Source organism: Physella acuta, unplaced genomic scaffold (assembly GCF_028476545.2).
Source record: "Physella acuta isolate Inbredline_101_S28 unplaced genomic scaffold, ASM2847654v3 ptg001864l, whole genome shotgun sequence".
Taxonomy (NCBI): Eukaryota; Metazoa; Mollusca; class Gastropoda; family Physidae; genus Physella; species Physella acuta.
The window spans coordinates 12,531-156,709 of record NW_026733370.1 but is presented as its reverse complement, the minus strand read 5'-3'; the positions used below and the strand labels follow the sequence as shown (position 1 = coordinate 156,709).

The window sequence follows — 144,179 nt, the reverse complement described above, 5'->3', positions numbered from 1 at the left end:
ATTTTAATCGTCTTAAAGAAGGAAGTATTTAACTTAATCTAAAAAAATAGTGCGAGACAAATTACAAGTACTGCGCGACCGCACAACCGCAAGAAGCTGACAGGGAATTGGTTGTCAGGTGAGAAATCCGTTAGACATCAATGTTTGCAAGAATAGCTACTAGCCAAGTGTGGGTAGCACAGGATTAGAAATCCGTTAGACTTGGATGTTTACAAGTGTAGAGATAGATGCACGTAGCACAATCAGAGTTTCTTCCGGGAAAGTCTACCGCCCCCCCCCCCGAACGAAATGTAATTTATATAGAAAATAAATACTTTTAACAGTGTCCACCCCCCCCTTCCCGAAAATTTCAAGAGCCCCCCTCAGGGGGGAAAAATTCTGGAAGAAACACTGAGCACAATGTTTGACATTAATGTTTTCAAGAATAGCTACAGGATAGGTGTAGGTAGCACAGGATTAGAAATCCGTTAGACTGTTAGACTTGGATGTTTACAAGTGTAGAGATAGATGTCATATGTACGTAGCACAATCAGAGTTTCTTCCAGGAAAGTCTACCCCCCTCCCCGAATGAAATGTAATTTATATATAAAATATATACTTTTAACAATGTCCTCCCCCACTCCCCCTCGGACATTTTAGTCGTCCCCACCGGAAATTTTTGTCCGCCCCCCCCCCTTCCCGAAAATTTCAAAAGCCCCTCAGGGGAAAAAAAGTCTGGAAGAAACACTGAGCACAATGTTAGACATTAATGTTTGCAAGAATAGCGATTTGTACAGGTGTAGGTAGCACAGGATTAGAAATCCGTTAGACTTGGATGTTTACAAGTGTAGAGATAGAAGTCACATGACACGGAGCGACGTCAACAGCCACATGACCTGGCCCCAAGTACCACCCGTTCACCAGACTTGACCTCGTTTAACCCCTAGCCTAGTGTTTGAATGACCGTTACGAGTGATCGTCTTCAGGTGCATTGGGACTTGCTGCATGCACATCTACGATTTACTACCCACGAGAGATCGGTACTTGTAAAATTACGAACTGGTCGTAATCGAATACAGGATTTTGATAGTATCGCTACATTAACATAAACCATTCTCTTTAAATTTAGACGTAATAGTAACCTTGAACTTTGAACCTAATCCTAATGTTCAAGTATCATGTAACCTTCAGCTCTAGCTTATAACATAACCGTAACTTCAGGTAGCGATACTGTAAGAAAACTCGATACGATACCGTATTTTCTTAGTAGCTATTCGTAAAGCTGGTAGACATTGTACAATCATCAGTAACATCAAGAGAGAGTTAAATAGGTAAAAAAAAATATGTCTGATCTCTGTGTACTAAATTGACCTCTGAAAGTAGAATCGTTACTGTTACTTAGTCAGTGGCGTCACTTGGGTCGGGTGTCACCCGGTGCGGCACTTCATGGTGTCACCCCACCCCTTTTTTATCACTGTAAATGTTTCATTTCTTTTCACCCCTTTACCCCCCCCCCCCCCTCCGGTAAAAGCTTAAAAGTCTTCACAGTTAAAAATAATCGGTTTATCTATAGTCAGTTGTTAATACAGCTGGGTGTATCATTGTTTTCTCTATAGCAAGTTACATCATAGTGTCCCCCCCCACCTTCCCTTGTTGTGATCGTCATTATGTACTTAAAATATTTAAAATGGTGTCACCCAGTGTGGTCTGCGACCCCCCCCCCGCCCCTTCCTCGCGACGCCTCTGTACTTAGTAAAACATTCGCCATATCTATCTATATGTATGCTAACCCTAACCTTTACACTAAACTCATCCCTTACCATTACATTAACTATTAATTATTCCAGAGCCTGTCCATGAATCTTAAACTTTCAGGGGTGGTGACGCTTAATACTTTCGGGAATAGGGATGGTATTGGTTAATGTTTAGATTTTCTAGCTTTTTTTTTTAAAATATATATTTGGTCCGAGATGGAGGGGCAGCGTATCTCCCCCCCCCCCCCACACACACATGGTGAGATGTCTGAAAGAGACTTAACCCCACATCTAGGCAGCGACATCGACAGGAAAAATCACAATGCGGCTTAGTATTGTCACGACGAAGATGCCACTATATTGTGACATTTAAAGTCGTAAATAACATATTATTATTAGCATTATTACACGTTTTTATTGATCTTCAGTTTTAAGTCAGTGGCATAGTTTAATTCAGGTAGAGATTTAGCTATGGGCCATGGGCTGTGTTGCCAACGTCAATTTACTACTGTGAGTGTGTAGCGTTACAAGGCGGAAAAACTTGAGTGGTCCGCATTTATGTCTGTCTATATTTCTTCTTTTGCTGATTATAGAAGAACGTTTTTTTTTCCGCCTCAGACATGTAATTTACAGTGTCAGTTTGCCTTGCATGTTTGCTTTTGTATTACAGTTTTCATCATCGGCTAGTGAAGACTGATACATATTTACAACAATAGTAATACTTCTTTCTTACATGTAGCCTAATTTCATTTATTTAAGATGGCCTACTTATACATAGACATAATACAAAAAGTCTATTTACAGTTTTATTTAAAAAAAAAAAAAAGACAACTGAAAATGCAAAATTGTAATTAATTGATGATTCAAGGGAAATTTTTTTCATCGGCGTGGTGGGCTGAGGGGGTTTGGGAAATTTATTTTATCTCAACAAAGAAAGTATAATTTTTTTTTTTTTTCTTTTTTTTTTTTTTTTTAAAGCAAGTATAATTGGAAAACGAATTGAATTCATTATCTCTGTAACATTTAATATTTTTATTAATCGATTAGGTCTATACATTTGTTTGCTTATTTAATATAGCTTCTACTTGTAGAATAGAAAGGTAATTTAATAGTTAGATAAGTTTATGTTTGTTCATATTACTTTTTTTTAAATTAAAAATATTTGTTCCCATAATTTCATTTTATAATACTTCTTAATAAACATACGTTTTTATTACTACTGAATTTGTCCATGTATTTAACGATTTGTAAAGAAATAATTTTAGGTAGTTTCCCTTGGCAAAATATTGTTTGCTAAATAGGTCACTAATCGGCCATTCAAAATTCGGAAACCGCTGATTATCTTCAGTAAGAATATGGTAAATTGTAGCTACGTTTTTCGGCGTTAGAATAAATTGGCTGTAAAAATTAATACACGTGATACCAAATAATTATTTATTTAATATTTTATAAGTTGGAACAAACGCTACGTAACTTTAACGGGCTTCGCTCAACGTCATTTTGTGACTACTTGTTAGGTGGGCCCCTCTTAGATAAGTGATCTCCCTTAATATGTGAACTCTATGATATAACGGAGTAATGGCGTATGTAAATTATAATGTTTATAGAAATACTGATTGCACTCAGAGTTTCTTCCAGGCATCTTTTCGGAGGGGGGGGGGGGGGGTTTGTCGTCGCCCCCCCCCCCCCCTGACAAAGTCTAACGCCCCCACCCCCCGAACAAAATGGAATTAATATAGAAAATATATACTTTTAACAGTGTCCGCCCCACCCCCGGAAATTTTAGTCCGCCCCCGAAAGTTCCAAGTGCCCCCCCCCCTCCGGAGAAAAAAGTCTGGAGGAAACACTGATTGCACGTGTTAAAGAGCTATTGATTGCACTGGTTAAAGATATAGATTACACGGGTTAAAGAGTTGTTGATTAAATCAGTTAAATAGCACAGACGGTGAGATGCTTAGTTTTTTTTATTTTTTATTTTTTCTCAATTTCCTTACGATTTGACTGCTACTGGTATACCAAGGATTCTCTCAGGCATTTATCCGACGGGAGGGGGGGGGGGGGTTATCTCTTACAACCCTCCCCTACCCAGTATTCACCCACCATCCTAGCACGTACATTGACCCTAGACACAATATTAAAAAAAATAGAAAACTTAAAATAAAAAATCAAATAGGCCTATACTTAAACTATTATTCCAACTTGGACTTAGTGCTGATCACACTATCCCTTTGTATGCCGTGGTCACAGAAACAAGTGAACTCTACTTCACTTGCCACGTAGACCGTGAGGTTTGAAAAGGAAAACTTTACTTTTTTTTTACTTATTATTCCACCTATCCCCCCCCCCCAAGGTGTTTTTTCCACTAGAGGTTTCAAATGCCCCCCTCGGCTAATTGACTGAATGAAATACTGTATTTCACACTTCTTGTGCCTCTCTCCCCAGCCCAATTGCCCACATGTATACACACATACATACACACACACACACATATATATATATATATAGGCCTACATATATATATATATATATATATATATATATATATATATATATATATATATATATATATATATATATATATATACATATATATATATATATATATATATATATATATATATATATATATATATATATATATATATATATATAGGCTATATGGGCAATTGTGTGTGTGTGTGGGGGGGGGGGCAAGTGTGTGTATGTGCGTGTGTGTGTGTGTTTGTGTGTGTGTGTGTGTGTGTGTGTTTACATCCGACGTGTCCGCCCCCCCCCCCCCCCCACCCCCCTCCCTCCATATCACAGCAAAGACCACATACATGTAACCCATACTCCTATCATGTAACGTAATTTATTTTCTCTCTCTTCGCGTCAAAGAATTGAGAACGACGTCTTGATACCCCGGTCAACAAAAGAAGTGGGCGGTGCCCGACGGTCTGAGGTTATCAGGAAACAGCCTAGCGCCGTGCCATCGGCTGGTGCTTCCCTGTCCCCCGCGGTCGTCTGCTGAATAGGTGGGGCGGTGGGCGCTCGCTAGTAAACATGCACCTCTCATTGGTTAAGACGTTTAGCTCTGACACACGCACCCTGGAGGGTAATTCTAGACCCCCCTTGCGTTTAAACGAACGCTCCATACAGCCGGGGACTAGAATAATCTCCCTTTAAAACTATGGTGTTTAACTTAAAATTTAGATTTTAGGTTTAGTTTATGGGTAGTTTTAAATAATTATTTAAAACTGACCATAATAAAAGGAAATATAAATCAGCTCAAACTAAGCTTTTGACTTAGACTTATAAAATTAGGATTAAAAATAAGCCAGAATTAATTAAATGTGTTTAGGTTACATCTAGCTTTTAGCTTTAGTTGAGTCAATGAAAAAATTAGATGTAGATCTAGATTTTAAAATAAAGAATTCTCAATCAAAGATAGGGTTAAGATCTGGAGTAGTGTTGATGTTGTTGGATAAATTATCTTCTAGAAACATAGCGTTTCTTTTATAGTTTCATAAGAGGTTCGCTTAAAATTATTTACTAGTTTTGAAAAAAAAGTAAATTGTATTCAATTTCATTCTGTCTTTTTGTCGAAAAATGTAGCATAATTTGAAGGTATATTTAAAAATTGCCATGTAAACAGCCCAATTACTATCTTATTGCATGATTTTAAAATCAAAATTTAATCAAGTCTTAATTCCGGAATAAAAGAAGTAATAAACCGGTAGTGATCTCCCCTAAACTTTCTCGAATATTCTTATATAAAACAACAGGGGATGGTAACTGGGGATACAGTTATGATTTTTAATCCATTTTAAATACTTAAACTTTTAAAAATAGAATAGAATCTCATAAAAAAAACATTGCGCACCAAGCAAACGCCGAATAAAAACGCGTATAATAGTGCGCAATATTATTAGTACTTTAAAAATTTACATTAGTTTTTTGAGAAATCGGAAGTAGCGTAAATTACTACTTCCAGTCAACGGAAATTACTCAAAATTTAACAGAAGGTAGAGAATTAGATCTTTTACTTACATGTGAAATTTCATTTATCTATCTGAAAATAGTACTCAAGTTATAGGCTTTTGAAAAATTCAAAGTAGGAAAAGTACCACTTCCGGTTATCGGAAATCGCTCAAAAGTTGATACGGATCTACGATTTTGATAAAATACTTATATATGAAATTTCATCAACCTAGCTGTAACGGTACTCAAGTTATCGTGTTTACACACAGACACACACACGGACAGACACACACACACACAGACATACGGACAAGATTGCAAAATTATGTTTTTCCGTATCAGTGAGGTGTAAAACGTCGAGATTTGTAAAAATCTCGATTTTTTTTTTTGCACGATTACAATACTTTCTCTATACTACGTATATACGAGAAAGTAAAAAGAAGCAAATGCTATAGACAAGAACAGCCTATACTAATACACACACAGCGATTATCCGGATTCCGTTTAAGCGGACGGTTAAGATTTCCTAATTAGTAGTAGGGTAATCAGAACTTCTAAAATCGCTAACGGAAGGTGAGGGGGCCGGGGTGGGTGGGGGATGGGGGGAGGGGTTACGTCTCCCAGTCCGGCAGCATTCCCCTATTGTTGTTAGATGGTCGCGTGGTAACTCACCAGATAGCAGCAACAGCGCTCGCGAGATCGGACACCATCTCTGGCTACCATCGCTTGCTACCATCGCATGCTACCATCGCTACCATCAGTAGACTAGAACTCGAGCAGGGCATGAAAGAAGTAATAGGAGACTAAGACACAGAGGGCGACTTGTGAGATTTAATATTTTGTCGTTACCTGGATAGACATAAATATTTGTTTCAAAAAGGATACCATAACATTACTCTGAAGTTAAAGATTCTAGGCATTCCATTACATTACTCTGAAGCTTTAGATTCTATGCAGGTATGTTTACTTAAGAGTATAATATTGTATAATTGTTGTAATGTACTAATCAACAATTTTGTAATATTAAATACGCCACAGTTATACCATTAATTTTAATCACTGATACTTTTGATATCTTGATATTTATATATGGGTCTAAATATTAAAACATGAGTATACTGCTATATACTATTATATATTAGTAGTTTTAGCTTTATAAGATTATATAAAAGGATGACTTCAACTAACAGGTATTGACCATGAATGACCGTGTGTGTCTAGTTTTAGTGGGGGAGGGGACTGAAATAGTAAAATGTAAAGCATCATTTCGAACCTTACGGTCCAGCGGGGCAGGTGAAGTAGACTTCATCTGTTTAATTCACCTAAGCATATTAAAACATAATATTGCTAGCACTTAGCCCAGCCGCCTTTAGTGATGGCGTTGTAGAACGATCAACTTTTAACCAGAAAGCCTCAAGTTCGGATTCCGGCATCGAGTCCACCCAGCTCTAATGGGTACCTGACTCACGATATGGAAAGTCAAGGCCTTAATTACTTAGCAATATATTACCATGTGAGATATGAATATTGTATAAATAATGTAGCGTAGTTAAAAGAAGAGGTACTACATTAGATTAAGTTTACTACGTTAGATTAGAGAGACCATGTTAGATAATGATAACCGAATTGGAGTGACATGTTGTTTCCCCTAAGAATAATTCCTTTTCAGTGGATCTGAAATGATGCTTTAGGGTCTTAAATAGTTCGACGTCATTTATAGATGCCTTGTCTTACTTGAACTAATCCTCTTTACTCCTAGTATAGCATAGCCTTCCATTTTCCCGGTCTCCGGCTGTTGATTTACAAACTCTATAACCGTACATAATCCAATACAGGACACCTATCTTTTTATTATCACTTTGACGCAAACATTCAATAAACTAACACACCATAGAATGCAGGACTAACTTAGTTTGGTGTTAACTAAATAATACTAACATTACAATACGTTAAAAAATAGCCTAAGGAATTATGTATATAATTTAGTAAACAGAATGTGCACATTCCTTTAACTTTATATAACATTTTATACATGAAAACTCCTCATATTTTATAACATTTCAATTTACAAACAACATTTTCTAAACCAGGGGTGGACTGGCCCGCCGGTCTACCGGAAAAATCCCCGTGGGCCCATTGGAAAAATTTTAAGTAGGCCCCAAGGAAAACATTTCTGCCCCCCTCCCCCCCCCCCCCCCCTAGTCCTTTTAGTGTTTTGATTTAAACATAATACTTTGTTGGTATTCCTCCGTTTTAACGTTTCCCTTCTTTCATACCAAGCAGCTAAATTCAGGCTTTGATGGAGAAAAAAAAATGCTCAATGAAAATTTCAATCAATCTGAGGTCCAGGGCCCATTATAAAAATTAAAATTTCCCCTGCGTATTAGACACAGCCAGTCCACCCCCCCCCCCCCAATACCTCATTCATTTAAATTTTGCAATATGTTTGTTGTTAATATTTACCTATTACATATTGTTACACGAGTGGCTTATAATGTTTTCTTGTGGTGTAATTTTACGCCGGGAGATTTTCTATTAGTTTCTAATGAAGTCATAACAGGAGATTTTCTGTATAGTGATGTGATCCCTACAATGTATTTTAAAACCCCACATTTCTTGCGGTATCTACTTGTTTATATATATATATATATATATATATATATATATATATATATATATATATATATATATATATATATATATATATATTATGTAGGATGATGGCGTCGGGAATTATATAATACAAAAAGGAAAACCTCAACACAACATAATTAATGTTTTATAACATAGTACCATAACATAATTTACACAAGCACAAATAACAAAACCATATATTTATTTAATATTTTTCTGTTGTTTAAACTAATTGCGAAATAAAATTCACGAACCTATTTTTTAAATTTTGACAATCCTTTTACACGTAATATTACATAGCGTGTCTCAAGTTGTTAAAGTTAAATCAATATCGAATCATTTCGTTATAAGTACGGGACTAGCTAAAATTGTGCTAATCACGGTCATAATTCGGCATCCCTTCACCATGTAGCGGGGGTCGGAGGGGGTGGGGGGTTGGCTTGTTCAGTGTATGAATGGTTGTAAATAGACGAATTTGTGTACAAAATAAAATTACATATTTAATAAATATCCGGTTAACAAATGTTAAATAATAGTCTACTGTAAGGTTAGTTGCCGAGACTAGACAAACGATTAGGTGGGCGAGCGACATTGCGAGCATATCCAAGTAATTTTAAATCGTGTAATGCATAGTGGTGTTTCTTTCAGACATTTTTCTTCGTGGAATGGGGTTGAAAATAAATATAGGGGGGTGGGAGGCAGAGGAGGACGGACCTTGATTAACGTATATATTTTCTATATAATTTAAAAAAAAAATTCTTCCTTTGAGGGAAAGAAATGCCTAAAAAAAACTCTGATAATCAACTTTTTCTTGTTTGTGCACAATACACATGGGGCAGATGATGTAGAGTTCATCTTTTTCAAATATCTTAACATACATTAGGATAGTGTCGTCAGTACCATATCATAATTTCCCCAACGTGAGTCGGGTGGACGCCGGTACTCACTAAAGACCCGAGCCCGGTAATTTAAAGTCATGAACAATGGTGTAATCGATCGAGCGTCTGCTAATCTTTCTCTAAATGAAAAATGCAGTAAAGTATACACAATTGTTAATCCTATTTTATAATATTTATTGTATCAGTATTAAATTGTATACGGAGTAGCCTGGCGGTAAGTCCTAAGTTCAAATTAGATTTCATGTCAGAAGACCGTCCCTGAGTCCACCCAACTCTGATGGGTACCTAACTCACATTAGGGTAAGTAAAGGCGGCTGGGCATAGTGCTGACCACACTATCCCTTCATGTGCCGAGGTCACAGAAACAAGTGAACTCTACTTCACTTGCCCCATAGACCATCAGGTTTGAAAGAGAAAAGAGAACTTTACTAATTAAATTGTATATCTTGTCCTTAGGTAACAAAACCCAACTCAAACATTTATTATGTAAATAAATTGTCGGGTTCTGGTTAAATATATTCGTGTACCTTCCCGATCCCTACCTTTAGATATACAACCAAAAACATTCGCTTTTAAATTGTGTCTAAAATGTAATAAAATAATACAAAACAAATCTGAATTCAAGGTTCGATAAACCATCAGCTTTCTATTGCTACAATAGTTTATGTTGGTGAATACGACCTCGCTGTTTTCCATTTACTGGTTCATGTTGGCAGAGGTGTTAGAGTCGAATGCCGGCGCCCAAGGCGAATAATCAACTATGCGCCCCCTACCAACATTTACATATTCTTAGTACCATTAGCAAAAAATCATCCCGCCCGAGTCAGAGGCGTAGCGACCCATTCCTTTGCCAGAGTCAAACTATCAAATTCACGTAGTTCCGTCCCCCCCCCCCCTCCTCAGAATTTAATAAATGATTATTCATAATAACGAAAAAGCGCCATCCCTCATTTTAGAAAAGTTTGGGGGCGTTTTTATCAGCAATGGTACCTTACCAGTTTTTATTTTCATGTTACTCAATTGATGTAGAAAACAGTTCGATCAGTCGGTAAAGTAAAGTAGCAATCTGCTTTCTTAGATTTCTCTATGCAATTCAATAAACCCGCTTTGAATGACATTGAGTTTATTTTCAACACAATTAGCGTATCATAAATTATTCTGTGCGACTATCGAGTTTATAAAGCATTAATTACCTGCATATCGGCTTGTTCAAATGGTCAGCTACATTTCAACCACCCTCATCTTTATCTTTGTTCAAAAGTAAGTAAAACTACACTTTCCTACCGGATTTAAAATATGTGTTAGCTTTAGGAAGCTTGAAAAACAGGCGTCGTGACTGAAATAGCAAATATCGACACAGATTATTGTACCTGTGTCTACCCTTGGCCTTAAAATTATATTCTTTGTCATTATTTGATATTTGAAAGCTCTAGTTTATTATTCTTTTTTTTTTCTGAAGAAAAAGGCAGGTACGGTGACTTAAACATATCTGATATTTAGCGTCTAGAAACCGATTTTCTATATTTTCATTCCGGTGATTTAATAACACAAAATGAATGTAGTGAAAAATAGCCGCATTTATTAATTAACTGGATTTATAAATTCAAATAGTTGCATTAATAATTTTAACTGGATTTACTAATTCAAAGAGTCGTATTAATTATTTTGACTGGATTTATTAATTAAAATAGTTGCATTAATTATTTTAAAAGCCTAAGATATTAATACATAGGGCCGTATTTATTAATTCTAATAACCGAATTAATAAATATAAATATTTATTAATTTTAATAGCCTTACATAGTGATTTAAATATCTTAAATAGTCGCATTTTTTAAAATTCAAATAGCGCAGTTATGTATTTAAATAACCTGAGTTTTTTTTTAAAATAGGCATAATTGCTCACTCATTCGATTTAAGAAATTACAAATCCTTATTTTCATTTCTGCACTTTAGAGACTATGTTACATGGAATTTTAAAAAAATTGTTCAATAACATAACTATTTTTATCTTTTCTATTTTAAAATGAAGATTACAACATACTTTAAAATCAGCTTTATTATAATTAAATGGATATATTTGAATTTAAATATAGATATTTTGTTGTTACAATGCTAAACTAGTTTCCCACTTAACGTACTCCATTTTGAAATAAACAGAAAGCCAAACACATAAGAATCCTGAAGTCCTAACTTAATTTAGTCCTCACTTAATTATATTAAAAAATAGCATGGGTCCGTCGTTCAATCAAATCGGCAAGCTTTGAGTAAATCTTGGACCTAGGGAAACATACGTTCTTCCCCAGCATATGGCATGTTTTAATTAGCTCTGCATTGGAGAGAAAGGAGCGGGCGTTGTGGTGTCTTGTCTAGATGCTGTGGTCAGATTGACCCTCACGTGTAAAGCTAGTTTCAGATAAAAGGAGACATTGTCTATATCCAGTATTTAAATTAAAAATAAATTTAAAAAACGCTGTGAATATATGCGTTAATGTAAAGCCCATTCTTCGGTAATTTCTTCTGTTAAATTAAAAAGAAAAAAATATTTAAAAAAAAAAAAATAAAAGTCTTGGTAGTCCTGACATTGTAACTAAATTTAACTCAGAATATTATTATTTTTTACTTTTTCGTTAGTTGCATACATTTTTTAGGTTAAAGTAATTAGCATACACTTAGTTTGTATGCAGAAGGCATTTAACAAAAATGTATTTATATTTGAAAAACGTTAGCAACAAAGTGACTCAAGAATAATTTAAAGTTAACTTGTTGAAAAGGACAGTCCATGGGGGCAAATGAAGTAGAGTTCACCTGTTTCTGCGACCTCGGCGTATGAAGGTAATTAAGGTATAATGTGGTCAGCATAACGCTCAGCTGACTTTACTTTTTTTTTTACCGTGAGTTTGGTACTCATCAGAGCTGGGTGTACTCGGGGATTTCCTACTGATTTAAACTCAGATTTCAAAGTCAAGACTTTTGGGTTGGCAGTCTAACTGTCTACCGCTAGCCCCAGACACCCCATTAAAGAAAAATTTAGCACCAACTGAAATTAATTTTAGATTTCTTAAATTATTATTTTTTTTTATCTCGTAGTTTGATTAAAATTGAACAAAAGTTTGAATATATTTATTTTAAAAAGAGGACTTTACTAAATTTGTCAAAATCCAGTTTTAAATGCCTGAACCATTTAACAATTCTGATAGTGTATCTACACATACCTGCATTGACAAATGTATAGTCTCTGTGGCTCTAAAACCTACTAACCAAAACCTTTGTTTTTAAACCACTTTTTATTTTATTTATTTTAATTCGGATTTAATCAGTAAATGAGTTGTTTTTTTTAAGTTCTATAATCCCTACATGATCTTCATATTTTATATTACGATTTACGGTATCCATATATAATCAGTCATGAATTCAAGCATAACAGAGGTAACCCGCGTTTTTCGTTACGTATTTAATATGTGTGTGTACAGCTTGACTTGTTAGATTACAATACAATTATATTGAAAGTTAGAGTTGACTGAGTCTATACTCTTCTCGTGACTTGATAATCCTTCTAAATTTAAGGAGTCTGTAGCCCAGTAAATAATTTTGCGTCATTCAATTTTCAGTCAAAAGATTACGATACAGCTACATTAGAGTAAAGTAAAGAATCCTCTTTTAGACCTAGCGATCCACTGGGCAGATGAAGTAGAGTTCATTAGTTTCTTGACCTCGGCATGAAGGGAAGGTGTGGTCAGCACTTTGCCCAGTCGACTTTACTTCCCCTAACTAGCTTTAGGTAACAGCCGAGCTGGGTGGACTCAAGGACGTTCTACGGACTTTGGCCGGCTTCGAACGCGAGACATTTGGGTTAGCAGCCTAGCGCTCTACCACTTATGCCACGCTGTCCCATTAGAATCACTGGTCATTATTTTCGGCCAAAGAAATTTTCAACCTATGCTCACTAAATTACTTTAGCTTTTAGTTAACAGTAATCTGACCTTTTCAAACTCGGGTTTCGACCTTTATTTTTCAATCAAGATCCCAAGAAATATTTCCTGTAATTTATATGACTTCATCCGATTTTCAGCCAAAGACTACTATACTATTTTATTAGAGTCATTCGACAATTTTTTTCAGCCAAAGTGTAAAACACACATTTTTCCAAGGGCTCCATATATGAAGCTTAAATGAAGCTTTCTGCCATCCCATACTTGACGATCCTCCAAACTTGAAAGTTTAGAACACAACATTTTTTCAAGGGCCCCAGATATTTTCAGCTTAGGTGACCCTTAATGAAGCTTTCTCCCACCCCGCACTTAACAACCCCCCCCCCTTGAAAGTTTAGAACACATTTTTTTCAAGGGCACAAGATATTTCCAGTTTAGGTGCCCCCTTAATGAAGCTTTCTCCCACCCCCGGTACTTAATGGAAGGTTCCAGACCAAATACCAACTTTCTCCAGACTCGCTACTAACCAGGCATGGGTGCACGGGCGAGGTCAAACAGAAGACCGGCATATTTACTGCACGGTTTTAGTATCGGCCCTATCCGAGCCGGTCCCGCTTTCAGGGGGAACAATGGAGGGCCATCTGGTCACCGATTATCTCCCCTGGTATTCTTCAGAAAGCTACTGTAGTTGGGTTTTACTATTTGTCATGGTGAATTCCTCGCAGTGGCCAAGAGATAAGGGGAAGCAATTGTCTGTTGGTCTGAAAAACAAGTGAATTCTTTCCCCTGAATCTTATTGTTTTCGTACGAATTTGCTCTTTGTAAGAAAAAAAATTGGTTTGTTTTTTGTAAATGTTGTAAGGGTGACATCATTGTGGAGACAAACCTTCTGGAGATGGGCGAAGAAGACGTTAAGATAACGGAGGTTGGGTACCAGTCCAGTCTTCTTAAAATAGAGAATTCTGTTCTTGTGTAAATGCCGGCAGGGCATGGGTGTGTTGTATGAAGACTTGGTGTTCTGCTGGTAACGCGGTTAATATCAGATTAAAATTACTACCAGGTCTAGGGTTTAGACTAGGGTTAGTACTGGAGCTAAAGGCTGTGTTTTGGTTATAGTTTTGGCTTGGGTTAATGTTAGACTAAGTATAGCCGTCCTAAAAACAAATACGCGTCTTCAGTAGGGGCTATATACCAATAATTCTAACTCTATAGAAGTTAATGAAATCTTTAAGAAAACCTGTGGATAATGCATGGATGGATACCTAAGTTGCTAATGAAATATTAAAATAACATCTCTAGATAATGAATGGATGGATACCTAAGTTTATTCCATTTTTTAAGCTAAAATATATAAAGAGCTCCAACGACAATATTTGCTGGTCTTATAGTTGTCACTACTCATAAGGTGTGCTGTAATTTGTTGTTTTGTTTTGTGTGTCGTTGTCGAAGCAAAATATTTACATAGGCCCCAAACTACGACCTTTAGTCTAACTCAAAGAGTCAAATAAAAGAGAATGATTCGCTAATGCTTTGGCCGTCAAAAAATGGTTTTAAAGTTTACTTTTTAATAGTTATTTTTCGTTCATTTGGTTCAAAGGACATACTTTTGTAACATTGATTTTTTTTTCTTTTTTTTTTCAACTCTGTCGTAAAAATAGAAAGCCAAAAATAAACAACAACAAAACAGAAACACCATTAAAATAAACTACGAACTATCGTGAACCAGACATGACTTCAAATGTTTATTCAAATAAAATACACAATGATAGTTCTGTTACAAATAATCTTCTTGTATCTGTTGCAGCACTGAGTATAATGATTCCGGGCAACAATCATCGAACAAAGATTGAAACCTACTGAGTACAGTTTACTAACAAAGGTCATAGAAGAAACTTTACTTGCTGCTGAGCGTTAGTCAAATTTGTTTGGAGTGAAAACCCATTAGACAAGGATAATCGTCAAAATAGATCATCGACCTAAAATCAGTCCATCTGTTGAAGATCATCGACCAAAAATCAACCCGTCGGTCAAAGACGACTTTCCAAGATCACTGATCAAATATCACTGACCAAAGATCATTGGCCACAGATAATATCCCAAGACAGCCTTGACCTTACAAAAAAAAATGGTTGACGTCCCCAATGTACTGCAGTACCCCATACACTTCCCCCACCTTCACGCCCCCGTCCCCATCCACCTGCCCCCAAATTGGAGGGAGTTTCACCTCTACCACCCCCCTGCGCCCCCGACCCTGATCCAGCTCACCCCTCCCCATCATATCCACGGGCTTACACTGGAGCACCCCCAGGCCTTCATTCCTCACCAGTACCTCCCCGACCCCCCACCCCAGGGAATAAAAAACTATTACCACCAACCTAACATGGATGGACACGCTTTACCCAGCGGGGCTTTCTCCCAGCAACACATCACCACCAACACCAACAACAACAACAACACACTGAGAGAGAATTGCACACGAGCACACAAACAGGAACAGATCAAAATTTTCGCCAAAAGCATCCAAGCCTTCGACACCAAACCACTACGGGAATCACGTGACCTATCCCATGACTTCCAAGACTTCCAACGTGGGGTCGATCCGGCTCCACTTTTCTCTAAAGACGATCTGAAAAGGAAGCACGCGGCTAATTTTAGAATCGGGAAACTCCGAAAATCTTCAAAGGAGCCTAGAAACTGGTGCGTTGGACAATTTGATAAAGAGGATATTAAAAGCGAAGTGAAAGTAATAACGGAACAATTAAATTTTGGGAATCGACCTGACGCATATACTTATCAGACTGCGGCGGATGTGACGTCAGAGTCAAGTTTCGCGCAACCAGGTAATGTTGTTTACGATTATTTTCTCCATAACTTTTCCTTTCTTTGCATTGAACATCATACAAAGGTTTAATTGTTTTTCTCTGTCTCTAAATAAAACACTGATACTAGCGAGATACTAGCGAAGGCACATGATGTTTACAAATAAAATGTTGAAATTTCCAGAAAAAAATATTTAAAAAATAAAATTTGTATCCAGAACGTTGGGTCTCGCAGTTTCTTTAATTAACAAAAATTCGGGTCAAATACATAGTTATATTTTTGAAAATATCACCAATGATGTTTTTAAAATAATGTTTTGGAATTAATTAAAAGGTTATATTCTGAAATTGAAATAATTAGTAAATAAAAAAATCATTACTGTCAACAGTTAAACATTTAATAACATGAATTAATTATACATATCTATATCTATTTTAATAGGCATATATATATATATATATATATATATATATATATATATATATATATATATATATATATATATATATATATATATAGACCTATATATGTATAAATAATACATATTTGAATAAAACTGTTAATTAAATATTTTTTTATACAATTTAATTATAATCATGGTCAATGTTTAAATGGGAGTCCAGAAACCATCGAAGTTCAATTAATTAGGCAGTACTGTTTCTTTTTACATAGATCTGCGCAGGTCTCTAGTTGTGGTCAAGCCTCGATTTGACTTCGCCAACCTCCCCAGGATGGTCAGCGAGGAGAACTCACGGGTGGATGACGTCAGCGAGAGAACGGTCAAGGTCGTCAGTCACGTGCTATTGCACGCGCAACCAATCAGGTACTTAGCCATACACACTATTGTTAAAGTGCTACTTTCGTTTTGTGGTGCATGGATATGTGTTTGTAGTACATATAAGGAATTTAAAAATGTTATTGTTGATCTTAGTTTCGATTTAACTCCTGTATATGACTGATGATAAACACACTCATATTATGTGTTGGGCTTTTGTGTAGGCTTGAGTTTACCTGAATTCACTCAGCCCTAATGTGTACCTGAATAGAATTGGGCGTGCTAAGATAAAGCATACAATCAGAATTCACACAGCCCTAATGTGTACCTGAATAGAATTGGGCGTGCTAAGATAAAGCATACAATCAGAATTCACACAGCCCTAATGTGTACCTGAATAGAATTGGGCGTACTAAGATAAAGCATACAATCAGAATTCACACAGCCCTAATGTGTACCTGAATAGAATTGGGCGTACTAAGATAAAGCATACAATCAGAATTCACTCAGCCCTAAAGTGTACCCGAATAGAATTGGAAGTAGTAAAATGAAGCATACAATCAATTATTTGTCATCTTTATGGTCATTTTCCATGCCTCACACTTATTTTTATTTTTTAGTATTGCTCTGTTCCTAAAAATCATGTTTTTATTGCCTTTATCGGAGTCAATGGCCTCAATGGCGCATAACCAGTTGACACGTATCCTTAATTGTGATGGAGGCGTGGTCGAGTCGGCAAAAGCTCGATCCCTTCCAACAATAAAAATTAAGAACGAAGAAGAAGAAGAATTGCCTTTATGTATTTTAGATTTATTAACATTTTCGCTTCTTTATTCTAAATCTATACCCATAGCCACATCAGTAAAACAAACTTATACAACGTATGTTCTTAAACTTTTCTTTTTTCTCCCAGTAACGGCCAATTGCCTACGACAGTGCAGGCGTTTCCCAACAACAAACTTCGTAAGGCTGGCAGACGACAGTCTCGCCCCAGGTAGGTTAGTGTTAATCTTATGTTAACCCATTTTGACCCTTCCGACAGGAGCACAACACAAAAGCTGTTCCAGTTTTCACAAAGTTAACTGCCTTCGATAGCTCTTTGTTACAAATGAAATGACCTCCAAAAAAACAATTTTTACCATAAAACGTTACAATATTATTACACCTTTACAACTATTTTACAACAGTTTTAAAAAACAATTAAGATCTAAGTTAACCCTAGCTCCCTTCTAAGGCTTTACTCATTTTCAGAGTTTCACTCAAGCTAACCGAACTAAATCAAAATTTATGTTGACTTTATTTTATTTTTTTGTAATTCTGTAACCTTAATTAGTGCTATTCAAAAAAAAAGTTTATCATATGTTAATCCAAATTTAAACATATGTTAACTCTGCAAAAAAAAGATGTAGCCACAAATTAATAAAATATTAATCCAATATTAATTAATATTAATTCACAGCAACACTGTCTTAACTTTTTGTAAGCCGAAGTTAATATTAAGTTTACCCTAACTTAACAGTTATATCAAAACCTTAAAAATATAAAGCCAACTCTTAGTTATTTTCTTACACTCTTAAGTTAACCCTAACCATACCCTCTAAAGAAACTACCAGTAAGTTGAACCTAAGCCACCCTTTAGTTAACCGTAACTTTTCGCTTTTAATCAAAACTTAATCCCATAAAAATCATCAAGCTAACTCTTAATTAACCCACCTTAAAAGTTGACATAAGTTAACTCTAATTAGTTAACCATACATTAACTCTAACTTAACCCTCTATAACAGGTAACACTAAGTTAAAAATGTGTTTACCATTCAATAAACCTAAGTTAACCTACTATAATAGTTAACTCTGTTAATCCTAAGTTAATCCTAGATTAACCTTCTATAAAAGTTAACCCTAAGTTAACACTCAGCTAACCTTACGTTAACCTAAGTTTAACCTAAGTTAAAACTAAGTTAACCCTTAGTTAACCTTAAGTTAACCCTAAGTTAACTCTAAGTTACACCTAAGTTAACCCACTGTTTACTTGTCACCAGGAGTAAGAAACAGTTTATCTGCAAGTATTGCTCACGTGAGTTCACCAAGTCCTACAACCTGCTCATCCACGAGAGAACGCACACGGACGAGCGGCCTTTCACGTGCGATTCGTGCGGGAAGTCTTTCCGTAGGCAGGACCACCTGAGAGACCACAGGTGGGTGGTGGTGGTTCATGGTGGTGGGAGGTGTTGGTGGTGTTGGTAGTTGATGGTGGTGTTGGTAGTTGATGGTGGTGGGTGGTGTTGGTGGTGTTGGTAGATGATGGTGTTGGTGGTGTTGGTGGTTGATGGTGGTGTTGGTAGTTGATGGTGGTGTTGGTAGTTGATGGTGGTGTTGGTAGTTGATGGTTGTGGATGGTGTTGGTAGTTGATGGTGTTGGTAGTTGATGGCGGTGGATGGTGTTGGTAGTTAATGGTGTTGGTAGTTGATGGTTGTGTTGGTATTTGATGGTTGTGTTGGTAGTTGATGGTTGTGTTGGTAGTTGATGGTTGTGTTGGTAGTTGATGGTTGTGTTGGTAGTTGATGGTGGTGGGTGGTGTTGGTAGCTAATTGTGGTGGTTGGTTATGGTAGTTACTGATAATTGCTGCTGTTGGTTGTTAATGATAGTTGGTGGTATTAGTATTCAAAAGTAGTGGTAGTTAATAGTGATGTATGGTGTTGACAGTTAATGATGGCTGGTGGTGTTGGTAGTTTATGCCAGTTGGTCATGTTGGTAGTTACATGTACTTTGTGATTCAGGTAGTTAAAGGCAGTTGGTGGTATTTGTAGTAAATGGTGTCTGGTTTCGATAATAATTAATGGTAATAGGTTCTGCTAGTACTTAAAAGTAGTGGTGCAAATATTTAACGGAAATAAGTAGTGGGTCACTAACAATGACGTAATCAGCTGTAATATAATTGTAATGTTTTTTTTTTTATCAAAGGTAGTGGTCAGAGTTAGTTAAGAAGGTGAGGCTTCTATAGGGAATGTAGAATGCTTGTAATTGTAATTAATATAGCTATAATTTCTATCGTGATATTAGAAGTCGTTGGTAGTTTAGAAGGGGAGTCTAAGTGATATAAAAACCTAATAGTCAGAACTACAGTGTATCTTAACGAATGTAAAAAAAAAAATACTCAGTTAATATTGTGAAATTGTGAATGACAACGTGTTGTTTCTAATGTAAGCACAACCTGTGTTGTCAATTTAGTTTTGTCATATTAGTGATATTTATCTCAATTATTCATATACTGAAGAGATTTATGTTTTATATTTACTTTTGATCGGCCAGGTATATCCACAGTAAAGAGAAACCATACAGGTGTATGGAGTGTGGGAAAGGTTTTTGTCAGGCCAGGACGCTGACCGTTCACAAGGCGACACACATACAGGTAGAGTGCAATACACACATATGTATGACAACACACATAAGTGTACATCTCACACATGAGGCACATACACAAGGCGACACACATACTGGTATAGTCATATAAACCGTATGTATGACAACACACATAAATTTGAGGCACATACACAAGGCGACACATATACATGTAGAGTGCGATACACACGTATGTATGACAACACACATAAATGTACATCCCACACAACAGGCATATACACAGTGGCAGACATACACTTACAGGTAGAGTCCAATACACACATATGCCTTTTATCACACACTCACACTAATTTACAGGACCCACTATACACAGTCACAAACATGTGCAAAAAGGTAAAATTCATACAATACATTGTTTTCTCTCTTTGCTTCATACTCATTCACACACTCAAGCACATACATTCACACATAAACTCGCACTCACTAACAAATGCACGAAATTTCTTAAAACTTCCACAAAATAAAAATAAAAAACTCACTCACGCTTGCGCATAATCCCACTCACGCACAGTCATGAACACACGTTCGTGGTTTAGCTCACAAACACATATGCAAACTCTCACACACACACACACACACTCAAAAATGCTCTCATTTGGTTGTTATCGAGGTTGACTAACACGATCTTAAACATATGTACGCGAGCACACACACACATACACACACATACACACACTCATGCATGCACACATACTCTCACTCACACTCACATACCCTCATGCATACATACACATACACTCTTACACACATACACAAACACAGTAGCTCACAAACGAGAAAACATATGAGCAAACACACACTTTCTACCACATATACGGTATCTGCCTATACATTTTATTTGATGGGGGCAGGTGGATGAAGCCTGCTACATTTTAAAATAAATATATATTTGTGTGGGCGTAATTAGACCTATGTGCCGATAATTTTCATATAAGCTCACCAACTTTGTTTTTACTGGGGGGGGGGCGTGAGGTGGCTACGCTACGCTTCCTTAGCAACCAACTTGAATCGCCTATCATTCAGTACACATAATGCTATTATCACTAGATCTATATAGAGCTACCGCTACTGTTCGTCATATCCTGTCTGTATACACATAAACATCACTACAAGCTGAAAATAACCGAATAAACAAAACTATTCCAGAAAGACGACCCCGCATCGAAACCTCAACCACCACAAGAACGGTCCTTCTCTACAGGGTCGTTAACATCATCGCCCACCCTATCAACTTCGTCCATGGCGTCCCTAGAGATCTCGTTAAAGCTCGAGGTCTGACGTCATGTCACGAGAAGAGTGACGTCAGCAACCAGGAAGAGAGACTTCAAAACTTTAGACATCTATTTGGAACACGAACTGCAAATTAATGTAGAGATTACCAGAAAGAATAAATAGATTTACTTGTGTAAATAAACAGTGCCTTACAAAGAACAATTTTTGCTTTTGTTTTATTTATAACGTTAGCATGTATTTATTTTTAAATCGAATAGGATAAACTATATAGGATATATATTTTATAGAGACGATATATAAATACTTAAAATACCATTATTTAGTTACTTCCTCTGATTATTCTGTTACTTCATCTGAACACTTTTTAGTAACAACTCTCCTTTGTTATGATAGCAACGATTACATACAAAAAACGGTGGGCAACCAGGACTAAATGTAGGTGGGTCGCCAGGATAAAATTCAGGTGGGCCGCGAGGATAAAATGTAGGTGGGCCGCCAGGATAAAATTTAGGTGGGCCGCCAGGATAAAGTTTAGGTGGGCGCCATGATGTAATCAATGTGTGCAGCATGGATAAAATTCCGGCGGGCCGCCAGGATAAAATTCAAGTGGGCCGCCAGGATAAAATGTAGGTGGGCCGCCAGGATAAAATTTAGGTGGGCCGCCAGGATAAAATTTAGGTGGGTTGCCATGATAAAATTGTGGTGGGCCGCCATGATAAAATTTAGGTGGGCTTCCAGAATAAAATTCAGGTGGGCCGCCAGGATAAAATTTAGGTGGGCCGCCATGATAAAATTGTGGTGGGCCGCCAGGATAAAATTTACGTGGGCCGCCATGATAAAATTTAGGTGGGCCGCCATGATAAAATTGTGGTGGGCCGCCATGATAAAATTTAGGTGGGATTCCAGAATAAAATTCAGGTGGGCCGCCAGGATAAAATTTAAGTGGGCCGCCAGGATAAAATTCACATGGGCCGCCAGGATAACATTTCAGATGGGCCGCCATGATAAAATTGTGGTGGGCCGCCAGGATAAAATTTAGGTGGGCCGCTAGGATAAAATTCAGATGGGTAACTCGTACTGTCTTCGGCTATCAGTGTTGTTTTTTTTTTTTACATAAATGTCTTCATTAAATTAACCGGTATGCGGAGTGTTCTAATTGTATATTGCAATTTGTAAAGTAATTTGTAACCCTTTAGACATCGGTCCTTAAGCTAGGTTTAAAAACATACACTATGAAACTTGCACACGGGAATGGACCACTTTTATTTATTTTCACCGCTTTTTTTTTTCCGCGTAGACACTGCTAGTCTACCCGTGATTGTGTTTAATGTTTCTTAAAAACATTTATTCTGGGTGCAGCCCCCCCCCCCCGACACCCAAACACGCCCTCCGCCCCCTTTCACAGGACTGAAATAGAACAAAGTAGCCGAACACCCCCCCCCCCCCATTGCGATGCAGCATGTCTCCCCCCCCCCCCTTCCTGTCGGAAGTTTCAATTCCTCCCCGGGGGAGATATATGTTAGAATGAAATTCTAGTTAGGTTGGTACAGCTGTTGTATACAACTGAGTTTTTGGCAACGTAACCGATTATTGGTTATCGCGGCTGATTATTAGTGGTCATAGCTGATTTTACTGGCCAAAGCTGATTGTTAGTGGCCATCAGACAGCTAATTTTAGTGGCCAAAGCGGATTATTTGTGGCCAACAGCAAAAGCTGATTTCAGTGGCCAAAGGTGATCGTTTATGGCCATCAGACATAGCTAATTTTAAAGGCCAAAGCTGATTATTATTGGCTAGCAGCCATAGCTGATTTTAATGGCCAAAGGTGATTATTTGTGGCCACAACTTATTATTTGGCAATAATTCTGATTATATCTGATAATCTTTGGCAATGGCTGGCCATCGTCACTTTTTAAAATGCAAGTGATTTTTAAAAAAAAAATATCAGACACGGTTGTGAAATGTAATTGGACTAAGGAGTATTTATAAACACGTTCCATGGTTCCTGAGAATAAGTAATAAAGGAGATACCAGCCATCAGAGTTTCTTCCAGACTTTTTTCTCCGGGAGGGCGGGGGGGGGGGGGGGAGAGACGGGACACTGTTAAAAGTATATATATTCTATATAAGTTCCATTTCGTTCGGAGGGGGGGGGGGGTGGCAGTGTTCCCTCCAAGGTGCGCGATTGCGCGGCCGCGCAGTAGTTTTGAACATGCCGCGCAGTCATCTTGTAAAATAGGTATATCCTGGTATAAGACTTAGAACACCGTGCACACCAAATACAAGTAGCACAATAGCCTTGTGAACAATACACGTTAAACAATTTTATAATTACAGCTTTTATTTAATTAGGTATTTTGTTAGGATGAAAGTTTTAATTTTATTCCATTATCTAAATACCATTTTTGGATCGAAATATATTATTATATTTAATCACTTAAAAATTAGCCAGTAGTAAGAAAAAATAATTGTGAAAAATTCAATTGAAGTTAATTAATAATAAACCGGGAGTGATCTCCCCTAAACTTTCTCGAATATTCTTATAACAAACAACAGGGGATGGGAACTCGGGCTATAGACATGATTTTTAATCAATTTTAAATACTTAAAGTTTTAAAAATAGAATAAAATCTCGTAGACAAATGAATTGCACACCAAGTGAACGCTAAATAAAAGAGTGTTTAATAGTGCGCAATATTATTAGTACTTTAAAAATTTACATTAGTTTTTTGAGAAATCGGAAGTAGCGTAAATTACTACTTCCGGTCAATGGAAATTACTCAAAATTTAACAGAAGGTAGAGAATTAGATCTTTAACTTATGTGTGAAATTTCATTTATCTATGTGAAATAATACTCAAGTTATAGGCTTTTTAAAAATTCGAAGTAGAAAAAGTACCACTTCCGGTTCTCGGAAATCGCTCAAAAGTTGATACGGATCTACGATTTTGATAAACTACTTATATATGAAATTTCATCAACCTAGCTGTAACGGTACTCAAGTAATCGTGTTTACACACGGACAGACACACAGACACACACACACACAGACATACGGACAGAGTTGCAAAGCCCAGTTTTTCAGACTGGATTACACACAAAACCTCTTAATTTTGATACATCTGGATTGATAATTTTTGCCCGATTAAAATAAGTCCTCTATACTTCGGATGTGATGAAGGACTGAGGTGTAATACGGTGAAAATTGTTAAAATTTCAAGTGATTTTTGTGCACGATTACAATACTTTCTCTATACTTCGTATATACGAGAAAGTAAAAAAATCTTGATTAAACTGATTAACACGTTTTATAAACTGAGCACAGAGAGTAGGTATTCCCAATTGTTCACTGCCCTCCCACACACGATGCCCCCCCCCCCCCCCCCACTCACTCCCCTCCCCCCCCCCCCCCCCTCCTACCTGTGCCCACCTGGAAATGCCGATCAGTGGGGTTGAGAGGGTGACATCGGAGCCGAAATGACCCGGGTCGTGAAAGCCTCACCTCCCAGGCAATAAACCAGCCCGGCTAATCGCTTCGAATTAGAGAGGGGAGATAAGCTTGTTATGGAAGGTGAAATGGGAAGTAATCCAACACTTTGTTCGGAGACGGGGTGGGGGGGGGGGGGAGGGAACAATGCGGGTGGGGGGTGAGATCACTGCCGTCAATTTCATGAACAACAGTTCGTGTTAGAAGAATTTGTAAGTCGAGGTTTAGCTTAAAGAGTTCATTAACGACATGACATCGTAACATTGTCCTAGGCTTTGTTCGTGTGAATAGGGTTAAAGGTAGGTTACCGTATAGCGGATGCAGGGAGGGGAACAATGTCTTCATCTAATTTACCAGATGAGGTGAGCGAATTTGCATATTAATTGGGTTTTTCCGCTACTTCCGGGCACGGGTGAAGGGGGAGGGGGGGGGGGGTGAGGGGGGCAATTTATGTTAGTTGATATATTCGACATAAGCAAACGAAGTACTCTAGTGTTGAGGGGGTTTAGGGATAGGTGAATCACTGGTTACGTGATAAGCTAGCTCTTTAGGTGACTCTATCTCTGGCTAAACCTATGGTCAAGTGACTTTAAAAGCTGAATGATTATAAAGTCAGATGACTGAAGTGCCGAGTGTTCCTTAAATCAGGTGACTTTATGACTGAATGAGCCATGAGTTGAGGTGACTTTAGTGCTGAAAAATCCTTAAATCAGATGACTTAAGTAGACTGAACGATCCTGAAATCATATGACTTAACCACTCAATTAGCCATAAGTCAAGTGACGTTACCTCTGAACGACTTTTAACTTAGTTGACTTTAGTGCTGAGTGATCCCTAAATCAGATGACTTAAATAATAAGCCATAATTCTAGTGACGTTAGTTCTGAACGAACTGGAAGTCAGGTGATTTTAGTGCATAATGATCCCTGATTCAGATGACTTAAGTGCCGAGCGTTCCTTAAATCAGGTGACTGATGAGCCATGAGTTGTGGTGACTTGAGTGCTGAACACACTGATGACTTAAAGACTCAATTAGCCATAAGTCAAGTGACGTTACTTCTGAACGCCTTTCAACTTAGGTGGCTTTAGTGCTTGATGTTCCCTGAATCAGATGACTTAATTAGACCCCACTGAGCGATCCTTAAATCAGATGACTTTAAGAATGAATATACATAAGTCAAGTAACGTTGATTCTAATCGACCTTTAAGTCAAATGATTTTAGCGCTGAATGATCCCTAAAAAGATTACTTAAGTAGGTGATCCTTAAATTAGATGTCTTTTTTTCTAAACGATCATTAAGCAAGTATGGACTAGATCTCAAAGAAACCGGATACCAACGACCAGTGGCGTAGGCAGGGGGGGGGGTTAGGGGGGGGTCATATATGTAAAGTATGAGGGGGCGTGCAAATCGAAAGTTTGAGAGGGGGAGTGCAAATCGAAAATTTGGGGGGGGAGGGGTGCAAATCGAAAGTTTGTCCCTGGGTAAAAATTGGAACCCCCCCCCCCCCCTTGAGATGATCCTGGCTACGCCACTGCCAACGACGACAAAATCCCTCTGTGGGTTGTCAAGTTCGGCGCTGTATCAGGCATATTATCGCTTTGATTTAAAAAAAAAAGTATTTATTTAATTAACTCTTACAATTTGGCGCTTTGGTATTATTATGAAAAGGCTTGGCCTTATCGGTAGAGAGTTTGACTGCTAACCCGAAAGTCTCGAGTTCGAATCCGGTTCCAAGTCAGTAGAACGCCCCTGAGTCCACTCAGCTCAGTGATGGATATCTAACTCACGTTAGGGAAAGTTTAAAGGCAGCTGGGCGAACAGCTGACCACACATTCCTTTCATGTGTCCAAAAGATGGCTAGGTCCAAAGAAGATTCTTTACTTTTTACTTATTATTATATATTGCAACTTTATTTATTTAAACATCATTTGAATACAAAAAACTTTATTGTATTACGATCTACAAAACGTCAAATTTTAATGTTATTGAAAAAATACTAAAATTAAAAACGACGACAAGTAAATGCAAACTGCATCACTAATTAATGCATAAACGAACTAATTAATTGCCCGCCGTCTAAAATTAACTCGCAGTCTTTAATGTGAGCGTCTGGTACAGTCCCCACCCCCCACCCCACCAATCCGCCCCTCCCCTAAGGCCGCGCTCACCGAATGCACCGTCAGGTACGGAGCACATTAATCACCCCACCCCTCCCCCGGGCCAGACAATGGACCGTTACATTTCGTGCATGTCACCGTGAGATTTAAGATTCGGGCCAGGGCCTCGTGGGGCTTGTTTTATGTTGTTGTTTGTTTTCAAACCGGAACCGAGAGTTGAGTTAAAAATAGAAGGGAGGGACGGTAATCTGTGTAAGGGGAGAGTACCCATTGAGTGTTTTTTTTTTTCGTTTACATGTATGAATAATACAAAATAACCTCCTATCCTTATCATCCCTAATGGATAAATTCTCTTAAGCTGATTCATTATTATAAATGCTAGATTCTTCTTCTAGTACATTATTTAGATTGAAGCACAATAGCTAAACAAAAGCACAAAGTGAGCTAAACGATGAAATGAACATATGATTCAGTGTTTCTTCCAGACTTTTGTTCTGGGGGGAAGGGGGGGGGGCACTTAAAATTTTCGGGGAGGGAGGCGGACTAAAATTACTGGGGGGTCGGCCACTATTAAAAGTATATATTTTCAATATAAATTCCATTTCGTCAGTAGGGGGGGGGCAGACTATGAGGTAGATACTTAAGTATTAGAGTTACAAAACAAAAAAAAAAAAACAACTGTGGCAGGACTGTTATAGAATACAGCTGTCTGAAAGGGAAGAATGTTTGATTTAGTGTATCTAATTGTACTGAACATATCATCCACGATGCTTATAATAATTATAATATTGATTTTCTTTGATCACAAATTTATTTCAGCTCTACTTATTAGCTCATATAATAATTATAATATTGATTTTCTTTGATCACAAATTTATTTCAGCTCTACTTATTAGCTCATACCCCCTCAACCCACCCCACCGAAAAAAATCCCACGAATCACAATTTAACTACACATTTGCATTTTCATGTTTAAAAATAAAATTGTAATCAGACGATTTGTATTAGATCTATGTATAAGTAAACCATCTTAAGATGAATTTAAGTACATGACAGAAAGAAATATTACTATTGTAAATCTGTAGCCGATGATAAAACTTAATACAAAAGCGAACATGGGAAAGCAAACTGACGCTATGAATTCAATGTCTGAAGCAGAAAAAAAAATAATTAGAGTTAGGATAATAGTCTAATGTTTGATTACTGGCTTTGTGTTGGACTGTTGGTGTAAATTTGTTATCGTGATACAATAAAAAACTATCTTCCGTGTTATAGTGTAGTGAGAGTTTAAGGGTTAAAGAACGCTTGTTAAATACATATTTTCTATAAACATCATATATATATATATAAATATAAATATATATATATATATATATATATATATATATATATATATATATATATATATATATATATATATATATATATATATATATATATATATATATAAATTTCATCCGCGGAGGTTTAATGTCCAATGTGGGAGAGAGAGACTTAGACCGTGTTTCATTTTTCCTTGTTAGCTGATTAAGATTCCGTTTTATTTTGGTAGTTTAATTAGTTTTGTGACAAGTGGCGTCACTATCTGCGGACAGACCCTCATCCCAACCACTGGGGGACACCTCTGAGTAAAACCCAAAGTTTACGATAAGACTGATACCCCCTCCCCAACCCCCCCCCCCCACCCCCAATAAAAAAAACCTCTCTCTATCCCAGACATTGTTTACATCTCAAATTTACTCCAAATTACCGTGACGACGTTTTTGCTGCATCACGCAAATTAATTAGCCCAATCAGCTGTGGCGGTTCAATCATGCGTCGCGGGTTCTGGCATCCGTCTCTGGAACCCGCGCTCCGATAACGCCCATGACGTGTGGCGATACGCCGATGATGTCTTTACGGTGAGTTCCAACCAGGGGGGATAATGGGTGAGGGTGGGGAGCTAGGGGGTGGGGGTGGAAAAACAATGCCTTGTTAGTTTGTTCATCTCTATCCCGGGCCCAATTGCCTGTTGCTGTTGCCGGGCGTATCAGCCGGGCCCTTATCAAACCGGCAGTCACGTACAGCTCGTAAACCGTTCACGGAAGTTGCCGGCACAACGGAATCGCGACAGGGGCAGTTAACTCCGGAGGGAGGTAAAGGGGCAATAACTCGCCGGGAAAACGTGTGACAGGGGCCGTAAATCGAGGGAAAAGAAAGCGTTTGGTGTGGTCAATTACAAATTGGCAGGCATGTCCCCCAAACATAAACATGCACGGCTGGGTGCCGCACCGACTGTTTCTCCGTTTAATGAGAGCGCGTCTTGTGTCGGGATAAACATGCAGGCAAGACAAAAGTCTGCTCAATGTCAAGGTCAGGTCTTTGTAAAAAAAAAAAAATAAAAAAAAATGAATGAAATTAAATGAACTGAAAATACCTGGGCGATGACAAATGACCGAAAAAAAACAGCGTCTGAACAAATGTGACAAATTGATAACTAGTCGTTAAAAATAAATGAGTTGATTAATGATTGGACTGACGAAAAAAACCAACACTAACATCTTTAATTATATTTTAAAATAATCTCTTTTAAACGTATTTTAAAAATTTCAATAGTGTCTGCAAAATGTCTATACAAATGTCAATAAAGGTTTTGAAATATTAACATTTTTAGCTTCTAAAAGGTATTGTTGGTGTTTTAAAAAAAAAATGTGAAAAGAAAAAAAAAAGGATGATAGACAGATGTGTGTAAAATTAATCGCTAAAGATGACTGACTAAAAATAAACCGGGAGTAATCTCCCCTAAACTTTCTCCAATATTCTTATATGAAACAACAGGGGATGGCAACTCGGGATATAGACATGATTTTTAATCCACTTTATTAAATACTTACACTTTTTAAAATAGAGTAATATATTTCCTAATGAAAGTTTCAAAATTTTTAATATTCTCCAGCGGGGATAAGGTCATCTGATAAATTTTTCAACAACCATGGTAGGTTCATTGTAACAATTTTGCTATAATACGTCCACATTTTAAATACATTGTTTCTGCAGTTTTCAATACTCTAACACTAACCTTACACTAAAGCTTACACTAAGTCGTGACCGTTACTTAAGGTCCTTATCAAGGGCGTAGCGAGGGGGGGGGGGGGTGCGGGGGTGAGGACCGCACCGGGTGACACCATTTAGGGGGGTTACACCTAGGCAAAAAATAGCAAAATATATAGAGAAAAACTTGAGGGGGTAGCAAATCGAAAGTTTGAGGGGAGGGGGGGGGTGCAAATCGAAAACTTGAAAGTTTGTCCCCGGGAAGGGTTGCTACGCCTCTGAGGGGTGACACCATTAAGTGCCGCACCGGGTGACACCCGACCTCGCTACGCCACTGGTCCTTATCTTAACACTGACCCTATACAAGAATACTGACAAAATATATGGACTACGAGGCAATTCGTTTATTCCATCGCGTGCATATCCCTGACTCTATCAAGCATCTTCTCGAGGAGGGGAGGGGGGGGGGGGGTGGGCTCATCTATCGCCCTTCACCCCCGTAACGAAATATAATTCATAATTAAAATATATATTTCGAACAGTGTCCGCCTCCCGCCCCCAGGGCATTTAAGTCCGCCCCACCCATCGAAACTTTCAAGTGCCCTCCCACTCGTTAGTTTCAGGTACCCCCCCCCCCCCACCCCACAAGAGATAATGTTTGAAAGAAACAGTGCTCATTGCTCATAGATATTTAGACAGAATCCCACCTGCCCCGGGCAGATTCATATCTCGGGGCCCCAACACCTAGGTGGTAAGATAATTAAAGATTAACCTAGGCTTTATTTACTTTCTTGTTAATTCTAACATTATAGGCAATGACACATTTAAAACTGGCTTTACGTGCATACTTCACAAGAAACAAATTAGTTATCAGTCTCGTACACTAAGAACAAATTAGTTAGCACTTGTACATCAAGAACAAATTAGTTATCACTCTCGTACACTAAGAACAAATTAGTTAGCACTTGTACATCAAGAACAAATTAGTTATCAGTCTCGTACACTAAGAACAAATCAGTTATCACTCGCGTACATCAAGAACAAATTAGCAGTTGTACACTAAGAACAAACTAGTTAGCAGTTGTTCACCAAGAACAAACTAGTTAGCAGTTGTACACTTAGAACAAACTAGTTAGCAGTTGTTCACCAAGAACAAACTAGTTAGCAGTTGTTCACCAAGAACAAACTAGTTAGCATACGTACACTAAGAACAAACTAGTTAGCATACGTACACTAAGAACAAACTAGTTAGCAGTTGTTCACTAAGAACAAATTAGTTAGCATACGTACACTAAGAACAAACTAGTTAGCAGTTGTTCACTAAGAACAAATTAGTTAGCAGTTGTTCACTAAGAACAAATTAGTTAGCAGTCTCGTACACTATGAACAAATTAGTTAGCAGTTGTACAATAAGAACAAATTAGTTATCAGTCTCGTACACTAAGAACAAATTAGTTAGCAGTTGTACAATAAGAACAAATTAGTTAGCAGTTGTACACTAAGAACAAATTAGTTAGCAGTCTCGTACACTAAGAACACATTAGCTAGCAGTTGTACACTAAGAACACATTAGCTAGCAGTCTTGTACACTAAGAACACATTAGCTAGCAGTCTTGTACACTAAGAACACATAAGCTAGCAGTCTTGTACACTAAGAACAAATTAGTTAGCAGTATTGTACACTAAGAACACATTAGCTAGCAGTCTTGTACACTAAGAACACATTAGCTAGCAGTCTTGTACAGTAAGAACACATAAGCTAGCAGTCTTGTACACTAAGAACACATTAGCTAGCAGTCTTGTACACTAAGAACACATTAGCTAGCAGTCTTGTACACTAAGAACACATTAGCTAGCAGTCTTGTACACTAAGAACACATAAGCTAGCAGTCGTGTACAAACTCTTCAAAACACGAGATCTACCGATTCTACACGCTTTATAAATATTTTTTTTATTTTTTAAAGCATATGCAAATCATTGAAATTCAAGAAGTAAGGGAAAGTACTCTGCTCTTCACGATGCGAAGTCTTTTTCCAGTTAGCTTTCTTGATGAAAACAAGATGAAGCATACGATTTTAGTTACAACTACTGTAAACTATGATGCATTAATTGATTAATATTATTTACATGTTAATTTTAATCAGTTAAAAAAATATAATCAGCAGATAATTGAATGAGGTTCACAAGAATAACATTAACTCTACACTTACACACACACACTTTATATAACGATTTGTTTCCAGATTATAGCCAACAAATATACTTCACATATTTCGTTATTTGATCAACTTTAATTCATGATTGATAAGTTTTGTGTGGCAAATTGCTTTTCGTTTAATAGCCTGCTTTTTTTAGGCTTGATTAATTAAGCAGATGAAGTAGAGTCCATATGTTTCTTGACATCGGTATAAAAACTGGAAGGTGTTGTTAGCAATATGCCCAGTCGCCTTTACTTTCCCCATCGTATGTCAGGTACCCATTAAAGCTGGATGTACTCAGGGACGTTCTACAGTCACATGTCTAAAGCGAGCTCCGTACTCGAGACCATTGGCCCAGCAGCCAAATGCGCTACAATTCGACCACGCCATAGGATTAATCTTTGTGCGGCGGGTGGTTAACTTTATCCAGCACGCCAGGGGATATAACTAGTGTTTCGTATAGGAAATTTCGCATTTGAGTAGTTTCCCTTCGTTCTAGATGTTATGGATATTATCGTGTGAAAACAAGCTATTTGCAATTTATTCTGTAGACATACAAAGCAGTTTATTAGCTCGCTGTTAGTGGGTTTATAGTTATTTCCTTATCTAAATAAATGTGTCAAGTTACTATGACATCCACAAATAACATCGGCGTAAAGGAAATTTAAAATAAAAATGCAATAATATAAATAATGCTTGCTAGATAGCTTAAATGTGCCGTAAATATCTCCAATCACTTTTTAATATTTTAAATTTATTCAATACCGCTCTGTGTACACCAAACAGTATTCTTTACAATTTTTTATTAGAAAGTCTTTTAGATAATGCTTAATTGCTGACATTAATATTTATAACTCAGAAAAAAATTAAATTCGACAAATTACTTTTAAAGTTGTATTCTAATACAAAAATCAACAAGAGCACACTTTAACACAAGTCAGTTCTGAATCAAATAATATCTAGCTTGTATTTATTGCAGTCAATAAAAACAGCGCATAATGTTTACAAAAACAAATTTTTTTTTGTTTCCTCTGAAATGAACACTCTACAGATACCTATTGATAAAAAAAAACACATTCAAATAATTGCCATAGAATAGTTCACTATTTTGTGGAATCGAAAAAACAAAAATTAACAATTTTTCGTTTTTTAAAAACGTTGTTTTATAGCATTTTGTATTGTGCTACTGGATTGCGTATTTTAAAAACGTATAATCAACAGTATTCTCTTCACAGTAACTTTATATAGTAAATACCTCATAACCTATCACTTGTGTATTACTGCAGAATATAATACGTTGTATTAATTTAAAACAGGGAGATGTATACATTTCTATACAGTTGAAGGAATGTTAGAAGAATTTATGATAGGCAAAAATAAACATGAGAAAACGTTATATTATTGAATTATTAAAAGTTACACTAAAGAAATACTTTTTTAAAAATTTATTTGAGAAAAAAATAAGTTTAAAAACAGAAAAATTAATAGAAAAAATATAATGGATAACAGTAACATATATTGTTGTTACATGCATGTTTTGAATACATTGCACATTTAGTTAATTATCTACTTCTATTAACATTAACATAAGTAAGACATGCGCAGTTTATCGCTACCACGATACATAATATCACGACAGTAACAAAACTAAGGATTCGATTGCTTTCCCAAAGTTTACAATTCTCGTTTACCAATCAAAAAGCTTGTTTTATTTGAATTTACAATCAATTGACGAAAGAAGAATATTCCCGGAAATGCGGAGATACATTGGACGGAATATTTAAGCTTTAAACACGATTTGTTTCCCCTTTAGAGATAACTACTTAATGTTTATCAAACACATTTATATATGTTACAGATTATTACTACTTAATGTTTTTAAAACACATTTAACGGAAGTTATAGATAACTATTTAATGTTTATAAAACACATTTAACGGAAGTTATAGATAACTACTTAATGTTTATCAAACACACTTAATACAGGTTATAGATAACTACTTAATGTTTTTAAAACACATTTAATAGATGTTATAGATAACTATTTAATATTTATCAAACACATTGAACAGAAGTTATAGATAACTACTTAATGTTTATCAAACACATTTAACGGAAGTTATAGATAACTACTTAATGTTTATCAAACACATTTAATACAGGTTATAGATAACTACTTAATGTTTTTAAAACACATTTAATAGATGTTATAGATAACTATTTAATATTTATCAAACACATTGAACAGAAGTTATAGATAACTACTTAATGTTTATCAAACACATTTAACGGAAGTTACAGATAACTACTTAATGTTTATCAAACACATTTAATACAGGTTATAGATAACTACTTAATGTTTTTAAAACACATTTAACGAAGGTTATAGATAACTACTTAATGTTTTTAAAACACATTTAACGAAGGTTATAGATAACTACTTAATTTTTATCAAACACATTTAACGAAGATTATAGATAACTACTTAATGTTTATCAAACACATTTAACGAAGATTATAGATAACTACTTAATGTTTATCAAACACATTTAACGAAGATTATAGATAACTACTTAATGTTTATCAAACACATTTAACGAAGGTTATATATAACTACTTAATATTTATCAAACTAATTTAATAGAGGTTAGAGATAACTACTACTTTGATTTTGTAAATTATTTAATTGAGACAGATTATGCGACCCTATTATCAAACACTTTGGGTTTCTATGATTGTTTAAGTGGGTCTTAAAAATGTATTTGAAATTTTATGAACTATTTATGAACAAATATTTCGGTAGCCTCTGGACATTTTTTTTTTAGTTTTCATAATATTTGAACAACAAAAAAATGGGGAAAAAAAGATGCTTTGATAATGTCATCTTTCCGTAGCAAGATCAAATTTACACAGGTTGCATTTATTCCTCGAAAGAGCCTAATGTTGATGAATAAACAAAAGTTATCTACCCATCAGATTTGCTTCCCTTTACAAAAAAAAAAAAATAAAAAAATTACAAACACTAAAATTTTCTAATTACAATGTGTAATCAATCGACCTCTTTAACAGCATCAACCTCGTCTTTAGTATCACAATGACCAACACTCATCCATTCTCTGAGGTTATAAACTTTCCTTTGTATCTTCTTGGTGCTGAAGTATTCACATAGCATACAGCCTATCTGACCTGTATCATGCGACACGTACTTATCCTTCTCTTCAAGATACCTACTGTACCGCGTGAGATCCGAACCCAGGTCCTTGAGGTGGAGAGCCAAAGCCTCGGGCGTCGGAAAATCAGCCGTGTTGACGAAAGTACTCTTCGGAAAATAGGAATTGTACGGTAACTTCCCCAGCACGACGGGAATCACGTGGAGCTCTGGCTTGTAAATTTTGAAGAGTTTTTCCGTGACGTAATCGGTACAGAAAGAGTTCTCAAAGGCCAGATAGAACTTGTACATGCGCGGCAGGTCTGTCAGGCAGCGCTCACCACAGGACTCGCCGCAGGCACCGTAGATGTCCACGTCTATGTATTTCTGAAAGGTCACAATATATATATATATATATATATATATATATATATATATATATATATATATATATATATATATATATATATATATATATATATATATTTATATATATTATTGAAATTACAGAAAGGGATAAAAAGCGAAGCTAATAGACAACATTAATAATGAATGATATTCTTCTTCGATCTTAATTTAAGTTTTGGAAGGGATCCCCTCCAACACAATTAAGTGTACGTGTCGACTGGTTATCTGGTTATGCGCCATTGAGGCCATTGAATCCCATTTTAGCCTGATTTCTTTTTGGATTTGCATCCATAGACTTTGTCAACCAAGAAAAAACTACAAGGCAGCAGTTGTTTGATTTTTGAGTTGTCTCTCCTAGAAGAGTGGCTGTCCCCAGCTAATGATTCTCATTTGTCCGAGGGTTCGAACTCGAGACTTTTCGAGAGCTTTACCGACTCGACCACGCCGACCCCTTTCATATGCTTTGTTACTTTACATTTAAATAGATTATTATTTTGTTAAATAGCAAAATTTCGGTGACATTTCGGTTAAGCAACAAAGAGCTTTACCGACTCGTCCACGCTGATCCCCCTTAATGAATGATGAAGTTTGATAATGATTGGTAGTGATTAACATAGACTCGCCGTGTTCGATGATTTCAATATTGATTGATATAGACTTACATGGATCAGTGTTGATTCGTATTGATCAAGATTGACTGCGGGTGATAGTTTTTTTTTTCTTTTTTTTTTTTTTTTTTTTTTTTTTTTTTTTTTTTTTTTTTTTACACGTTTAGTTAAACTTCGGGTAACAATAGTGATCAAGGGTGTTTAACGGTGACCGAAGGTGATTAAAATTGAATATTGGTTACTCATCGTGATTGAATGCGATCAGTAGTGACCAAGAGTGATTTTTATTGATTGATGGATAATTGGGGCCGCGTGGTCGAGGTTTTAAAGCTCATGGCTGTTAAACCGAAACGGCCCGAGTTCAAAACCCCTGGCAGAAGACGCCCGATAGCTGGGGACAGCAAATCATCTAGGAGAGACAACTCCAAAATAAGACAACTGCTGCCTTGTAGTTTATTGTTGAATGGACAAAGGCAATGTAAGCAAATCCAGAAATAAAAACAGGCTAGCGTCGGAGTTTACGTCCTTAATGGCATAGTATGTTGACACGTCATGCAGAGGATGTGGAAAGGAAGATCGATGGAGATAAATAATGATTACAGGAAATCGTTGGTCATCAATAGAGATTACTTGTGATTAAGTAAGTTTCCCTTTCAAACCTGACGGTCTATGTGGCTAGTTTACTTGTTTCTGTGACCACGGAATATAAAGAGATAGTGTGGTCAGCACTATGCCCAGCAGCCTTTACTCTCCCTAACGTGAGTTAGGTACCCATCAGAGTTGGGTGGACTCAGGTACGGTCTACTGACTTGAACCCGGATTCGAACTTGAGACTTAAAGTTAGCAGTACAGCTCTCTACCACTAGACCACTCCGTCTTACTTGTGATTAGTCGTTATAAATAGTGATGTATCTTATCGTTGGTGAGAAAGTGTCATTGATGGGGATCTTTTGTGATCACGAACGATTGAAAGTGATCAAGAGTGATAGATGGTGGCAGTGTTTCTTCCAGACTATTTTCTCCGGTGGGGGTTGGGATACTTGATATTTTCGGGGGGGGGGGGGGGGAAGGAGGGGGCGGACAACATTTTCCGCGGACGGACACGTAAAAAAATATATTTTCTATTTAAATTACATTTTGTTCGGGGGGGGGGGGGGTCAGAAGAAACTCTGGTTGGTGGTCGTTGGTGTTAAGATAAGAGTGATTGATCTTAGTATTGGGGAAAATTAATTAATTGGGCATCGTATATGATCGAGAGCGATTGAAAGTGAGCACGAGTGATTGATGGTGATATTTTGTTATCACGAGCGATCGATGGTAATCAATAGTGATAGATGGTGGTTGTTGGTGACAAACGGTGATTGATCTTATAGTTGGGGAGAAAATGTAATTAATGGGGATCTGTTTTGATTACGAGCGATTAAATGTGTTCAATAGTGATAGATGGTGATTGTTGGTGATCCCGAGCGATCGATAGTTATCAAGAGTGATAGATGGTGATCGATGATAATGTAGAGTGTGAGATAGAAAAACGTAAAGACCTTCATTTCTTTGACGTACATCTCACGGTGGGAGGTGGCATCACAGTTGCTAACAAGCCAAAAGGCAGTCTTCGTCTTGTTTTTGGCTAGAGCGTCTGTTGGACGGGTTACAAGAAAACATCAATGATCCATTTACACATTTTATCAAATAAAACTTACTATCCAAAAGCCAGTCGTTGTCTTGTTTTTGGGTAGAGTGTCTGTTGTACGTGTTACAAGAAAACATCAATGATCTATTTATTTACATTTTATCAAACAAAAATAACAATCTAAAGGGCTCTTTTAGTCTTGTTTTCGGCTACAGCGTCTGTTGATCGGGTTATAAGAAAACGTCTGTGATCTATTGACATCTATCTATATACTACTAAAAGTCAAGTTTGTTTACATGTTTGAATATTTATTTGTTTGTTTGCCTGATCGAAAATTGTGATATGTTCGACTCTACCTGGAAAGCTGTAAAATGGTATGCAGGTAGAGAATAATTTTTTAATGCAGACAGACTGTTAATCACAAATTTATTTAAAGACGTTAATTAATTTATTGATTTATTCCTACGCAGAATAACCCATTTTTTTTTAAAATGTTAAAACCTTGACTAAACTTTGTGGGAATAGTGACGTCACAGGTTTTTGTTTACTCTTTAGTACAATAAAATGGCGGCGTCTTTTGAAGAAAATTGTGTTCCCATTCAAAAGTTTAACGCGTTCTAAATCTAATTTTCTGTCGGTCATAACTTTAACAATACGTCCGTTTGCTGTATTTATTACGTCCCAACACTTATATCAATTTTCAACTGTCTTTTTCATTTAGTTTTACGATAAATTTCTCTAGATCTAAAGATCAGCTATCGAAGGAAATTTATGAATCTAGCCTAGATCTAGATCTAGCCTAGATGTAGGTCACTAGATTCAATGTAAATTCTACATCTAGAATCTATTTCAGGCCTTAATTATTTTATATAAATCTTTGTTTGGCTTATTTAAGATAAAATTTAATTTGAAAGTTAGTACTACTAGACTTATTTTTAGATCTAGATCTAGAATCTATACGCGTAAATCAAGTTGCATAAGGAGACACATAGTATAGTATAAAAATTCACTTGTGACGACACGAGTAAATAGCTAAAATGGTAGCGTAGTCAGCTCTCATGCAGGAGGCACGGGTTCTAGACCAATATGTCAATGAAATTTTTTTTTTCAATTTTTTTTTTTAGATGTGAATGATAACGTTGCCTATCTGAACTTGGCAAGATACAGGGCAGGTGAAGTAGAGTTCATCTGTTTCTTTGTCCTAAGCATATGAAAGGATAGTGTGGTCAGATACATGCTCGGCTGGAATTGTTTTTTAAACGATAAAAACATGTTGTCTGAGACTTGGCAGGACACTGGGCAGGTGAAGTAGAGTTGAGTAGGTCACCTGTGACGTCAGTTTATGAAGGGATAGTCCGAAATCGGTGTTTTCGGTGTTTTTAAAAGATAAAAAACATATATTTGAATGTGGGGTCTGTTTTTTGTGACGATAAGTGACACTGCAGTAGCGTACCGAGGAGGGGGGGGGACGGTAGGGGAGGGGAGGCGGGGGGTGGGGAGGGGAGGCGGGGGGTGGGGAGGGGAGGGGAGGCGGGGGGGGGGAAGGGGGGGTGGGGAGGTGGAGGGGGGAAGGGGTGGGACATATGTTGGGGCGCCAAAATGGTTTGGAAAAATAAATTGATAGGTTGAGGGGGGTTCAAATCGAAAGTTTGAGTGGGGGGGGGGGGGGTGCACATCAAAAGTTTGAGGGGGGGGGTTCAAATCGAAAACTTTGTCCCCGGGCGCCGGGAAGGGTCGCTATGCCTCTGAGTGACAGACGTGATGTTTTTTGATGGATGACCCCCGAAACCCACAGTTATCCAACGGATGACGGGTATTCTAGTATACTACTAAAAGTCAACTTTGTTTACATGTTTGAATATTTATTTGTTTGCCTGATCGAAAATTGTGATATGTTCGACTCTATCTGGAAAGCTGTAAAATGGTATGCAGGTAGAGAATAATTTTTTAATGCAGACAGACTGTTGATCGCAAATTTATTTAAAGACGTTAATTAATTTATTGATTTATTCCTATGCAGAATAACCCATTTTTTTTTAAAATATTTGAAAAGCCACTAGACTCGGCGGGACCGTGACGTCACAGGTTTTTGTTTACTCTTTAGTACAATAAAATGGCGGCGTCTATCGAAGAAAATTGTGTTCCCATTCACAAGTTTAACGCGTTCTAAATCTAATTTTCTGTCGGTCATAACTTTAACAATACGTCCGTTTTCTGTATTTATTACGTTCCAACACTTATATCAATGTTCAACTGTCTTTTTCATTTAGTTTTACAATAAATTTCTCTAGATCTAAAGATCAGCTATCGAAGGAAATTTATGAATCTAGCCTAGATCTAGATCTAGCCTAGATGTAGGTCACTAGGTTTCTATGTAAATTCTAGATCTAGACTTAATGTAAATTCTACATCTAGAATCTATTTCAGGCCTTAATTATTTTATATAAATCTTTGTTTGGCTTATTTAAGATAAAATTTAATTTGAAAGTTAGTACTACTAGACTTATTTTTAGATCTAGATCTAGAATCTATACGCGTAAATCAAGTTGCATAAGGAGACACATAGTATAGTATAAAAATTCACTTGTGACGTCACGAGTAAATAGCTAAAATGGTAGCGTAGTCAGCTCTCATGCAGGAGGCACGGGTTCTAGACCAATATGTCAGTGAAATTTTTTTTTTCAATTTTTTTTTTTAGATGTGAATGATAACGTTGCCTATCTGAACTTGGCAAGATACAGGGCAGGTGAAGTAGAGTTCATCTGTTTCTTTGTCCTAAGCATATGAAAGGATAGTGTGGTCAGATACATGCTCGGCTGGAATTGTTTTTTAAACGATAAAAACATGTTGTCTGAGACTTGGCAGGACACTGGGCAGGTGAAGTAGAGTTGAGTAGGTCACCTGTGACGTCAGTTTATGAAGGGATAGTCCGAAATCGGTGTTTTCGGTGTTTTTAAAAGATAAAAAACATATATTTGAATGTGGGGTCTGTTTTTTGTGACGATAAGTGACACTGCAGTAGCGTACCGAGGAGGGGGGGGGGGGACGGTAGGGGAGGGGAGGCGGGGGGGGGGGAAGGGGAGGCGGGGGGTGGGGAGGTGGAGGGGGGAAGGGGGGGGGCGGGGGGGGACATATGTTGGGGCGCCAAAATGGTTTGGAAAAATAAATTGATAGGTTGAGGGGGGTTCAAATCGAAAGTTTGAGTGGGGGGGGGGGGGTGCACATCAAAAGTTTGAGGGGGGGGGGGTTCAAATAGAAAACTTTGTCCCCGGGCGCCGGGAAGGGTCGCTATGCCTCTGAGTGACAGACGTGATGTTTTTTGATGGATGACCCCCGAAACCCACAGTTATCCAACGGATGACGGGTATTCTAGTATATTTTATGAAAAAAAAACAACTAACAACCCAAAAGGCAGTCTTCGTTTTGTTTTTGGCTAGAGCGTCTCTTGAACGGGTTATAAGAAAACATCAGTGATCCATTTACATTAATTTTATCAAATAAAAGTAACAAAAATATCAACAGATCAAGCCGTGGAAATGTGTTGCTATAGATCTAGAACCTTTTGACTCAGGGACACAATCTAACCACATTATAACTTCATATGACTAGGTTACTCAAACAGTTTTTCTTCTTCTTCGTTCTTGATTTTTTTTTAAATTGATGGGGGTTCGAACTCTGGACTATTCGATTTAGCTGACATGAACTTTACCCACCCGACCTCGTCGACCCCTAAAAGAGATGAACTCTACTTCACCTGACCCATGACTGTAAGGTTCGCAAAGGTACTTTATTTAGACTTATTGAACTTGATCTGCTTCATGTTGTTTAGAATATTATATGACAGCAGCATGGGAAAAGTCCTTCACCAAAACAATAAACTAAATTAAGTGATTTTGAAACTAATGTAATTGAGACATATTTTGACACCTTATGACCTCGGCATATAAAGGGATAATGTGGTCAGCAATATGCCCAGCCGCCTTTACTTTCCTTAACGTGTGTTTTTAGTTGTAAGAAAAAATGTTGTGTGTTTTTAGTTGTAAGAAAAAATGTATGAAAATGGCGTATGTTGTAAGTTAGGTACCCATCAGAGTTGGGAGGATTCAGTGACGTTCCACTAACTCGAACCCGGATTCGAACTCAAAACTATTGGGCTAGCAGTCTAGCGCTCCACCGCTAGGCCACGCCGTCCCATACTATATACTAAGACTACTCTGTATATAAATCGTTTTAAACAGTTAGTCATATTCGTTATATACTGACTTACGCTCAGGGAACTATTAAATATACCAACTGTCACAAGCATGATCCTATTTTATTGATTGCTAAAATCGATATTAGGTTTTTTAATCTAGATCAATATATTATATTAAAATAGCATTACCAATTTAATGTGTTTTTACTAGTAAATTTAAAACTTCGGTGAACTAATCGAAAATCTGCAGCACTCTTTAATAAAGGCACGAGGAAAAACTAAACAGCTTTACTATCGATAAGTGCGAATTGAATAGGTTCGTATTGATTACCATATATTTATATGTGCAGCAGGTGGAACTTCGATTTTTTATATCTTAGTTTTTTTTTTTTTTTTTAGATCTATAGACAAGGAGAATGTGGTTTTAGAAATGTACATCCAGCTCGCTCGTTTAAATTTAGCTTTCATTACATGATGTGAGTGTACTCAGTTCTGATGAGTACCTAACACACACACTATAGGTCATTTGCTTTAAGTATTTTTATGTATGAAAGTTGAAATTTACTGACGAAACAATCAATACAGAAACAGAGTTTAAAGAAGCAGATAAACTCTACTTCAACTATCATATTGGCAGCGTACAGTCCGACTTTAAAAAAAAAAAAGCAGTATTTTATTCATAGTGGGCTTTACAACATCTATTAACAGCTGGTGACTTAATTATGGAATATATAATTTGTCTAGTAACGGGGGGGGGGGGGGGTAGGGAAGATTATAAAACAACAGATGAACGAATGACTTAAATAACCTGTAACAGCCTGTTGGGGGATGGGATTGGGTGGGGTTTGCAAAAGATCGCTCTCAGAAGAAAAAAAAACGTAATCGGAAAACTACGCAATGGAAATCTGCGCAAACAAAAAAATGCGCAAACACAATATATTTATACAAATACACTTTAATTTTTTAAAATATATTTTGTGAAAAAGTGACTTATGCTACAATATGCATGTCATCGTTCTTTGTTAATGTCTATACATACAGAAATGTGCTGGAGGGGAATAGCCAGTTTAGGGTTTTTTTTTGGTTGGGAGGGGGAGTATATGACAGATGAGTGAATCAGAGGCGTAGCGCGGGGGGGGCGGATGGTACATATGTCTCTGGGTGCCGACCTTAGTGGGCGCCAAAATGGGTTGTAATAACAAATTAAAATATCATTTTAGCTGTAGTTTTGCAATATAAATATAAAAAAAATATATATATACGGGGGGGGGGGGGGTGCAAATTGAAAGTTTTACGGGGGGGGGGGGTGCAAATTAAAAGTTTGAGGGCAGGGGGTGCAAATTGAAAATTGAAAGGTTGTTTCGAGGGGGGCGCCAAATTGAAAGTTTGTCCCCGGGAGCCGGGAAGGGTCGCTACGCCTCTGGAGTGAATGTAAGCGTACAACTTAGAAAATAAGGGTGAGGGAGTGGTCGTATAAAACGACAATATGACTTACAATAATCCGGCTTAGCCCGTGGGTCAGGTGGGGTGTACAACAGGTGCCCGTAGGGTGAGAACATGTCCGCATCGACCCTATAGGTCATGGTCAAGTTGAAGGCCGAATTCCATTCGGAGGTTTGACCTGAGTCTGAATATAGTGAAATGTAATTCATTAACTAAAAAAAAAAAACAATATTCAATTAATAAAATTTAAACGCTATTCAAATATGTCTTCAAAACACAGCAACAATCATTTAATGAAACAAAAACAATTTTTGGTTTTTTGTTTACTTTAAAAATTAGAAGCGAACTTAAGTGTTACTTTGAGACACTTTTTCTTTTGGGGGAGGAGGGGATGGAGTTGGAAAGAGGGGGGGGGAGTCATTTGAAACATCCGGGATTTGCGTGATTTAAATAAAATTCGAGGTTGTGGAGGGAGGGGGATGATGGCGTACACAGGTTAAATTATATAATTATTTTGTATATACATTAAATGATTTGATATTAGGTCCGGGTGTGTGTGTGCGTGAGTGTGTGGGAGGGAGGTGGGGTGTTGGTGGGGGGGAGGGGGGTTCTAACATTCGAGGTACTAGGCGACGGGGTGGATGTCTTAAAGATGCACTGACCTTGACACCTGTCGATGATGTCTTAAAGAAACAGTGACCTTGACTCACCTGTAACGGAATTAAACATGTGCACAGGTGACTCCCACGCCGTGGCCACGTACAGCTGATGCGGCCACCTCGGCGGCATCACCACCGTAAACGCCAGCTCCACCACATCTACCACCACCACTTCCGTCTTCTCCGTGATTAACTCCCCGTCGAAGATACAGTTCTTGTAAGGGCAGTAACTGAAGTTAAAGTGGTCACTTTCAGTCACCCAGGACGGCATACGCATAGCAGCTATTCTGATTTTCTTGGTGGCTGAACCACTTGCTCGAATCTTTGTGGGAACACGATCCTTGCACCAGACAAACGGGGTCGGCAGGCAATCGAAAGTAAAATTACCGTTAACTTTGGGAACTTCCGATGTTCTGGGAATTTCCAAAGCATTGGGTTTTTCCGATTGTGTTGGTTTTCCCGTTGAAACTGATATCGAAGTTGTGTCTGGTTTTTCCTTTGTTTGGGGGAGATAAATCACACGAGGACTGTCTTGCACACCTGTTGCCTCCGTTATGTAATGTGTGACAGGTAAAACTTTATCCAGGGGCGTGTCACGGAATCGTTGGAGGTTGAGGTACCTCCTCTTGTCAACGACGCTGAAGTTGGCCACATTCAAAACAAAACTCAAGGCGAGAACGGTACCTAGGGCTATAAGCGCACACACAAAGTATATTCTTCGAATAGGAAAGCTGAAAAAGCATGGGGGATCAATGTTTTGTATGAATTTAAAATGCAACAACATTACATACACAGACATTAATGAATATGTATACATACATACATACATACATGCATATATATCCTATATATATATCCTCTTTAGACTCAACAATCCATTGGGCAGATGAAGTAAAGTTTATATGTTTCTTGACCTCGGCATATAAAGGTACAATTTGGTCAGCACCATGCCCAGCCTCATTTACATTCCTACAGGTAAGTCAGGTAGGCCTACACTACAGAACTAGGTGGACTGAGGGATCTTACAGTGAAAGGTCATAATTAAGATCTGACCTTGGAGCTAGCGGCCAAAACGCTCATTCATTCGACCACTCTTTTTCTGTGTCTACGTATAGCTATGTGTAAAGTTCCCTTTCGGACCCGCATTATTCAAGTGAAGTAGAGTTCCCGTGTTTCTGTGACCTCGGTATATGAAAGGATAGTGTATTAGCACGATGCCAATTCGCCTTTTAAAAAATACCTAACGTGAGCCAGGTATTCATAGACTCAGTAACTCTGCGGAATCGAACAAGGGTTGGAACTCGATACTTCCTTTTTCGCTGTTCTATACTCTAGTATTTGACCATCCCATAATTGAACAAGTGTTGACTTCACCTTCCCTTCATATGCCGAAGTCAAGAAACATATGGACTCTATCTGTCCAATTGATTGCTAGGCCTAAAGAACATTCTTCTACATTTTCCATATATGGCTGTGTGTATGACAAATCGATGCGACAAGATGAATTATAAGTACATTGATTTAAACAGCTGTGTAACACCGCAAACCTTACACCACCCCGCCCTCACTGTAAAATGATTGATTTTATAATGATGTATTTAAAATATTATGAGTAAATTAAGGTATACATTACTAGATGTTTAAATAATTAAAGTAATAAAAACAATATATTTAAGGTTAAAATCGATTATTACTAGATGTTTTCCATTAACGTTGTAATATTCGGGTTAATAGACCAACTGTGTTATATTTAGTTGTTAAGGGAAGGTGTATCTCCAATGTTTAGTTGTGAGTGGATGGTGGAACATCTAAGTTTAGCTGGAGTGGATGATGGAGCATCACTGTTTAGTTGTAAGTGTATGGTGGAGCATCTATGTTTAGTTGGGAGTGGATGGTGGAGCATCTATATTTAGTTGGGAGTGGATGGTGGAGCATCTATGTTTAGTTGAGAGTGGATGGTGAAGCATCTATGTTTAGTTGAAATTGGATGGTGGAGCATCTATATTTAGCTGTGAGTGGATGCCGGAGCATCTATATTTAGCTGTGATGGAACGGTGGAGTATCAGTGTTTAGTTGGGAGTGGACAGTGGAGCATCTATATTTAGTAACGAGGGAAAGATGAAGCATCTATGTTTAGTTGGGAGTGGATGGTGGAACATCTATATTTAGCTGGAGTGGACGGCGGAGCATCTATATTTAGTTGGACTTGGATGGTGGAGCATCTATGTTATTTGGGAGTGGATGGTGTATCATCTACATTTTGCTGGAGTGGATAGTGGAGCATCTATATTGAATGGATTTATAAGTTAGAATATCTATGTACAAATTGTTAATCAGCTAACTTAAAATTGCATGTACATCAGCTTAGTTTAAGGTTTATCAATACATTGGGTGTTTTAATAAAGAAAACTGAAACGTAATTGTTTAAGCCCAAATATGGATTTTTTTTTATTCATATTTTAAATTGGATTTTCCGAACGGCAACCGCTGTGTTTAATATAAAGTTTGATCATTATTTTTCGTCGTGTATGAAAAATGTTTTAGGCGTGTATGAAACATGTTTTTGACGTGTAGGAATCATGTGATTTTGGCGTGTATAAAACGTGTTTTTGTCGTGTATGAAACATGTTTTTGTCGTGTATGAAACATGTGGTTTTGGCGTGTATGAAACATGTGTTTTTGGCGTGTATGAAACATGTGGTTTTGGCGTGTAAGAAACATGTGTTTTTGGCATGTATGAAACATGTGTTTTTGGCGTGTATGAAACATGTGTTTTTGGCGTGTATGAAACATGTGGTTTTGGCGTGTAAGAAACATGTGTTTTTGGCATGTATGAACCATGTGTTTTTTGCGCGTATGAAGCATGTGTTTTTGTCGCGTATGAAACATGTGGTTTTGGCGTGTTAGGCCTATGAAACGTGATTTTGTCGCGTATGAAACATGTAATTTGGCGTGTATGAAACATGTGTTTTTGACAGCTTTTCTTTATTACTGGCCGTAACATAAAATGAATACTTCAAAGACATAAAGTTTTCAGAAATTAGAGTTATTATTTTTAATAATTTTTTAGAATCAAAGGTATAAAATTACTTTTGGCTTTTGTCGCGGCCTCAGTAGGCCTACATCGCGGAATGTTTAAAAATGTTACAATTTTTGTATGTTACTTATACAACTAATATTTGATTTACATGTCTGAAACTATTCTTAATGATCCAACGATAACATATGGAATTATGTTAAATTACACATACATAAACAATGTATGTTTGTTAAAAATGAGAGGGTAACATACATACATAAACAATGTATGTATGTTAAAAATGAGAGAGTAACACTACTCCGCGGTTTTTCAATAATCGCGGTCGGATCTTGTCCCTATTTACCGCGATAACTGAGGGATGATTGTGTGTAAAAACACTGTGATCGCATTTCTGTACTGTCAAGAACATTCATGGGATACTTCCGTTCAGATTACATCGCGATTTTCGCTGTTGAATAAAAATATCTAGATCTAATTTAAATAAAATAAACCGGGAGTGATCTCCCCTAAACTTTCTCGAATATTTTTATATAAAATAACAGGGGATGGGAACTCGGGCTATTGACATGATTTTTAATCCATTTTAAATACTTAAAGTTTTAAAAATAGAATAAAATCTCGTAGACAAATTAATTGCACACCAAGTGAACGCGAAATAAAAAAGCGCATAATAGTGCGCAATATTATTAGTACTTTTAAAATTTACATTAGTTTTTTGAGAAATCGGAAGTAGCGTAAATTACTACTTCCGGTCAACGGAAATTACTCAAAATTTAACAGAAGGTAGAGAGTTAGATCTTTTACTTACATGTGAAATTTCATGTATCTATCTGAAATAGTACTCAAGTTATAGGCTTTTGAAAAATTCAAAGTAGAAAAAGTACCACTTCCGGTTGTGGGAAATCGCTCAAAAGTTGATACGGATCTACGATTTTGATATAATACTTATATATGAAATTTCATCAACCTAGCTGTAACGGTACTCAAGTTATCGTGTTTACACACGGACACACAGACACACAGACACACACACAGACATACGGACAAGATTGCAAAATTATGTTTTTCCGTATCAGTGAGGTGTAAAACGTCGAGATTTGTAAAAATCTCGATTTTTTTTTTTGCACGATTACAAGACTTTCTCTATACTACGTATATACGAGAAAGTAAAAAGTTAAAGCCAATACTTTACGCACATTTTCGGTAAATCCCTAAAATTTATTTTTGGATGAACTAGTTTCGCCATGTTTGTTTACATTTTACAATTGTAAAGTTTTTTTTAAATAAATTGTTGTTTATTTACAGAAAATACTCTTAAGGAAAAAAAACTACATTTTATAATAGTCATACAAAAGCCTCACAATCAATGTTCTATAACTACTACCAAAATAACATAGCACACGATTTTAAAAATAAAACGACAACAATCTTCGCGAGAATGTCAAGCTTAATGGCATTATAATTATTGTTTTGTAAAATTGTAAATAACCAAAAAATATACATATATACGTATTTGATACCGAATAGGTTTAGATCTTTTCATATCGTAAAACAATTCAGATAGATAGTACAACTATGCAGAACTGGAGTGACCAGTTGATATTTTACCATTGGAGATTCATTATCTAAGTAGGCGATAAGGTATTAAAGCGATACAACTGGAAAACAGTGTTCATACTATTTACCCACACAATAAGTGTCGCGTTCATTAGTGGTGCGTTTTAGTGGAATGCTGACTTTGAAGCTGCGCATTTCTCAATGTATGCGTAATTTTAGAGTTATAGGATTATTATTAATTACGAGAAAAATGGCCCGTTGAGGAAGGGTACAACGGGCGCTAGGCTGATAGTGCTGTCTCTTTTCTCTAAACTAAAACCAACCCACCCCCCCACACACCACCCCCACCCCAACCCCCACCCCCACACACCACCCCCCACCCCCACTCCCCACCACACACCACCCCCACCCCCACACACCACCCCCTCCACACACCGCCCCCCACCCCCCACCCCCCACCCCCACCCCCCCCTCCACCCCCCCAAAAAAAACATGTCTACCGTCCCATTCAACGAAATATAATTATATACTTTTTCCAGTGTCCGCCCCCTCCCAGAAAATTCTACCCCCGCCCCCTAAAATTTCAAGTACCCCCACCCCTCTCCGGGGAGGAAAAAGTCTGAAAGAAACACTGAAACCAACCCCCCCCCCACCCCTCCACCCCCCCCCCCCCCCCAAAAAAAAACATGTCTACCGTCCCATTCAACGAAATATAATTATATGCTTTTTCCAGTGTCCGCCCTCTCCCAGAAAATTCTACCCCCGCCCCCGAAAATTTCAAGTACCCCCACCCCTCTCCGGGGAGGAAAAAGTCTGAAAGAAACACTGAAACCAACCCACCCCCCCACACACCACCCCCCACCCCCACACACCACCCCCCCACACACCTCCACCCCCCCCCCCAAAAAAAAACATGTCTACCGTCCCATTCAACGAAATATAATTATATACTTTTTCCAGTGTCCGCCCCCTCCCAGAAAATTCTACCCCCGCCCCCGAAAATTTCAAGTACCCCCACCCCTCTCCGGGGAGGAAAAAGTCTGAAAGAAACACTGAAACCAACCCCCCCCCACCCCCACCCCCCCCCCACCCCCACACACCACCACCCCCCACACACACACCACCCCCCCCCCACCCCTCCACCCCCCCCACCCCCCCCCCCCAAAAAAAACATGTCTACCGTCCCATTGCAAGAAAACCACTTTTTAGATTAGACACATTAATTAGGCGGTAATTTTATTATAGAGTATCGATGAGGAAATTTCTTTTGAGTTGGGGAGGGGGGGGGGCTCAGACGTTCTTACGCGGGGGTGGGGCTTCGCAGCTACACGAAGAATTGTATGAAAGAAACTCTTCACGCAAACCATTAAGATTAGACAACATTTCCTTTTTATTCAATGTTTACGCGATAATCAATGACGTCATATAACTGTGAGCACTCTCTGGGTTTGAGATTATTTTCTACTCTGTGCTAAATGTGTCGACGTCATACTTCGTTTTTCGAAATACTATGCATGTTTTTAAATTCCTTGTGTTTTCTCTAGAGCGTTCTTGTCAGACAGATAGATACATAGAGAGACAGCGAAACTATTATTATAGACGAGAAAAATGGCCCGTTGAGGAAGGATACACCGGGCGCTAGGTTGATAGTGCTGTCTCTTTTCTCTAAACTAAAACCAACCCACCCCCCCACACACACACACACCACCCCCCCACCCCCACCACCCCACCCCAACCCCCCCCCCCACCCCCACCCCACCCCACCCCACCCCCCAAAAAAACATGTCTACCGTCCCATTCAACGAAATATAATTATATACTTTTTCCAGTGTCCGCCCCCTCCCCGAAAATTTTACCCCCGCCCCCGAAAATTTCAAGTACCCCCCACCGCTCTCCGGGGAGGAAAAAGTCTGAAAGAAACACTGGTGTCGCGCTTAGCCACTACCCGAAGAATTGCATTAAAGAAATTGCAAGAAAACCACTTTTTAGATTAGACACATTAATTAGGCGGTAATTTTATTATAGAGTATCGATGAAGAAATTTCTTTTGAGTTGGGGAGGGGTGGGGGGGGGGGGGGCTCAGACGTTCTTACGCGGGGGTGGGGCTTCGCAGCTAAACGAAGAATTGTATGAAAGATACTCTTCACGCAAACCATTAAGATTAGACAACATTTCCTTTTTATTCAATGTTTACGCGATAATCAATGACGTCATATAACTGTGAGCACTCTCTGGGTTTGAGATTATTTTCTACTCTGTGCTAAATGTGTCGACGTCATACTTCGTTTTTCGAAATACTATGCATGTTTTTAAATTCCTTGTGTTTTCTCTAGAGCGTTCTTGTCAGACAGATAGATACATAGAGAGACAGCGAAACTATTATTATAGACGAGAAAAATGGCCCGTTGAGGAAGGGTACAACGGGCGCTAGGCTGATAGTGCTGTCTCTTTTCTCTAAACTAAAACCAACCGGGGAGGAAAAAGTCTGAAAGAAACACTGAAACCAACCCACCCCCCACACACCACCCCCCCACCCCCACCCCCCCACCCCCACACACCACCCCCCACCCCCACACACACACCACCCCCCACCCCTCCTACCCCCCCCACCCCAAAAAAAACATGTCTACCGTCCCATTCAACGAAATATAATTATATACTTTTTTCAGTGTCCGCCCCCTCCCAGAAAATTCTACCCCGCCCCCGAAAATTGCAAGTACCCCCACCCCTCTCCAGGGAGGAAAAAGTCTGAAAGAAACACTGGTGTCGCGCTTAGCCACTACGCGAAGAATTGCATTAAAGAAATTGCGAGAAAACCACTTTTTAGATTAGACACAGCAATTAGGCGGTAATTTTATAATAGAGTATCGATGAGGAAACCACCCCACCCCACCCCCCCCCCCCCCACACACACCCCCCCCCCACCCCCTACCCCCCACCCCCCACTCCCGAAAAAAATCATGTCTACCGTCCCATTCAACAAAATATAATTATATACTTTTTCCAGTGTCCGCCCCCCTTCCCGAAAATTCTACCCCCGCCCCCGAAAATTTCAATTACCCCCACCCCTCTCCGGGGAGGCAAAAGTCTGAAAGAAACACTGGTGTCGCGCTTAGCCACTACCCGAAGAATTGCATTAAAGAAATTGCAAGAAAACCACTTTTTAGATTAGACACATTAATTAGGCGGTAATTTTATTATAGAGTATCGATGAAGAAATTTCTTTTGAGTTGGGGAGGGGGGGGCTCAGACGTTCTTACGCGTGGGGTGGGGCTTCGCCCCTACCCGAAGAATTGTATGCAAGAAACTCTTCACGCAAACCATTTAGATTAGACAACATTTCCTTTTTATTCAATGTTTACGCGATAATCAATGACGTCATATAACTGTGAGCACTCTCTGGGTTTGAGATTATTTTCAACTCTACGCTAAATGTGTCGACGTCATACTTCGTTTTTCGAATTACTATGCAGGTTTTTAATTTCCTTGTGTTTTCTCTAGAGCGTTCTTGTCAGACAGATAGATAGATAGATAGATAGATACATAGAGAGACAGCGAAACTATTATATAGAACGAGAAAAATGGCCCGTTGAGGAAGGATACACCGGGCGCTAGGCTGATAGTGCTGTCTCTTTTCTCTAAACTAAAACCACCCCAGCCGCCCCCCCCCCCACACACACCCCCACCCCCCCACACCCCCACCCACCCCACACCCCCCACACCACCCCCACACCCCCACCCCCCCCCCACACCCCCCACCCCCCAAAAAACATGTATACCGTCCCATTCAACGAAATATAATTATATACTTTTTCCAGTGTCCGCCCCCTCCCAGAAAATTCTACCCCGCCCCCGAAAATTGCAAGTACCCCCACCCCTCTCCAGGGAGGAAAAAGTCTGAAAGAAACACTGGTGTCGCGCTTAGCCACTACGCGAAGAATTGCATTAAAGAAATTGCGAGAAAACCACTTTTTAGATTAGACACAGCAATTAGGCGGTAATTTTATAATAGAGTATCGATGAGGAAACCACCCCACCCCACCCCCCCCCCCACACACACCCCCCCCCCACCCCCTACCCCCCACCCCCCACTCCCGAAAAAAATCATGTCTACCGTCCCATTCAACAAAATATAATTATATACTTTTTCCAGTGTCCGCCCCCCTTCCCGAAAATTCTACCCCCGCCCCCGAAAATTTCAATTACCCCCACCCCTCTCCGGGGAGGCAAAAGTCTGAAAGAAACACTGGTGTCGCGCTTAGCCACTACCCGAAGAATTGCATTAAAGAAATTGCAAGAAAACCACTTTTTAGATTAGACACATTAATTAGGCGGTAATTTTATTATAGAGTATCGATGAAGAAATTTCTTTTGAGTTGGGGAGGGGGGGGCTCAGACGTTCTTACGCGTGGGGTGGGGCTTCGCCCCTACCCGAAGAATTGTATGCAAGAAACTCTTCACGCAAACCATTTAGATTAGACAACATTTCCTTTTTATTCAATGTTTACGCGATAATCAATGACGTCATATAACTGTGAGCACTCTCTGGGTTTGAGATTATTTTCAACTCTACGCTAAATGTGTCGACGTCATACTTCGTTTTTCGAATTACTATGCAGGTTTTTAATTTCCTTGTGTTTTCTCTAGAGCGTTCTTGTCAGACAGATAGATAGATAGATAGATAGATACATAGAGAGACAGCGAAACTATTATATAGAACGAGAAAAATGGCCCGTTGAGGAAGGATACACCGGGCGCTAGGCTGATAGTGCTGTCTCTTTTCTCTAAACTAAAACCACCCCAGCCGCCCCCCCCCCCACACACACCCCCACCCCCCCCACACCCCCACCCACCCCACACCCCCCACACCACCCCCACACCCCCACCCCCCCCCACACCCCCCACCCCCCAAAAAACATGTATACCGTCCCATTCAACGAAATATAATTATATACTTTTTCCAGTGTCCGCCCCCTCCCCGAAAATTCTACCCCCACCCCCGAAAATTTCAAGTACCCCCACCACTCTCCGGGGAGGAAAAAGTCTAAATTAAAACCACCCCTCCCCCACTCACCCCCCTACCCCCCCCCCCCCCACCCCCCCCCCCCCCTCTAAAAAAACATGTCTACCGTCCCATTCAACGAAATATAATTATATACTTTTTCCAGTGTCCGCCCCCTCCCCGAAAATTCTACCCCCGCCCCCGAAAATTTCAAGTACCCCCCACCCCTCTCCGGGGAGGAAAAAGTCTGAAAGAAACACTGGTGTCGCGCTTAGCCACTTCGCGAAGAATTGCATTAAAGAAATTGCGAGAAAACCACTTTTTAGATTAGACACATTAATTAGGCGGTAATTTTATTATAGAGTATCGATGAGGAAATTTCTTTTGAGTTGGGGAGGGGGGGGGGGGCTCAGACGTTCTTACGCGGGGGGTGGGGCTTCGCCCCTACTCGAAGAATTCTATGCAAGAAACTCTTCACGCAAACCATTTAGATTAGACAACATTTCCTTTTTTTCAATGTTTCAATGACGTCATTACATTACTGTGTGCACTCTCTGGTTTGAGATTATGTTCTACTCTACGCTAAATGTGTCGACGTCATATTTCGTTTTTCGAATTACTGTGCAGGTTTTTAAATTCCTTGTGTTTTCTCTAGAGCGTTCTTGTCAGACAGATAGATAGATAGATAGATAGACAGATAGAGAGACAGCGAAACTATTATTATAGATTAAGATGCATTTATAAAGCAAATCATTGCAAATTCCCGTTCTGCCCAATACATGGGGCAGATGAAGTAGAGTTTATCTGTATCAGAGACCTCGGCATAGAAAGGGATAGTGTGGTCAGCACTATGCCCAGCTGGCTATACTTTCCCTATCATGAATTAGGTACCCATCAGAGCTGGGTGAACTGGGACTTTCTACTGACTTGAACCCGGATTCGAAACTAGGCCACGCGATTTTGTATTTTATCTTACTATCTCGTTTCTAAGACTGAAATAAATATCAATATTACAAAATTGAACCGCTTTAGAATTAGTCTTCTGTTTGAGAAATAAATTATTTTCATATGCTTTGTTACTTTACATTTAAATAGATTATTATTTTGTTAAATAGCAAAATTAGCTTTCTCTTAACCCAACCAATCTATGCCAGGTACTCATCCCAGCTGAGTCGGCCCTGAGACGTCATAGATTCTGTAACACCAAGAACCGAACTCAACCCTTTCAGGTACACACTAATACGCCCTACTACTCAACGACTCCATGAGACGGAGTGGTCTAGCGGTAGAGAGCTAGACTGCTAACCCGTTAGTCTCGTGTTCGAATCGGGGTTCAAGTCAGTAGACCGTCCCTGAGTCCACCCAACTCTAATGGGTACCTAACTCACGATATGGAAAGTAAAGGCGGCTGGGCATAGTGCTGACCACACTATCTCTTCATATGCCGAGGTCACAGAAATAAGTAAACTCTACTTCACTTGCCCCATAGACGGCCAGGCTTGAAAAGGAACTTCTACTCAACCAATCCACTAATAATAAACTCAAAAGGCGCTAATTACATCTTACACTTACCGAACTGCACGCAAAACTGCCATGTTTGAAACTATGTCCCACAACTCACTCTGTCACAACGAACAAATCCCATTGACCCCTCGAAGGTGAGTACACCTACACGTGAGGTGTGCGCATCATAACAAGATCATTTCATAGTAAACAACTCCAACCGTAATTTAGACCATCTGTCATTTCCCATATAACGTGCTGATGGCTCTGCTAATAAAACACGTTAAGGACGGCAAACACACATGCTGGGGACCAACAGTAATCCTTCGATCGACGTGTGGGTTTATTCAAGGTTTGGTTTACTTATAATATAAGGTAATCCCAATGCGCGGGGTGGGGGGGGGGGGGGAGTTGAGTATTCTGCTTGGCTCGTGTTACACGTGTGTGTGGTCTTTATAAGTGGATGTCACGTGTGGTATTAATGTGTGATGTCACGTGTGGTATATATATGTTGATGTCACGTGTGGTATATATATGTTGATGTCACGTGTGGTATTGATATGTGGATGTCACGTGTGGTATTGATACTTAAATGGTACGTGTTGTATTGGTATGTGGATGTCACGTGTGGTATTGATATGTGGATGTCACGTGTAGTATTGATACTTAAATGTTACGTGTGGTATTGGTATGTGGATGTCACGTGTTATATTGGTATGTGGATGTCACGTGTGGTATTGATATGTGGATGTCACGTGTAGTATTGATACTTAAATGTTACGTGTGGTATTGGTATGTGGATGTCACGTGTGGTATTGATATGAGGATGTCACGTGTGGTATTGATATGTTGATGTCGAGTGTGGTATTGATACTTAAATGTCACATGTGGTATTTATATGTGGATGTCACGTGTGGTATATATATGTTGATGTCACGTGTGATATGGATATGTGGATGTCACGTGTGGTATGGATATGTGGATGTCACGTGTGGTATTGATACTTAAATGTCACATGTGGTATTGATATGTGGATGTCACGTGTGCTATTGATATGTGGATGTCACGTGTGGTATGGATATGTGGATGTCACGTGTGCTATTGATATGTGGATGTCACGTGTGGTATGGATATGTGGATGACACGTGTGGTATGGATATGTGGATGTCACGTGTGGTATGGATATGTGGATGTCACGTGTGGTATTGATACTTAAATGTCACATGTGGTATTGATATGTGGATGTCACGTGTGCTATTGATATGTGGATGTCACGTGTGGTATGGATATGTGGATGTCACGTGTGCTATTGATATGTGGATGTCACGTGTGGTATGGATATGTGGATGTCACGTGTGCTATTGATATGTGGATGTCACGTGTGGTATGGATATGTGGATGACACGTGTGGTATGGATATGTGGATGACACGTGTGGTACTGATGTGTGATGCCACGTGTGCTATTGATATGTGGATGTCACGTGTGGTATTGATATGTGATTTCACGTGTGGTATTGACTTGTGGATGACACGTGTGGTATTGATATGTGGATGTCACGTTTGGTATTGATATGTGGATGTCACGTTTGGTATTGATATGTGGATATCACATGTGGTATTGGTACGTGGATGTCACGTGTGGTATTGATATGTGGATGTCACGTGTGGTATTGATATGTGGATGTCACGTGTGGTATTGATATGTGGATGTCAGGTGTGGTAATGGTGCTTGGATGTCAAGTGGTTGGGTTCAATGTTAAAAAATGTGGATGGGGTATACACTGACTTCAGGACAGCACACGTGAGCATAGCAGATCACGCGATTAAAAAACAAACTGTTAAGATTTGGTATGCGGATTATCAGTTTGTTACAGATTAAGATAAGTCGATACTTTGGTTAAGTTCGGGGTTAAAAAAGTTAAGATCTAGATAGGGGAGGTGGAAAAGTATGCCCACATTTAAGTAATGGGGATGGAACTGCAAGCCTTAACTTAGCGAGAGAGGTTAGGACAGTAGCTCCACGTTTAGCTAAAGAGGTTTGCACAGTAAGTTGTCATTAAGCTAGAATATATAAAACAGTAGCTCCACGTTTAGCTAAAGAGGGTTAAACAGGTAGCCCACATTTAGCTAGAACAGATCGAAAAGTAGCGCAATATTTAGCTAACGAGGATTTGCTTATAGGTCTCATATTGCTTGCATATTGATTTACCATGTCTTTTTTAATCAACATACCAGCGAGTATGTCGTAAAAGATAATTAGACCTCTGTATGATAGGCTGAAATTTAAAACGTATGTATGTATGTATTACAAGAGCTGAATTAAGTCGAAATACACCTGATGCATCTATAATTAGATTCACATCTATGCATAGTTTGGGGTAACAGATGTTCTCACGCTTTGAGTTGTGTCATGCTGGGTACTCATCATAGGCTGAGTGAGCATTGTGAGGCCGGTTGCGTCTGCTTACTGGATTGAACTATTGTTGCTATTTGTTACAATACCCAACACAACATCTGGTGTTGGGCTACATAGTTTACACGGGAAAACCTCTTATTCACAATCAACTTGCTAGCAAAATAAATCTACGCTAAAGCTAGAGTACTATACAAGTAAACAACAGGGTATAGCCAGCATTAGATCGTAGATATACTACAACTCATCTCACAAAATTATGAAATTACGTATATATATATATATATATATATATATATATATATATATATATATATATATATATAAGTTACCACTGCCGACAGCGCCAAATGTTCCACTGCCGACAGCGCCAAATGTTACCGAGTGTATTGACAACGCCAACTGTTACCGAGTCTATTTACTTGTAGTGTCAAATGTTACCGAATGTATTTACTCGTGCTATCTTTGACCAGCACACAACATCGACCACAATACAGATACTCGGAAGTACAGGTTTACATTGATCTCTTTATTACATGAATCAATAGAAATGCTCCACATAACAATGCATCAATGTTCCACAAGAATACAATGAACCAACTGACCCCCACTGTCCTCACTAGTCCTCACATATCAGAATGCACGTGTCCATCGTTCCTATCCTCACAAACCACAACACGTCCTCACATATCAGTCTTCAACTGGGTTCTGCCGTTCTCTACCAGTCGCCTTCCCATATATCCCTTGTATACGTAATACTTCCCATTCGTTGCATCAGACTATAAACTACGCAGCGGCTTTGTGTTCGTTAACAATCCACACCCTGTATCAGTTGCATCAGCCCAGTTTGGCCTTGATCGTGTCTTTAGTTGACAGACTGTATTGCGTTCTTATCGTCTCTAGTAACTACCCTAGTTACATCCACCCCCGCCTTTTTTTATGTCTTTTCAACCACAAACAACGCTTGGCAGGTGCACTCCTTCAATGTCAAACGCAACACCGTAAAAATTTTTTACTGTTCCACTCACTGTCAATGTCGTCACATTCGTATAAGATTGACAGTTATCCCTATTTCAACATATCAAATGTGTCTACATCATAATCCTCAGACACAAAGCAGTTCTAGAATTCACATCCACTCCCGCCTTTTTTCGTTTGGTGTCTTCACCAGTTCAGTTTTATAGCTTTTTAACAGTCTGTTCTCATCCCAGCGCGACCATGAAAGAATTGATGGTTGCTGACGAAAAATTTCGTATTCTTTCTGTTCCTCAAACTTCTCCGCGGACCACTTATCTGATGTTCTACTGTCTCTCTGCTTCTGGGAGGACCGGGATCCTCATTGTTGCAGTTATTCTCCACTTGTGTATCGCTGTTGTGTTGTTGATGGTGACATGGTTCCGGGATGGGTATGTGAATTTCCGTTGTAGTTTCCGGTTCCCTAATTGTCTTAGGTTTCTTTGTGTGTAAATGCTCTTCTTGACTATGCCAATACTTCTTTAATTGAGTAATATTCGCCCACCGATCCGGTTTGGTGTGATTGGTGGGTCTTATTTTAAAGGGGCCACCGGCTACTTTAGGCATCTCCACGACTTGCCATACCTCCTGTCCCCAGAAGTCGTGGATTTTGTTTCTGCCTAATGGGTGGCTACGCAGTAATACTTTGTCGTTTAGTTGGAGTGGCGGGTCTTTTTTCTGTACCCGCGGTTCTCTTCGCCGTGCTTCATGTTCTAGTCTTTCTTGTACCACCCTGTACATTTCTCTAATTCGTCTCATATGTTCATTCACATATTCCAGTGCGGTGTATGAGCCAGTCATGCTTTCCTTTTTTCCTAGGAACAAGTCAAGAGGGAGTCGAGCCTCCCGTCCGAACAGTAACATGTGTGGCGAAAAGCCGGTTGTGGCATGGGGGGTGCAGTTGTATAGGTATACCAACTCTGGGAGAAAATCAGGCCAACGTTTTTTCTGTTCAGGTTCTAGAGTACGCAGCAAATCATGCATGCTGCGGTTGAACCGCTCGCACTGTCCGTTTCCTTTAGGATTATATGTGGTTGTTCTAGATTTGTTGATCCCGTAGTGGCTGCACAGTTGGTTAATTACTTCTGACTCGAAGGCCCTTCCTTGGTCAGAGTGTAATTGTCTTGGTATGCCATATTTGATGAACTAGTGTTCTATTAAGACCTTTGCCACTGTTTTGGCCGTCTGATCTCGTGTGGGCACCGCGACAGTCCATTTGGTGAATACGTCAGTCATCACCAACACATGTTCCGTCCCATCCGATGATTGCTCCAACGACGTAAAGTCCATAGCCACAATCTCTAGGGGTTTTGTCGCCAGTAGGTGTCTTGATGGCTGTCTCATTTTGACAACTGGCATTTTTGCATGCTGAAACCTCACACACGCCTCACAATGGCGTTTGACCTCCATCTCCATATTGGTATTAGATCGTAGCAATTCAAGTTCATCTGTATAATTCTTCACTTCATTTTCTCTTTCTGTATTCACTGATTTAAGATTCTCAATAGAAATGTGCAAAACTTCTACTTCTTTTTCTTTATCTGCTATAAGACATGTATTATTTTCAACCTTGTTCATTAGTTCTAATACTTGCTTTTCTAACTGTTGATTCAATAGCCTTTCTTTTTCTATCATTTCTTCTAGTTTGCCAACACTGTTCTGTTGTCTAATATTTTTATTTTCTTCTTCAGATAACAGATACTCTAAAGATGAACATTTCTCCTGTGCTTTTAATTTGCATGAACTTTCCCTATCCAGTTTCATGGTTAACATTGAGATCTCATTATTAAGTCTACCAATTTCTTCCTTATCATCATTTTTCTCAGCCAACAAATTGTTCACTTGAAAGTTTTTAACATCCAAGTTCATTTCACAGTTCATTTTTTCTATTATTAACAAGTCTTTTGAATTCTTAAGTTCTTCCACCAAGGCTATAGAATCTGTTAGCTTAGTTTCACAATTCTGAAGTTCAGACAGCTTCAAATCTAATTTTTCTTGTGTAATTTGAAGTTCTTTTTCAATATCTGATAATTTCTCTTCAAGTCTTGTTTGAGACTCTTTCATTGTTTGTCCCATTTTGTTTCTTAAGCCATAACCTCGCCTCTCTGTAGCCTGGACCTGCCTTACAGAGAGCGATCGTTTCCCCTGACAGTACCGCGCTATATGTCCTGGCTGTGAGCAGCACAGGCAGATTGGTCGACCGTCAGCTGTCCACTGGAGTGATGGATTGGCAGGTCGCGGCTGTCCAACCTGTCTATGTTTTGTCCAGTTTTTGCCCTGATTATCTGCTGCTGACCTGCTTTCTAACCTCTCCAACCGTTGGTCAAACTTATCCAGGTGAGCCAACAGTTGAGCCATCATGGTTTCCATCGTGCCGGTCCCTGTGGGTGGTGATTGTTTCTGTTCCGGCACAGAGACTTTGTCTACCGAGCAGTTCGATTCGTCCTCATACTCGGACCTGCGGATCGCTGAGTTCCTGACCTGAAGGAAGGTCAACTGTGGGTCTTTGTAAACCTCCTCTTTCAAATATCTTCTTGACATAGGGGTTGCTAACCCTTCGATGAAATGGTCCCTCAGCAGGCGCGCATCTATGTCGGGTATTTTGCCTTTTACAGCTTCAAAGGCCCTGTTCATTCGGTGTGAATATTCCATCACACTCTCCGCCAGTCTCTGCTTTATACCTACGAACACCGATAGCAGTTGCGATCCCGACCGTCTCTCCCCAAAGGTCTCCACAATTAGATCTAGCACCTTATTTGGGTCTTTCTGGAGGTCTTTATCGTGGCATTCGACCTCCGCCCTAACCGTCTCCCCTATACTGCTCATCAACAACCTTAATCTTTCCTCTGGTGACATGTATCTCGAGGCCCAGACAGCTTTGACCTCTTCACTGAACCTGTTGGTTAAGGTTGGATCACCGTCCCCGTAAAATTTGTTGATGTGGGACTCTCTGGGCAGGACCACAATATGGGTCGGCTTTTCGTCCAAATTAGACATTCTAATTTTTTTCTGTCCTGGTCCATCTGGAGGCAAGGGGTCCTCTTCACTGCTGCCTATCTCTGGGCTATCTTTATCTGGCTCAGATTGTTGGGCCAGCAGGAGTTTTTGTTTTTTTCTGATATTTAAAATACCACTCTTGCGTCTGTCATTCACATTAAGGAAAAATGTTGCAGCTATGCAGCAGATAGTGTTGCCCAAAAGGGAGATCATGACATATTTCCAGTGTCCAAGAGTTACGTCTATATCTTGGTTGTCATCTTTGCCTAGTATTTGTCCAACAAACAAGTTGGAGATGCCAATGCCAATCATCTGGATGCTGGTGGTCAGTCCCATAGCTGTCCCCAGGGTAGTTGGTGCTACAACTAGGGGTATACTGGGCCACATGCTTGCAGCAGCAAAAGAACATGTGACACCAAGACCGAAAAACATAATGGGCAGTACAACAAGCCAGAATGATAATGAAAGGTGTCTCATCTCTGTTCTTTTCAATTTCCTCGATTCTGATTTCAGTTTTCCTTTATTATATTTTCTTCAAATAAAAAAAAGACCTTTCTTACGGCTTATGTAAGAATACTTTTCCCTGTTCCTGATTGTCCGAATTCACACACAACACACGGTTATTAACTAGGTTGACAATGGGTGCCACTAGCGGCTGGTCTAGTTGAATTCCACTGCCGACAACGCCAAATGTTACCACTGCCGACAGCGCCAAATGTTCCACTGCCGACAGCGCCAAATGTTACCGAGTGTATTGACAACGCCAACTGTTACCGAGTCTATTTACTTGTAGTGCCAAATGTTACCGAATGTATTTACTCGTGCTATCTTTGACCAGCACACAACATCGACCACAATACAGATACTCGGAAGTACAGGTTTACATTGATCTCTTTATTACATGAATCAATAGAAATGCTCCACATAACAATGCATCAATGTTCCACAAGAATACAATGAACCAACTGACCCCCACTGTCCTCACTAGTCCTCATATATCAGAATGCACGTGTCCATCGTTCCTATCCTCACAAACCACAACACGTCCTCACATATCAGTCTTCAACTGGGTTCTGCCGTTCACTACCAGTCGCCTTCCCATATATCCATTGTATACGTAATACTTCCCATTCGTTGCATCAGACTATAAACTACGCAGCGGCTTTGTGTTCGTTAACAATCCACACCCTGTATCAGTTGCATCAGCCCAGTTTGGCCTTGATCGTGTCTTTAGTTGACAGACTGTATTGCGTTCTTATCGTCTCTAGTAACTACCCTAGTTACATATATATATATATATATATATATATATATATATATATATATATATATATATATATATATGTATATATATATATATATATATATATATATATGTATATATATATATATATATATATATATATATATATATATATATATATATATATATATATATATATATATATATATATATATATATGACTCCGACTATTCATCTAGCGCGTCATATTATTGATCCAACTATTCTAATAAGTAGAGAGTGTGCGACACATATAAAATACAAAAAAATAGATCAAAGGCGGTGCTGAATACAATCGCTCTGTACCATCACGGCCATATATAACACAAGGTAACTAAATGATAGACCACATTCTATGAGAGTTATCGGCAGTGTGGTGTGTGATTAACGGTGTAGGAATGGAGTAATGGTAGGTTTTGATGATTCATTGGTATGTGAACACAATGACTGTAGCGGTAGACACCATTTGAAGAAGGTGACACCATTTAAGAAGGTGACACCTTTAAATAAGGTGAATCAATTCAAGAAGGTGACACCATTCAAGAAGGTGACACCATGCAAGTAGGTGACACCTTTCAAGAAGGTGATACCATTCATGAGGGTGACACCAGTCTAGAAGGTGAAACCTTTCAAGAAAGTAACACCGAAACAAAATAAAGCTAGTTTTAAAGATTAATACTGCTTTTTACTGCTAATCTATATTATAAAGTTACACTCTTCTATAGACAGATTGTCACATCCGGGATAGGGGCGACACATTCCTTATAATTTTAGTTCATCCTATGAATCGTGGTTGGCGGAGGTGGGCGGCACCAGGTCTCATAGAACCTATTGGCGCCACTGAAGGATAAGACAACTATAAAAATGATGATATGATTATAGGAAAGAAACGGAGATCGAAGCAATGGTGTTAGTTCGACGGAAAGAATGGAAGAAATAGCTTTTGTGTAATTGTTGAAGATAAAATCTGATCGTGAATCGTAAGCCGTTTGTGCGTTTTAACCGCCCGCGAACTCCTGAGAAGGACTCATCGAACCCATAGGGTTCAATAGAACCCAGGTTAAGAACCATTAATACAGAAGTATAGAAGCATACAACATATAGAGACACCCATGGGGTTCGATAGAACCCAGGTTAAGAACCATTAATACAGAAGTATAGAAGCATACAGCATATAGACCCATGGAGTTCTGTAGAAACCAGATATAGAACCATTAATATAGAAGTACAGAAGCATACAGCATATAGACCCATGGAGTTCTGTAGAAACCAGATATAGAACCATTAATATAGAAGTACAGAAGCATACAGCATATAGACCCATGGAGTTCTGTAGAAACCAGATATAGAACCATTAATATAGAAGTACAGAAGCATACAGCATATAGAGACACCCATGGTTTTTGATAGAAGCTAGGTTTAGGACCATTAATACAGACGTATATAAGCATACACTATATAGAGAACGGTGGGGTTTTATAAAACCTAGATTTAGAACCATTAAATTAAATATAGAAGTTCAAGTCAGAAGACCGTCCCTGAGTCCACCCAACTATGATGGGTACCTAACTCAAGTTAATGAAAGTAAAGGCGGCTGGGCATAGTGCTGACCACACTATCTCTTCATATGCCGAGGTCTCAGAAACAAGTGAACTCTACTTCACTTGCCCCATAGACCGTCAGGTTTGAAAGGGAAACTTTACTTAATATAGAAGTATAAAAGCATACAGTATATCCCATATTATCCCAAGGTCTCAAATTTTTATAATTTTTTGATACGGTTTAGCTTTTGGGCACTGAATGAAGGAATGACTATGAATTTTTTTTTTAAAATCAATACTTTTTTAAATATCGATTTTTTAAAAAACGTCCCATAAATGGGACGCTAGCAACGAACGGCCCCATGTACATTTATTGAAAAATAAAATAATTTATTACGAAATATGGCTAATCACGCGAAAATTAAGCTGTATACTGATTTTGTATTGTTAGACCAATGGTTACATTGTTTAGGACAGCTAAAAATACTGATAATGATCAATTGGGTTAGCCATACCATGGATTAAAATGCAGAAATTAGGTTCAAAAGTCTAGTTTTCTTTCAATCTAGCATCCATCAAAATGAACAACACTTGGAAATAAGTAAAGCTGTGACTAGTACATCTAATTATACACACATGATCACAAATATTGTTATTATTCATCGAAACTGTAATATAATTAAATATAAATAATTGATTTTTTTGGGGGGCGTACTTGAAATTTTCAGGGGTGGGGACTTAAATTTCAGGGGAATGGTGGACATTGGTAAAAGTATGTTTTGTATATAAATTTCATTTTGTTCTGGGGGCAGAACCCCCCCCCCCCCTCCTCCGAAATGATGCCTGAAAGAAACTCTGTCCTCAATGAATTTGCAAAAGATGATCCGGTCCTGTCCCAGATGTCCTCCAGCCATCTTCTCTTTTGTTACCCTCGCTATTTCCCCCCCCCCCCCCCTCACAGGCGTACATAAGGACATCAGATATCTTATTTCTAGGGCACGGATCCGTTTCTGGGGGCTTGTATTGAGTGTTCATGGCTCTCATACGTGTATGCACCTCACTATGCGAACAGCTCCCAATCTAACACCAGGAATCTCCTTAAAAAGTTAACACAGTAAAACTGGTATCGGGAACCTTTGGAGGGAAATATTATTGGGGCATGACAACTGTACACAGCTAATTCACATTTCTGCTATATGTAGCTTAAGCTCTCTTATATGAAGAGAGTTAACCAACCCCCATGACTGAATCATTTCAACTAAATCGTGGCCATCATTATTCTGGTTTGTTATAATTTTAATATCAGGCGCTAGTAAATTTACAGCAATACTAAATTAGTTTGTATTCAATGGTATTAAATACTTCAGTAAGTGTAATTATGAAAACTTAAAAATAAAATGTAAGTTTTTCAATATTTGCAATTTTTTAATACAACAATATATAAGAAAATATAGCTCAAGGTCATATTTAAATATCTATAAATACTTCTTAATACCCCAAAGTCAACAGTTAACAAAGTCAACAATTGTTTCACCATAAATAACCATTTAACATAAATATTTGCATCTGTGTTTCTCGCTAGTGTCCAATAAATGTGACGTTTGTGTAACAATCTGCATAAATATAGGTCAAGGTCATAATTAAATATCTATAAATACTACTTAACACCCCAAAGTCAGCAGTTAACAAAGTCAACAATTGTTTCACCATAAATAACCATTTAACATAAACATTTGCATCTGTGTTTCTCGCTAGTGTCCAATAAATGTGACGTTTGTGTAACAATCTACATGGGGCCATTCGTTGCTAGCGTCCCACTTATGGGACGATTGTTGTACACTTGATATAACGAAGTAGTAAAAAAAATTGTTATTCTTAAATTTTTAACAGATAGAAATATGGTACTGCTACAAGTTTCAAATGTATTTTGCACTTAAAATGTTAATATTTTAGAACAGGGGTCTCCAAACTAAGGCCCGCGGGCCGGATGCGGCCCGCGAGGTCATTTTATCCGGCCCGCGACGATCTTTTTGTCCACTGAATAAATGTTTGTTGAAGGTGGCTTAGGAGCTTTGCACAGAAAGTTCTAAACAATTTTAAAATGTAGCTTTGGGTGCAAATACAATTGCTCGCCGTGTTGCAGACATTGGTGGAAACATTGCGACTCAAATAGCGAAAAATTCAAGCAAGTTTCGCCATTTTTCATTTGCAATGGATGAGTCGCTGGACAGCTGTTCCACCTCTCAACTGCTTGTGTTCATTAGAGGTGTGGATGAAGACATGAACATAACACAAGAGCTGGCTTCCCTGCATATAATGTATGACACTGTTACCGAAGAGGATATCTAACCATAGATAGTTCAGAGACAAACACAAAATCGCAATATTTACCATATTTCACATCAGTAAGATTGCTAATTTTGCGAGAACATTTTGAGCAGAGTATCTAAGAAAAGAAATAGGTGACTTCCTGATAGTAAAGGCAAGTCTCAGCCATTATTGTCTGATGAAGAATGGGTATAGAAATTGGCCTCTGCTGCAGTCATAACCAGTCATTTAATTTTTCTGAACCTAAAACGGCAAGAGAGTGAAATCTAGTTTCTGATCTATACACCCACCTAAAGGCCTTTAGATACAAATGTGTCATGTTTTTGGAACAAGTACAGGCTAACAACTTGACACACTTTACGGCTGAAGCAACCACTGAGTTCCCCACGTCACTTACATACGAGATCATTAAAGACCTCCAGATGCAGTTTCAGTAGCGATTTTCTGACTTGGATTCAAAGGCAGAAGAAGTGAGACTGTTTCAAAGCCCATTTGAAGCAAATGTAACCAGTTGCAAAGATGAACTGCAGCTGGAGGTCATTGAATTGCAAGAAAATGACTTCCTTAGAGATACGTTCAAAGAAGGGTGGATGGGTTTTCCTACTTTCCTAACATTAAAAATTTTGCATCAAAGTACATATCCAATTTTCGAACAACATGCCTGTGTGAACAAACATTTTCAAGAATGAAATACGTGAAGAACAATTTGAGAGCAGACGTGGACCTCGGGTGGGGGGGGGGGGGGGGGAGGGGGTGGACACTTGAAATTTGTATATGTTTCTATATAAATTATATTTCAATGGGGGGGGGGGGGGGGGAAGCACGGCCCTGAAGAGATGCCTTAAAGAAACTCTGGCCCCCGAACTGATATTTGATAGTTAATGCGGCCCTCGGGCTGAAAAGTTTGGAGACCCCTGTTTTAGAAGATATGCATTTTCCTGTGCGCATGTTTTCTTTTTTTCGCCATTTTGACAAGTCCTGCAAATCCGGCACTATAACATTTTTCTAAATTATTTTTTTCACAAAACACACACAAATTCAATAGTATAGCCATTTTCAAATACAATGAAACATAATTTGTGTTTTAACTTGTTTTTCATAAATTTTAGCAATTTTTTTTACAAGCGTCCCATAAGTGGGACGCTAGCAGAATATGGGATATAAAGACACCCATGGGGTTCAATAGAACCCTGGTTTAAAACCATTCATATAGAAGTATAGCAGCATACAGCATATAAAGACATTCAGAAACAACAGAAAACAACACAGCATTTGCATGGTTGGTCAGCAAAAAATTACTAACACACAACCAAAATAATCTATAACAAATATACATGCATATTCGCTTTAAAATCGATCGCAACATGTAAAGTATTCAGTCTGATCTAATCAGTTCTAATCTGGTTCATGCTACTTCAACAGCTTGCTTATTGTCACGCTCTACTAACTAGATCTATTTATCAATTACACCAGCACTAGCCGTATGTTTCGTTTTACGGGGCGGGATTTTGATTTAATATAGCCCTACAGAGGCGTAGCGACCCTTCCCGGCGCCCGGGGACTAACTTTCAATTAGGCACCCTACCCCGGGGACTAACTTTCAATTAGGCACCCTACCCCAGGGACAAACTTTCAATTAGGCACCCTACCCTCGGGGACAAACTTTCAATTAGGCACCCTACCCCAGGGACAAACTTTCAATTTGGCAGCTAAAATGAGCTTTTAATTTTTTCCAATCCATTTTGGCGCCCTCCTAGGGTCGACGCCCGGGGAAATATGTAACTCCCCGCCGCCCTCGCTACGTCTATGTAGTAGCCCTATTTAAGATGTTGGGGTCAGTATTTCTTCCAGACTTTTTCTACCGGGCGGGGGGGGGGGGGGCACTTAATATTTTCGAGGTGGTGGGGGGGGGGACTAAAATTTTCAGGGGGGTAAAAGTGTATGCTTTCTATAAAATATCCATATCGTTCGGGGTAGGTAGGGGGCAGTGGACTTTCTTCGGGGTTCATTATAAGACTAGATACATACGTTTCCGAAGATGTTCTATGGTCTACAAAGTTTTTATATGGAAAAATAACGGAGAGAAAAAAAAAAAAACTACCTTGCTAACTAACAGCTTTAAAACACATTGAAAAGTTTGTTTACATTTGGTAACCAGGTGGAAACGCCCATAAAGTCAAGATAACAGATATAATATACATTATTATTATACACTATTATATAATATACATTGTATCTGCCCGATAATTTTATGTACTGAGTTTATTCTTTAATGTATACATTACTCTCGTTTGAATACTAGTCTCACAAAAGTGTTTTTAAGAAAAATATTTGTTATGTCCACAACTCACAAAAAAATATGAAAAATGAAAAATATGCATTAGAATAAATAGGATTTAGATAGCAAACCTATAAATGAATTCCCTAGTAAAGGAAATATAATCTTCATAACTGAGCTCCTAGGTTTATTTATTTTTTTTTTTTTTTTTATAATAATTAAATGCCAACTGCTTGTTTAATAAACTATTGCATCAACAGAATCAAATATTAAAAACAAATATGTACAATATATTCCTTTTCAATTCCATTTCCCACAAATTCCAAGCCAACATTTTCATTTTACATTTGTATACATCATTCCTTCCTTTTTGCAGCTCTTTCTTCACTGCTTTTAACTTTTCTTTGAAACAATTTTACTTGCTCTTTTCTCTCTTTAACTCTGAAGTATTCATGTTTGCCCAATTGCCAGTTCATAGCCTTGATAATGTCCACATCATCTGGTATCATAACATAACGAATTTGTCTACCTTGAATGTAAAATCTTGCATACTGCTTTGATCTGCCCACCACATCTGTCAGAACTACACTTGACATATTCAGGTTCATATTTGATTCAACCATATCTAAAAAGCCTTTAATCACTTTATCATTACGGATCTCTACAGTTACATACTTTCCTTCTAAGGCTTTTAAAAGACATAGCATAGAGTTGTAAGCATAAAATTTTGAGCGAGAACCAACCTCTGCCATAGCTGCAGTAAAAAAAAAAACACTTGTATTTTAAGATCCTAGATATTACATTAACCACACCTCAGAGATATATTGAGTAGCTAGAGTAATAGTAATTAATTAATAGATCTGGATCTAGTTTCTCTAGACTCTCTACTACTCTGGGATCTAGTCTAGATCTAGATTCTAGTTCCTAGGTTTATTTATTTAAAACAACATGTTCAGTGGTGTTACACTAAAATAAATATATTCTTTACGTTTTAGTGCATATTTGCTTTGTGATTTTTTTCTAGTGCTTTTATAAAAGCCTTTTTCTTTAAAAAAATATGTTTATGTGAGAATTATTTTTTCCTTTTGTTCGAAATAAAGTTGTCAGCACATGAAAAAAAAAAAAAGTCTGCATTAAATCCTTAAAGTCGTAGCTTGTGATCTCAAACACTGAGTTATCTGCTTTTAACAATTGATCTATAGTATTTTATCTTGTTATCTCCCCTGGTATTATTGGATTAAATTGTCTATCAAATTTGAATACAAATTTAGTTATTCCGGCATTGTCATCCAAGAACTGGAACTGGCACATTGGAAATGCGTTAAATTATTATTCCAAGATGTCCTGAGCCACACACGAACAAAACTGAGTAAAAGTAAGTTCCCTTTCAAATCACACGGTCTATGGGGCAAGTGAAGTAGAGTTCACTTGTTTCTGTGACCTCGGCATATGAAGAGATAGTGTGGTCAGCACTATGCCCAGCCGCCTTTACTTTACCTAACGTGAGTTAGGTAGGCCTACCCATCAGAGTTGGGTGGACTCAGGGACGATCTACTGACTTGAACCCGGATTCGAACTCGAGACCTACGGGTTAGCAGTACATAACAGAGTAAGTTAAATAAAAGTCTTTAATAAAAAAGAAAAACATAATACAATTTTATTAAAATGATTTTATTTCTGAATCAAAAACATTTTAAATATTTAAAAGTATATGTAAATTTAGTAAAACAATCTATGCTTTCTTTTGGAATGCAACATAAACTGTATCTTACCTAATCTAAATTTTTTATTTTTGCTTTATATTCTGCAAAAAATAAAGCATCATTTGAATTAGACAAGGAATTGTAAGTTAAAATCTTTCGAATGATATAATTATATGTAATACAAATGTAATTTTGAATAAACAAGAATTCTAATATAAATGTCATACTTTTTCTAAAGTAACGGAGCATTTTAAACCCCTAAAATGCAGTAATTTAGATTATAATTTTTAAAATATCAAGCTCAGAAAATTTTAAAATTATTAATTTGTTATTACGGTTTTAGACCGTGATTCTGTGCCGGTTGAGTTCTAGAAGACAAGGAGACGTGATGCTCATTTTTTCTGGTAGTTCAAGTGCCAGATTCCTCCACGTCGCAGGGGTTCAGGGGTTAAAGACGTGCAGTAATCTCTGTACTCAGGGTCGTTCATGCAGCACTTCTCGTAGACTATGGCGAACTGATCGTTGTGACGTACAGCACACTGGGGAGTAAATGTATGAGACGTAGTTAGGGGGGGGGAATATATGAGACGTAGTTAGGGGGGGGGGTACATATATGAGACGTAGTTAGGGGGGGGGTAAATATATGAGACGTAGTTGGGGGGGAGGAGTAGACTATGGCGAACTGATCGTTATGACGTACAGCACACTGGGGGGTAAATGTATGAGACGTAGTTAGGGGGGGTAAATATATGAGACGTAGATGGGGGGGGTTATATATGAGACGTAGTTGGGGGGGGTAAATATATGTGACGTAGTTAGGGAGGGGAGTAAATATATTAGACGTAGTTAGGGGGGGGGGAATATATGAGACGTAGTTAGTGGGGGGGGGGGGTAAATATATGAGACGTAGTTAAGGGGGGGGTAAATATATGAGACGTAGTTAGGGGGGGGGAAGTAGACTATGGCGAACTGTTTATTGTTGCTTATATATATATATATATATATATATATATATATATATATATATATATATATATATATATATATATATATACATATATGTACATATTTAAAAAAAAATGTATTATAAGTAAGGATATTTTCGTTGTGTTGGTTCAATAGTTTACTAGAAATGACAGACATAATCATAGTGTTGAAAAACATAGTAATATTAACTTTATATAATGATATATGTTTCTGTTACATTTTTAGAGCCCTCCACATTGTCCTGATCTCCGGGCAATTGCAATTCTAATGATCGGCGAGACTGATAGACAATTGCTTGAATGTTTTTCAACACTATTTCTTCTTCGTTCTCTTCAAAACAATTAAGTAATAAAATTGTTTAGCGCCATATAGACCGTTGACTCCTATTTCAGCTTGCTTTTCATTTGGATTCTTTTCCATAGCCCAGAGGCGTAGCGACCCTTCCGGGCGCCCGGGGACGAACTTTTCGATTTGCACCCCCTCAAGATTTTGATTTGCACCCCCCCCCGTCAAGATTTTGATTCCCACCCTTCTCCCCTCAAACTTTCGATTTACACCCACCCCCTCAAACCTTGGATTTGCACCCCCCTCAACCTTTCAATTTATTTTTCCAACCCATTTTGGCGCCCCCTATGGTCGGCGCCCGGGGACATATGTCACCCCGCCCCCCCCCCCCCCCGCTACGCTACTGCCATAGCCTATATCCAACCAAGAACAAACAAGTTGTTTGATTTTGGAGTTGTCTCTCCTTGAAGAGCTGAAGTCCATGATATCGAGCCTCATCTATCCGGGGGTTCGAACTCGATTTTAGCAACCTTTGGCTTTACCGACTCGGCCACACAGACCTTTTTTCCCCATCAACATCGGAGAGATGATGACCTTGTTGATTGTCAGAGGGGACGAAAACACCGTGGAGAGAGTAATGACCATGTTGATGGTCAAAGGGGACAAAAACATGAGGAAGGGGGGGGGGGGAGATACAAATCCTCAGAATGTTGATGGTCACAGGATAGACGCGGAGATTAAACTTAAGCTTAACGAGCGAGGCTGTGTGATGTCAATTACCCCCGAGTCACGTGATGCTATGGGAGAACAAATGACTCTTAGACATGGGGATCTCGTTCAACGCTAGTGTTTGTCGATATATGTATATATATATATATATATATATATATATATATATATATATATATATATATATATATATATATATATATATATATATATAGTGAGAGAAGAAAAAAGTATTGGAAAAAATATTCAGAGACAGAAACAGAGATGGCTACAGAAAAAAAGAGAGCTATTGAGATGTGTTGAGTACACGTAAAGCTTGTTATAGAAACAAATACTCAGGGAGTAGAAAAGCGAGAACGAGATAGGAAGACTAAGAAATAGAGGGAGATTTCAGAGATGTAACTGAGGTAAGACAGAGAAGAGAGACATTTAGAGAAAGATAGAGAAAGATAGAGACAGAGGGAGACGAGTGAGTACGCAGAGAGTATTGGAGAGAACAGAAGGTATAGAGAGATAACCGGATAAAAAGAGAGAGATTTATGAAGATAGATAGAAACCAGAGAGAGTGTGATACAGAGAGAGATATTGAGACAGGTAAAGATAGAGAGAAAGCTAGTGATATAAATCGAAAGCTGCCTTACACCGAAGCAGATTCTGGAGACACTGTGGACATTGTAGCACTCTGTGTTCTTCTCGTTAATGAAAGTTGTCGGATGCAGGGTCTCGCTCACTGCTAAACTCAGCACCACACTCAGTACGCTGAGAACCGTTAACACAGACGTCATTCTGAGGATTAATTACAACAATTTTGTACAACTGCTAAACTCAGCACCACACTCAGCACACTGAGAACCGTCAACACAGTGGTCATTCTGGGGATTAATTACAACAAGTTTGTACAACTGCTAAACTCAGCACCACACTCAACACGCTGAGAACCGTCAACACAGACGTCATTCTGGGGATTAATTACAACAAGTTTGTACAACTGCTAAACTCAGCACCACACTCAGCACACTGAGAACCGTCAACACAGTGGTCATTCTGGGGATTAATTACAACAAGTTTGTACAACTGCTAAACTCAGCACCACACTCAGCACGCTGAGAACCGTCAACACAGATGTCATCCTGGGGATTAATTACAACAATTTTGTACTGCTAATTACAGTAGTTTATTGTAAAAAAAAAAATTAATTAATTATACAAAAATTATTTCTGCCAAGCCACATGAACTTATCAATTTTTATTATTAATAACGTTTTTTTTTATGGCGGCCCAGTCCTCTTAACTTTTCTACCATGTATTGGTTAGACTCGGCTAACTTATGCTATGACGTAACTATAACATTCTCCTATATCATGCAACAATAATCATAACATTCTCTACCCTTTTAGATATAACTCCCCCGTATACCTTAATACGATGGAGTAAGAAAACGCTCCCGTATATCATGTTACGATGTAGCTATAAAACTCGTCTATAACTTCATACGATGTAATTATAACACTCCCTTACCCATAATTACGTTGAAATTATACCTCTCTCCTACACGTCCATACGTTTTCATTATAAAAAAAAACGCCTACCTCATGCATGATGTAATTATAACACTATTACCTTATTCATTGTTGTAATTATAACACTGTTACTATAGGGTCTGATGTAATTATAACATTTTTACCTCATGATATGATGCTCATGCTTTCCAATAAATCCCCATCCTGCAAATGTGTGATGTATGTAGATCAGTGGCGTAGCGAGGTCGGGTGTCACCCGGTTCGGCACTTAATGGTGTCACCCCCCCCCCCCAGAGGCGCAGCGACCCCCCCCCCTCAAACTTTCGATTTGCACCCCCCCCCCCCTAAAAGTTTTCTCTATATATTTTGCTATTTTTTTGCCTTGGTGTCACCCCCCTAAATGGTGTCACCTGGTGCGGTCCGCGCCCCCCCCCCCCTCGCTACGCCTCTGATGTAGATCCACCTCGGTGCCTAAGGCGCAATCGCACTCATTCCCCGCGCTAATGACGCCATAGTAATGCACGATGACATATCCAAAGGGAGGAAATCAACTCGCCATTCACACACAAAGGGGAATAACAAGTACCGGCTTATTCTCGCATAACCGAGCAGTTGAACGAAAGGGAGAGAATAATTTGGACGGAATGCTGTTAGCCTAAATGTTATACGGGAGTGTGTGAATGGGATCGAGGGCGCATAAGGCATGGCGGTTGGTGTAATTAGTAGGTCATAGAGGTTATCGGCTGTCACGTGATTCGCTAATCTATCTTGCAGCTACTCTGACCCTATTATAGAACAAGCAGTTACAGTTTACCCACTTTTAAGACAAATGGTAGAATCATAACAATCCACACAAGTATTATTAGAAAGTATATATACATATACTACACCTTAGATTATAAACTGTACCGTTAGCTTTTATTTATACATAACAGTTTCATTTTCTTAATCATTAGTATTAGTTTTATATAATACATTAGTTTTAATTTTATTTATCGTTTTATTTCTATTTCGGAAATAAGAATTTTACTAAAGAACAAAATGTAGCCGTCTATTAACAGAATTCACAAACTACAAAACAAAAACTCTTCATCGTTTAATTCCTTCCGGTTTCCCTAAACCTGATCTTTGATCTTATACGTAAATACTTAAGTAACACTGGAATTTGACAGTTAACCAACAGATTGTTTTTATAATCCGAAAACTGTATAATAAGTTAAATTATATAATTAACTGACCTGTATATTTTGCTAGACCTATAGTGTAATTTTAATTATTTTAACTGAAAACGTTTTCTCAGCCAATAAACGTTTTAAATAATAGAATATCAAGGTATTTAGGGCTACAGCAATATCGTGCCTTCGTGCTACTGGGTACTCATTTCAGCTGGAAAGCTCACAGTAGCTAAACGTTTGATAGTAGATTAAACAGACTATGATTGCTAACATTCTGAGATAAACACGGGTACACAAGATTAAATGCGCGAACTATAAGTTTACTGCCGGGTTCGGAATTTAGCTGAGACGCAGTGGTCTAGCGGTAGAGCGCAATGCTGCTAGCCAGAAAGTCGCGAGTTCGAATCCGGGTTCAAGTCAGTAGAAGGTCCCTGAGTCAACCCAGCCCACGTTAGGGAAAGTAAAGGCGGCTGGGCATAGAGCTCACAACACAATCCCTTCAAACGGCGAGGTCACATAAACAGGTGAACTCTACTTCACTTGCCCCATAACCAAGTAGAGTAGGCTACAATTCGTGTCATAATAAGGTTGACACGTCACGATTTATAATGTATTTACGCTTATTCATTGCATACATTACTAAGAATAACTTCTAATTATGCGAACGCCTTGGTTTAGGTAAAGAAATTACGAGGTTTAAAAACCTACATAATTTGGGTTGGCAGTGGCGTAGCGAGGTCGGGTGTCACCCGGTGCGGCACTTAATGGTGTCATCCCCCAGAGGCGTAGCGACCCTTACCGGGGATAAATTTTCGATTTGCACCCCCCCTCAAGTTTTCGATTTGCACCCCCCCCCCCTCAAACTTTCGATTTGCACCCCCCCCGTCGAGTTTTTCTCTATATATTCTGCTATTTTTTGCCTTGGTGTCACCCCCCTAAATGGTGTCACCCGGTGCGGTCCGCACCCCCCGCCCCCCCCCCCCTCGCTACGCCCCTGTGGGTTGGTGATATAGCAGGTCTATGAACCCATTTCACCTTTATTAGTGTTTACATCCTTTATCTAACGAATTTTTCACCCCGTTGAGATAACGAGTTCCGATATCTAAACTAATCTAAATATAGAACCCACGTGACCACTAAAGCTACAGCATACAATAAAGCTAAAAGAAAAACAAAGATCTTGTTGTAGGGATATCTTTTGCAATAACTGTGAAACAGTAAATTAAATTATATACAACCTGCAAAATGAGACTAAAATATTGTATGGCTGACTGATTACATCTCAGTCATGAATTAAATTTCTATTTCTTGAAGTAAATAAACAATATATAAAAACAGTAAACGTGTTTTTTTTCTTAGTGTTTTCGCATTTTACTTTACTCTCATATTAGAATAAAATTTGTGTTTTTCTGCTACACGTCTTCATAAAATGTAATCATCCAAAGAAAAAAAAGACGTATTAGTATGTTAGTTGTAATATCCCAACTATCATTAACCGTTGTTAATGCTTACGATAGTGTTAACCTTAATCATACGGCTAATCCTTATACAAAGCTTACATTAACCCAACTTCTACTTGTATACATATCTATAACAGTATAACATCGTAAATGTTATTAGCTATTGTTAACGTATACCGTAGTCCTAATTTTAATTCTAGGGCTAATTTTTATCCAAGGCTTAACATTAGCCCTACTTCTATTCTTAAACCTTAACTATAAACTTATTTTTACTTAGGTCTATTCAAAATCCCAAATTTTAGATGATTCTATTCTAGATAGACTTATTATAAATTGAACTAGCGTTTAACGATAAACTATTGTAATAAAGATATATGAAAATAATCTAAAAATACTTACTTAGTATGAGGTATTGGCCTTTAAGGTGTGCAGAATCTTGATATACACGTACCTCACCGTGCTTGATGTAGGTCCGCTAGTTGAAAGTTAAACTTGTCCTGACCGGCTCTAACTGCTAGTCTGACCAGTCGCCGTTTATATCCCTCTCTAGTAGTCCGCGTTCGCCCGTGGTCAGCCATGCGCGACCCAAAATTGACGGCCCTCGTTGGTAATAAACACATTCGTTACGTCGCTAAACTATAAAGGGGAGTGAACCGCTGGTGAAAAATGGGGAACTCAGTCTTGAGAGTTGCCGTTCTTGAATCCATTACAGTAAAGCCGCTGCTGGACGAAATTCGACAAGCGATACAGTTCAGTAATCGTAGTCGTTGATTATACTAATTTCATGTACTCTGTCTGGGCGGTTAGTATTTAATCGATTAATTATGACAATATAATCGAATAGTCATGCTGATCCTATTTCTACGGGCACATTTCCAATGCTAATTTTGTTCTTGATTTAGCTACTGAGAGGCGTTATTTGTGATTATTAGTCATCTAGACGCGAGATTCGTTCGAATTTAAATCAGTAGCTCGAAATAGTAGAAAGGGTATTCACTCTATTAAAATTATAAAGAAAAAAAAATCAGACACTTAAACATTGTGGGTATTAAATATGTGTTGACTAATAGTGTATATATTTTGTTTTAGTTTTTCTAATAGGTATTGGTAGCCTATGTTTATTAAATATGTCGGATTTTAGCTATTTTGTTATTTCTTTGCTTTGCCACCAATATCGTTAATCGTGTAGAAAAACACTTTGTGTTTTGACCGATAACTATTTATAAAATTTATTTCTGAAACATATATAAAATTTAAAAAAATGTAGGCCTATAATTCATGTGTAACTGGTACCGATGGCTAATTAAAATGAAGAGCAGAGTAATTAAAACAAAACGGTGCTAATTACCAACACAGGAGTCCAAATAGTTCCACTGTTGAGGCAAAAAAAATAATACAAATCGGTATAAAGTTGCTGTTTCTAATTCATTATAGCTTCCGTCACTTTATAACCTTGATTTAGTTCTACAGACAGTGTTGTCGAGTTAAATATGGCCCCTCGCTTGTTCAAATGTAGTCAAATTACACATCTATAGTCCTTTTCCCGTAAATAGACAGAAACAACAGGATATTGCCAGTTGAAGTCAGAAAAGCCAAAAAGAGATACTGACTAGAAGTTTTAGGCTGTACCAGAGGCGTAACGACCCTTTCCGGCGCCCGGAGACAAACTTTCAATTTGACGTCCCCTCGGGAGCAACCTTTCAATTTGCACCCCCCCCCTCAAACTTTCAATTTGCACCACCTCAAACTTACGATTTGCACCCCTCCCTCCCTTCAAACTTTCGATTTCCACCCCCCCCCCCCCCTTCAAACTTTCGATTTGCAGCCCCCCACCCATATATTTTTGATATTGATAATGCAAAACTGCCGCTAAAATGAGACTTTAATTTGTTTTTCCAACCCATTTTGGCGCCCCTAAGGTCGGCGCCCGGGGACATAATAATGTACCCCTCCGCTCCTCTCCCCTCCCCCGCTACGCCTCTGGGCTGTACCAACGGCAATGTTGGTTCACTAATTTAAAGCTGGGTGTCTTTATTTTATAAAACCGAAAGAGTTGACACATCTTTGATAACAATTATTAAAGTTTTGTTAAAGTTATGTGGCATGTGTTTTTTTTTGCAGGCGAAACTGAAAAGTTAACTTTTAACTGTATCATATCCTATCGTCAATATGACAACCAATTCTACATCATTAGGACTGACGTGCTTCTAGATATATTCAGTCCGTGTTGTTGTCCATTTTCTTAATGCAAAGATAAATATCTATTGACTATATAGACAAATGTGTGTAACATAACAGTTCCAATGTTCTGAAGTATAATAAGTATCATGTCATAATATCACATTACTCGAAACCCCCGTGCACACAGAATCCCATTATCTCCAGAATATGTCTCACATGTATATTAGTTTTAACATCAACCTAAAGAAGAAAACATACATTCAAAATATCATTGGTGTCATACTATATTGGAAACTACCTAGGGTATTCACGTAAGTTACAAATTATCAACACCATCACCCCACACCAGACATTTCTCATTCAACCCATTAAGTTCACCAGAACACATACGAATCTCCTGTCATATTGGTGTTCAGTGTTTCTTCCAGACATTTTTCTGCGGGGGGGGGGGGGGGGCACTTGAAATTTTCGGGAGGGGGGGGGGGGCGGTAGACTTTTTTCGGGGGGAGGGGGGGGGGGCGGACACTGTTAAAAGTATATATTTTCTAAATAAATTATTTAAATTTCATTTCGTTCGGGGGGGGGGGGGGGGCGGTAGAAGAGATGCCTGGAAGAAACTCTGTTGGTGTTACCTATATCAGTAACTGTTTAACAGAACTTGTGTGTATATTATTATGACCTAGATAAGTATCAGGGATATGATTTTGTATACCTGGGATGTAGACAATGTTATAGTTGTAGTTCTGTAGTAGTAATGCCCGTCTTGTTAACTTAGCATTGTTTAAATTATTTCCTTTGTAGGTCAGTCATTAACGTAAAAGGTGTCCCTAATAGGTACTTTTACAACTTGGTTATTTTCCAAAATAATGCCAAGCCTTCCCTTTCTATTATAGCATAGTTCTTTTCTGCTTGAGAGAGTTTCCGACTGATGTACAGTTAAAAATGTAATTGTCCATCGACTTCTTGCAATAGACAGGCACCTATACCATAAGAAGATGCATCTGTTGTTAGTGTAAATGATTTACTCATGTCGGGTAAAACTACAATCTGGTAATTTTATTTTTCGCTATTTATTCTCATACTTAATCTTAAATACAAGTTGCAAACCACTCAGTTGGTTGTGCTTTACTGTTCAGTTATTTAATATGTAAGTCAGTAGGCATTAGCTTCACTATTGTCAGCCTTTTAGAGCTACATGAATTTAAATTTATGTCTAAGGACCAAAATATAGTATGTATTATTTTCTAATTTGAATATTTTAGGAAGAGATACTTTGATATCTTTAAGTCATTAATGAATTTTTGTTTGTATAGTAATTCATATTTTGTTATTGCTAGACGGCTATAAAAAAAAAATTTCGTTACACAATTTTACTACTTTTTAGTGCAATTCCCATTCTGGAGAATTGCGATTATTAACTCGTCATTTCTGGGAATGAATGGATGGATGGATGGATGGATGGATGGATGGATGGATGGATGGATGGATGGATGGATGGATGGATGGATGGATGGATGGATGGATGGATGGATGGATGGATGGATGGATGGATGGATGGATGGATGTCCGCAGCTTTAAGTCGTATCTCCTCCTAATTATCGGAATTCCTTCCTGGATTTCCCGGAAAAGCAAAAAAAAAAACCTCAAAAAAATGCAGTTTTTAGCCCATATCTCGACAACCAGACCACTTAGCGACTTGAAACATTTACCAATCGATTCCTGCCATAATTTAAAACAATATTGCCAAAGAAAGTTTTCAAAAATATCTTTTCGTTCGGTCACAAAAAAATTAATTACTACTTTTTTAAACTGAGCATCGTGTAGGCTTTTTCCCCCTTTTTTTTCGACTGATACGGGAGGCTAGCCTGTCGCGACGTGGGATTGTTCGCGTCACTGCGCGCGGCAAGAGAGAGAGAGAGAGAGGCGAGCTACGCGTCGCTCGTTTTTTTCCACGTGCTAATGTTTACAAACAAGAGGACGGGTTTTAATCATAGTCAAATGCTGATATAAACGTTTTAATATTTGGGCACCGTTTCTGAATATGCGATTTATCTCGATTTGAAATTGTTATGGATAACATAAGGAAATTGCGCTTAAATTGTCACTAGACTTTTTATTAACTTGTTTTTTTTTTGTTTTTTTTTTCGCCTCAGACACGTAATTTATAGAGTCAGTTGTGTGTTTTCGCTTTAGTATTACAGTTTTCATCATCGGCTGGTGAGGACTGATACAGATTTACAATAGTAATATTTCTTTCTTACTTGTAGCCTGCTTTCATTCATTTAAGATGGTTTACTTATACATAGATCTAATACAAAACGTCTAAATATAAAGAAAAAATAAAAATTAAAAACCAACCTGAAACTTAAAATGCAAATGTGTAATTAAATGATGATTCAAGGGATTTTTACTTTCTCGTATATACGAAGTATAGAGAAAGTCTTGTAATCGTGCAGAAAAAAAAATCGAGATTTTTACAAATCTCGACGTTTTACACCTCACTGATACGGAATAACATAATTTTGCAATCTTGTCCGTATGTCTGTGTGTCTGTGTGTCTGTGTGTCTGTGTGTCTGTCTGTCTGTCTGTCCGTGTGTAAACACGATAACTTGAGTACCGTTACAGCTAGGTTGATGAAATTTCACATATACGTATTTTATCAAAATCGTAGATCCGTATCAACTTTTGAGCGATTTCCGATAATCGGAAGTGGTACTTTTCCTACTTTGAATTTTTCAAAAGCCTATAACTTGAGTACTATTTTAGATAGATAAATGAAATTTCACATGTAAGTAAAAGATCTAATTCTCTACCTCCTGTTAAATTTTGAGTAATTTCCGTTGACCGGAAGTAGTAATTTACGCTACTTCCGATTTCTCAAAAAACTAATGTAAATTTTAAAAGTACTAATAATATTGCGCACTATTATGCGCTTTTTTATTTGGCGTTCACTTGGTGTGCAATTAATTTGTCTACGAGATTTTATTCTATTTTTAAAACTTTAAGTATTTAAAATGGATTAAAAATCATGTCTATAGCCCGAGTTCCCATCCCCTGTTAATTTTTTATAAGAATATTCGAGAAAGTTTAGGGGAGATCACTCCCGGTATATTTTACATAAATTTACTTTTTTTTTTTTTTTTTTTTTTTTTGTTTGTTTACATAAATTTACTACATGCTGAAATTATGTCCAAAATTTTAAAAAAATATGGATGAATACCTACAAATTTTGAGTCTCTTATTTAAAAACTGAGACAATAAGTCAATACTTTGTTTTCCTTGAAATAATATTCAATTCAAAGAAAATATAGCGGTATATATCTCCAATAATCTTTCTCGAATATTCTTATATGACACAACGAGGATGGCAACTCAGGATATAGACATCAACTTTTAAATACGTAAACTTTTTAAAAATAGAATAGAATATCGTAGAAAAAAAACCGGGAGTAATCTCCCCTACACTTTCTTATATATCGTGACAAAGACATGATTTTTAATTCATTTTTAATTACTTAAACTTTTTAAAATAAAGAAGAATATCGTAAATAAACCGGGAGTGATCTCCCCTAAACTTTCTTGAATATTCTTATACAAACAAAAGGGGATAGGAACTCCATTTTAAATACTTAAACTTTTTAAAATAGAGTAGAATATCGTAAAAAAAAAAGAATTGCTTACCAAGAGAACAATATTTGTATAATACTATTATTAGTTTTTTATAAATTCATATGCGTTTTTTTGAGAAACCGGAAATAGCGTTAATTACTACTTCTGGTCAATTGAAATTACTCAAAAATTGAGGAGAAGTCTGAAAATTTGATCTTTTATTTACATGTGAAATTTTGTTTATCCATCTGAAACAGTACTAAAGTTATATGCTTTTGATAAAATAAAAAGTACAATAAGTCCCACTTCCGGTAATCGGAAATTGCTAAAAAGCTGATACAGAACTACAACTTTGATATAATACTTTGATATAATACTTATATATGAAATTTCATCAACTTATCTGTAACGTTACTAAAGTTATCGTGTTTACACACACACACACACACACCCCACACCCCCACACACAACCACATGCACACACACACCTACCCACACCCCCACACACCCCCACCCCCCCCCCCACACACACACAGAATTGTCAAGTCCAGTTTTACCTACTCGATTACGCGTAAAACGCCGAAATTTTGATATATCTGGATTCAGAATTTTTGGCCGATTAAAATAAGTCCGTTGATGTTGAAGTACTGAAAAGTAAAACAGTGAAAACTGTCAAATTTTTGTGATTTTTGTGCAATATTACATTATTTCATGTATACTCTGTATACGAGAAAGTAAAAAATAAAACACTATTCCTTTAACGAATCTTTTCAATTCCACAGCTTAACACTGAAAACGGATATGCTTCTTTTGTATGTATCTCACTTTAAATCACTTTAGAATGATTCTCCTTATCTATGTGTGCACACTAAATAATTATTAAACGATTAGCATTGCGTAAACCAGTAAACAATAGAGAAGCATAATGTAAACTTATTTTGAACTTAGCTACAGTGACACTTTTTTTCTTCTTCTTCATTCTTAATTTTTATATTAGAAGGGATCCCCCTCCAACACATTTAAGTATACGTGTCAACTGGTTATGCGCCATTTAGGCCGTTGACACTGATTTCAGCCTGCTTTCTTTTTCGATTTTCTTCCATAGCCTTTGTCCAACCAAGAACAAACTACAAGGCAGCAATTGTTTGATTTTGGAGTTGTCTCTCCTAGAAGAGTTGCTGTCCCCAGCTAACGAGCCTCATCTACCCGAGGGTTCGAACTCGAGACTTTTCGGTTTAGCAACCATGAGCTTTACTGACTCGACCCCATTGTGACACTAATTTGATGTAATGAAGCCTTATGTAAACCAGTTAACCTGTGAACATCAGAGGCGAATATTTGAATCGATCTAACCTTTACATACGTACATCCATCCTTAAGATGACAAAATCGTGTACACAGTGTACTTTCAGTTCTGAAGAACACCTAACTCTTGTTAGGTAAAGAAAAGGCGGCTGGTCTTAACGCTTACCAGACTATCTCTTCATACGCCTAGCAGATTTTAATAAATCTGGATTCATAATTTTTACCCAGTTAAAACAAGTCCCCTATACTCCGTATATGATGTACTGAGGTGTAAAAACAGTGGAAAACTTAAAATTGCATGTGTTTTCGGTGCATCTCTGCGGGCGGAGCCCCCCCCCCCCCTCACCCATCTCTTTCCCCCTCCCCCTTGATAATACGTCTACCGTTCGATACAGTTTGAAATTGCAACGTTTTTAATAAATTTAGAGTTAAAATAGTTTGTGATAATATTTTAAAAAAATATGAATTCGAACATCGTCATTTTTGTTGTCAATATATATAAAAATGTGTAAAAAATATAATGACTCTATGGTTGTATTTAAGTATCCTCGTATACAATATGTGCTACGCACAGACATATCAAACCGACAACATATTTCAAGTGTGTATGATTTAATTTATTTCAAACGTTTGTTACAAACTCCAAACAAAAGTCGACTTACATCAACTATTTTTTGATCCTTCAAATTTAAAATTTAAAAACCGCAACATTTTGTAAATTGAAGCAAAGATTTTTTCTTTCTATTGACCATTCACGATTTGTAGGAATTCAATAAACTCCTTTTCACTCTCTTCATCGTCCTAATCCTCTTCATCACCCTCGTCGTTGTTTCCATCGTCGCCTTCTGTCTCTACAGGAAGCTGGTCTTCTTTCTTTAGAGTTTTCACATAACCAATAGCTGAGTCGATGATGGCACCTTTGTTCTCGTTCCACACCGTCTTGATGCCGTTCCAGAGATTTTTCCAGAAACCACGGCGTTGTAGATCCCCAGAACGTTTTGACCCATCCAATGCCTGCAAGTAGAAAAAAACAAATGTTAGTAGCTGGAACTACTGTTTGTATTAGACCTGTTAATAAGCGCCATAGAGATTTATTTAGGAATAGCTGTAAAAAAATAATGTGAGACTTTGTTGTGTGGTGGTAAAGCGCTCGATCACTAACCCTAACGTCTCGAGTGAGGCTATTTGTACTGAATAGAGTTAGCAGATGGTCCATATATATATTAAAATATATATATATATATATATATATATATATATATATATATATATATATATATATATATATATATATATATATATAATATAATATCATTGAACAATCATTACCGAAGTGGTCTCATCGAATGCCCTCTTGAGATTTTGAGAAAACACCTCGTCAAAAGCTCGTTTCAACTCCGAGTCCAATCCATCCACGCTCCTAGCTGATGTATAGCTAAGCAGCACCAAGGAAGCGGCAAAAGCGATTAGAATGGGGGTGTTCATTTTCTGAAATCTTCCTGGGGAAAAATCACAAAAAAAAGTGTAAATATTCCCTGACCACACATTATATTGAGGTAATAGTTTAAAGAAGATCTTCACAGAGTGTTGTTCATGTAAAATATCTACTGACCTCGTGAATGTTATATTTAGGATTATAATTAGGATTTAACATATTAGGTAACCCTCTGGTTGAGGAGGTAGTTACATTAGAATATTTGAAACGCCATATTTGAAACGCCAAGTATCAAATATTTGTCGGTTTCCCAAAAATGCTATATTGGTGTCTAAATAGACACATCTTTCTTTACTCAAGAAGTGTAGGTAACTGACTCACGATAGTGAAATTATTTACTGCTGGGCATAGTACTGACAATAGTATCCCTTCATATGCCCCTTCATATGCCCAGGTAAGAAATGTAGAAGAACTATAATTTATCTTACCTCATGGATAGCCAAGTTGAAAATAGTAACCTAATACTTTTAAGCTAAACTTTAAAGAAAATGTATCAATAATATAAAGTTGACCATAGCTTGTCTGTATAGTTTATCAATAATATAAAATTGACCATGGATTGTCTATATAGTTTACCATACAATACCACAAACTTACCTGTTTACTGCAACACGACCGTGATTCGCTGGTCAGAGTGTATCAACATCCAGTGGCGTAGCGAGGTCGGGTGTCACCCGGTGCGGCACTTAATGGTGTCACCCCCCCAGAGGCATAGAGACCCTTCCCAGGGACAAACTCAAATTTTTGATTTGCACCCCCCCTCAAACTTTCGATTTGCACCCCCCCCCCCTCGAGTTTTCGATTTGCACCCCCCCCCCCCTCAAACTTTCGATTTGCACCCCCCCCCTCGAGTTTTTCTCTATATATTTTGCTATTTTTTGCCTTGGTGTCACCCCCCTAAATGGTGTCACCCGGTGCGGTCCGCACCCCCCGCCCCTCCCTCGCTACGCCCCTGTCAACATCCAGTACATGCTAGAATTTATACCCCATCGTGTGGGGGACTCGACTAGTGTACGTGTTTGATAGTTTGATGAGGTCTAGTGTGGTACTCAACTAGTGTAAGTGTTTGATAGTTTGATGAGCTCCTTTTATCTACAGAGTGAGTTGTCGCGGGAATTTTCTAGAAACGCCGGGAGCAAAGGTCAGCCAGTTAAATGTTGACGACTAGGTGTGATGTTATAGAGAGGTGATCAAAGTCTATAGAGACAGCTTGTGGTAGATTGTTGGTGATATAGGGGAGGTGTAATGGCTGATGTAATGTCGGATGTAATGGCTGATGTAATGTCTGATGTTATGTCTGATGAAATGTTTGTGATGTATTTGTGTCACTGCTCATATATCTGAATTAAGAAGTAATATAATTATTATGACATTTTAAAAATATATTTACATCACTGATTATATTAATCACTTCAGTTATAATGGCTGATGTAATGTTATTTTTTAACAAGCAATTTAATGTTTTTGGTAAGTTTGTTTGACTTGTGATAAGTAGTACTACAGAGTAATGTTTGTGATATATATATATATATATATATATATATATATATATATATATATATATATATATATATATATATATATATATATATATATATATATATATATGTAAATATGTGTGTGTGTGTGCCTATAAACATATATACATCGCAAAGTTTCTGACGTGTTTGTGTAACTGATGATATGACATGTAAATGTATATTGAGTGTGATATATTTGTATGACTGCTGATATAACTCCCTTGAATTTAAACATCCCACTCTACTCCTCAAGGCTTCACTCCAAATCCCTGCCCCATATATAAACACATTAAAACCAGGCAACATAATTTAGAGCTAACACATTGTGTGTAAGTGCTTAAAATTATATTTTCTTAGAATCCAAAACTCCACCAATATCTTGATCCGATGCCTTATTTTGTAAGTACGTCTTTTAAAACGCCCTATATACTGACCATCATATATTAGTACAAGCATAACATTATCGACTAAAAGATCTAACATTCTAGCTATTTTAAACTGCTACAAATCTCATGGGAAAAGATAGTTAGAGTATCTGACACCATCCATTTATGTTGCATAATAATATATACATAATTTATATATAGCAAACTTAGTCGATTTACCTCACAAATAAATATACACCTGTGAGTTTTAAAAGTATTTAATAGAAATAGCATATAATAGAAACTACAGTTGCAACTAGATGACACACAAATAGTAAAATAATATCAATATATATATATATATATATATTTAAGAGATTGTTTCTGGTGTCATTATAAAATATTTCAACTGTTTGTGTCAAATTTTTTTTTTTTTAAAATAGTCTTTTTTTTTTTTATACAGTGTCCTAACTGTGGGATAGTTGTAGTCCGACCACGCCTTTCCTTTATCAGCCAATTAAAAACGTGTTTAATAAAAAAAAAAATTAATCCGTACCGTTACAATTATTTTGAAACGTATTTAACCCAATTGAAATATAATGTCGATAATTTAGGTTTTGTACTGAATATTAACGCAATCATGATGCAGTTATGTCAAAGTACAATGCTTATTTACCACACATGTACATAGACCGCTGTTTGGTTGAAATTTTCGAGATGAAAGACTACTCGTGAAATATTTTGGTGTGCGCTTGTTGGTGCTCTGTTTTTTTTCTTCTTGAATTATAGGGAAGTGTAGTAATCATGCCAAAACCCAGTGGCATAGCGAGGTCGGGTGTCACCCAGTGCGGCACTTATGGTGTCACCCCCCAGAGGCGTAGCGACCCTTGCCGGGGACAAATTTTCAAATTTTCGATTTGCACCCCCCCCCTCCAACTTTCGATTTGCACCCCCCCCCCCTCAGACTTTCGATTTGCACCCCCCACCCCCCTCAAACTTTCGATTTGCAAACCCCTGAAGTTTTTCTCTATATATTTTGCTATTTTTTGCCTTGGTGTCACCCCCTTAAATGGTGTCACCCGGTGACACCCGGTCCGCACCCCCGCCCCCCCCCCCCCCCAACCTCGCTACGCCCCTGCCAAAACCCGAAATTATTCTTACTTAATTTCAACGTTTTATACATTTCTGTGTTGTAAAAATTCCGGGTATGCAATCTTATTTGCGAGTCTTCCTATCTGTGTGTCTATTTGTTTGTCGCTGAGTAAACAGGTAGACGCAATTTCTGATAGAACGCTTACATACCATATCAAGGTTTATATCAACTTTTGAACATATTTTATAAAAAGGAAGAACATCACTTTATTTCCGATTTTTCAGAAACCTTCACAATTTGATAATGTATGTCCTTTTCTCTTAAATCATATTTAAAAGTCATTGGTACCTGTATGAAGTTCACTGTTCAAACCTAACAGTCCTGTTTATGTGACCTTGGCATATGAAGGGATAGTGTGGTCAGCACTATGCTTAGCTGTTTTATTTTCACTACCGTGAGTTAGGTAGGGCCTACCTGTCGAGCTGGGTTGACTCAGAGACGTTCTGCTGTTTTGAACCTGGATTTGAACTCTAGCCTTTGGGGTTTTGCTGTTTAGCGATCTACAGCTAGACCACGCCGTCGCATGTGTTTTCTCAATAAACTTGCGGTTTCGTCTATAACGTACACTCATTTTCTATTGCCCTTTTGAACTATTTAAGCTACACTATTAGAGATTTTTGGTCTAATATATTCACCTTCTATTTTACTTGTGTTTTTTATCCAAAATTTCCCTTAACGACTTGCATACATTTAAACAAAAACAACATCTGGTGATAAACGTTTTTGGTTTTAACATACGTACTAGTAAAGTAGGCTACATTTTTAGAATACATAGTTATAATGCTAGGGAATCTGAGTTAATGACAATATTGTGTGTATTTCTCTGAACCATTTATATCGTCGTTTTGTCTTCAACCTGGGTATAACAATCGAACAGCGTATTAATTTATTTTGATTTACAAATATAAACATAACACTGCTACTACACATTGCTCAATACTCTCGTATACCTGTTCACCAACTTGTATAGACAGTTGTAAAGACATTGTAGCAATGCACAAGATATAAACATTTCTCGCATAGAAGTAGCAGGGACCCTGCATAGCAGTGGCGACGTTAGGTCTGGTGCCACCCGGTGCGGCACATCATGAAGTCACCCCCCCCCCTATATATTTTCTTTCTCTGCAATTTATTGCAGTTGGTGTCACCCCCCCCCCCCTGGTAAAAGCTTTAAAGTGTTCTACACTCGGTATTTAATAAAGCTGGGTGTAGCATTGTTTTATCTATAGTTTGCATATTTAGATCATGGTGTTACCCCCGTTCCTCCTTTTAGCGATCGTCATTATGTAGGCCTACTTAAATTATTTTTTTAAATTAATTAACCATTCATTGAACTGGTAAAAAAATGTATTCTAAATATCTTGCAACCTTTTTAGTTCTTGGTGTCACCCCCTACCCCCATAAATGGTGTCACCCGGTAAGGTCCGCAAACCCTCCCCTTTCCCCGGCTACGCGACGCCTCTGCTGCAGAGCATATGAATGGCTAAGTACTTAAGTTACATGCTACATCCCCTAAACCAACCCATACACATTTTGGGACATCGGAAAAATACCGAAGAAGTTTAATCTCATTAAACTGTTGAAAAGTACTATATCATTTTAACAATTTTGAACTATTTTTTTCACAAAGCTATAAAATTACACTTACTTATTATTTTCTACTGAGTTCTTCATATATACTTAATCAAGTATACATGATGTTAAACGTTAGTAATACTTGTAAACAAATATCAAAATTAAAATGTAATATTTCTCAATGGCATGTTATTAAAGCTACAGTCGTGGCCGGCCGATAGAGCGAATGTCTACCTACCCAAAGATCTTGTGTTCAGCTCAAGTCGTTAGTATGTACAGATTCCACTAAACATTGTCCTTACATTAAAGGAAGCAAAAACTACTTGATAGACAACTGATCACTCACTTTTTATTAATGCTGTGGTAAAAAAGAACTTGAAATCAACTTCATTTGCCCTACGAATGTGAATCTTCCTCTTTTCTTTTGTAAACGATTGCTTGTATTTAAGGATTAGAAGCTTCATTTGACTGGAAATGAATCGATGGTAAATGTTTAGGTAGAAATTGCTCTATCGTGTTGAAACGTTCCATGGCCACAGCGTTCAAAATTACCAATGAGAGTTTTTAACCTAAATGTTATATTTCTTCATAATTTTGACTATGAAATTTTTCAACTTCAATAATTTATTCCTTTAAAATGTTACACATGAGAGTTATCAACATAAATGTAATATTTCTAAAGAAAACGAGAAATATATTATACCTTGCATATAGGCCTAATCCCTTAAAATCTCAATCCTCAAATAATGCATTTCATAAACGTTTTTTCAATTAGAAAATTGAAAATTGAACATTAGAATATTAATTGTAAGTATCGATTGTTTATAATTTAGAGTTAATTATATATATATATATATATATATATATATATATATATATATATATATATATATATATCATGAGAGAGAGAGAGAGAGAGAGAGAGAGAAAGAGAGAGCTGTCTGAGGTAAAGTCATACATATATATTTGGTTCACACTTTACTTTTAACTTCTATTTTTATACCTCCACAACATAAATAAATTTAAAAAAAAACAATTTTTTCAGAGGAAAAATACATTTTATTTGCTTTCTAGAACGTTCGCTTATATTGGTGTAACTAGGACTGTCACAGTCTCTAAGACACCATCATGTCTACATTCTGTACCAGAACCTGCACTTTACTCAACTTGAACTTTGTCTTTACCAGATTCTTTCCATTGCTTCCATTTGTCGGAGTTCTGTCCCCATTTCCAACCATTTCCACCGTTGTTATTGTTTAACTGTAAATATAGCATTTAATTCAAGTAGGTCTAATTAAGAACATATTTTTTTTTTTATATTTATCTTAACTTTTTCTTTGTTCTTAGTTCTAGTGCTGAACAGGATTCACTGAAATACAATTAAGTATCACGTATCAAATTGTTATGCGCTATAAAGGCCGATAACTCCGATTTCAGCCTGCTTTTTATTTAAAATTTGCTTCCATAGCCTTTGTCTAAAGAAAAGAACAAACTACAAGGCAGCAGTTGTTTGAATTTGAAGTTGTCTCACCAAGATAAGTGTCCGTCCTTTTGGTTTTACCTGATGATTATTAAATTATGTAGATTCACTGTTTCTATTCAGACGTACCGGATTATGCCCTGGAAAATCTCTCTTGCCAACCACTGCGTTAACGGCAGCTGTAATTAGGGGCTTCTTAATTGTATCCCAAACGTTTTTGAACCAGCCCCTTCTAGATCTCTGCAGGGAAATATTTATACAACAAAACAGAATATATATATATATATATATATATATATATATATATATATATATATATATATATATATATATATATATATATATATATATATAAATCGTTACCGATTACAATTAGAGACTGCAATTAAAGGGAAACAAGTAGAAACGATATTGTAATAACGCCATGTTAAGGTTCTTTAAAGTCCAGCACGTAATACATTTTCTTTTCTATTTTTGCCAACAAATTTGCCAAGAAATACATATTAATATTCTAAAAACAATGTAGACGACAAAAAGCATACCGCCGTAGTTTCATCAAGCGACCTCTTGAGGATTTGATTAAAAGCTTCATCTAAATCTCGCTCTGTTTTTAAGTCGAATGTAGCCGAGTCTTTGGCTAACGTGTTGCTTAGCAACAGCAAGATTGCCGAACATCCGAGTGCAATAGCAACATTCATTTTCTTGTCAGGGGAAATAACAAGAAAAATTCCAATATTTAGTTTTGACGGACAGGTAATCTTTACAGTATAAAACATAAATATATTAAGTCATAAAAAGTATATTCTTATTTTTCCCTGAAGGCCTACACCGCGGTCTGATTATTGCGTTACAATTTTTAGCTAGTTTTAAAGGTTGAAATTAAGAAAATAAAACTTTAATGTTCCTCGTTGCCTATTTCCTAGATAAATCGATTTTAATTCAATGTGTTAGTTGTAAATAATTTCAAAATGGAACAGCAATTTTTTTTAAAGCTAGATTTCTATTATATATATAACCAGTTTATTCTTACCAGAGTCGTTCGAGTATCTCTAATCAGTCAGTATCAACAACCAGCACGGCTATACTTTATACCCCATCGTACGAGTAACTGTACACGCCAATGTGTTGAAGATCTTGATGAGATCCTTTTATCCAGAGATCCACTTGACACGGTACAGCAACAACTGTACACGTCAATGTGTTGAAGACCTTGATGAGATCCTTTCATCCAGAGATCCACTTGACACGGTACAGCAGCAAAAACGCCCGAAGGTAAGGTCATATGTTTTGTAATCCATCTATACCGATATTACAATCTGATCTACGATAAGTAAACCGCTGAAGTGTTCAACTCCCCACTTGCTACTATTTTGTTTTGTTTTTTATTGGTTGCCTTTTTAGTACATGGGTCCTTACAGTTTAAGTAAAACTACAAAAACTAATGTTACAAAATTACAAACATGGTCTGAAATATTGAGCTTTCTAATGATAATAACCGAGTCATGCTATCGGAGACCCCAATGATTAGATTTTACACTAAGTTATCTTTTTATAATTGAACAAAAATTGTTAATTCGAAATAACTATTATCATAAAAAAGCTCCTTTTATAAAAGGAAAAATAAAATATTTTTATCACCAGGAGCTGGAAATTTTCTTTTCGGGCATTTGTCCCATTCGAGCAAGTATCCATTCGGGCATTTGTCCCATTCGGGCATTTGTTCCATTCGGGCATTTGTACCATTCGGGCATTTGTCCCATTCGGACATTTGTCTCATTCGGGCAAACGGCGTCCGGAAAAGTGTTATATCATTTCGAAAGAAAATGTACCAGTTTATCGTATGCAAATATAGGTTTATGATTTAAATAAAACGCATTTTACAGTAAGCATTGGGTTATTGCTTCCAGTTGATAAGCCTATAGAAATGTTTGGGACAAAGCTGCTCTTCTTTTGTGAAAACTCTAAGGCGCGAAACGTTCTTAGAAATATGCAAATTATGATCCGCTAATATTTATAATGCATACCTGAAACCGAAAGGTAAATCTTTATCTAATATGTAAGCGGTTGAAGAAAATTGTGTAGGAATTTGCATCCGGGTTACTACACATTCTGATGTCACACATCATGACGCAATCATATCATCTGTCGAACACATCGGTGTGGATCCGCACGTACCGATTAATGAGTTTTGTGATTAGTTTTTGTGACATTCGAATACAATTCAACTTCATACACACAGCTGGGGTCGACCGCGGTGTCACAATTATACCCAGAGTTGGATTTACGAATGAGCTAAAGAAATTATAACCTTTGGGCTTTACGTAGTTGATGGCAACCAATTTTTTTTTTCAAAATAAGCGAAAGGCGTGTATCTTTTAATATACTGCTATATTAGCCCTAATGAAAACTCTATAGACCACTGAACAGCTTCGATAATCTGGACTAATTGTGGAGCCCCATATGTAAAATGGCGCATTGGCGTCGCTAGGACGGGTGTCACCGCTTGAAATTGCTGGACTGGTACGCTTGCATTAAACAATGACGACAAAATCTGTATAAATAACAATATATACATTTAAAAAAAAGTAAAACAACATATTTGTCACTGTCTTTGCTTTTAATGTAAAACAAAACCTTCCAACTTAAATAGTGCTAAATGGATTTCAGAAATCTCAAACTTCCGGTTTCTTCGAGCATCCCTGTGCTGACGTCACTAGATCCGTCATGGTACCCAGCACGACAAGAGCATCTTGGATGCTGGTCAGCTTCTGCGCCAACTCCTTGTTACATTTGGGCACGCCACTATCACCGGCTTCTCTTCCAGTGCGATACCAATCAGTCCAAGTTTTGGAAACATACGGCTGAAACGTTACCAAAAAGACCCCGTCAGTAAAAATGCTTATTTTTACACATCATCAGATTTGATTGGTGGTATGAACATTTATTTGACATCTCGAAGTAGGTCGTCTAGTAATCTTTAAAAACAAAGGCATTGTTTTATTTAGAAACTTTGTAAGTATTATGAAGTGAAAGTAGTTTCTTTTGGGTTTGGGAGTATTTGAGTATACTAGGTGTCGTGACGTTGTGTGTCTTGGTCTTGTTCTCTAGGTCTTGTGTGTCCTTAGGACCGTCTATTAGGTAATGAATTATCGTCTGCGTTGTACGACAGAAACGGAGTATTTTTAGGTCTTGACAAAAAAAATATTTTTGTCATTGATTATTAGTGCATTGAGATTTGTGTCTAATATGATATGAAAGAAGAACAGACACATCCACATTGATTTAAGTCAACAATTAAATACGGAAATGTAAAACAATAACTTCTTGTTAATTGTTTGCTGATAAATGTGATGTTAATCATCAGGTCATCTGGATTGTGGCAGATTAAACAAAAATCCTCACAATAAGTAGTAGCTATGTTAAAACTCTTAAATTGCTACCAAAATTGAAATCCAAGCTACAGTAGTAAGATACAAAGTATTTAACATGTAGTTTTCATCTCTTATACTGGTATAATTTAGAATAAACTTGATTTATATTTGACTTTTTATTAATTGGCCAAAATTTACAAATAATGAAAAAATAAAAAACATTATTCGAAATTGACGCTAGATCGAAAATCGAAAAATAATTTATATTGTATATAAAACAATTATTCATTTTATAAATCCTATGATATTAGTTATTTTCCGTTTGTTTAACGTTGATTTTTAATGTTGTCCCATTTCAATCGAGTTTTTATCACTGTTCATACTTGTGTCTGTATATTATTAATTTACTCTTATCTCAGGGTCGTCATTAAACACTCAATAAATCATTGCGAATGTTCTAGATCGGTCATATATTCAAAGTCCTTGAATTACCCATACACTAGATTTACAATAATATTACAACAACAAAGCGTAAACAGTTTTAAAATAATGGGTAAGAAACATTTTGTATTACCAAAGCAAATGTTACTGAAGGTCGTTTGCCTAATATGCGTTGTTGTCCCAGATGTCTTTGGCAGCGTCCTTGACCTTTCTCAAACAACTTGCTCCACCAACTTCTTCTTTTGATGGACCGAGTAATGACTTCTGGGCTGGGGTTAAATGCCTAGAGAGATTTAGTGCCAGAAACATTATTTTTAAACCTTCTAAAAACTTAAGCATTGTAAACTATTATTTTTTTAAATTAGGAAAATAATTAATATATACTAGATAAATGGCCCGTTGAGGGAGAAATGCAACAGGCGCTAGGTTGATAGCGTTGTCGTTTTCTCTAAACCAAAACCAAAACCAAAATCACCACCTCAACTTCAAATTTAACTGGAAATTAAAAATATATTTGAAAATGGATTTTTATCCAGAATCGGCATTTTAACCTGATCGGACAATTTAACTTGAAATAAAACACATAATAACCCCTTAATAAATGTTAAAAGTAAGTAGACGAAGCATAATTTATAAGAAAATAAAACAATGGTTAGTTTTATTATTAAAACTCTTCAGGGATTTACATATAGCAATTTATGCCCACTCCTCTCGGCTATTATGACGCTTCGGTCGAAGTCTCATCGACTATTTTTTGTAGAAAAAAACTTTAACTTTCATCCTATTAAATGACCACTAAAATATTGTATCATTTGGGATGTTATGTGTTTAATTTTATAGATGTTCAATTTTTAATGTCTGTTAACAATTGTGTATCTTGTTGAATGTCTAGAGAAAATTGGGTCTTTTTACTTTCTCGTGTATACGAAGTATGGAGAAAGTATTGTAATAGTGCACACAAAAATAATCGAAATCTTGTCAGTATGTCTCTGTGTGTATGTATGTGTATGTATGTGTGTCTGTAAACACGATAACTTGAGTACCGTTACAGCTAGGTTGATGAAATTGCATATATAAGTATTATATCAAATGTGTAGTTCCGAATCGACTTTTGAGCGATTTCCGATAACCGGAAGTGGAACATTTTCTAATTTCAATTTTTCAAAAGTCTATAACTTGAGCACTATTTCAGATAGATAATGAAATTTCAAATATAAGTAAAAGATATAATTCTCTACCTTCTGTCAAATTTTAAGTAATTTTCGTTGACCGAAAGTAGTAATTTACGCTATTTCCGATTTCTCAAACAACGCATGTGAATTTATAAAGCACTAATAATATCCCGCACTATTATGCACATTTTGTTTGACGTTCACTTAGTGTGCAATTCTTTTTTCTAAGAGATTCTATTATATTATAAAAGTTTAAATTAATTAAAATGGATTAAAAATGTTGTCTATATCCCGAGTTGCCATCCCCCGTAGTGTTATATAAGAATATTCGATAAAGTTTAGTGGCGATCACTTCCGGTTTATTTATATTATATTAAAATATTGTATTTCATGCATGTTTATTGAACATATGTTTAACCTTGCAGACGGTATCAGCAGCATCAGCAATATTCGCCAGAATTTCTTGACTGACAGCCTCTTGAAATTCGCGGTCTGTCGGTTCTGTTACGTCAGTGACCTGAGCGTGGAGAGCCGACAGTGCTACAAGGATGTTTATAGAAAGAAGTACGGCTCTCATTGTAGGTATTACACATTAAAGTGACAGTATCAAACGTCTACTGTGGATAAAAGCAGACTAGGTCTATTGTTGAAATTCAAATGTGTAATTAAGAAGTGATTTATGTTACAAATGTGTTCTAAACTTAGAGAAAAAATAACAAAATTAATGGATTTTTTTATAAAAACAAAAGTTACGGAAGTTACAGTGAGCGGATTTATTGAAACCAAATATAGCTCTAACTTTATTTTACTAAGTAGGCCCTATATTGTCCGTACCTGATTGTATTATACAGTTTATTAAACAAAAAATAAATAAATATATTACAAACTTTTGACTAGTTATATTAGTTTTAATGTTGGTCTTTGTAACGTTCAATCAAGGAGTAGGCCATATAAAGATACAATCTACCTGAAAGTACAGTAACACTGTTTTCTGCCTTACTTTCAAAACAGATCAAACACAAACAAAAAGCTATTTATAAACAAAAATTTATATGTGAAATCTTGCTTAAAAAACGGTCTTAGCGTTGGGAAGAAACAAGCTCGACTCTAGTTTGTGAACAGAAACGATGGACTTTAGAACGCAGGCCTGCTAGACGGTGTGACTGGAGTTCTGATACCGGGATTGTTCGTTAATAATACTCTGAATTTACCCCACTATAAATGGTTTCTGATACACGTTAGAGAAAGTAAAAGACAGCTGTGAAGTTTCCAGAAGTCACAATAACAAGTAAACACTTTTTCATCTGCTCCGTGGATCTAAAGTGTTATAGTATTTTTTTTAAAATTACGGCAAGTTGCGGTTTTTTAAAATGTTACTGCTACTAAAACATATAGAAACTTACCTAAATAACACGGAAGCTGTAGGTCAGATAGTGAGGTATAGAAATAATGGAACTTTCGAGAACAGTTTATACAACATACAGTGTGAGAAGTCATCATGCAAGTCATGACTGAAACGCTTTTGGTTGTTTACTTTTCTAGGACACTTGCTACATCCTGAAATGTATCAGATGTGTCAAGGCCAGGTTATTGGCTTGCTCTGGTCACATGACCAGTATGTGACCCGTCTATGACTTACATCTAACATAACGTTTAAAAGATTGCTTGCCTTATCTGAAAATAGATTAGGAAGGGTTGGGCGGTTAACTTTTATTGATTATCTTGGCTTATAGGCCCCTATATTATGAGTTAAATCATGATGGAATAGAAAAGTTTTTAAAATACAAAAATTGTTTGAGTTGTATTTTAACGACGTATTGTTCGAACAGTTGTAGTCATAATAAAAATGTAAATTAGAATACTACAAGCAGAAATTACATGCCTGTCGGAAAATAGCAACCACTATTTTCTAGGCAAGCAGGCGCAATGTCTCGCTAGCTTATTGCAAAAATATTTACTCTTTTAACTTAAGGCGGCGGAACCCGTTTCACGTAAATTAAAGGCCTATATATTTTTAATGTTAAACTGTTTAGAAAAAAAATAATTTATAAATTAGTTATTTCTCAAAACGCTATGTTCTTTACTACACGTTGAACGATATTAGTGACAAAGCAAAGAAATAACTAAATAGCTAAACATCCGACATATTTAAAATAACATAGGCTATTCGAAAAAATAAAACCAAATTAGATCGTATATACATTTTTAATCAACGCAACACAATACTAAATGCTATAAAAGACTTAAATGATTTCGTTAAAACACGGTAGTTCAATGGTATTTATGTTGATTTTAAAAGAAAATTATTTGTATTAGTTTTGGCCGTGAAAATTGTATACATCTCATAGCATACGCCTTGATTAGTAGATCTAAATCAAATCTGAATGAAATAGTTCATATATATATATATATATATATATATATATATATATATATATATATAAAGCAAAATGGTCGGGTGCCCGATCGGGCATTACCATGAGCTGCCATGAGACAATAGAACACGAGAGCCGGTGCCGGTCGGCCACAATGTCCAGGAAGAGGGGTCAAAACTGACCTCGACTGACCGGCGCCTTATATGAAATATTTATCGAAAACAATGTACCATGTAGGAATTTCTTCATAACTCCTGAGGCCGTAGACCGACACTCGGGGCTAGCTAAAAAACTTTGGAAGTGACCGTACCGAATTTCCTCTATATAAATTTTGTTATTTTGGCGAAGAACGATGACTATATTCAAAACAATATTTAGGAATTTTGGCTCTGTACATCTGGCTCAGTTTTTCCATATATAAACATTGTTGCTTTGGTGAAAAACGATGACTATTGTCAAGATAATGTTAAGGAACGTTGGCTCTATACATCTGGCTCATTTTTGCATAAACCTGGGTAAATGAATCGGCCTTATGGATAAACTATCGGTCAGCCTCTGCTCGCACGGCGTGGGCTAAAAAGTGACCTCGAGTGAAATTCTCCTTATATGAGCTTTATATAAGAAAAAAAACGTTTGCCGAACGACCCCCCTTGCTATTTTGTGAGGTCGTAGAAAAACGCCAAGGGATGTCAGAAAAAAACAACCCGCCATACCTGGAAAAAATCGATTAAGTGGTCAAATCTGACCAGTTGTATAATCAATTACATTTATGTACATCTGGCCAATTTCTTGCATGCACCTCGATAGATTGCTAAGCGGTATGGAAAAGGTATCGTGCTAAAAATGACCGCGATGGAAATTCTCCTTAGAAGAGCTATATATATATATATATATATATATATATATATATATATATATATATATATATATATATATATATATATATATATATATATATATATATATACAATGCGAACAATCCCCATGATATTTTGTAAGGTCGTTAACCGACCCTGGAGGGTAACAAAAAAACATTATGTTCGTTGATGTGTCCAGATGCCGTTTTTTCTTATATAAGCATTGCAAACTGTAAACAAAGACTACACCATTTTTAAATTTTCGAGTGAGGTAACTTTCTAAAATAAATATTTTTCAAACACTTTTATAGTTTTTTAAACACAAACAGAAAATAACGAAAAAAACATTTATTTGAGTACGATTTTTGTTAAAAATTAATGTGTGTATCCTAATTAAATAGTCAAAATTTATTTTAAAAGTTAATGTAATATAAATTATGAGTTATACTACTCAGAGAACCTCTGTAGTTCCAAATAACTTTTGAGCAATGAATTGCGAACATTACAAAATTTCTCAAAATAGTATTACTGTTTAAACTTAATTAAGCACTCCACATATCTACCAATTACTGATTAATTAAACATTCAAATTTTCAAATGTTTTTGAAAACCTAAGCGAAGCAAGGCAGTATGCATATTTTCTTCATATTCTAAAATTGGAAATTGACGCCATTAGTGTTCTGTAATTTCCTTAGTTTATACATGTGGCATGTGACATCATTGTTTATTGCGTTCTTATTACAACAAACACTTTTCCGGTTGCATAGTCAAAAATGTGTTTCTACATTAATTTATGCCTATATTTTTTTTTCCTCTTTAAATAAAATGTAGTTTATACTTTTTAAAACATCCAACATACTATTTCCAATAAAAGTCCGTATACTGAACATACTGATCTCATAGCCTGAGGACAGAAACAGTGGGAGAGAGAGATAGATTGATAGAGAGCGAGAGAGAGAGAAGTGCGCACACAGGCTTATTTATGTTAGGATAATACTGTAAGTGGTAATTAGAATACCGCACAATTAAAACACAAGTTTCAAATGCAGCTCATCCCATAACACACACAATGTCACGTGGTAATAACTACCATTCATCATATGGTATTTAATATATTTATTTACCAAGGGGTGACAACTGATAATAAGAAAATTATTATTAAAATCATTGCCTACCCTTATCCATGAATAACGTACCAGTATTAATCCTAACGAGCCGACCCGCAGCGTATCATACGCCGCTATTTACACTATTTAGTTGTTTTATTTTCTACTTTTCAGTAATTCATAATTTGTAAATTCGACAGTACCAATGCTGCTATTGAAAATATTTGCTTTAAAACACTAACCCCCCCCCCCCCCTTTCCCCTAACCACGACCCTACACCCCCCCCCCGTGAAAGCAGCCTCCTGTAAACATTTAGAGTGAACACAGCTCACCAGACAATGTGGGGGTGGGGTGGGGGTGGTAGTGATAGTGATAGAGAGAAAGAGAGGGGACTGCAAGGAGGCGCTTGCAGCTTGTTTTCTAACGGCTCCCAGAAGAGAATTATATATATAGATGATTATAACATCATTCCATGACCCTTAATGTGGTTGTTAGATTAGTTCAGCTACGGACAGCCCTGTTCAATCCTTGATGTCATTCATCCAATGTCGTTTTTTTTTCTTCTCCCTTCTTCTTCCTCATGGCACAGTGCCTTAAAATATTCTTTGAGCGTGGTAGGCCGTTTTATCTTGTGATATTCTCATACCCAGTGGCGTCGCTAGCGCTAGGTCGGGTGTCACCCGGTGCGAAACTTCGTGGTGTCATCCCCCCACCCCCCGGAACAAAGTATATATGTATGTGTATGTGTGTCTCGGTCTACATAGGCCTATAATTCAAAATGTATGCTACATACGCATACATGTATGAGCTTCAATCACTGCAGTCGTAATAGTAACGATGTTTATCTATAGTCTGTTAATAATACAGTTGGATGTAACATTGTTTTCTTTATAGTTAATACGTTTACGTCATGGTGCCCCCCCCCCCCCCCTCTTGAAATAATTGTCGATTGGTATTTATAAACTTTAATTAATCACTACTGGATTAAAGGCATTTTTCTTCTGTACATTTTCCAATTTCTTTTAGCATTGGTGTCATCCCCCTAAATGGTGTCACCCGGTGCGATCTGCACCCCCGCCCCGACCTTGCTACGCCTCTGCTCATACCAACTTAATTTTCTTGTTTTTTTAAACGGACTTCTTTATATGTTATAAGATCTCTCTAAGAGATCCCTAGGAATCTGCGTTAACATCCCATATCCAGGGCCTGGAGTGGATTCTTCTCTAAAGGTCTGCGTTGCGGGTCCATGCCACGCATGCGTACAAATAGACGGACACTACAGGTGACTGCATGAGTTTAATTTTTGTACCATTAGAAGTGTTAATGTGGTTAACCATGTTTCTTAGTTAATTGCTTGCTGTTGTTGTTGTTTGAGCGCATCTTGCAAGTATTTTTGCTTCATTTCTTTGTCCGTTGTAGCCTAATCTGTTCATCTCTTAGTTCCTCTTCTTCTCTTCTTCGTCTTCGTTCTTAATTTTTAGTGTTGGAAGGGATCGAGCCTTATTTGCCTGAGGGTTTGAACTCGAAACTTTTTTAATAACCGTGAGCTTTTAACGACACGACCACGCCTCCATCACAATTAAGGATACGTGTCAACGTATTTCAGCCTGCTTTTCTTTATGTATTTGTTACCATAGCCTTTGTCTAACCAAGAACAAACTACAAAGCAGCAGTTGTTTGATTTTGACGTTGTCTCTCCTAGAAGAGTGGCTGTCCTCAGCTAATGAACTCGAGACTTTTCGGTTTAGCAACCATGGGTTTTACCGACTCGAACACGCCGACCCCCTCTTAGTTTCTCAAATTCGCATATTTTTTAGATTGAGTCTATCCTTATTACAGCTAAACTTAATAAACAAACGACATACACGGAAAAGCTGTCTACGTCACAATATATATTTATAAGTTAAAACTAAAGTTTCCTTTTAAGACATAACGATATGTAGGGCAGTTGACGTAGAATTCAAATGTTTCTTGACCTCGGCATTTATATAATGAGAAAGTATGCCTAGTCACCTTTATTTTCATAACTTGATTCATGTACTCATAAGACCCGGGTGTACTTAGACACGTAGCATACTCATGAGTCCAGACCAATATCCGAGCTTTAGACATTCGTGCCCAGTCTCTACCACTAAACTACCCCGTCCGTAAATAGAGACAAAAATAATACAATTAAGGACGTGAATGATTAAATATAAAATGTATAAGTTAAATAGGGTTTATTTAATTTCAACATTTTACACTTCCGGTTTCTTTGCGCATCCCTGTGTTGACGTCACCAGGTCCGTCATGGTACCCAGGACGACCAGAGCGTCTTGGATGCTGTTGACCTTCTGCACCAACTGCTGGTCACACTTTGTGGTCTCACCCTGACCCGCGTCTCTAACGTTGTACCATCTGGTGTGGTTCTGTCTCCATCCCTTCCAGCCACTGAATTTCGTCCTATTGAACTGTAACAGAAAAAAAACAATAACATTAAATTGATATATTTTAACAAGCTTCTATTTAACTTGCTTCCTTTGTCTTAATCCTGTCTATCTGCCTGTCTAGATCGAAACGGGAGAGAGATATTTTAGACATTTCTAGCCGATCAATTTCTTTAAAATTAGGCACTTGGGTCAGGACCCAATGACAATGCAATATGACATTATATATGACTTAATTGGATATCTAATATTTTTTTAAATTTCTAATTAGTAGGCAGACTTATCCAACTATCCCGCATTATACTTAAGCAATTATATTTTTAAATACTGAAAATCAAATGCAGAACTGTTTTCCCTTAAACTGTTTTTAATATTCTTATATAACACTACGGGGAACGCAACTCAGAATATAGACATGATTTTTTAAATACATTTTTAATTACGGAAACTTTTAAAAATAGAATAGTATATGGAAGAACAAATAATTGCGCATCTGACAAGCTGCTAACAATAATAGTGTGGAAAATTAATACTTTATAAATTCAGATGCGTTTTTTTTTTTGAAAAATTGGAAATAGCGTAAAGTACTACTTACGATAGACGAAAATTACATAAAATTAGTCAGAAGACAGATAATTAGATCTTTTACTTATATTTGAAATTTCGATTAGCTATCTTAAACAGTACTCAAGTTATAGGAATTTGAAAAAAAAACAACTGGAATTAGTTCCTTTTCTGGTTACCGGATATTGCTGAGCAGTCAGTTATACACACACACACACACACACACACACACACACACACACACACACACACACACACACACACACACACACATATATATATATATATATATATATATATATATATATATATATATATATATATATATATATATATATATATAATTTCCATAACCTAGCTGTAACGGTACTCAAGTTATCGTGTTAACAGAAACACATACACACCTACACACACACACACACGGACAGAATTGCAAAGCCCAGTTTTTCTGACACAATAACTCGTAAAACGCCGAAAGTTTGATAAATTTGACTTAAATTTTTTGCCCGATTAAAATAAGTCCCCGTATGTGATGAAGTAATGAGAAGTATAAAGGTGAAAATTTCATGTGATTTTTGTGTACAATTAGAACACTTCTCTATATTATGTATACGAAAAAGTAAAATCGCATTTTAATAAATCGATAAAAAACGTTTTAATAACAAGTTTTTGGTAATAATGCACTAAAAAGTAGAAAATAAATAATCCTCTTTAAACATATAAGATGTTAATTTAAAACGTACGTACACACTTATCGTCATTATGCATGGTGTCTTAAGAAAATAATCATTGATAACCGTAAGGTAATCTTTCGCCCATAATCAGACATGAACCTGATAATTGGCTGATATTCCTGTACAGGTACAAACTCACCTGGAAGTTTTCCAGAGAATGCCTCTTGCCATTACCAAGAACAGCACCAACTGCTAAATTAATCAGAGGTTCTTTGACGTTGTTCCAAGTGTTTTTCCACCAGCCTCGTTTTGATCTAGCGGTGACGTCAGGGCTAGGCTTGAACGCCTGAGATTGTGAGAGTACAACTACTAGCACGTTTATTATTTATGCTACTATCTGAAGCATTTCAGTAGGTAAAAAGAAATAAACCGGGAGTAATCTCCCATAAACTTTCTCGAATATTCTTATATGAAACAACAGGGAATGGCAGCTCAGGATATAGACATGTTTTATAATCCATTTTAAATACTTAACTTTTTAAAATAGAATAAAATCACGTAGAAAAAAGAATTGCACACCAAGTGAACGCCAAATAAAAGGTGTATAATAGTGTGGAATATTATTAGTACTTTATAAATTCACAAGCGTTTTTTGATAAATCGGAAATAGTTAAAGATTTTTTACTCCCGGTCAGCGGAATGTACTCAAAATTTGACAGACGGCAGATAATTAGATCTTTTACTTACATATGAAATGTGAAATCGCTCAAAAGTTGATACGGATCTACGATTTTGATAAAATACGTATATATGAAATTACATCAACCTAGCTGTAACGGTACTCAAGTTATCTTGTTTACAGACACACACACACACACACACATCCACACAAACACACAGACATACGGACAAGATTGCAACACTATGTTTTTCTGACTCAGGGAGCTGTAAAACGTGGAGATTTGCAAAAATCTCGATTTTTTTTTTTTGCATCATTACAAGACTTTCTCCATACTTCGTATATACGAGAAAGTAAATATATACAATATCAGCAGACGACTGTGGCGTCATTAGGTCTCATGAATTCATTTACGGTAATTCAGACTCTCGCATATCAACCACTACAAACGAACAATCCTGAGTTAGGTACCCATCAGAGCTGAGTGGACTCAGCGACGTTTTACGGAATTAAACCCGGATTTGAAAGCGATACTTCCGGGTTAGCAGCTTAGCACTCTACTCCTTAGACTACACATTCCAGTATAATTATAATATGCAATAATCAATTTATCACCATTCGCATTCAAAATCGTGTCCTAGTGTGTTTAAAAGATGTATATGCATTTAAGGCAAAATAATGTACACGATGCAGACTTTCTCAGCAAATCCCTTTCATATTTTCACATGTTGCGGTATGATACTCCGCTGTATGACGCATACCTTTTTATTCGCAATGACAGTTTGTTTTTATTTTGAAAAACATCTTGTTAAACACAATTAAAATTCTGTATTTTATTCAGTGTCTTTTCAAATATTATGTAAGTTTATTCCAATACTATATTTCTTACAGTGGCGTAGCGAGGTCGGGTGTCACCCGGTGCGGCACTTAATGGTGTCATCCCCCAGAGGCGTAGCGACCCTTCCAGGGGACAACAAACTTTCAAGTTTTCGATTTGCCTCCCCCCTCAAACTTTCATTTGCACCCCCCCCCCTCAAGTTTTTCTCTATATATTTTGCTATTTTTTGCCTTGGTGTCACCCCCCTAAATGGTGTCACCCGGTGCGGTCCGCATCCCCCCCCCCTCGCTACGCCCCTGATTTGTTATAGTAGATCTAAATTAAATTTTAACTGTTTTTTACAATGTATTTTTGTGATCAAAGACCCTCTGCTGAGCAAACACCAGTTGTCAAAGCCCCTATGGTCAAAGCCCCTCTGTGATCAAACCACCTATGGTCAAAACCCCTATGGTCAAGGCACCCGTTGTCAAAGTTCCGCGCACTGCGAAAATGTAATGTATGTTAAGTGTGAACATTTGTTGTTAGTTGTTAAAGAATGTTGTACCTTGCATACGGTATCAGCAGCATCAGCAACATTCGATAGAATTTCTTGACTGACAGCCTCTTCCAAATCACCCTCTGTAGGCTCTGTGGGGTCAGTGTCCTGAGCCAGGGTAGCCGACAGGGCTACAAGAACGACAGCAGCAAGTAAAAGGGCTCTCATTGTCATTGATAGTCAGACAGTACCCTACACAATCTGGGGATAAAGGATGCCTCGTGAAATTATTAAATTACAAAACTAGATAGGATTTGCAAATAGGGCTGGTAAGTAGGTCACTAACCAGTTCTTCGGCTCAGTAAAACCTGCATGAGCAATAGAACTGGTTGGTGATCTACTTACCAGCCCTTATAGGGCTTAGTACTATAAAAGAGGGTTTAAAATTAAATCATGAAAAAAGTCAACGTCCAGATTGACTTATTTGTAATAGCAGTAGTAAGCCCTATATTATTTAAGAATATTTTAAAACAAGATGTCGCTGCTCTGTAGGCCTACATCTATCTTCTATTGTTTCTGTCCTTGAACGAAGAGTTCTTATGCTTAAACAAGACAAACACAAACACACACACACACACACACACACACACACACACACACACACACACACACACACACACACACTAGTCGTCTTGCGAACGGTTTTGTCTAGTAGTCCAGTAATAAAGTGTGACATATAAAATTAAATGTAATGTTTCCTCCCCTGTTTCGAAATGCAGTAAAATCACAAAAAGGCCTGAAGTTGTTTATCATCTTTTTTTTTTTAAATGGGGGGGCGGGGGTTGAAAGGCGTCAGGCGAGAAAAAAATAACCGTTTCTTGGGCACGTAGTAACCTGCAAAGATTTAACGATACAGAAGGTACGAAATAACTTACCAAATAATCAAAAGCAGGGTCGCAGTGGACCAGATACTGAGCTGCATGTTTTTCCCGAATATTTATACAACAACCAGTGTGAGAAAACATAATGATAGTCGTGACAGAAACGCTTTTTTAAAATACACTGTTTTTTCTACACCTGTTGCGACATGCTGAAATGTATCCGTCGGTTTGGGGGCCAGGCAATTATTGGGTGGTGGTCAAATGACCGGTAGGTGATATTTCTGTGATATAAGTCTCCGGGGTCAATCAAATGGTTAATTGTCTTGTTTCTGATTCCGACAGGCTGTGAGGGAGAGGTACTTGAGTACGTTACAGCTATGTTGATGAAATTTCATATATAAGTATTATATCAAAATCGTATATCCGTATAAACTTTTAGCGTTTCGATAACCGGAAGTGGAACTTTTTTAATAGCCTATAACTTGAGTACTATTTTTGATAGATAAATGAAATTCCACATGTAAGTAAAAGATCAAATTCTTTGCCTTCTATAACATTTTGAGTAATTTCTGTTGACCGGAAGTAGTAATTTTCGCTTTTTCCGATTTCTCCGATTTATAAGGTACTACTAATATTTCGCACTATTATACACATTTTACTTGGCGTTCACTTGGTGTGCAATTCTTTTTTTTTGCGAGACTTTTACGAGACTTCTATTTTTAAATGTTTAAGTATTTAAAATGGATTAAAAATCATGTCTATATCCCGATTTGCCATCCCCTGTTTCATATAAGAATATTCGAGAAAGTTTAGGGGAGATCACTCCCGTTTATTTGTATTCATCTTGATTTGTATAAAAAAATTCATTAAATATTAATTTTATGGTTTTATGTATTCGCTGCCCTAGAACCAGACTGCTCTAACTCCACTTTTAAAACTGTTCACAACAAGGCTTTAAATATGTTATTACTTTGAACATTTAAATTTAATAAATTGGTTTGAAATAATGGCAAGATATATGGTCACAAAATATTTCGCTATGATGCCTTGGTGGATTTATATGGCAACTGTATATACATCTCGAAAACAATCTACTTAGAACAGTCTAGTTCTAGAAATGAGATACTATACACTCTAAACATGTATATATTTTAAGTTTAATGATTAATTTTAAAAGTTTTGTTTTAAATATTTCTGCGAAAGAAGAGATAGTCTTGTCAGCACTTAGTTCAGCCACCTTTAATTTCGCTAATAATAGTTAGGTATCCGTACGATCTGGGTGGGCTTAAACCCAAATTCGAACTCGAGACTTTTGGGTTAGCAGTCTAGCGCTCAGTGGCGGAACTAGAAAACAAAGGCCACCCCGCAAAAAAAAATTCTGGGCCCCCCCACACACATATATATATATATATATATATATATATATATATATATATATATATATATATATATATATATATTAAGGTCGGCTGTGGGCCCCTAAACTGTCTGCCCCCCTCCCCCCCCCCCCCCCCCCCCCCCGCATTGCGGGATCTGGTGGCACTGTAGTTCCGCCCCTGCTAGCGCTCTACTTCTAAGCCACGCCTTAGTAAACATGAACATTATACATGAATGTTCACGGACTTAAGTCATCGAGATACTCACGAACGTTATGTATCTAAACTTAGGTATCTTTATGTATCTAACCTAACCCACTTCCCTTTAAAATACACGATTGTCATGAGAAAATTTTTTAAAAATATATTTTCTTTAGTTTACGCTTAAGCTGAAAATGCAACATTCAATTAATTAGGATTGTATCTAAATTTGAAAATTCTTTTAGGGATTCTAAATTTTTATTCCACGAAAAACAAACAACCCCGCACTATTTAGAAAACAAGATCTAAACATTTTGAGACCGTTCCTCCCACAACCTTCACAATGTCACGTGAAAATAACCACCAAACGACATCTGGTAATAAAAATATTTTTTTTCAAAGGGAGACAACAGATAAAATACAAATGATTAAAGAATTGTCTACCTTTACCAATGTGTATCACTGAATCCAAATATCTTACTTTTGCCCTAGCCTGGGTTTAATCAATAGCATTGCACACATCATCTGGTTAACCAAAAATAAAATGACATGTTCCACTAACTGACGTGACATGTTCCATCAACTGACGTGACATGTTCCACTAACTGACGTGACATGTTCCATCAACTGACGTGACATGTTCCACCAACTGACGTGACATGTTCCACCCACCGATGTGACATGTTCCACCAACTGACGTGACATGTTCCACCAACTGACGTGACATGTTCCACCCACCGATGTGACATGTTCCACCAGCTGACGTGACATGTGCCACAAACTGACGTGACATGTCTAGTTACATCTAGAATTGCTATACCTAGATTAGCTTTACTGTGCAACCCATATTGTATCAAAGTGTGTTTAATGCTGTTTATAGCCTACATCTAAAAATAAATTTAAGTAGACGAAGCAGACTTTCTGAGCAAATAGAGCAAACGTTTATTTTGGTATTAATCTTTTTTCAAATAATCACATTATGTTGCCTTTCTCAGTGACGAAACCGGTATGTCCTTCTATTCACAATGAAAATGTAATGTTATTGTGAAATATATTTTGTTAAGTCTATTAAAATACTGTATCTATCTGTTATGGCTATTCAAATGTTGAACATGTCCAATGTTTATTACAATACTATTTAATACTATATATAATGTTAAGTGTGAGAAATCAAATCTTTTATGCTTCTAAGTGTAGAGAAATGTTGTATGCTGTTAAGTTAAAAAAAAAACAAATCTTGTATGTTGATAAGCGTAAAAAGCATTTTTATACCTTGCAAACTGTGTCAGCAGTATCAGCAACATTCGCCAGAATTTCTTGACTGATAGCTTCTTCCAAGTCGCCCTCTGACAAACTTTCAATTTGCCCCTCCCCATATATATTTTTGTTATAATTCAAAACTGCAGCTAAAATAAGCTTTTAATTTTTTTTCCAACCCATTTTGGCGCCCCGTAGGTTGGCGCCCGGGGACATATGTACGAACCCCCCCCCCCCCCCTTCCCCCCGTCACTACGCCTCTGCTGTAAGCTCTGTGGTGTCAGTTATCTGAGCCCTGAGAGTCGACAGGGCTACACGTATGATAACAGCAAGTATCATCGTAGATGATAGTCACACAGTTTCAAACCAGAGGCGTAGCGACCCCACCCGGCGCCAGGGGAAAAACTTTCAATTTGCCCCCCCCCCCCCATATAAGTTTTATTTAAGTAATTCAAAACTGCAGCTAAAATGAGCTTTAATTTTTTTTTCAACCCATTTTCAACCCGGCCGTGGTCACTCAAATATTTGAACTCTAGTGGCGCTGGGTAGATTACACATTACGAAACTCTACAGGCTAATGTGACACGCCAGGCGCATGGGTGGAACTATGTGAAGACAAAGTAGAGGGCTCCAAGATCGAACTGGAGTCTTTTAGATAAACTAAAGACCGCAGGGATGTCTTATGAGACTGCAAAAATTTACGGCAGGTACCTGACAAAAAGGAAGGTTATGGAACCCCCCCCCCCCCCTCCGAAGAAAGTCTACCGCCCTCCCCCCCCCCCCCAGCCCCTGAATATTTCAAGTTCCCCCCCCCCCCCCCGGAGAAAAAAGTCTGGAAGAAACACTGTTGGCAAAGAAATAACTGTAGTTGAAGATAGATATGAACAATGAGACTGGATAGAGTATTTTTGAACTCCAATAATGTGCTCTCCTGCTGAAAACTACTGTTAGATCAAGTGTCTGATATTTGCAACAAGTTTTAATCATTTGTTTCGAAAAGTTCGTAAAGTTCTGACTGAAAAATCTTTGCGCATTACACGTTTTTGCTTCTCTAGAATGTATCATATTTTGTTTTTAACTGGGCGACCCATCAGGAACCCCTGTTATACGTAATAAGTTCCCATTTAGTTAAAACTGGCATAATTCAAGTAAAAAACAAGCAATTCTTCAGTAAAATAAAACTTTATTGCAATGAATGACCTCTCACAGTAAGACATTAACATTTGCACTCAAGCTTGTTACTGTGTTGTTGTATACACTGACATGTCAGAATCAATGCCTGCTACTCACCAGTAGCCGTTGATAACCCCCAGCTCATCTTGCAGCCTCCCCACCTGTTGTCCGTGTAATCGAGGTAGTAGACGGTCCACTCATTAGCCACAGCACACTGCACGCTTGGCGCACCCCCACCGCATTGCCCAGCGTCACCGTCAGCCTCCCATTTGTAACACATATGCACAGCTTTCATCCAATAAGGAACGTTGTCGGGGACCTGGAGCATCCATCGCATTCTGCACCCGCCATTACGACTGCCTGTGTCGTCAAAATACGGAGGTGTGTAGTTGTTGATGTTGGAGCAAAAAGTCTGGCCTCCATCACCGCCGCATTGCCAGATATCGTTCTCAGCGTACCACTGGAAGCAAATTTTAACATTGTTGAACCAAGCTGGGTAGTTGGCGGATAGAATCGCCCACTGCAGCTTGCAGCCGCCCCACCTCCAGTCGGTGTAGTCGTAGTACCACGGCGTCATAAAATTGGCCATGGCACAGCGGTAGTTTCCCCAGTCTCCCCCTGAACATTGGAAATGATCGCTTGTTTCCTTCCAGTACATGCACAGTTTCGTGTTGGCAGCAAACCATTTGGGCACGTTGATATATTCTTCTAAGTCTCTGGCTAAAGCATCAACCTCGCTGTCGATGATTTGCTGTTTACTCTGCAATGCCGCGACGCGGTCGCGAAGCCCGTTGATGACGGAGTTTTCAGCTTTCGCTCTGGCTCCATAAATGAGAGATTGTAATTCTCCAATATAGGCTCTTAACAAATGGTTCTTCACAGCTCGTATCATGGATGATTTCTTTGTCTCGTCTTGAATGAGGTCGCTAATGGGCTTCAGTTTACCTGAAAAAAGCCACGGGTCACCCTCAACCGTCGGTTGCCATTTAGTTAGGCCTTCGCTGCTGAGGATGTTGGTGTCGCCTCCGTAGTACTTGATCGTTGTCTTAGTACTTGATGTAAATTTTTCGTCTACATTCCCAGTAGAAGACGTGGCCGCGACGCTCACGGAAACCATTTTCATGTACGCGGCTTTTGCATTAGCTTCAATCTCGCTTTCAGTTTTGCTCATAAAGTAGTCCTTCGCCGTCTCAAAAACCATTCGGATAAATCCGCCGAAATTAGCCGAGGTAAAATAATGTGTGCCATAAGTATCAATAAACTTATTGTAAGCGTTAGGGTTGCTTTCATATGTTCCGGTCAGGGTGGTGTCTATATACGCTTGAGCAAAGCTATCCAACCCTAATTTTTCTGGCGGGTTCACGTCTGCGCGGGTTGCCGAAGAGAAAGCCGTGACCTCAGAGATGTACCTGGATGTGTTGGTGATAGAGTTCTGCAACTTTTTATAGCTGACGCTGGCAGAGAATGAGTACTTTCCCGTGTCCACTTCTAGACCGACGCTGCTGCCCATAGAATTTCTGATGGCGCTGTATGACGAGTATGTGTGGGCGTCAGATGAGAGCCAGCCTCCAGGTACAGATGTCATTTGCCACACCTGCAAGGTACGTTGTAAAATACATACAGGTAAATAGGTGTAAAAGTAAAGTTCCATTTTCAAACCTGGCGGTCTATAGGGCAAGTGAAGTAGAATTCACTTGTTTCTGTAATTTAAGTATATGAAGAGATAGTGTGGTCAGCATTATGCCAAGTCGCCTTTACTTTCTCTAACATAAGTAAGTTACCCATCAGAGTTGGGTGGACTCAGGGACGGTCTACTGACTTGAACCCGAATTCGAACTCGAAACTTACGGGTTAGCAGTCCAGCTCTCTACCGCTAGATTACACAGTCCAACATAAATAGGTATAGGAACTTAAAATCAGATGGTACAATACATACATATAAATAAGTATACAAACATACGGAAGATGGTACAAAACATTACACAGCAATACGTGTTGAAATTTAACTATATCTAACATATATGGGCAGAGGCGTAGCGACCCTTCCCGGCGCCCGGGGACAAACTTTCAATTTGGCGCCCCCCTCGGGAGCAAATTTTCAATTATATGCTCAAAACTTTAAAAAAGCAGCTAAAATAACATTTTAATTTGTTTTTACACCCATTTTGGCGCCCCCTAAGGTCGGCGCCCGGGGACATATGTACCCCCCCTGCCCCCCATCGCTACGCCTCTGTATATGGGTTGTTTTTCGATTTACCTTTATGCCTTTCCCCAATCCGTACACCGCGATCAAAAGAGGGGCGAAGTTTATACAACTATACGTTTGGGCATACGGCAGCTCTGCGTACATTCTAAATTTTACTTTGATGAAGCATATCATCTGCTTTTTACACATGAATCAATCTAGATTGATTAAACTTCTGTTTTTTGTTTACTTTCTTGTTTACGAAGTATAGAGGAAGTATTGTAATCGTGAAATTTTTTTTTAACAAATCTCGAGGTTTGTATACCTCCCTGAATTGGAAAAACATAGTTTTGCAATTTTGTCCGTGTGTCTGTGTGTGTGTGTGTGTGTGTGTATGTATGTACCTAACAGTAACAGTACTCAAGGTATCGTGTAAAAGCGTGCCCAAAAGATAGATGGATAAACAGATAGATACACAGACAGACAGACAGCGAAACTATTATTATAGATTCTATTCCATTTTAAAAAGCTTAAGTAATTAAAAATGGATTAAATATCATGTCTATGTCCTGAGTTACCGTTCCCGTAGTGCTATATAAGAATGTTCGAGAAAGTTTAGTGGAGATCACTCCTGTTTCTTTTTTCTACGCGATTTTATTCTATTTTAAAAAGTTTAAGAAGTTGAAAATTGATTTAAAATCAGGTCTATATCCCGAAATGCATCGCCCGTAATGTTATATAAGAATTTTCGAGAAAGTTTAGGGGAGATCACTCCCGGTTTATTAAGAATTGCAACAACAAAAAATAACTTCAAATATAATATTCTTGCTAATTTCTAATGAAACCAGAATTTCTTCCAGGCATCTTTTCCGAACAAAACTGAATTTATATAAAAATATATACTTTTAACAGTTTCCGTCCGCCCGGAAATTTTAGTCCGCCCCCCCCCCCCCCCCAAAAAAAATGTCAAGTGCCCCCCGGAGAAAGAAATCTAGAAGAAACACTGAATAAAACGCCATTGCAAATAACAATGTGTACACCACCAACCTGGTCAGGTAGCTCATACACGATGCCCTTAACACTCTTGTACTGCTTTCCCAGATCGCAGGTGAAGGGTATGATAGGGCTCATCACTCCGTCGTTGCCAACAACGTCGATGGGGAGCAGGTCCAATTTTGAACAGTCGACACCTCGGTTCATTTTGGACAGGCCAGGAGGTAAATTGGTGCATGGTTTTGCATCTGTCAGTGACCCGGCCACTGCCAATAGCAGGGGTAGCAGATGATACATTCTTTTAACTCTTTGAAGATACAAAAACAAAACTGCAAAAAACAAAATGCATTGTCGTCAAAGTAGAACGTATCTTGAAAGTTTGAACGGAATCGCGCATTAGAAGTAAGTCAAAATGAAGTTACAAGATTTGCCGAAATCCTCAAACGAATTAACGGACGTAGTGACCTAAGTAAAATTTTGTAAAAAGAAGTGCTTGTCTCGCTTTATTATGTACCAAATACCTAAAGGTCTACTTATATTTAAGAAGCATCAAATGCTTTTCTTTTTATTAATTTTAAAGTAGTAAATTGTTAGTTATTTAAAGAATTTTATTTTCTTCTTTTTAGATCATAGCGTATAAAAGCTTGTTATTAAAACGTTTTTGACTAATATTGTTTTGATTAATTTAGCTTTTCAATACTTCCAAAAAATTAATACAACAGAATAACATGACTAAAAATAATCGCGCTCTAAATGAAGGAAAATAACGTGGGCATAATAGCTTGGATAATGAGTACTTTATATGCGAAGCTTTGATAATTCTTTAAAAATTATTTCATCACAAATCTTTTTATGTCGCTTGCATTGTCATATTGTCTTGACCTACGTGTCAAGTTGGAAAGGAATCGTTTCGGTAGAAGTGGTCTAAATTTCGCACTCCAGTTTTAGACCAATCACAAAGCAAGCACGACAGACGGACAGTAAAAATGAAGTGAAATACACGCTTATAAAAATACTAAAGTCCTAGACTTGATAAACAACATTTTCAAGTTAATTCAACGTTGCTGAACTGGGAAAAAATAGAATCATTCTGTTAATATGATAATTCTGTTAGTAGCAACACGAAAGCTTTCGTGTAAAACACAGAAATGAATAAAAACAGTATGTGACGTTTTCTGTTGATAAAACTAACTATACACTCTGCATCATTTTGCGTTGTTTATATCATACGTTAAAGCGCATTCCAAGACATTTCAACTAATGTAACATACAATCCGCAAAATTTTAAATTAAAACAAATCAATTTTGCTTTTCATACAAAGTAAATTACTAAAACTATTACGTGCATTATTTTGTAAAAGAAACATAAAAACAATATTTAATTTAAAATATTATATTCACCTATTTGATTTTACAACCACTATATCGGTAGTGTAAAACCCCGAAGTCGATGAGAAATGAACCACTAATCACTTCTTATATAGGCATGCATGGTGAATTAAACAGAAATTTACGTATCTTAATATATTATCATGTGGGTCTGTCGGCTAACATAGGATGAAAAAGTAAATCGTTAGCCGAAAACATAATTACAATGCAATTAGCCCAGTTAATCTAAATTTAATGAGAAAGACAAAAGAATAGTAGACAAAGACAAAACCTAAAACATAAATGCAGACAAAGATTTAGACGCACATACAGACACAGACCAGGAGTAGGTCTAAAGTAGAGGCAGACGTAGTCATAAAAGTAGACATTTACAAGGATAAAGACAAACACTTCTCAATTACCTTACAAATACAGATAGATAGACAGATAAACGGATGAACGGATGGGCGGACGGACGAATGGAAGTATGGATGTATGACGGAACGATGGATTGATTGATGGAGAGATGGACGGATGGATGGATAGAGAGAAAGACGGATGGACGGGTGGATGGATGAATGGATGAATGGAAGAAATTTTTTCGCAAAAATCTCCTCGTGTGTATTCCTGTCAAATCCCCAAAGTTTTATGGCACGCTGGTGAACTGAGTAGAACCGCAATCAAATTGTTTTAAAAATATACAGTATATAGAGAAGAATCGAATCGCGCCCTGCCGGGGCGCCACCCATGCGATTTTTAGTATTCTCAACAGGAGTATTCACAAAACCGTTCAGAAATTTCATGTCCATCGGATGAAAGGTGAAATGTGTAGTAATGCATAAAAGACAAACAAGCACACAAACACACACACATACCTTGATATATATATATATATATATATATATATATATATATATATATATATATATATATATATATATATATATATATATATATATATATATATATGTGTGTGTGTGTGTGTGTGTGTGTGTCTAGGGTTTACTCTCATTTCTCCACACATTGAAACGGCCTTGAATAAGTATGTTTAAGAAACTTTTGAACACAACAAATGTTTTCAATTCATATGCAAATTAACAGTCTGGGTTTTGTCAGTGACCGTCCAACCGATTCTAAATTTGCTATTCTAACTATGGAGTTCAAAAGATTTAAATGGGACATTAAAAAGCGAACAGTAATTTATGTTGGAACACAACACAACAGAAATGGAAACGTTGCACTGTTTCATCGCAGATGGGACACAACTCTGCTGCTCTGAATCACGATCTGCCGTGTCTGTCCTGTACAGATCATCCTATGCTGGCGACAGTGCGATATGGATATATTTTAGCGCGGGGTGGTTTTTCCTCATATTCAGCGTTACGTTTTAGTGTGATTCTGATTTTTTAAAAAAACGATTTACATAGCTTTCCTCCATAATTTTTATTAACTCTGGCTTTGACATCTACTACAAACTGTCGTGACATCTACAACCAACTGGCGTGACATCTAACTGGCGTGACACCTAACTGGCGTGACATCTAACTGGCGTGACATCAACCACCAACTGGCGTGACGTCTAGCACCAACTGGCGTGACATCTACCACCAACTAGCTTGACATCTACCACCAACTGGCGTGACATCTTGCACCCACTAGCGTGACATCTATCACCAACTGGCGTGACACTTATAACAACTGGCGTGACATCTACCACCAACTGGCGTGACATCTACCACCAACTGGCATGACATCTACCACCAACTGGTGACATCTACCACCAACTGGCGTGACATCTACCACCAACTGACGTGACATCTACCACCAACTGGCGTGACATCTACCACCAACTGACGTGACATCTACCACCAACTGACGTGACATCTACCACCAACTGGCGTGACATCTACCTCCAACTGGCGTGACATCTACCACCAACTGGCGTGACATCTACCACCAACTGACGTGACATCTACCACCAACTGGCGTGACATCTACCACCAACTGACGTGACATCTACCACCAACTGGCGTGACATCTACCACCAACTGACGTGACATCTACCACCAACTGACGTGACATCTACCACCAACTAGCTTGACATCTACCACCAACTGGCGTGACATCTACCACCAACTCACGTGACATCTAGCACCCACTGACCTTCAACCTACCATTAACCCATCAACCTTTGTCCTATCTAATACCAGCTGGCGAGAAAAACAACCAGCTATCGTGGTGCGAATCAACAATTAGCAGGCGTCCATTGATCTAGATTATGGGTTCACAGCCTGTGGGTCGCGAAGGGCTTTCTGGGGGGGGGGGGGGGGGGGGTGGGGGGGGGGGTGGGGGGGGGGTCATCAACTCACAGACTAAACCTTAGCAATAAAAAAAAACATAAATATTTAGAAGAATATCTTAAATTCGGCTTTACTAACATCAGTGGACATGAAATAGAGAAGAAACAATGCGCACTGTGCAAAGTTGTCTTCAGACATGAGTCTATGGAACTTTCAAAACTAAAACGCCATTTTGAGACGAGTTACTCGGAACACAACAAAACAGATATTGAGTTCTTTCGCCGGCATGAAGCTAGTTGCAAAAGTGAGAGACTTGATTGAATTGGAACTTTTGTTCTTGTTATGACAACATATACAGTTTCAACACTTCTCCAATAAAAAAAAAACAAAACAAAGAAATAAATAATATATGTTAAGAATGACATTAGGTTGTCGTTAAAAATACTCAACCTCGAATGTTGTGCCTAGTTAATAACATGTAATTTCACTCATCGTATTAAAACAGTTATCAAGAATGATTAATATTGAAAGTCTACTCGAAATTCATATTTTAGTGCTTATTAATTTCCTTATTTATTTCGACTTTTTAATTCTATAGCGTTCGCGGGTCACTTACTTTTTATAAAAGGGGGACGCCACTCGAAAAAGTTTGAGAACCGCTGATCTAGATTTTATATATCCAGGACATGCCGGTATCCGAAAACACGTAGTATGTTTAATTTATGCGGGTAAAAACCGCCATCAGTCTGGGCGACAGCTTTAGTAGTATCATGCTCGCGATCTGTTGTGTTGGTAGATTTGAATAGGTCTTGTTAATAGAAACAGCGATATCTGTAGCGATATCGTGTTGGTAGAAACAGCGATATCTGTAGTTGGAGGTAGTAACAGCGATTGTATATATCGTGTTGGTAGAAACAGCAATTGTATATTAAGTCGTGTTGGTAGAAAAAGCGATTGTATATATCGTGTTGGTAGGTACACAATTTGTATATTTCTTGGTTAGTTAAAAACAGCTATTCTACTTCTAATTTTGGAAGAAACAGTGATAATAATTAACATTTAGTTTACAAAAGTATTTACCTCATAAAATACATATAACCAAAGATGTGACCTAACTAAACTTTTCCATGTCGAATTTTCAATTTGCTCTTGTTAGAATACAAGTGTTCGGTAGCTTCTTTACAGATAAATACGTATAATTTAACAATTGTAGCTGGAGATTTATTTTAGTGTCAGCTTTATCTTAGGCTTGTCTGCACAAGGTTGCCTATATGTGTGTTATGTGCGTCCGTGTGCGTAGCTCTTAAATTTTACGTCGTTTACTTCAAAATGCTTTGACAAAGCTGTACTCAACTCTAAGTGTATGCGTTTGGGTGTGAATTGTGTGTATTAATTTGATGTATTGTTATGTGTATTTGATAATTTTGTTCTTTCTTCTTATTCTCTTACATTACGTTAAATATCTTAGTTAATGTACATATTCATGAAAAAAATGATTACTTTAAAAAAAGCTTCTAACTTTAGCTATTTGATGTATAGTTATGTGTCCTTGTTAGTCTTTTTTCTTTCTTCTTATTTTCTTACTTAGTTAATGTAAATATTTATGAAAAAAAATGATTACTTTGAAAAAAGCTTCTAACTTTAGCCATACAATTGATGTGATTGCAGCGTCTATGCACAGTCTGGCGGCGATACCAACTACGACAGCCTTTTCCAGGGATACGCCGGAAGTGATAACATTTGCAGAGTTCTGATTTTGACCGTTTCTGGCTTCACTTTGACGACAATGGTAAGAGACTTAGAGTCGGTCAGTGACGTAGATAGGGGGGGACGGGGGTTCGGGGCGCACCGGGTGACACCATTTAGTGGGTGACACCAAGGCAAAAAATAGCAGGGTCGCTACGCCTTTGGCTCTGGGGGGGGGGGTGACACCATCAAGTGCCGCACCGGTTGACACCCGACCTCGCTACGCTACTTGAGTCGATTGAACTATCGTGAAATTGTCTTGTATTGGGTCAGTATGATAGGGGATAGTTAGCCATTGGGTCAGTAGGCGAGGGAATAGTTAGACGAATGCAGGAGCGTAGTTAGCTATCGGGTCAGAAGCTGGAAGAGCGGAATTAAAGCTTGTATAATATTATAAATTGGCGTTAGGAATCCTAATTCCTACCCCATGAATTCATATGTGAAAAAATACTAACAATAACAGGTTGCAATAATTTCAATAAGAAATTAAAAAAATATCCAAATTTAGACACTGTAATGCAGTATATTAACGTTTTGTTGTTTTTTTGTTCAGCTGGATGCCACTTATACAATAGCTAATGCTAGTTTATTTGCCCATATGAAACTAGAAATGATACGTGTAAAAATAAAAAATAAAAATATAGTGACGTTTAAAAGCCAATATAAACTTTTCCTCAAAGCTGACAGTGACGTGACCATACAAGTATTTTTTTTTTATCAGGGATGGAGACAGGAAAGTTTCCCAAACCCTCAAAACGCCCCTCTCTACTTTCTTGAGCTGGACAGAGTCGCCGATTTTTAAAGTTCTAAATCTTGTTTCTTTCCCCTCTTTTTTTACACAGCAACCTTTTGAAAACTCAATGCGACCAGTACATAAATAAACACTCTTTTAACTAGTCAACTTAATTTGTTTCCCTACATTGAAAATGCTCCACTGGCCCTTTGTCATTCTCGGAAAAATATCCTTTCCACTCCCCACCCAGACTTCTGACACGTTTATTTGACCTTCACCCCTTTTACTGCCATCTTTTGTAATTTTTGTTATAATCATATACATGACATCACGCAAATATTCATTATGTACATGTTCAAAACCTTTCGTTTTCATTTGAAACTATGTAAAAAATGTGATGTTGATGTACTTGTTTTAATTGCAAATAAAAGTATTAAAAAAAAAAAAAAAAAAAAAAAAAAAAAAAAGTCGCCGATGAGGTCCTCAACGCTCTAGACTTCCCACACATGTTCCACCTGTTTGATGAAGATGGTAAGGAATTGTATCTTTACACTAAACCTACTATAATATACATAAAAGCTAATTAAATTGTAAAGATAAATCACTACTTTTAAAGTTTAATCTAATATCATTTCAGGTAATGGCGTCGTCTTAGAGAGAGAAGCCAGATATAATTGGAAAGCTTATTTCGATTAAAATCTAAGTTTTTTTATCGAGTTCTAAACCGAAGTTTTATGTTTATTTGAATGTGTGTCATTTTATTACAAGCTTTCATGTAACTTGCTTCCTGTATGACGAAACGGACAAGAGAAAATTTGAGCACTTCTAACTGACCGATACGTACACAATGGGGTAGGAGTTGTTTGCAACCGGAGCATGAGATTGCTCACCTGATGATAATTACGCCTGGTCATTTCTCCAACGCAATAACCTACACATAAATCACCCCCTGTCAATTAACCCACCTTCCAGGACCTTAACCTTAGCCAAAAACTACAGTAGGACATTACCTACTGGCAATTAACCCCTTAACGCCGACTGTTGCGAAAACGCGACATACTGATTTTGCGCTTAGCGTATGCGCATAGGTCAGGGGTCGGCAACCTTTTTGACGGAAGAGCCAAAAGTTACAATTTACCAAATTTCCCATTTTTTTAAAGAGCCACTAATCACTAACATTTTTATTTCAATATTATGATATTTTATTAGTACTAGGTGTATATATATATATATATATATATATATATATATATATATATATATATATATATATATATATATATATATATATATATATATATATATATATATGTATACATATATATATATGTATATATATACATACATATAAAGCAATTTGTATGTGTCTGTCTGTCTGTCTTTTATTCATTATTACACCTTTCATCTGATCGCCTTAAAACTTTAGGAAGTTGTTGAGAATACTCCTTGGGAGGTATCTGCGGGGAAAAAAGTCAAATTCGCAGGAATGGCGCCCCGCAGGGCGCGATTCGATTCTTTTCTATATACGATTGCGGATTGACACCGTTCATCCGATCGCCATAAAACTTTATGGAGTTGATTAGAACACTCCAGGAGAGGTTTCTGCAAAAAAAAAAAATTCTTATTTCGCAAGGGCGAAATAAAAATCGGATGCGGTTGGCCATCGTTCATCTGAATGCCGTGAAACTATGCAGAGTAGATAAGAATACTCTCGGGAAGTTTGGCCGGCTCCCGGGAGGGTGCGATTTTAGTCAATACACGGTTTGGCGCCGAGAGTTCAAGAGCGGCTATGTTAGCACTTGGCATCCTTTAATCGAACGTCCTGCATAGCGGGTAAGGGGTACTACTATATCAGCGGCAAAACTGCAACAGGTGCAACCGCCGGCCTCTCGTCAATTGCGCGACCAGAAGCACCCCGGGCTCGCCTGCAAGCACTATGGCGCCTATGTTCGTTTAAAAAAAGGCTGTACACTAAAGACATAATGGGCAACAATAATCATTAACTTAATCGAATTAGGCGCGCCGCCAGGGGGCGATTTGTCATACCCGTGAGCACCATAAAGCCTGCGTTCATTTTAATCTACGCGATAGGCTATGGATACAATTGGTTGCTATATTCCCTCACTAAATTGAATCAGGCGCGTCCTCCGGTGCAATTTGGCGCCCAGGGCTAACCCGCGAGCACTACGCGCCTACGTTAGTTTTAAGGAGCACCATACAATATTGATAATGCGGTACACGACATTCGATAATTAAACCGAGCTAGGTGCCGGACCCGGCGCCCCTGCGGTAGTGTAAAAAGGGGCTCACGAGAGCGCCATTTTCCCTCCCCGATATTAGGGCGGTGAGTGATTACCGGTGATATTACGGTGAGTGATTTACTTAAGGCTTTCATACATTACGCCCCATGGCGTGCTGGACGGTGGTGTAGGTAAACCCGTGCCCCGATAAGTATTTATTATTTTATCGTTTTAGTGTTGCAGAGTAATGTTGCAGAGTAATATTTTTATTAATTTTAAAATAAAATAAAATAAGTATCAATATTTATGCATGGAGCTGAAGAGCCGAATCTTGGCATCAAAAGAGCCGCATGCGGCTCGCGAGCCGCAGGTTGCCGACCCCTGGCATAGGTACATTTATCCTACTACTCCTGTCGTTGTGTATTGGTACACCCAGACGGTCGTATCGGTACGAATGGTCACGTTGGCAAGTTGAAATTTATGACGTCACATTCTCTTGACTCACGTGCATCGAAAAAATGTTGACTTCGGGAATGGGGTTTGTCAAGCGGGTTCATGTCGTGGGGGGGGGGGGGGATCATGTCCAGGGGGTTTATGTCTGGGGGATTTTGTCCAGGTTTTTTTAATCTAGGTTTTTTTAGACCGGATACAGGTAATTCCATACAGTGTCTGGTCTTTTTTTAAAAAGTGAATCAATTTACATCAAACTAAATCATTTCCTATTTTTAAAAGTTCATTTCCTGTGGTTCCTGTTTCTATTTGAAAGGAATTTGTTTACGATGAAAGCATTTATTTTATTTTGTCTGCATCACTCCTCAAGCTTCCTAACGTAAGTGTAACACATGCGCTTTAAAAAAAAAAGAATAAATATGCTTTAGATAGTTATAAATTAAATAAATATACTTAAAATAATTATGACTAGAATAGATAAAGGCAATCAAAAACCGTTTTGCATAGTATATAGATAATTAAAATAGTTATAAGGAAAATAATATATAAACTTAAAATAGTCAAACAACAATAGGAATACTTAAAGTAGTTATACCAAGAATAGATGCCGTTAAATAGTTATACTAAGAAAAGGCACACTTAAATAGTTCTTCAAATAATTATAGCTAGAAATAAAATACTTAAAAAAATTATACCTATAATGAGTATACTTAAAATAGGTATACTAAACATTAGTTAATATCGTTCACGTCATTGTGTTGCTTTTATCTTTTTTTTACCACACGTTGTAAGACAACCACATCGATGCCCAAAGCGACATGTTATGGGAGCAAATAGCGATTAAAGTAATTATGTACGATTGTGGTGTTAACATTTCGTTTGCCATCTCCGTTCTAGATCTACAGCAGATGTGTTTCAAATGTTTACAGTCATCGTGAGTGCAGTCAGAAAACACTCACACACTTACAGGCATACACTCTACCACGAACTACATCCTCCCTAGACACAGGCAGGCTCACATTTAAATTATATATATATATATATATATATATATATATATATATATATATATATATATATATATATATATATATATATATAACTAAATATATATATATATATATATATATATATATATATATATATATATATATATATATATATATATATAACTATATATATATAACTATATATATATAACTATATATACATACATATATACATATGTATATATATATATATATATATATATATATATATATATATATATATATATATATATATATATATATATATATATACATGTCTATTAAAATTGAATGTATACTGAGGTGGTTAATTATATATATTTACTAGAATACCCGTCATCCGTTGGATAACTGTGGGTTTCGGGGGTCATCCATCAAAAAACATCACGTCTGTCACTCAGAGGCATAGCGACCCTTCCCGGCGCCCGGGGACAAACTTTTCGATTTGAACCCCCCCCCCCCCCCCCCCAAAGATTTCGATTTTCAACCCCCCCCCCCCCAAAGATTTCGATTTTCAACCCCCCCCCCCCTCAAACTTTTTATGTGCCCCCCCCCCCCCAATCAAACTTTCGATTTGAACCCCCACTCAACCTTTCAATTTATTTTTCCAAACCATTTTGGCGCCCCAACATATGTCCCCTTCCCCCTCCACCTCCCCCCGCCTCCCCTTCCCCCCCGCCTCCCCTCCCTCTCCCGCCCCCCCCCCCCTCCTCGCTACGCTACTGCAGTGTCACTTATCGTCACAAAAAACAGACCCCACATTCAAAAATATGTTTTTTATCTTTTAAAAACACCGAAAACACCGATTTCGGAATATCCCTTCATATACTGACGTCACATGTGACCTACTCAACTCTACTTCACCTGCCCAGTGTCCCGCCAAGTCTCAGACACCATGTTTTTATCGTTTAAAAAACGATTCCAGCCGAGCATGTCTCTGACCACACTATCCTTTCATATGCTTAAGACAAAGAAACAGATGAACTCTACTTCACCTGCCCTGTATCCTGCCAAGTTCAGATAGGCAACTTTATCATTCACATCTAAAAAAAAATTGAAAAAATAAATATCATTGACATGTTGGTCTAGAACCTGTGCCACCCGCATGAGAGCCGCCTACACTACCAACTTAGCTATTTACTCGTGACGTCACAAATGAATTTTTATACTATACTTTGAGTCTCCTTATGCAACTTGATTTACGCGCATAGATCTAGATCTAAGTCTAGTAGTAGTAACTTTCAAATTAAATTTTATCTTAAATTAGCCAAACAAAGATTTATATAAAATAAAATTAAGGCCTGAAATAGATTCTAGATGTATTAAGGCCTGAAATAGATTCTAGATGTAGAATTTACATTAAGTCTAGATCTAGAATTTACATTGAGTCTAGTGACCTAGATCTAGGCTAGATCTAGGCTAGATTCATAACTTTCCTTCGACAGCTGATCTTTAGATCTAGAGAAATTTATTGTAAAACTAAATGAAAAAAGACAGTTGAAAATTGATATAAGTGTTGGAACGTAATAAATACAGCAAACGGATGTATTGTTAAAGTTATGACCGACAGAAAATTAGATTTAGAACGCGTTAATTTTTTGAATGGGAACACAATTTTCTTCGATAGACGCCGCCATTTTATTGTACTAAAGAGTAAACAAAAAACTGTGACGTCACGGTCCCGCCGAGTGTAGTGGTCGTTCTAAACTTTTTAAAAAAATAGGGTTACTCTACGTATGAATAAATCAATAAATTAATTAACGTCTTTAAATAAATGTGTGATTAACAGTCTGTCTTAAAACAAAAAAATTTCTCTACCTACATACTATTTTACAGCTCTCCACGATGAGTGCAACCATGCGCAATAGTCAATCAGCCAAACAAAAAAAACAAAAAAACAAAAAAACAAACAAATAAATATTCTAACATGTAAACAAACTTGACTTTTAGTAGTATATAGATATATATATATATGTAACAACATGAATTCTTTGTTGTTGTGGGTTAGTTTTCACACAGGAATACAAGCAATAGTGGCAACTTCAAATGATGACTTTATTTACACTATATACAGTGAGAATGATAAATCCATAGTTATTCATGGTAAATCCATATTAGAAGATACTCAACAAGTACAGTCACAGTCACGACTCCAAGTCATGGAGACATCTTACATTCACTGCCACAGTTCAAGTCCCAAGTCCTAGCACACAACACCCGTTCACCTTTTGCTCTCCCTTTTATACGGTCCATTCTCTCCCCTTACGTACATGAGCGATCTCACCCAAAAACATGAAAAAACACATGACGATCGCTCAGACAGTCCTTCCGCTAGCCAGGTACTCTTCATTCATGCAAAACACAATATAATAAAGATACATAATAATACAGTCTGTGACACGTCCCCCCTTCGAATAAAATTTTGTGTAACAAAATTTATAAATACAATATTAGGAGGGCAGGATCATGTGCCAGACAACAAAATTTATAAATACAGTATTGGTAGGGCAGGATCATGTGCCAGACAACAAAAAATTGTGTACAATTCAAAGTAGAGTAAAATATATTCATTTTAGACTAAGCACTTGTAGTCATAAATTTATAGTGCATACAAATACAACAGTATGTAGTGACTATATCAGTGATAATTAAAATATGTCAGTGTTTTGAACAAAAACTTTAAATGTACAAGCATTATATGTAATATTTAATGCATCAATATACATTCACATAGGAGAAAAAAACATTTCAATTACCCAGTAACTGTAAAAAAACTACATCAGTTGGGATAAATAATATACCAAACTAATTTGGTACAGGACTTAATTCCAAAACATAACACATAGTTAAAATACTTAAAGACATGAATTCAACTCATGAATTAAATATTCCTATGTAGTAAAAAACAATCTTATCATCAAGGCATGTTATTACCACGCATGAGTAATATACTTTGTTGTCTCCCCTAGTTGACCCATTTCAGACACATCTAGGTCACAATACAATCACATTCCTGCCTTCCACAGGTAATGACTAATACACAATTCATCATTGAGACTTCCGTCTTATTGTTATGCGGAATAAATAGTCTCTAACTTTTATTTATTTACTTTATTCCCTGTTAATTAATAGTATAGAATAGGTTTAACATAATACAGTTTACATTCTTTAGATATAGTACACAATTTATGTTTACTCAAACACATTATTTGATATTTATATATTACAGTTACAGACTGTATAATATTAATAAACTGTCAATTGATAATTTAATCTTAGCATCATTGTTTAACTCTATAGCATGAGTAATCGTTCTCGTGCAGTTGACGATGACCGGTATGCCATCTCTCCCTCAAATTGTAGCTTTTAGCTGTGCTACCATAATCATTTCCTAGATTTCGTGTAACTTGTGTTACTTCATTTGTTTTAATATTCTCCTCTGGTTTCTGAACAACGTCAGTAGTTATCTTGCTTTGTGTACATTCGTTTGGTTCATCAACCAACTCAATATAAATATTATGGCATTGCTTTGGCCTCTCATAATATGTGTTGCGTCGGTAACTTCCATTAGTATACCTATTCACACTTTTGTTATTCTGATTTGAACTTGATACATTATTCCTTAAATTACTGTATTTCTCACATGACTTTCTGTGTACATAATTGTTTCTTCTCTGATTTGCCAACCTATGCCAACATTGATTTTGGTAATGACCTGTTTTTCCGCAGTAAAAACATCTAGATTTCGGCTTCTTATAAACATGATGACTGTATTCATAGTTTGCTAAATTTCTTTTTCTTTCATTCTGTGCATTAATGACATTAATGACATTCTTATTAACATGTTGACTGTATTCATAGTTTGCTAAATTTCTTTTACTTTCATTCTGTGCATTAATGACATTGTAGTTTCTAGTTACTGTTTCATCTTTCTTAACTTCCTTGTGCTTCTTTATTGATTCTAATTCACACATAAATTTCTGTGTTAATTTCTCCATTTCTTTGTTAAATTTATTCTTGAGTTCTAGTATATCTTCTTTATAGTTTGACTCCACTTTTCGAAGTAAATCTTCAATAGGTACGTTCTCTTCATTGTGGCTTATTAAGTTCACTGATTCATTAATCATCATTAGTTTATCATGATTCCTGCCATTCTCCGATGGACTTATTAAATCATCACTGCCATTCACTGATGGGCTTATTAAATCATTTTTACAACCATTCTCTGATGGACTTGTTTCTTGTTGACTGCCATTCTCTGATGGACTTACGATACAACTTTCAATAATATTCTCGTGTACCTGCGTTTGAGTCAATAAAGAGTCAATCTTAAAACATTCTAATGTATCTGTCACCTTTAAATCATTATTAAGTTCAACCTCTGTTTTTTCCTTGGGTTTCAATTCTTCCTGGACTATGTTACTTAGTTCTTCATTCCAAAGGTTGCCAATATTTACTTCTTCAAGTTCTGCTTTAAATTCTGTCTGTTCACTTTCTAATTTTGGTTCATTTGTGACTGTTATAGCTTTCATTTCTAATAGTTCTTGTTTATATTCTAGTTCATGTAGGCCAACTTGTTTTTCCAAAGTTTCAGCCCTTTTATCAGATCTCTGTTTTCTGTTTCTTTTTTTTCGCTTTCCTTTTAGTTGTACAGTCTCTTCTACTTTATCTCCATCTGACATTTCTTCTTCTTTTTGCATGTCTGTAATAGCTCTTGATCTATTACACACTATTTCTATCTCATCATCTAATTCTCTTATTACTTTTCCATGAGCTAGTCGGGGTCGTCCTGTTTCTTCGTCCCATGCTTCTAATGCTTTTTCTATGTCTCTGTCAAATCGAGTGTTTGCCCAGGCTATCTGCTTCTTCATCTTCTTAATGCCTTGCGCCCTCGCTAGTGCTAGATATTCTTCAAAACATAACATTTTGATATATTTTCTATTTATGACATAAAATATAAATTCATTAGTTAACAATAGGTAAGTGTTAATTAATTTACCAATACCCTTTCTTGGTTTCTGGCTTGTTTTAGTTGATTACAGACATCTGGTAATCCAAGAAAAGTTCATAGTACATATATACGTCCAAAAATAGTTCACTTTGTTGATTCCAAAAAGTTGAAAAAATTCAAAATAGTTCTAGTAGCCTGTTACAGAGTAGAAATTTGTCCAGTTTTAGATAAGACATCTTTAGGAACAGTTTACAATTAATAAACTAGATCTGCTAATCCACAGTAGAAAAACTTGAACAGCTAATCCATATAGAAAAAACTTGAACAGCTAAATCCAAATAGAAAAAAAAACACACATTTGTAGGTGTAACAGTAATCTGTTACATATTTATTCGACATTGGTGAGACAATGTCGAAAATAATGTGATAACAATTATCACGTTGATGACTTGACTGTAGATAACTATTAATAATTTCATGTACTTGCTTGATATACCAGCGTTGATCACTGGCATACAGTGGAAGACCACTTCAGAAACGTTGAAAACTGCTTACAATAATAATGTGACAATTCTTTGATCACTTGTGGTAACACTGTAACTTCGTTGAAGATTTCTGACTTCAATCTAATCCATCAATGTAACAACATCAGTGTAACAACTTGAGTATACGTCCACTTCAGCCAACAAAAAAGTAACAAATGTTGACCATTTCTGACAATATAGCAACTGGTGTTGCCCCCACTTCTGTCACCATATGTAACAACATGAATTCTTTGTTGTTGTGGGTTAGTTTTCACACAGGAATACAAGCAATAGTGGCAACTTCAAATGATGACTTTATTTACACTATATACAGTGAGAATGATAAATCCATAGTTATTCATGGTAAATCCATATTAGAAGATACTCAACAAGTACAGTCACAGTCACGACTCCAAGTCATGGAGACATCTTACATTCACTGCCACAGTTCAAGTCCCAAGTCCTAGCACACAACACCCGTTCACCTTTTTGCTCTCCCTTTTATACGGTCCATTCTCTCCCCTTACGTACATGAGCGATCTCACCCAAAAACATGAAAAAACACATGACGATCGCTCAGACAGTCCTTCCGCTAGCCAGGTACTCTTCATTCATGCAAAACACAATATAATAAAGATACATAATAATACAGTCTGTGACAATATATATAGACATAAGCTCTTTTTATGAGCTAAATGAGTTTTTAAGGCAATTGGTGAAATCTGCGAAGCTTAATCCGATATAACGATAAAATGACGAGCTGTGTCACCGTTAGTGTTGCTACTGACACCTGTCTGACACTTGACTGACAACTGCTGACACCTGGCGAACGTTGGCTGTCACCTAATAAGACTTGTGTAAAACTTCCCAAATAAAGAAAACAACAAAAGCACATACACGAATAAATAGAGCAGGTTAACATGCATCGAACTAAATATTGACAGAACAGAAATAACAAACGTTATTGTATGCGCCAAAACACAGGGAAAGATAAACCGGGAGTGATCTCCCCTAAACTTTCTCGAATATTCTTATATAAAACAACAAGAGATGGGAACTCCATTTTAAATACTTAAAGTTTTTAAAATAGAAAAAAATCTCGTAGAAAAAAGAATTGCACACCAAGTGAACGCCAAATGAATGTGCATAATAGTGCGCAATATTATTAGTTCTTTATAAATTTACATGCGTTTTTTGAGAAATCGGAAATAGCGTAAATTAGTAAATTCGGTAAACGGAAATTACTCTAAATTTCACAGCAGGTGGAGAATTAGATCTTGTACTTACATGTGAAATTTCATTTATCTATCTGAAATAGTACTCAAGTTATAGGCTTTTGAAAAATTCAAAGTTAAAAAAGTACCACTTCCGGTTATCGGAAATCGCTCAAAAGTTGATACTGATCTACGATTTTGATAAAATACTTATATGTGAAATTTCATCAACCTAGCTGTAACGATACTCAAGTTATCGTGTTTACACACACACAGACACACAGACATACGGACAAGATTGCAAAATTATGTTTTTTCCGTATCAGTGAGGTGTAAAACGTCGAGATTTGTAAAAATCTCGATGTTTTTTGCACGATTACAATATACTTCGTATGTACGAGAAAGTAAAAAATGAAAGCCGTTTTTCTGATACCCCATATTAAAACGAAATCATAATATAAATAGATGGCAGGAAAAGTAAATAATTGCAATGAAAAAAATAATAATTTTAATAATTTAAAACAAAGAACAAGCTTAAAAGAAGCATACGAAAAGACATAGCTCAGTTTGATTAAAACAACATACTACATCAGAACCCTGAATAGCGCTGCTAGGTTAGACAGAAGATACACTCAAGCGATAATAAACTTAAACAAACTAAAACACCTTACTAAGACACTCGGAATTACAGACCACGAATCACAATTACAATTGCATAGCTAACTAAGCCACATAAGTAAAGTATAACCACCCACAAGTCATCTATTACAATCGATACATCTTTTATACTGGAACCGCTTATCCGCATGTTATGATACTAACCACCCACAAGTCATCTATTACAATCGATACATCTTTTATACTGGAACCGCTTATCCGCATGTTATGATACTTTTGGGAGTTGATGAGAATTCTCCCGACAAAGTTTCTGTGCAAAAAAGAAATGAAACTTATCATGGGTTTCGCCTGAGAGGGTGCGATATTTGCAAATAAACGGTTTGGCGCTTAGAGTTCCAGAGCGGCTATAGCTGCACTTGGTATCCGTTATTTGGGCGTCTTGATTAGATGGTAAGATGTACTACTATATTTAGCAGTAAAAATGCAATAAGCGCAGCTTAGGCGATTGCAAGAGCACTATGGCGAATACGTTAGTTTAAAAAAAAAAGGCTATGCATTAAAGACACTATGGGCAACATACTTTATGAAATCAGGCGTCTATTCCGGCGCCCCAACAGGAGACGATTTGGCGCACATGGCTCCCCCATACACATTATGGCGCCTACGTTTGTTTAAAAGTGCGATAGGCTGTGAAATCGAACCAGGTGCGTGCTTCTGCGCCCCGCAGCGCGCTATTTGCCAGCACCCTCTGAGTTTCCCTTTAGCGCTATGGCGCATATATTCGTTTTAAAGAGTGCCATAGAACATTGATAAGCTGTAGCATTATAGTCGTTCAATGATTGAATCAGTATTGACACTGTGGCAACAGAAATTTGATGATTAAAACAAACCAGGAGCTGTACGCGGTGCCCACGCCCATGTAACCGGGGGCTCCTTGACATCAGGGCGGTCACCGAAATGTGTTCTAACTCAATCTTAAGAAGAGTGATTAAAGTACACTCAAGGCTTTCATACAACTCGTCCTGCTGTGTGATCTGCGGTAGTGTGGGCAAACCCTTGACACGAAAAAGTATATGGTTTTACATTAAATAACGACATTCAATGCTTAAACTGAGCCAGGGGCCGTACCCGACCTCCTTTCTGTGCTGTAACCAGAACATATCGAGAGCCACCAGGGTGCCCGCCGAGGTATGCTCTACATCATTATTTTAGAGAGTGATCAACCTACACTCAAGGCTTTCATATAGCTCGCCTTGGCGTGTGGGCGGTAGTGTAGACAAAACGGCGCACCAACTACTATAATCCATAATATATAGCGTCTTCTTTGTTTAATATTAAATAACTCATTTTTAGAAAAGCAAAATCATGATGTAAAAATACATGTTTTTTTTAACGTAACGACGAAATCCTTCTAAAATTTTGCGACAGCCTTTCTTCTGATACCACACCGAACTTACGAGTGTGGATCGCTAGTCCAGTATATAAAGCTTAAATGAACACTCTGTCTATGTATGTATGTAAAATGTTTGTGGAAAACATGCATATAGTAAAAACAAAAACTCGACTTGATCGCCGTTGTGTAATATTTTTAAATTGTTCATTTTTGTACTAAAGTATACATTGATAATTAAAAAAAACCTCAATATTGTTAATTTTCAAAACATATTTTCTTTTTACAATGTACCATTTTAGCTAACGTAATGTGCAAATAACAAAATAAAAAAGACAGATAGAGAAAGCAAAATAAATAAAAGTTTGTAATACAAATGTTAACATAATACTTCGATTAAAACTCCATAAACCAACTTGGCATTTAATCGAAATAGGCGTTCCAATTATATCTGGCTTCTCTCTCTGAGACGACGCCATTACCTGAAATGATATTAGATTAAACTTTAAAAGTAGTGATTTATCTTTACAATTTAATTAGCTTTTATGTATATTATAGTAGGTTTAGTGTAAAGATACAATTCCTTACCATCTTCATCAAACAGGTGGAACATGTGTGGGAAGTCTAGAGAGTTGAGGACCTCATCGGCGACTCTGTCCAGCTCAAGAAAGTAGAGTGGGGCGTTTTGAGGGTTAGGGAAACCTTCCTGTCTCCATCCCCGGTCGAATTCTTGTTTGGTCACATCACCGTCAGCTGTGAGGAAAAGTTTATAATTGCTTTGAAAAGACACAATTAAAAAAATAATCTTTTCAGGTATCATCACTAGTTTGACATCGGAAAATAAAATAGCGTTAGCTATTGTACATGTGGAATCCAGCAGAACAAAAAAGGCAAATGTAAATGTATTACAATGCAATGTTTTATCTTGGATAAGTTTTACATTTTTATTGAAATTATTGCAAGCTCCAATTGTTAATAATTCTTCAAAATGAATTCTTGGGATGGGATTTACGATTCCCAACGCCATTTTTACAATATACAACATTCTTTAATTCCGCTCCACCATCTTTAATACTCAACCAATGTCTAACTGTTCCCACGCCTACTGAACAGATGACCAACTATACCCTAACCTACTGACCCAATAGAAGACGATTTCAAGATGAGTTCAACAGACTCAGTGTTTTACCGTTGTCATCAAAGTGAAGCCAGAATCTGTCAAACTCATTCCTCTGCAAAAGGTTATCACTTCCGGCGTATCTTTGAAAAAGGTTGTCGTAGTTGGTACCGCCGCCAGGTTGGGCAACGACGCTGTAAATCACATTAATTGTATGGTTAAAGTTTTAAGCTTTTTTCTAAGTAATTATTTTTTTCATAAACATGTACATCAAATTAAATGTTTAACGTAATGTAAGAAAATAAGAAGGAAGAACATGACTATCAAGTACACATAACTATACATCAAACTAATACACACATTTCATACCCAAACACAGACATCTTGGTCAAAGAATTTTGAAGTAAATGACGAAAAATGTAAGAACTACACAAACAGTCGCACATAAAATAACACACATATACACAAATCAACAACAAATAAGACCGTACATGCTAGCAATATTAAAAACAATATATTTAAAAATATGCTTTAAACATACCAGCCAAAGATAGCTAGAGAAAGTAGAGCGAGGGTCCTCATGGTATTCTGGAGCTGCAGTGTAACGACATATCTCTGGCCCGGTTTTATAGCCCATGGGTCATGACATGGACGCGTGACTATGAACACAAACATTTAATCTGATTTTTTTTAAAACTAGTGTTGTTTTGCGTTATCTAATTAACTGCCAGATTTGAATATTGTGTAGTATTAATCGAATAGAATCTTTCCCATAGAAAATTTTATATAAATATTTTGACGTCCAAAGATCCACTACAAAAATCAACGATATTCTTGCTTTTTTTGACGTTTAGCATACTTAAATTATGTTTTTTTTTAGAATTAATCTGTATTCTACTAAAATTAACATGCAGAAAAAGCTACCATTCCTCATTATCACAGTTTGTTACACAAATTCAATAAACTTTTTAAAAAAAAACTCGTTGATTTGTGTAACTTTAGCGAATGACGCAATCTGCATCATTGTTTCTGGAGACTAAGTGGCGCACTGAGTTATCCTGTTAGCACGTTGGCACTTCGTTATTTTTAAGGAGCCAACGCTGCGTCTGTGCTGTAGTGTTATTGTGGGGCTCCTGAGAGTTCCCCTCATTATTTCGGAGAGCTATTAACGTACATTCAAGGATTTCATTCGTTAGTGTAGGTAAACCCGTGTCCCGATAACTATGATCCAAGCGCAGGCATTGTTTACATTTTAAATAACTCACTTTTAGAAATCCTTCTAATATATTTGGTCAGACTTTCTTCTATCCCCGCGACAACGGGAGACGGGTGCGCTAGTTAAAAATAAATTAATGACAACTAAAAGATAGTGTAACATAACATTACACACACACATAATCTCTACCAAGCACATAGTAACTATTAAATGTGAGATGATATGCACATCATCGATAGTAATATTAGAGCCTTCCATTGAATTCCATTGAAAGCAGAAAACTAGAAAAAGCCTCAACAACCATTAACTGGCCTAAACTACCACCCTGTGCATTTAACCTTTACAGAATAAATATTATACTAACCAAAATAATTATATTATCCTTAACCTTTATCTATCTATATTCTTTATCATATTTTTCATTACCGTTAACGTTACCGTTACCGTTACCGTTACCGTTACCGTTACCGTTACCGTTACCGTTACCGTTGCCGTTGCCGTTGCCGTTGCCGTTGCCGTTGCCGTTACCCTTACCCTTACCCTTACCCTTACCCATACCCTTACCCTTACCCTTACCCTTACCCTTACCCTTACCCTTACCCTTACCCTTACCCTTACCCTTACCCTTACCCTTACCCTTACCCTTACCCTTACCCTTACCCTTACCCTTACCCTTACCCTTACCCTTACCCTTACCCTTACCCTTACCCTTACCCTTACCCTTACCCTTACCCTTACCCTTACCCTTACCCTTACCCTTACCCTTACCCTTACCCTTACCCTTACACTTACACTTACACTTACACTTACACTTACACTTACACTTACACTTACACTTACACTTACACTTACACTTACACTTACTTTCTCTTTATTTAAACTGTTTCATGGGCCTCATTTATGCTTTGCACTAAATAACCTCTTCAGTTATTTAACAGAAGATTTAAAAATAGCTTGGAAATGTCTCATTCAAAATTAAATAACAGTGTGCCTCAGAAATTGCGCATCAAACGAACTTATGAATGAAATTATTTATATCTGACGTATTTGCTTTGTTTACATTAGCCATGTGGCAAATAGTAAGCAGTAGTCATAATAAATCAATTAATTCTCACATCTATTAGAAAAACGTTTAGAATTTATTTGCTTGGTTGCTCTCCCTACTTATATGACACGCCTTCTCTACCTGAAGATTCGAACACCGGAAGAATGTATCTAGATATTACTTATATACAGCAAGAAATAAAACGTTGCTCTAATTATAAGCTGCATGTCAGCTTGTAATTAAGCGTCATGTAAAGAAATTAAAGATTTTGCCAACCGGTAAGAACATTAAAAAAACCAACAACAACTTGTTCTAGAATGTTATCTTTAATAACCCCAAGATAAGAAAAGACTGACAAGTCTCAGAGGCGTATCCAGGTTTTCGTTGTAGGGGGAGCGAAAAGAGCAAAAAAGGCGCCGAATTTTTAACACGTTCTATATACGTGTATTATATATATATATATATATATATATATATATATATATATATATATATATATATATATATATAATTACTACTGTATGTCATTACTTCGCTATGATGTAAAATAAATTGAAAGTAGCACTCTGAAGAAATAAGAAAAAACACAATGTAGGCCGACAAAAAAAAAATTGTATCAATCTAAACAACAACAAAAAATATATATACACTTACTAAAACCAAAACAATGTACGTAACACAATCTGTTTTGTAATTCTTGTAAAAAAAAAATTTCTTGCATAATAATTCCTGGGAAATTATTTAAGACAAGTGAAATAGGGGAAATTATCACTCTCTTAATATAAATAATATGTATTTATCTACACATTTAATTATAAATGTCTAAACCAATAAATAATTAATTTAGAATATAATGAAATTATTTAACACTATTCGTGTTTACAAAATATTTTTGTCTATAATCAGAATTTAATATATCGTCATCATAAATGCTAAAGTATTACAGCATAATGAAATTTTTTAAAATCAGAGTTGGTATAAAACCACGCTTTTCGATGTAATTTAAAAATACTCGGAATAACAGCCTACATTTAACTAAATATCGGTCTTTTAGGTCAGATCATGTGTTTTTAAGTAACTACTGCTTCTTTGGGTTTTTTTTAAACATAGTGACAGGTATGGGTTAGATAACTATATTGATCACACACCTTTTTACTGGTAATTGCAAAAACAATTTTCACAGAGTTTTACGTTTAAAAAGCTAATTTTCTGGCGGCATGGTACTTTGGTACATCATTACGCGGTTTTCTACATGTACTTAACAGATCAGTTCGGGGTGGGTTGGGGGTGGGGTGTGGGTTCAACTTCATTCACCACTGTCCGGTCACTTTAGGTCAATTATCCAACCCAGTGTATACCTAGGTGTGACATTAATAATCGCTCTACACTCTACACCAGGGGTCTCCAAACTACGGCCCGCGGGCCGAATGCGGCCCGCGAAGTCGTCTCATCCGGCCCGCTGAGATCTTTTCGTCAAAGGAAAAATCGTTTGTTAGTGATGGTTGAGAAACTATGCCTGGAAGAAATTGGCCCCCGAACTGAAATTTGATAGTTAATGCGGCCCTCGGACTGAAAAGTTTGGAGACCCCTGCTCTACACAATTGTGGTGGTGAGGTGTGTGTGTGGGGGGGGGGGGGGAGATAACCAACTCAGAGTGAACATTGCGTCAGTTTTAGACGACTTTTCTAAACATATATATATTACACAAATGTATATTACACAAATATATATTACACAAATATATATTACAGAAATAGATTTAAATAAGTAGCAGTGGTATTATGACAAAAAATTGTTTACAGAGGGGTCCATGTAAGCAAATACATTATACAATTGCCTTAAACTTAACACCCCTCTTGCCAAGTGGTACTACCCGTAGCGGTTTTTTAAACATTGCAATGCATCGTAATGGTTATTTTTAGAATGGCAAACTGATGCAGCTGTTAATACGTGTTGTAAACGTAGACACTACTAGACTAGTACAATAATGCTTAATTGCTGCATGAAAAGAAATCTTGTGATTTACATAGATGTGCCGACCAAAAATATTTTTTTAACAAATATCATTGTTTAAAACTTTGAGTTCAAAAAGTTTCCAAAAAGGCGCCACTTTGCTGAAAATGGCCAGAGGGGGAGCGGCCGCTCCCCCTGCTCCCCCCCTGCGTACGCTACTGACAAGTCTGTTCTAGAAGTTTAAAAAAAAAATGTTAGAACATTGTAGATCGTGTACTGCCACATGGGTTTCTTAGATAAGAGAGGTCGCAGCGGGTTGGGTAAAATATCGTTCGTTCGTTCTTTCGTTCGTTTGTTCAATTTTTTATTTATATTTGCCCAGCACTATCATGTGACTAGCCGTCAAATTTTCTTCTGAGACCGCGGCAACGCGTGGTGACGGGAATGTTAGTTGGTTATTAAAAATTAATCTTTTTCGAACTAAAGGGAGATAACAAAATTAAATCATTTGATAGATTACTCTTTTAAAAACAGAAGGGGAGATAACTAGCTAGGGGCTTTCACGAGACCTGAGTAGGGTCGAATCAGTGACGGCTATTAGGGGTAGAAAATATAGTTTTTAAACTAAAGGGAGTTAGCAAGATTAAGTGTAACACTTCCTCAGAGGGGGGTGTGGCGAGATGTCACCCACTGATGTGTAGTGTTTTTATGGGCTGGCTCTGATAGATAACACGCACACACACAATGACGCATTTTGCTGATACATCCTGACTTTTGAATATACGGCAAATACGTATACAGCACATCCATGTACAGTATGTGTACAGTAGGCGTACAGTAATGTACAGTATATAGCCCTTCATTAAGTTTACATAACCAGTTGGACAGCTGAACCCGCAGCCTGGGGTTTGAATGCCATGGACACAGGTACAACTACCCAGAGTTCCAGAGGTCACATGACATGGGAACAAGGGGAACATTGCTCACAGAAGAGAATGAAAATACATCAACAGTTGCGGTCCCACAGGTACCGTAACCAAATAAATTATATATTATCTCCCCTGATTGGTAACCCATGGTATGTGTTACATAAGCATTAAGCATTGCTTTAATAGGTTTCGTTGTGGTATTTAAATTGTGTTCACTATTGGCCGCTTTTCACGTGGTAGATATTCGTCTTTTAGCTATCGAGTGCTGTTAATTGTGTTTTAAAGCACATATTATACAGATGTGTCGACTTTATTTATTAGGAATCATTAAAAAGTAAAAACAATAAACACATAATAACAATTATAGCATCGAGCTTTTAAATGCACTGTAAATAAATAAATTAAAAAAGTGCAATTTGCTTAATTTAGTAACGGCTCTTGTCGCTTATAAGATAGTTTATATATTTTAGCGACGAAAGCCTAATTAAAGAAAGCAAACTACATGGGTTTTTTACTTTCTCGTATATACGAAGTATAGTGAAAGTCCTGTTACCGTGAAAAAAATACCCAGATTTTTGTAAATCTCGACGTTTTAGGGCTCCATGTGTCGGAAAAACATAGTTTTGCAATCTTGTCCGTATGTCTGTGTGTCTGTGTGACTGTGTGTCTATGTGTGTGTAAACACGATAACTTGAGTACCGTTACAGCTAGGTTGATGAAATTTCATATTTAAGTATTATATCAAAATCGTAGATCCGTATCTACTTTAGAGCGATTTCCGATAACCGGAAGTGGGACGTTTTCTACTTTGAAATTTTCAAAAGCCTATAACTTAAGTACTATTTCAGGTAGATAAATGAAATGTCACTTGTAAGTAAAAATTCTAATTGTCTGCCTTCTGTCAAATTTTGAGTTATTTCCGTTGACCGGAAGTAGTGATTTATGCTATTTCTAAAGTATTTATAAAGTACTAATACTATTCCGCACTATTAAGCACATTTTTATGGCGTTCAAAGAATATATATATATATATATATATATATATATATATATATATATATATATATATATATATATATATATATATATCAAGCGAACAAATCTCAATACAAATATGTAGTTAAATTTTTTGATGGCTTTATTGACAAGGACATTATTTTAGTACTTTAATCTAAGACTATATGGTCAAACTTTTAAAAACTATTTAAAACCAAATTATTTCCCTTGTTCGTTGTCGATCTTCTTAATTTGTTCTATGATCTCTTGCAAGGTTTGTCGGTCCTGTTCATCAAAGCCTAGCGCGGCCAGCTGTCCGGCAATATCCGACGGTGCGTCCCTCCCCGTGTACGATTTAAAAATGTCGAACACCTTCTCGTAGCCGCCCTCGTACAGACTAGATGCCAGACCGTAGAGTTTTTCGACCATACTAAAGATGCCATCTAAAAACCCACGTTTGTGAAGCTCAGCGAATCTTTTCGATCCTTGCAAGTTCTGGAAATTGAAAAATGTAATAATATAAAAGGAATTGTTTAAAGACACAGACACACAGACACAGAGACACACACACATGGATATATATATATATATATATATATATATATATATATATATATATATATATATATATATATATATCAGAGGCGTAGCGAGGGCGGGGCGGGGGGTGCGGACCGCACCGGGTGACACCATTGTAGGGGGGTGACACCAAGCCCAAATATTACAAAATGTACAGAAGAAAATTACATTTTCGTTTAGTGATTAATTAAAGTTAAACAGTCTTTTAAGTACAAATCGACAATTGTTACAAAAGGGTGGGAGGGGGTGCTATACACATGCATGTACCCTTATGTGGTATATATTTAAATTATAGGCTTATGTGGGGCTACCCACACACATACACTTTATATATATATATATATATATATATATATATATATATATATATATATATATATATATATATATATATATATATATATATACATATATAGATATATAATATTTAATTAAAACATATATAAAGAATGATGAATTAGTGTAAATTAGTAAAATAACTTACGATAAATGTGTTTTGGACTTAAGAGAGTTTAAAACTAATAAATAAAAATACTTGACCGCTTTAGTCAATTCCAAGGCCCTCTCCAAACTTTGAGCAAATGTCTCGTCTAATTCTCGTTCAACCTCTGAGTTAACGGTATCCACGCTCTTGGCTGATGTGCTGCCCAATAACACCAAGATGGCGGCAAACGCGAGAAGATAGGGAGTGTTCATTTTTTTACTAGACCAAAAATAGAAAATGTAATATTATGAAAAATTTATATTCCATCACAAAATATAAATATCTACATTCATTTTAGCCGTTGTAAAAGAGCTGGTTCTAAAATGTACTTTAAAATTTGTAGTGAAATTAATCAAGTGCTTAAAATTTCATCCGTATCTTGCTGTATACTAAACACAATAGGTTATTGTGTGGCTAAAGTCAACCTTATAATCTAAAGCAAATATTAAGCTATTGCCATCACACTCAATCGGAAAGTTACTAATATCACACTTACGCATCATTCACGTAAATGTTACCTACTTAATTATTGATGATATTGGATCAAAAATTTACAAAAACATTGCGTGTATCTAAACTACCACCTAGTTAATTCAGTGTTACTGTATTAAGTAACCTCTACATATCTTTTATGAAAATATTGCTATTCCTAGACGTGAATTATTATTCAAAATGCCTTTAAATACAGTTTTAAAGGAATGTGTTTTTTTTTTAAATGAACGATCAATGTACCATACAGTAAAGGGTTAGATTAACCTTAGTAAATGGGATCTGTTTTGAATGGTATCTCAGGAAATTGCAAGGGTATGAGAGTATGTGTGTGTTGTAGAATGATTTATATTAATAATAGATTGTGACCTTGTAACGAGATATGTAAGGATTTGACGTTTGAGAGTAGGATCTTGTTGCTGGGGAATTAGGGTAGATCAGTCTTCGTCATGTTGTGCTAGGCAGAGGTGTAGCTAGAAGTAGGTGGGTTGGACGGCAACCCCTGGTAAACGGGTTGAAATAAATTGAAAAAAAAAGAAACCTCATTTTGAGCTGCGTTGCTGATTTATATTCAGTAAATTAAGAAAAAAAAGACTAATCATTGACTTTACAGAGGGGTCTGACTGTTTTCTACATAAATTGTATGACACCAAAAAAAAAAAACCAGTTTCTGTTACAGGTTTGTGCCTGGAAAATTGGGTAACCAAATCTTTCCAAATTGAAGGGGTGGGGAGGGGGTGGGGGGTGGTGCGCTTTTTAGTTAACTTGATAAACTATACATAAATAGGGGGGGGGAGGGAATGGGTCACTTCGCCTCTGGTGCTAGTGTGTGAAGGTTTTTATCCGTCATCATGAATGTTGTCAAGCTTTTGTATACATTGTGAAGGTGTCTATCTAGCTCAGGGGTTCCCAAACTTTTTTTACTCTAGAGCACATTCTAAAAGATCGGTAGGGTGGCAGGCACCACCTATTTTAAATCGATTAACTCATTCCATAACGTGTCATTTTCCCATAATTTATTTTCTTATTTTCTTATAGTCATAATGTATTAATAATTAATAAACAAAAATGTTTCAAAATAATGAATTATTTGGCATTTTTTTTCATATTGCATACACACAGAGAAATGTATTTACAAAACGTAAATAGTGCGGTCTGGCTCGCCACTAGACAAGTTGGGACAAAAATCGAACATATTTAATAAACCTAGGCGGTAAAAAAAAACATATTGTAACCAATGAATAAAAATTAATAATATTTTAAAATAATGTTTATGGAAAAAAAAATTCTGTCTCTGTCGAATAGTGAGAGGCGGGCACATACGAATCGTTCAGCGGGCGCCATGGCGCCCGCGGGCACAGGGTTGGGAAACCCTGATCTAGCTAGTTAAATAAACATTGGAATACAACTATCCAATCCTGTCAGGTCATTTGTATCAAATCGTTTGTGTTGGTAAATTTACGTTATCATGTATGGTAAACCCCATCCACTACTCGCTTCTCAACGTGACTTTTGGATTAAACCAGACTTTTGGACAGCATGATTAGTCAAAAACAAATACATACTCAGATACAGGGCATTGGTTTTATATTATTTTAAAAAATCTATAAAACAAGAAACATGAAATTGTACGGGACCATTTTACCTGGGTATACAATGGAACTATGGAAAGGAGTGGCTAGCGGTAAAGAGCTGGACTGCTAACCCGTTAGTCTCAAGTTCGAATTCGGGTCCACGTCAGTAGACCGTCCCTGAGTCCACCCAGCTCTGATCGGTACCTAACCAACGTTGGGGAAAGTAAAGGCGGCTGGGCATAGTGCTGACCACACTGTCCCTTCATATGCCAAGGTAACAGATACAAGTGAAGTCTACTTCACTTGCCCCTTATACCGTCAGCTTTGAAAGGGAACTTTACTTTACTTGCTTTATACAATGG

At 37.3% G+C, this 144,179-nt stretch overlaps 10 protein-coding genes and 1 long non-coding RNA gene across 15 annotated transcripts in view; 1 reads left to right on the top strand and 10 right to left on the bottom strand.

The window, feature by feature from the left end:
* The first annotated feature begins 6,363 nt into the window (after positions 1-6,363).
* LOC131930893 (zinc finger protein 836-like) lies at positions 6,364-21,609 on the top strand. The gene is made up of 7 exons (XM_059287553.1): positions 6,364-6,650; positions 14,963-15,998; positions 16,651-16,801; positions 17,667-17,747; positions 18,793-18,948; positions 20,065-20,164; positions 21,322-21,609. Exons 2-7 carry the CDS (start codon positions 15,284-15,286, stop codon positions 21,451-21,453), a joined length of 1,335 nt encoding a protein of 444 aa, XP_059143536.1. The 5' UTR covers positions 6,364-6,650; positions 14,963-15,283; the 3' UTR covers positions 21,454-21,609.
* Positions 21,610-34,502: 12,893 nt separating this feature from the next.
* Positions 34,503-55,622, bottom strand: LOC131930897 (alpha-(1,3)-fucosyltransferase C). 2 transcript variants are annotated; one of them, XM_059287559.1, is made up of 5 exons: positions 55,503-55,622; positions 44,383-45,062; positions 43,725-43,856; positions 37,946-38,040; positions 34,503-35,775 (listed from the first exon to the last, which is right to left on the bottom strand). In XM_059287559.1, the coding sequence occupies exons 1-5, from the start codon at positions 55,523-55,525 to the stop codon at positions 35,290-35,292; spliced, it is 1,416 nt and encodes a 471-aa protein (XP_059143542.1). In that variant the 5' UTR covers positions 55,526-55,622; the 3' UTR covers positions 34,503-35,289. The 2 variants fall into 2 exon arrangements, with proteins under 2 accessions (XP_059143542.1, XP_059143543.1); XM_059287560.1 differs by lacking the exon at positions 55,503-55,622 and adding an exon at positions 48,980-49,023.
* A 14,017-nt stretch (positions 55,623-69,639) lies between these two features.
* LOC131930882 (U7 snRNA-associated Sm-like protein LSm10) lies at positions 69,640-70,080 on the bottom strand. Its single transcript, XM_059287546.1, has one exon. It carries the CDS (start codon positions 70,037-70,039, stop codon positions 69,644-69,646), a length of 396 nt encoding a protein of 131 aa, XP_059143529.1. The 5' UTR covers positions 70,040-70,080; the 3' UTR covers positions 69,640-69,643.
* An 875-nt stretch (positions 70,081-70,955) lies between these two features.
* On the bottom strand, positions 70,956-77,725 carry LOC131930892 (uncharacterized). The gene is made up of 3 exons (XR_009384187.1): positions 77,545-77,725; positions 73,633-73,777; positions 70,956-71,529 (listed from the first exon to the last, which is right to left on the bottom strand). It is a non-coding gene; the product is annotated as an uncharacterized LOC131930892 (long non-coding RNA).
* A 7,117-nt stretch (positions 77,726-84,842) lies between these two features.
* LOC131930894 (uncharacterized) lies at positions 84,843-86,457 on the bottom strand. 2 transcript variants are annotated; one of them, XM_059287554.1, is made up of 3 exons: positions 86,334-86,457; positions 85,571-85,740; positions 84,843-85,255 (listed from the first exon to the last, which is right to left on the bottom strand). In XM_059287554.1, the coding sequence occupies exons 2-3, from the start codon at positions 85,724-85,726 to the stop codon at positions 85,043-85,045; spliced, it is 369 nt and encodes a 122-aa protein (XP_059143537.1). In that variant the 5' UTR covers positions 85,727-85,740; positions 86,334-86,457; the 3' UTR covers positions 84,843-85,042. The 2 variants fall into 2 exon arrangements, with proteins under 2 accessions (XP_059143537.1, XP_059143539.1); XM_059287556.1 differs by having other exon boundaries at positions 85,571-85,736; positions 86,334-86,385.
* Positions 86,458-91,385: 4,928 nt separating this feature from the next.
* LOC131930885 (uncharacterized) lies at positions 91,386-92,938 on the bottom strand. Its single transcript, XM_059287547.1, has 4 exons — positions 92,860-92,938; positions 92,372-92,530; positions 91,959-92,069; positions 91,386-91,609 (listed from the first exon to the last, which is right to left on the bottom strand). The coding sequence occupies exons 2-4, from the start codon at positions 92,525-92,527 to the stop codon at positions 91,508-91,510; spliced, it is 369 nt and encodes a 122-aa protein (XP_059143530.1). The 5' UTR covers positions 92,528-92,530; positions 92,860-92,938; the 3' UTR covers positions 91,386-91,507.
* Positions 92,939-94,442: 1,504 nt separating this feature from the next.
* On the bottom strand, positions 94,443-98,331 carry LOC131930886 (uncharacterized). 3 transcript variants are annotated; one of them, XM_059287548.1, is made up of 4 exons: positions 98,217-98,331; positions 97,232-97,353; positions 95,775-95,924; positions 94,443-94,690 (listed from the first exon to the last, which is right to left on the bottom strand). In XM_059287548.1, exons 1-4 carry the CDS (start codon positions 98,320-98,322, stop codon positions 94,502-94,504), a joined length of 567 nt encoding a protein of 188 aa, XP_059143531.1. In that variant the 5' UTR covers positions 98,323-98,331; the 3' UTR covers positions 94,443-94,501. The 3 variants fall into 3 exon arrangements, with proteins under 3 accessions (XP_059143531.1, XP_059143532.1, XP_059143533.1); XM_059287549.1 differs by having other exon boundaries at positions 97,232-97,430; positions 98,217-98,327; XM_059287550.1 differs by having other exon boundaries at positions 97,232-97,427; positions 98,217-98,243.
* Positions 98,332-103,355: 5,024 nt separating this feature from the next.
* On the bottom strand, positions 103,356-107,782 carry LOC131930896 (uncharacterized). The gene is made up of 4 exons (XM_059287558.1): positions 107,743-107,782; positions 106,877-107,068; positions 105,015-105,161; positions 103,356-103,601 (listed from the first exon to the last, which is right to left on the bottom strand). Exons 2-4 carry the CDS (start codon positions 107,039-107,041, stop codon positions 103,389-103,391), a joined length of 525 nt encoding a protein of 174 aa, XP_059143541.1. The 5' UTR covers positions 107,042-107,068; positions 107,743-107,782; the 3' UTR covers positions 103,356-103,388.
* A 3,924-nt stretch (positions 107,783-111,706) lies between these two features.
* Positions 111,707-116,340, bottom strand: LOC131930887 (perivitellin-2 67 kDa subunit-like). Its single transcript, XM_059287551.1, has 3 exons — positions 116,275-116,340; positions 114,928-115,202; positions 111,707-113,289 (listed from the first exon to the last, which is right to left on the bottom strand). The coding sequence occupies exons 2-3, from the start codon at positions 115,168-115,170 to the stop codon at positions 111,805-111,807; spliced, it is 1,728 nt and encodes a 575-aa protein (XP_059143534.1). The 5' UTR covers positions 115,171-115,202; positions 116,275-116,340; the 3' UTR covers positions 111,707-111,804.
* Positions 116,341-133,616: 17,276 nt separating this feature from the next.
* LOC131930895 (uncharacterized) lies at positions 133,617-135,170 on the bottom strand. The gene is made up of 4 exons (XM_059287557.1): positions 135,094-135,170; positions 134,625-134,746; positions 134,024-134,188; positions 133,617-133,917 (listed from the first exon to the last, which is right to left on the bottom strand). The coding sequence occupies exons 1-4, from the start codon at positions 135,132-135,134 to the stop codon at positions 133,859-133,861; spliced, it is 387 nt and encodes a 128-aa protein (XP_059143540.1). The 5' UTR covers positions 135,135-135,170; the 3' UTR covers positions 133,617-133,858.
* Positions 135,171-140,840: 5,670 nt separating this feature from the next.
* The window catches only part of LOC131930888 (uncharacterized), a 3,521-nt gene continuing 182 nt past the window's right edge, over positions 140,841-144,179 (bottom strand). The window contains exons 2-3 of the mRNA XM_059287552.1: positions 141,811-141,973; positions 140,841-141,186 (exon numbers count right to left, since the gene is read on the bottom strand). Of these exons, the coding sequence (XP_059143535.1) occupies positions 140,911-141,186; positions 141,811-141,966 (432 nt within the window). The 5' untranslated portion in view covers positions 141,967-141,973 and the 3' untranslated portion in view covers positions 140,841-140,910. The remainder of the gene's footprint in view (positions 141,187-141,810; positions 141,974-144,179) is intronic.

Bases quoted from the DNA above. Each gene is read 5' to 3' on its own strand.
- LOC131930894 (XM_059287554.1), bottom strand. From the start codon at position 85,726: ATGAACACCCCCATTCTAATCGCTTTTGCCGCTTCCTTGGTGCTGCTT. The intron at 85,256-85,570 runs GTAATGATTGTT...TTCTACTTGCAG, and splicing joins CATTCGATGAGACCACTTCG to GCATTGGATGGGTCAAAACG.
- LOC131930893 (XM_059287553.1), top strand. From the start codon at position 15,284: ATGGTTGACGTCCCCAATGTACTGCAGTACCCCATACACTTCCCCCAC. The intron at 17,748-18,792 runs GTAGGTTAGTGT...ACTTGTCACCAG, and splicing joins AGACGACAGTCTCGCCCCAG to GAGTAAGAAACAGTTTATCT. The intron at 18,949-20,064 runs GTGGGTGGTGGT...TTGATCGGCCAG, and splicing joins GACCACCTGAGAGACCACAG to GTATATCCACAGTAAAGAGA.
- LOC131930882 (XM_059287546.1), bottom strand. From the start codon at position 70,039: ATGGCAGAGGTTGGTTCTCGCTCAAAATTTTATGCTTACAACTCTATG.
- LOC131930887 (XM_059287551.1), bottom strand. From the start codon at position 115,170: ATGTATCATCTGCTACCCCTGCTATTGGCAGTGGCCGGGTCACTGACA. The intron at 113,290-114,927 runs GTTGGTGGTGTA...CGTACCTTGCAG, and splicing joins TGTATGAGCTACCTGACCAG to GTGTGGCAAATGACATCTGT.
- LOC131930895 (XM_059287557.1), bottom strand. From the start codon at position 135,134: ATGAGGACCCTCGCTCTACTTTCTCTAGCTATCTTTGGCTG. The intron at 134,747-135,093 runs GTATGTTTAAAG...TGTGATTTACAG, and splicing joins TCTCTAGCTATCTTTGGCTG to CGTCGTTGCCCAACCTGGCG. The intron at 133,918-134,023 runs GTAAGGAATTGT...ATATCATTTCAG, and splicing joins CCACCTGTTTGATGAAGATG to GTAATGGCGTCGTCTCAGAG.
- LOC131930886 (XM_059287548.1), bottom strand. From the start codon at position 98,322: ATGACTTGCATGATGACTTCTCACACTGTATGTTGTATAAACTGTTCT. The intron at 97,354-98,216 runs GTAAGTTTCTAT...ACATCCTTGTAG, and splicing joins ACAGCTTCCGTGTTATTTAG to CACTGTCGGCTCTCCACGCT. The intron at 95,925-97,231 runs GTTAAACATATG...AAATCTCTCTAG, and splicing joins CTGCTGATACCGTCTGCAAG to GCATTTAACCCCAGCCCAGA.
- LOC131930896 (XM_059287558.1), bottom strand. From the start codon at position 107,041: ATGACAATGAGAGCCCTTTTACTTGCTGCTGTCGTTCTTGTAGCCCTG. The intron at 105,162-106,876 runs GTACAACATTCT...TCACAATCTCAG, and splicing joins CTGCTGATACCGTATGCAAG to GCGTTCAAGCCTAGCCCTGA. The intron at 103,602-105,014 runs GTGAGTTTGTAC...TTTCTGTTACAG, and splicing joins ATTCTCTGGAAAACTTCCAG to TTCAATAGGACGAAATTCAG.
- LOC131930897 (XM_059287559.1), bottom strand. From the start codon at position 55,525: ATGGCAGTTTTGCGTGCAGTTCG. The intron at 45,063-55,502 runs GTAAGTGTAAGA...ATGCTTTTTCAG, and splicing joins GCAGTTTTGCGTGCAGTTCG to CTTTCCTATTCGAAGAATAT. The intron at 35,776-37,945 runs GTCTTTACGTTT...GTGACCTTTCAG, and splicing joins TGTACGTCAAAGAAATGAAG to AAATACATAGACGTGGACAT.
- LOC131930885 (XM_059287547.1), bottom strand. From the start codon at position 92,527: ATGAATGTTGCTATTGCACTCGGATGTTCGGCAATCTTGCTGTTGCTA. The intron at 92,070-92,371 runs GTATGCTTTTTG...ATTTCCCTGCAG, and splicing joins CGCTTGATGAAACTACGGCG to AGATCTAGAAGGGGCTGGTT. The intron at 91,610-91,958 runs GTACGTCTGAAT...CTATATTTACAG, and splicing joins ATTTTCCAGGGCATAATCCG to TTAAACAATAACAACGGTGG.